Genomic DNA, 144,179 nt, shown 5'->3' with positions numbered 1-144,179 from the left:
CACCGTTGCACAGGTCTCCTGGACACAAATATAAGCGTCATGACCAACCTTCATACACCATTCGTAGTCCATAAAGGGTGTTCCAAGTTGGTAACCGCAAGATCCATTTCCAAAACAACGTTTAACACTAGCCACCAAAGACAAAGGTATGTAAGATATTATACAAATAAGGAATAAAGCCAGTAACACACAAGAGCGAAGCTGTCATCAGTTTTCAATGATGCCGGGCAGACAGATATTCCAGGCATGAATTTCATATCAAAGTTCAAATTCATAGTCCGTGAATGAGTTGCAGGTCAAATAACAATAAAACAAGTATCTCAGTCGCGTTTTGATTACAACGGTTCATAAAGGCACCAGATGCAATGAGCATGGCTACCTTTACGGCCCCTAGCCCCAGGTTAAGCGGTATTAGGTACAGTTCGTAAATGACGAGCGTTACAGACCTAAACCGAACAGATTGTGATTCAAAAGTAAGAGACGATTACGTCTTTCCTGTTAATATGTAAGGATCTCATACTACAGGATGCGCCATCTATGATGTTACACATGACATGCTGGTCTGTATAAAAGCTGTCTACAAGATAGACGGTTATACTCGGAAACCAGTGCCATCTATGTTGTTACGTACAAGGTACGCGATAGATATGTACGTAGGAATACCGCCGTCCATGTGGTTGATCACAACGCAGAACGCCAGAGATTCTGAACGCGCTCTGTCCATACCTGCCAACGAGTGTGTTATACTCATTGTAAAATTTGAGAAACTTAGAATGAAGGCGTTTGATAGAATATCCTTGACAAGCTAGTTTTTGAACTAGCAACTTGTGACGCAGATTAAAGTCATCACAATTAACGCAAGATCTGACAAATGCTACAAGGCGAGATATGTATACGCCATATGCAGGACCCGTTTGGTATATTGCTATCTAAATAAGGATAATTTACAATATCAAAATTGAAATTATCCCTTTTGTCGTAAAGGCGGCGTGAAAGGAGACTTTGCTCGTCTTTGTGCAAATATAAATCCAAATAAGATGTACCATCAGGACTACCTGTTGTCTTCTTTAAATCCAATGAAGGCGGATAGATTTCCTTCACGGCTTCAACAATATGGGGGTTATTTAACGCCAGTAGATCATCAATATACCGCTTGGTAAATGAAAAGGATCGAGCTTTAAATATATTACTTTCAACTAATTTCTGCATATAGTCGTATTCATATGAAAACAGGTATAGGTCTGCCAAAAAGGGCGCACAATTGGTACCCACTGGAATACCTATGCCCTGTTGGTAAATGGTATCTCCGAATTTCACATAGATTTTATTAATGAGAAATTCAAGTAAGTCAATAAATAATGTAACATCCCATGAGTGGTAACCTTTATAAAGAGTAGAACTAAAGAAAGCCTTATTGCTTCTGACGTTAATGTAACGGAGGCCTGTTTTAGTAAATACCGAGACAATTAACGACGATATTCTTTCAATAAGATCTTTGTGAGGAACGGTAGTATAGAGAGTAGAGAAATCCCATGTGGATACGTCTTTGCACGGTATATGCACATAAACATCAAGTTCTTCTGTAAGACGTTTGGAGTTGTTAAGAATCCACATGCAGTTGACACCTGAATTTTTTGTTATGGCACAACAATACTTATTCCAAAATGACTTTACTTCTTGTAACGCTCTCGTAAGTAAGGTTGACAAGAGTTTGGTGGTACAGCTTCTTGAACCTGCAATAAATCGAGCCTTGTATGTGGATTTATGGATTTTAGGAATCCAGTAAAGTTGTGGTATTTCTGTTTGACGGGTAGGTATATTTATGCGCCTTTCTTTAAGAAATGTTTTGTGTTTATTAAATAGTTCCTCCAAAGTACATGTAGTAGCAGAATACGTCGATGTCGTTGTAGACGCACATAGCACTTGAACAAGAATTTTACGATAATAATTCTTGCAAATAAAGATGACATTTTTAGGAGCCTTGTCTGCTACAGTGATGATGACAAATTTACTATGAACGTCAGCGAGTGTTTCTTGCACAGTGGGATCCTTCAGAACCTGTTTAACTTTAGGTAGAGCACCAATATCTAGACGGTGTATAGTTAAACTAACCTTCTTTTTGACAATCTCAAGCCAATCGTTAAGTACCGAAGAATCCACTTTCTCCCGTTTTGACCATTTTTTAACATACTCCTCAAGTGCCGAGATGATATTTTTTTGTTTGATTGAATGTTGACATAACTCTTTTCTCTATACGTAGGACCCATCACAAAGAGATTCCTTAGATCATGATTCTTAATAATATTAAGGTCACCAGTCAGGACATGTTTGCATTTGTCGTAGGTAAAAACTGAGGATTCACAATCACAGTTATAGCCGCCAGAAGTATACGTCGCCAAATCGAACTCCTTGATGGCCTGGGAATAATTGAAAATTTTGGAAGCGATAGGCTTTGTATACTCATAGAATATGCAAGGTGGCTCTTGGATATTAAAATAATTAGGCAGAGCACTACGAACATCAGGTTCTTTAAAGATGCGTGGTAGATTAATTAAATCAAGGCCACTGTCTAAATACTTTATCTTCAGAAATAGTTGATCGTGTTGAGTTTCGATTGTAGTTACAGGGCGATACAATCGAAAACACGATATGTTTTGACACAGACGTACAAGGTGAGGTGGAACATTAAAATTTTGTATGTTATTGTATACGTCTTGAACTACCTGTTTTAGCAAGTTTAGTGGTAGTGTATATAATACTGTGCGTAGAGCATGCATGCTATTGGTGTCATACGACAATCTTACTAAATACCTAACTGTAACGTGTTTGTGAATCATGTTTCGGTTGAACTTCTCCTACCATGACTGCGAGGTCTACGCTTATGGTATTTGAATAAATTTGTTATGATGTAGTCATGTGGTTGGCTAGATGTTACATTGCCGATTCCCATAACGTTATTATTCAAACCATATGGGAAGGCTGAACCAATCTCAAGTCATTCCAATTAACGCAAGACCTGACGAATGCTACAAGGCGAGATATGTATACGCCATATGCAGAACCCTTTGGTATATTGCTATCCAAATAAGGATAATTTACGATATCAAAATTGAAATTATCCGTTAAGTCGTAAAGGCGGCGAGAAAGGAGACCTTGTTCGTCTTTGGCTGTCCTTTCGTCAAAGGCTGTCAATCATTCATTTGGCTTAGACCCCCATTAATTTTCCATAAGCGACAAAGTTAACGTCTAGCGGCTGTAGCTCAGTCCCAAACATTAAATTGTCAATAAGCTTTTGTGCACACCTGGTCCAGCCTGTTAGAAAGAAGCCATAAAATTCTTTGACATAGATTGAAAGTCGAAATCTGGACCTTTTATGCTGGTAGCTGGGACCTCATCGCAACCTCATCGCCACCTGTCTCCTTGTGTCCCCTCGCCCAGAATTTCAAACTTTCATTATTAGAACTCATACTTAACCAATGTTAGACAATTTCCATCATCTTGATACCAAGAATACACCTGTACACCAAAAATGGCAGGCTGGAAGCGAAAAAAAACTTTACGCCTAAAATACACAGAGAAGCGGAAGTGCTAAAAGGGTATTGATTCCTATGACAACAGCCTTTTGTCAAAATCAATAATTCTTGCACCACATAATTCCTAACACCTCTCAACCTTACACACACAGTTAGAGCTTGATACATGCAAAAACTTTTTGAGTGGGAGGAATTTAACTTGGGGTACCCCAATCTTGGAAATGTGTCTGTCCCATCCGATAACTCTCATGAACTCTAGCATGAACTTCAAAAGCTCATGAAAGCATACCTTTCAAAATATCTCAACCAGGTCAAATGTTGTGTAAAGCTGGTATGTTTATCTGAAAGAAAAAACGAAAAAATTACATTATCAAGTGTTTTGCATTTCCCAATAACAAACATCAGGAAATTTTTGATTTTTAAAGAAGATTTTCTTGTTTACAGCAGTGCTAAGAAAAAAAGTCAAAGGTTAAAAGTGTCAAAGTATATATCAAAAGATAGGTAATTTATTTTCATTTGCAAAGATAGGTAATTAAACGATTTTTTTCTTCGCGTACAGAAAAAAAATTAAAATTCATTGCGATGGTTCCTATCAGCTCTTGTCAATTTCCAGCAGGGTGTCGATATCTTGGACAAATTTAAATTTGAATTATTCATTTAATTACGCTTCAAAAATCGTCAAAAAGTACTTAAAGTTGTTTCCAATTGACCTTGGTGATGTCAACACCACCAGATGTCCTGCCTATGATTAACGGGTATAACGATCGATATTGTCAAAATTAGATTTTCATTTTTCTACTTCTGTATCAAACTGTCCTTGTCGAAAAAATTCTCAACATTTTCGTAAAGTAGGCATCAGCATAGCTCATCACCATGGTTATCTACAGGTTTTTGTCATGTCTAATTGGAACTTTTATCTATGGCCATGTCGACCGAAGTGTCTGTCCCACCGTTCACACAATACTCTCACATTACATGCCTCAAGAAAAAAGCCCATAGAATCGGTTTTTAGAACACTTGGATGTTTGTAGCTGCTCTTGAAATCTCCAACTGACTGATTACTTCAATTGTCCATGACTGACTTCAGATATTCCTGTCATGGCTAGTTGACTCCGATAGAACTTTAATACCTCGGATACCGCACGGTGTATCAAACCACCACAACAAAGCAGAATGTGAGAGATCTCGTACAAATACTTGAATGAGTTGAACCCAAAAAACTGTGCTGAATTCCGAAAGAGGTTATCAGTTTTGATGATGTATTACACGGCTTCCGACAACGAATTAACCAATGTTTAATATTATCCGTTTATTGATTTGCCGCTGTCCATTTTGTGAGAAGTTCTTATCCATTATGACGGTGAGTGGTTGTCGCTTACTTCATAGTACACAAGACGCGCTCATTCTTGAAATCACACAATTTAAACAGGAAGGGGAAAATAAGTAAATACGGTGCATGTCAATGAAATCCTCACAAAGAATGGGGCAGATTCTAAGCAACTGTTCGTCTTTAGAAGACAACCAAGCGAGGTTTTACCTGGTGAGGAGCTAACACTATGTTTTATGTGATATTATCTTTTGGACAAATTTTAATCAGAATTCAGCATTGGCCCAGTTCCGTTTTTTCTCCTGCAATGTTTGTAAATTTCTAATGGATGGAATTTTATTGCTTCCCATGTCCTCAGGACACCTCATGTATTTGGTTACTACAGTCCAGCTTCACTGACTCTCGTACAGTGCCACTCTGCTATAAAAACTAAGAAAAGTTAAAATACAAGGACTATTTTTATTATCTTTCAGCAGATCAAATTATCCCATCGCTGGCCTCGCCCTGTTTCTCCTTTATTAATTTTCACCGGTTCTCCACTACCTGGTCGGACGATCTTGTTTGCCCGGTGAACAATGGGTTTTGTGTGAGCGGTGTTAACCTGAACGTTCTAGCTACAATACCGCTCTGCTTTGTGCCAAGACCCGCACCACTGAAGTTTCTCACGGTATCCGATAGTACGTGATATTTTCTGGATTTCCTCCTACATACGGCACGCCCTTTAGTCTTGCCGCCAAATTAAATCTCCATTCATTGCTCCTTCTAAAATCGCTGCTAGTGACGGTGGATAAGGCGGGTATATTTCGATCTTCCATATTCTCTGGATGCGTCCTTCTCATTGACATTGTTGCACGAGTCTCCTAGAAACAAAAACTGCTTGAGAATCAGTTTTCTTCCCAACACTTAGTACCACGCCCCAATGGCGCGTTGACCGTTACAATCACCATTACCTTATATTACAACAACACAAACTTGCAGCAGATGATATAAGCAATCGGCTTTTCCCGCAGTAATCTGCTTCCAAAACAAAAGACCCGAAATCTCCCGTTATTGTCCTGGTGGAGTTTTACTTCACCCATCCTTGCTTGTGGAACTTTTATGAAGCTGAAATGATTAATAATTCGTAAAGTTGGCAACCGATTTTCAACTATTGTTGCCTTTCTTTTCCATTATTGAAACACAAATGATAGTCACAGTGCTATTTCTCTCCGATGTAACTGTAACAGGCACACATAAAATGAATGTAATCCACAACGACACTCGATCTCATCAATAAAATGTTTCTTTTTTTACTCTCATATCCAAAGTGTCTTATAGTGCACTCGGATTTGTTTACGGGTGGTTATATAAACCCGAAGAAAAATGCCTCAAGCGATTCTTAAGTTTTGCTCCCCCTGCCTAGTTTCTGAGTGCTCTTGTGTTCTGGCAAGGTGGCCAGAATTTCGTGTTCTGGCAAGGTGGCCAGAATTTCGTGTCACCTGACAAACTTTCTTTGGCTAAAGTTAGGTCTTAGAGGTTTGTTCAGTTCGACAGAGAAATTGTAACATCTTCGTTATAATCACACATCTTAAAATGGAACAATATACTTGCTGTCACAAAGTACCATTGCATAGAGAGCCTATCCGCTTTCACCCTCGTCTGTTTTTTGGCTGAAGTTAGCTTTTAGAGGTTTGTTCCGTTCGAAAAAGAGTTGTAATAGATCTTCGCTATAATCACACATCTTAAAATGTAAAAATATGTTTGCTGTCAAAAAGTACCATTGCACAGAGAGACTATCCGGTTTCATCGTCGTCTCTTTTTATTTCTATGAGTCTTTATGCACGGATTCCATGATCAACGATTCTTTGAGTATTCACACAAGTTTTGTTGTTCCGAATTCGTGTGTCACATACATGTGTCACGCGGGATTTTGTGTGATCAACAAAAAAAAAGGAACGCCATTTTTAAAAAGATGTGAAAGTTTGTGGATTTGCGTATTGTGCCAGATTCGTTTTTTTCTCGGCGCTGGTAACAGAAGTTTGATACGGTTTTATCGGCCAAGACCTGGGAAAATAACGCTTACCACAAACCGTGTAAACATCTTTGACACTGGAACGTTGCTGAAGCAGATCTGTAGGCCCTGTTCTCAATGGGTAAAACAGCTCAATCGGATTTAAATAACTGGACGTGTTTTACGCTTGACAGATTTTTGGCAGATAGATTTACCATTCTGGCTTTCACAGCGTGTGTTGTCCCAGAAACACCTCAGAAATCTGTTAGTAGCGCAAATAAAACATGAACTACTTACAGGAACTGAGTCCATAATCTCTGCATATATAAGAACAGTGGACTCGACACACGCCAACAAAGCTGAGCGTATGTGGGCAGTTGGTCCCTATCGGTGATGAATATACAACTTTGTACCGGCATACACGTAACGTCATTTGTCACACAAATAACTTCCGACATCCGAGCATCTTATCTTATATCTTCTCAGTTAAAGTATTACGAAGAAAGAAGTATTACACAGAACCTTGTTAGATGTACGTACGGCTGAAGTTCACAATATTTTATTGGTCTTTGAGAATAACGATCTAAGGTGAAGAGGTCCTCCCGTGGTAAGAAACACTCGTGTAAAGTGGGGTATATTTGCCAGCTGTCCACATCGGATTTAGCAGGAGTCCTATTTATTGGAATCGGATACAGTCAGCTTGATAAAGGAATACTCGTCTTTGTTGGCTGCGGAGTTGATGAGAGTTGCTTACTGTATACTGAGATAACACGCTGAGATCACAGGCTGGACATATCGTTCACGCTGGGGTAGATTCACACTGATATATACCAATTTCAACTACATTTCAGACAAGACGGTCCTTAACCATGTCTGTGAGATGAACTGTACGTCTAATACATCACACTTGTCAAACGACTTCACTGCTGAAGATTGCTCTCAAAGGAGGAGGTGACTTCACTGTAAATATGCTAGGTAAATACAGACCGTAGCATGGATGAGGCTTCGAAAACTGTGAATGTCTCTTGACTGTCTGGATACTGAGTCCGCCAAACAGACGCAATCCTCGTACATTTGGGGAGCCGGGTTACCCGTGATGATGTAAAACAAGCTATAATCATTGATCCGAGCAACAGACTACAATTCCCGGAAATCTCCGGCATGACGACATAAGAAGAGCATTCACCTTATCCTTTCTACAGAATCCCAAGAAAGAGTGGTGTCAAATGTCGGAAATGGTGCTAATACCTTGATTGTTATATTTCTTCCACAGTACCAATGGGGACTGGGTGGCTGCTTGGCTGCCATGGTAGAGTAACGTAATGAGTAGCACAATGAGTGTAGCTCATGCTGGCTCCGACCGTAAGTGGGAAAGTCTGTCAGACAACCGTACGGTTGTGGGTTTCCTCAACACTCTGCCCGGATTCCTCCTACTACAATATTGGTCGCCGTCGAATATGTGAAATATTCTTGAGTACGACGTAAAACACCAATCAACAACATACGTATTTAATAGTGATCAATCTGTTTACACCCTTCTAAGTATAGGATGTAACATGGTACCAGCTCATCTGTTTTTACCAGCTGATAGCTCTTTCATGGACTAGAAATTTAGCACCGGCGGGACGTTTGAGAAGATAACTCATGCTTTTGGTTTAGACCAGTGACGTTCAATAAAGTTAAAATCAGTGCATTTTTGTTTTACCTAATTCTGCTTAAGTCATGGTGCTAGAGGACATTTGAACTGCTGCTATGTATACATTTACATAAACAACTAGAATAAAACCCTGAATAAGGTAAATCGGCAAGGGGCCGTATTTCAAATGTGACGTGTGACCATTTGCTAGCTATCACACTGTCATCGCTGCTCTGGTCTTACTCTCTATGCTGTAAGGGGCATACCGTCGAAAGAAATTCAGAATTTTTGATTTGGTCCAGCTAAAAACAAAAATGAGTTGCATTTGACTCCTAACAAAACCGTCTAGGTCTACGTTTTCCGCAAAAATGTCAATTAAGGGAATTGTAAGGAAAAATCCGACGAGATAACATGCGAATGAAGCAGCTCAAGGATTCACACAAAGTTGGCTCGTGGATCTCACATGTAAACAATACATGGAAAGCAAACCAGAGGTCTAGTAAACGAAATACGATCTTCCTATCTACTGATAATGTTTTATAAAGTACTCATAACTGTCAATGGCAGAAATGAAGTTACCAGTTGGCCGCATAATTACAACACAGTGCCGTGTCTGACATTTCAAATTCAGCGAACATCTCCTGTGGTCTGGAAAACAAGGCGAGGCAACTAACTAAAAGAATCAGACTTTTTAAATACAGGGTCATAGTGAGGTGCTGGTCAAAGGGAAACCCCCGGATAAAAATGAACATTCGATCGTTCACTCAGTCAGATACGAGTCAGTAGACATCTGGAGGTCTCAATTTTATGTAAATGACATCTAAAATAACAGCACAATTTTTTGACATCGGCAGTATGTCCCATCAACTTTACAGTGTAAGGACACAGTAGTTATTGCATAAACCTGAACCCTGGTGTTGGACTATCCATCTTCGAGGCCTGGTCACTTTGTATTGTTTTAATATTAAATGTGATGACAATACAGCATTTTTACTAATTCTAGACCAATGTCGCCTAGAACACTGCAATTAGTACAACTTCATTGTGTTTCTCTGATTCTAAATTATCTGTGGTTCTGGTTAGGAGGCGTTAGGGGTGGGGTGGAGGAGTAAATTGCTACTATTTAAGCCATCCAAAGAGCGGCGAGAATGAACGCCTAACTTAGATAAACTGACGAGATGTAGTATTTTGTCTGTTACTTGTGACAATTCCCAGCTTTCAGACTGTCCTCCCTGCTCTGGACTTACTCTCTATGGTGTAGCCTTTCACGCAAATTTTAAAAAGACATGAGATTGATACGTGCTAAATTCACATTTGGCTTGCTTTTCATGCTGGAAATCTATTTTTTTATTTACCAAAGTTTATGATCCAAATAAAATGCTTAAAATTGGTTTTAGACGCCTCTCGCCAATTTCCAAGTGCAGAGTGTCAGTAAATTGGACATTCATCTTTTTAACACGAACAGATTTGCGTTTTTGTCTGTCCGAATGAAACTGCGTTTTTTGGGGGGGTCAAAATTCATCAGATTCTCGTAAAATTGACCTCGGCCCTCGCACATCACCATACATCTCTGCAATTCTCCGTCATGTATAATTATATCGTTTATCAGTGGTCACTCCAGACTTATCGCAAACCGATATTAAATGTCTTTTTTTACACCCGATGGATTTCTGAAAGACAGATTCAGATGTTCTGGAAGGCATTGCCTCAACAGACATTATAGTTATTCAAAACAAGACGGCATGCTGGACAAATGAAGGTGGAGAGAAATTGACTTAACAATTCCAGAAGCCAAGAACCAGATTAAACCCCAATCCAGTTAGAAAGCATGACTACCTGTCAACTATTCAAGTAGTCGAAGACCTAATCTAGCAATTACTTGTGGCCACATTCTCATTGCTCTGGTTTTACTCTCTACGCTGTACGTATTTAATTGTATTCTGTAGACACATAGATTTCCCGACTGAGGACTACCGACTTGTTCGAATGGCGGTGAACTTGTAACATTGGCTATATAAGTATATCACTAAACAGGTGAATGAGACTTAAAAGTTCAACCCAGTCACTTTATATTGATACCGGGCAAGCCATTCTTGTTTCCTTGCCATAACCTTTTAGTGCTGAGCACCAAGCGAAGCTCTGGTATGACCCGACCTGGGTTTGATCCCAGATCTACCAGTTTCGGGGCGGACACTCTAACCATTAGGTCACGGAAGCGATCATCTCTACTTGTTGAATAAAATTTTTGTACACAGATTCAAATAAGCTGAAAAATTGGACCAAACTAGCGTTTTTGACCCAAAACCTGGACTTGTAGGTGGTTGTAAACTAGCGTGACTAGCAGACAAATGCATTTATTTATTCATTTACTTATTTATTTGACCGGTGTTTTACGCTGTACTCAAGAGTATTTCACTTATACGAAAGCGACCAGCACTAATGGAGAGGAAACCCACGGTAATCGGTAGGTTGCCATAGGCAACTAAACCAGGCAATGTTGGAAATGTGTTGTCTTGGATGCTAAATGATGAGTCCCTTAAGACTCTAGAAAAAAAAAACAATAATTCTAAACAAGGACGAAACAGCCATGGGGAGTAGCGTTAGGCTCAACGAAAAATATACTGAACAACTAAATGAAAATACTTCAAAATGAAGGGGTGTTAAAATCTTGCTCAGTGAATCAACGCTTGGAAAAACTTCATCGAAGAATTAACACTGACATAGTAAACCTTCTTTTGGGAAGGAAATCATGAAGAAAAATTTCTCACAAACCTGGATGAAATAGCAGAACAATGCAGGATGTGGGAAACCCCGCAAACAAATATTTGAATTTAGCCTTACGCCCTCAGTGCCTTGATTAATAACAAGAAGTTCATTTGTTGTGGATTTTGAAAAAAAATATTACGAATCACAAGAATTATGTCTTCGGAAGTCGAATTAATCAGTGTTTAATATTGTCTGTTCATTGATTTCCGCTTTTCTTTGTTTATTTGGAACTAAACAGTTCTTACGCTTTATTACGGTGAGTGGCTGTCGGTGACGTCATACTTAACAAGACGTGCTCAGTTTAGAAATAACGCGCTTTAAACAGGGAGGGGAAAGAAGTAGGTGCGATGTTAATAAAATCGTCATGATGACATTTCTTTTTGGAGTCAGTCTGAGGCATATTCTAAGCACGAGAGCAGTTGTTCCTCTTTAGAAGACAATTATGCGAGGTTTTACTGGGTGATGAAGTAACACTCTTCCTTTTTTTTGATCTCATGTTACTTTTTCACAAATGTTAATCAGAATTCAGCCTTTGACGAGTTTCATTTTTTCATTCAATGTTTCTAATTTCTAATGGATTGAATTTTAACCCTTACCATATCTCCAGGTCGCCTCATGCATTGGGCTACTGCAGTCCATCTTAACTGGCTCTCGTACCGTGCCACTCTGTTATCAAACCTAAATTAAGGTAAAATACAAGGGCTATTTTTATTATCTTTCAGCAGAAGCCAAAGTCATCAAATTATCTCACCGCTGGCCTTGACTTGTTTTTCTTTTATTAATTTTCCCCGGATGCCCTCTACCCGATCGAACGGCTTATTGGCTGGGGAACAAGGAGTTCTGGGCGGGCGGTGCTAGTCCCAACGTTCTTGGTACTATTGTGATGCCGGTCACAATTTGTAATCAAATTCAGAGTAGCTGGTGTAACTTCAGCTATGGCACAATTGTATCGCAGAGTCGGTGGTTCCAGGGCTCTGGGTTTACTTGACAAGTGACAGTACATTTTTATACAAAAACACACAGCATAGTAACAAACAAGTTTTAACAAGGTTTACAGACATACAATTCTAACAATAACGTACATGACTGGTCCTGATATGCAGCGTTGCGGTGGATTAAAACAGTAGGTGGTCGGTCACCAAGCCTACAGTTCCACTGCAAGACCAGTGTAAGGCCTGCTAACATTCACAATACAACAGTACAATACCTCTCTGGTTTGTCCCGCAAATCCCGGCAATACTGAAGTTTATCGTGGTGTCCAATGCTACATGTTATTTTCAGGATCTTCCTGTTAGTGGCATGCCCTTTGATCAGGCCTCCAAATTAAATCTCCATTGATTGCTCCTTCAAAATTCGCTTTACCCACGGATAAGGACTGTATATTTTGATATTCCATATTTTTGTGATCCGGCCCTCTCCTTGACTTTGTTGCACAAGGCTCCTGGAAACAAAAGCTGCATCGGTGTCGGTTTCCCTCCCACCATGTGGTTCTACACTCTAACGGCACGTCGGCCGTTACAATAACCATCACCTTTTATTATCACGACACTAGGAGAATTACAGCAGATTATATCACAAATTGACTTTTCCCGCAGTAATCTACTGCCAATACAAATGACCCGAAATCTCGAGATAATGTGATGGTCGGGATTTTGCTCCGTCCTCGCTCTGAAATTTTTATTGGGCTGGAAGGATTTATAATGCGTAAAGTTAGCGACCGATTTTCAACTAATGGTGACTTTATTTTCCGATATTGAAATACAAATAAGGGTCGCCGTGCTATTCCGTTCCGTTGCAACTGTGGCAGACACACACAAAATGAATGTAATATCCACAACAACACACGATCTCAGCAGTAAGATGTTTCTTTTTACTCTCATATCCAAAGTGTCTGTTTATAGGGAACACGGATTGTTTACGGCTGTTCATGTAAGCCGAAACGAAACTGCCTCAAGCGATTCTTTACATTTACTCTCCCTGTCTAGCTGCAGAATTCCTCCTGTGTTCTGGCGTGATGGCCAGAATTCCTCCTGTGTTCTGGCGTGATGGCCAGAATTCCTCCTGTGTTCTGGCGTGATGGCCAGAATTCCGTGTCACATATCAAAGGCGCTTCTTTCTTTGCCTGAGTTAGGTCTTAGAGGTTTGTTCAGTTCGATGAAAAAATTGTAAAAGTTTTTATAATCACACATCTTTTAAATGGAGCAATTTTTTCTTGCCGTCAATATCCTCATACGACTGTATACGGCTTTTATAACAAACGATGATGAATTGGGCCGACACTGGCCTTCCTATGGCAAACGATGGCAAAGCTGACGGGAACAAAATACGCGCTTCCACAATTTTGCCAGTAAAGTTTCGATGCTGGCCCGGCATTCGAAAATCAGAAAACGCACCTCAGTACTTGGTCAAACTCCGCCCAGTACTGGATAATGTTCTGTTTTGTCTATTATGGCCAATCATCGAGCCAATGCTGGCACCTTTTTACCGATCGCAAAGAATTGTGAAAAAATGCACCTATTTCGATTCTTTGCTAGTGGCCCGTTATTGGGCCATTTGGAGGAATTTTTGGAAGTCTGATGTCATAACGATTTGTCGTCTGTATGTTCAACACCACACTGGTGAAGAGGCAAATTTTATATTTAGAGGGTATATGTATTTAATCTGTTAATGTTTTGCTCACTTCTCTTAATTCACTATTCTTACACACACCTTGGTATTGGCTATTTTTAAAGTCAAATCTGCTGTTCCCACACCACCACTAAACAACAACAACATTAGTTTAACTTGAACGATATAATGATTGGGTTATGTGAAGACAAACATAATCGTATCTTTAATTATCACTAAGAATCGCTCTTCCTAGCAAATGCTGAATGAATACTGGGGCGTTAATTTTTAAATCAAATTCCGTTGTTTAAGTTTCTAAAAGATATGTTGGTCATATTAAAATTAGCGTACGACGTTAAACCCCAAGCAATCACTTATTAATATTAGCAGTCCTCACCAAAATTAGCGTTTTAGGAGCCATCCCAAAGAAGAACCTAATTTCGACATCTTCCTCAGACCACTCAAGTGTTGGGAGGAAAATTATGCTTTGGATCAGAAATGACGCAAACAGAAACAGAGCGAGATGCAGGGATGAGATGCAGGAACAGGAATATGCAAATGGACAATTTAACATCGCTGTTTTCATATGTCTGAGTTGGGAATGAGATTTGTTTTGAAATTAACACATGAGTTTTTAGAAGATAAGTTTTGGCGTAATAGTGTTGCTTTGTAATATCTGTCGAATTTGTTGCTTCGCATGTGTTTTCAATATCTTCTCTTGAAAATCCGCTCAACTTCAAGCATTTGTTTATTTGTTTACTTTTAATATCCTTCACGCCATACTCAAGAATCGTAATCGTCAAGAGGCCATACCTTATGATTAGGGCATTTCATGTTGGACTGCATTAAACTCACGATATTATGCATGCAAGTGAAGGCGATGTGAGTATAAACACTGGCGATGTGATGACAAAACTCGCCAAGCCTGAACCGGCCCATTATGGCGAAATGTTGGTGCCCAACCAACAACGTGGAGATTGTCCAATAGTCCCTTTCTAGAAAAGGCCCAGAAAAAGGCTATACGGTGGTCGATTGCTGGCCGATCGAGATGGGCCAGTGTGCAAAACTGTTCTGGCCCAGCCGTGGTTCACCACAATTTGTAGACATGGGGCCGTTACAACGAAAATAACTGGGCAGAATAGGGCCATTCCTGCAATGTTTATCGTCTTTTCTTCTCGGAGCGTTTATACAGGGATTCCGTGAACAACGACTCTTTGAATATTCACATATGATTTATATATATGATACATAGTTTATTGTCATTTCGTCTTTTTTCTTCTTCTAGTAAGTGGGAAAATCTGTCGGCAACCTGCGGATGGTCATGGGTTTCCGCCAGGGACTGCCCGGTTTCCTCTCACTATAATGCTGGCTGCCGTCGTGTAAGTGAAATATTCTTAAGTACGGCGTAAAACAACAATCAAATAAATAAATAAATAAATAAATAAATCTTTTTTTCTAGAAGTCTTTATACACGGATTCCATGAACAAAGGCTGTTTGAATATTCATATACGACATATATATTTTGCGAGATTAATTAAAGTGAGGGGGATCTAGTTTTAAAAGCCAAGCAACAGGTAAGCATTGTTGCAGGAATGTGAAAGTTAGTGAATTTGAGTATTGCCCAAGATTCGGAGTGAGTGAGTGAGTGCTTGGGGTTTAACGTCGTACTCAACAATTTTTCAGTCATATGACGACGAAGGAATCATTAGGGTGCATGTATGTATAATGTGCCTCCTTGTTGCAGGACGGATTTCCACCGCTCTTTTATTTAGTGCTGCTTCACTGAGACGACTTACCGAAGGTAAGTAAGCCGCCCCGCCCGAGCCATTATACTGATACGGGTCAACCAGTCGTTGCACTATCCCCTTCATGCTGAACCCAAGATTCCGTCCTTTTCTGCCATATATCAGGCGTTGCTCACAGAAGTTTCACACGGGTTTATTGGTCAAGACCTGGAACAGTATAGCTTACCACAAACCTTGTAAACTTCTTCGACGTTTGGTGAATCGTGTTTCAAGTGTCTGAAAGTTTTTACGCTTGACAGATTTTTTGACAGATAGATTTACCAGTCTGGCTTTCACAGCGTGTGTTGCCTTAGAAACAACTCACAAAACTGTCAATAATATAATAAAATATGAACTTCTCGGGAAGCTAAGTATATAAGCTCTGAATACACGAGAGGTCTGGACTCGAATGATCTCGACAAAACTGGGCGTAAATGTACTCAGGTTGTCCTTGTGGCTAATGGATATACGACTTCAAATTGAACCGGCACACACGTAGCGACTGGTTTATAACTCATGTTGAGTAGAGGAGTGTTCAGCTTCGCACATCACCACTGATATCTACAATTTTCCGTGTTGTCTAGTTAGAACGTTTTGTCGGCGATTATTTTAACTGAAGTGTCCGCGGCGCGCCATTGACACAACTCTTCTACATTGCAAACACTCCCCAGTCAGACACCAAAGTATCTGTATGCAGGGCACTGGGCTTTGGATACGGCTGCCCTTGGAATTTCCAACTGTTTGATTACTTCCATTGTCCATGCTCCAGTCAACATGTTCCTGGTTTGCCTACTTACCTGTGATAGATTTTTAATATCTTATATAGATCTTAGCTGTTCGATAGTTGCAACTATTATATCTAAAAATAGCTGTAGCTTCTACCTAAGGAATTGACTGTTGCTTATTATGCGATGGCATCTAACTAAAACTCATTACCTGTATGATTTATATGAGTTAGGTCAGCAGGGTGGTAAATGTATTGAGAGTACATTTTTACATCTAATCCCAGTGGTTGAAATTGGCCTTTGACGTCTGATCAATTTTACCTGCGGACTGACTTCATGAAAACAAATCTTCCGGATGTGAACAGGGCCTTTTCCTTCACTAAGTCCAGGGAGAACCAGGTTCATGCATAAACCGGACTTATCCCATGTGTCATCAATGTTGCTCGGATCCTCCAGGAATAAAACTCGCAGTTTACAATTGTATAGACAAGTTGTCAGCTTCTCTCCTCGTCCCTTTTAGTTCCGCAAAGGCTTCATGCACGAATTCCATGTCCTTGTCAACGGGTGTTTAAGTATTCACACAGGCCCTGTTGTTACGAGTAGGTGTATCACCTATCACGCGGGATTTGGCGAGATCAACAATAAAGACTGGAAGCTAGTGATTAATTCACTGGTCTATATGAGTCACGACTTAATAGTGATAAATATCCTGAGGGTGCCTATTTACACCACATAGTAGTTAAAATTGGACGTTTGCTCAGTTGCAGCTGGGAACTGGAAAAAAGAATTTCCAGTTTCCAGAAGGTAAATCCTCCAGACGTGAACAAGATCTTTGCCTTCACTAATATCACAACCAGTTACACAAATCAAGTACACTTAACTTCTCTGCCGTCTTTGTTTTGATCGCTTCGCAGATCATCCTGGAATAAAACTCACACTGTCAAACCCCAGAGTTCTACAGACAGTCTGTCAGCTTTTATCCTCACCTCGACGTGTTCCTCGCGGGCTTTTATGCACAAATTCTATGCCCCTGCCAAGAAGTGTTTTAACTCCAACAACGGTCTTATTCTTCCGAATACGTCTGTCACCTATTACAAGGGATTTGGCGAGATCAATGTACAGCCCACAGGTAGTCATTGTTGGCGGATTTCAAAAGTTAAGGGCGTTACTTATGATGCAAGATTTGGTTAATTTTCCCCCACATACCCGATATTATGACACCAGATCGATGGATGTTATCGGTTGTTATCTAGAAAATATAGTTTTACGGTAGGCTGTGTCAACTTCTTTAACAGTGGAGAATGTAACGGGTCAGATTTAAAATTCGATTAATAGTAATTGACATTGTCTTTACACTTGGTACATTTCTGACAGAAAGATTTATAATGCAATATAACATATATTGATTTACTGGTCTTACGTCGGTTCAGTGATAAGTATGAGGTCGAGGCATCACCACGTAACGGTATACCATTCACAAGCTTTCAACCCACGTGACAAAGATCACGGCAAGTGAATTCACAGATTATGAAATCATTTACATTCAAAAAATTAATCTGTTAATTTTAAGAGTAATGCTAGAATGTGTCCTGTTGTTATAAGACAATATTCTGACATGTTCAACATAATAACCTGTTAGTCTAATAGAATATCTATATTGAATTAATAAAATGTGTGTTATAATAAACAGAACAATCTGCTGCAATAGCAGAACACATTCTAGCATGACTCAGACAGACTTTCTGTTGAGATTAACAGAATAATATTTTGAGCGTACATTTACTTCGTGACGCCTCGAACTCGTTTTGAAATATTTATCACCTACAATACACACTAGCGAAAATGATTAAGAAATGTGATCCTAGCGTGGTGAAACATGAACTAGAAGATGTTCGTAATCAATTATTATTGTAAGAGTCAATAACTTGTTTGTCTTTCAATTTTTGTTTTTGCCTATTCAGTTTTCAACGACAATTTCAAACATCTTAGATGTATGGGAGCTCCGATCACATTCAAAAGTACCACTGTTTTCTGTGGTGGCCGAAATCTACCGTCGGTGAACCGTCCGTCAATGTTTGTTGACCTGTTGCAATGATGGTTAGAAAACAGTATTTGGTAAGCATGTCATGAGGAAAAAACCAGGACATGATCCAAAGTGATCTTTTCGCTCTAATAAACAATAATATGGAATAGTACATATTTCAGGGCCCTATACATATGATTTAAAGGGATACCACTTATTGTAAAAATGTATACTTACCTTGTAGTGAAATAGCGAGGGACGTGACGGACATATCCCTCCAGCTGGAATAGAAACCAACATATATGTACCCTTGGAGCCACGCTTCAGAGCAGAATGTCCTTAACAAGCCCTGTTTCATGAATTTTACTCCAAATGCATCACGCTTGTCATGTGATTGGACAGCTTTTGAAAAATGTAGTTATTTATTTGACTGGACTTTCTCGCTGCATGTACTCAAGAATATTTCACTTATATCACAGCGGCGAGTATTATGATGGGAGGAAACCGGACAGAGACCGGAGGAGATCCAAGACCTTGTGGCAGATCATCCCACATACAAGTGTCACAAGTGTAGGCCAGCACACTGTAAATGTGCTAGGTAAATACAGACCGCTGTACTGGAAAGACTTGCACCAGTGTGTTAAGTTTCATTACTGTTCGGACATTGGACCCGCCAAACAGACGCTCTTACAGAGGGCCCGGCGAGGTGTGGTGATGTACAACGAGCAATAATCGCTGATCCCATCAACAGATCACACGTCCCAGAGCTCTCACGACACGGCACCTTCTTGCATGTTGACATATCCAGGACATTGATCTTTTTTAATTTCCGGTTCTCAACAAGAATAAAATTGGAGAAGTCGGGGTTAGTTTAACATCAGGTATGTATGTCTCGCTTTACCGGCTAAATGGCACATCATAGGTTACCAAATCAACGCTCTGCTTAGAATTCTCTTGACAAACCTTCTTTCCTATTCTGTTCTTTCCTATTGCAAACGTGCAACGTGTGCTAAGCCTTCTAGTGTACACATTACTTACGGAAGAGAAGCGGTGTTTTAAACCTTTGGCTCTCACGTAAAATGTACATTAATGAGGACATTTTAAAATTAAACACAAAACAATTTAAATGTATCACATCACTAAAACACAAAGGAATCGCAAGTTTTTCCATTAATATATCCCTGTGTATCAGGTTTAGATATAGTATTTTTTACTTCTACACTGGTTTGTTTGTCTTCCTTTAACGGGCACAGAGACCGCTGACCCATCACCAGTGTTGTATACGGACCCATGCCAATTCCTGCATCATTTCTTTGCGTGTATTCTTCTCCCTATGTCCATACACGGCCACGTGGTAAATGTCTATAAATGAAAATGGAGCGGAGAAAAGACCAGTGTTAAGAGAAAAGAAAGTAATAAAGTGAAATAAGTGTCAGATGAAAAACACTGAGCAGAAAAATAGTTCATTTTCTCTTGAATTTGTTCAACTTGGTAAAATGCATTTAAAAATTTGAATTCTGCAGGGGCCATTTTTTACTATATTGGGACCAGAGACGTGACATCAGATGTTTGACCCTTTAAACATATAGATTCCATCGTTCAAAATGCACCTGCATACAGATCTGTAAATGTTTCCAGGGTATGGATTTTGAAATGAACAATTTAAAGCAAAACATATATTGATGTGGTCGATTTTCGCATAATTAGATACTCCAAAAACATTTTGTTTTCAAAGTAATCAGTTGGAATAATTCTTTAAAAAATCGAACTATTTTCATAGACAGTGTTAAATGACCGTACATCTTATATTTACTTCATTTTATTGTTTTCTTGGCCTTTAGCCTCTCGATGACAGACGTTTCTCTTCTGGCTGGAGGTGTAGGTAGTCTGCCTGCAATGCCAGCGTTGCGAACTCATAGAACATCTGCACTCAGAACGACTCAAATGTGTTATGCAATGACAGAATTGCATGCAAGCTTGTTTACGTTATGTTGCCATCAACTTGGAAGACTACCTGAAAGTCAACCAAGTGAAGGAGAGAATAATTGAGCCATAACATATGTGGCGGGTTGGTGTATTGCAAGTCTATTAGCGTAATAAGGCTTCCTGTGGCGATAGGAGAGGTAGACGCACAGTCGAATCTTACGTATATAGATTATACTTGTTGATAGCCTGAAATGTAAGAGATTGGCCTCAGTTTAACTTCAGTTAAATATGCTTCATAAAAACTACCGTGGTGTCTAGCGTCAGTTTTTTAAAAAACATTTAGACAGAAAATGTCAAACACTCGCAACGATTTCTCTGGGGACAAAATGATCGTAAATCTTTAATCCGACCAGTAAGTCGCTTGTCCCGGAAGACTACGGAGTCTCGCGAAATCTCACGTGTCTTTTCAGAGTATCTTGTCGTTTACATGATCTTGGTGGTGTTTGTGTTGGCTATTCTGTACTTAATGACTACGAGAAAATCCTTATACTTATATAATCGTCTGTTTTTACACAGACGTATTCAACAGTGCGAATGCCATAATCAATGGCATCCTTTGTATGCAAGAAAAGGAAACAAAAAAAAATTACAAATGAATTTGGAAAACAGACTGTTAAACAGTCAACAAATTCACTAAGACAAGTTGCATGCATTGCTTATAAGATGCGTCAAATACCTTAGACGATCCTGCAAATTGTTTACTTTACTGTTGCAAATTCCATACTGAGCGTCGTGATTTCCTGTCGTAAACCAAGGTGAAGACATTCTGAAGTATGTCAGACTCATTAGAAACCTTCATCGCTGCGGTTTGATCGAATGCAGCCATTTTTCATGGTATAAAATTTCCAGAAAATGTTAAACATTCATTTCTCCTTAACAAATAATGTAGAAAATAACTTCAGTGATTTTTTTCTTCTTCAATTTGCACTTTTAGCGTCTACCTTCATTAACGCCAAGCGTTTGGTGTCACAGTAATATGCTTAATGTATCAAATACATTACATGTTCAAAATGTTAATACTTTATGTCGCAGACCATTTCAATAGTTGGCCGCTGTGACATTTTCTGTAAAGTTTATGAAAAAAGAAACAGCTGTGAATTGCATTTCTAAGTACATGTATGACTACCGTTTTGACGTTCGTAAAAATTCTTCAGCACAGTGTTAAACATCCGTCAGACAGACAAAAATATTTATTTATTTATTTATCTATTTGATTGGTCTTTTACGCCGTGCTCATGAATATTTCACTTATACGAGTACGACGGCAGCCAGGATTATGATGGGAGGAAAGTAGAAAAGCCCGGGACAAACCCAAGTCCATCCGCGGGTTTTTGGCAGATCCTCCCATGTACAGCCGGAGAAGACAGCATGAGCTAGACTAGAGCTTACAGCCACCGCTCCTGGGTCATTGCGCCGTGGTAGCCTGCTAACCGCCTCGGCCACGAAGGCCTCCAACAAACAAAAGCTCTGCCACTTTCTCTTACGTCTTCATCTGCTGCTAATTATTGACCTCGTGAAATCCCGCGTGACACGTGACAGACGTATTTCAGACGGCTCATCCCTTGTGAATAATTAAAGACTCTCGGATAGCGACATAGAATTCGTGCATAAAAAGCCTGTGGGAAAAGAAAGGACGAGGCTAATTCCTGACAGCCTGTCATCATGATGATCAACAGAGGGACTCGGTAGAGTAGTTCAAACTTTTCCTCCGGGGATACATCGAGCCTTTGGTGCCCAGATGACCGCAATGATAAGTAGCGAGCATGAGTTTGTCCCAAGGATGCCTGGCGGCAGTGACGGCGTTTAACCGAGATGAGTAAATTCTGTTTTTCTCGAAATACGACTCAGAAAAGTTTTAAACGGCACAAGTTCACTTAGTTAGTTGGGTTGTCAGCGTAGATGTCTGGGAAGATGAAAAACTGAGGTCAATACAGAGACTGGTTATAGACTGGTTTTTTTGACAGTTTAATTTTGGCAATCTTGGTACACAGCATTATCGGATAAAGCGGTCGGCCAGGTGTCTCTATACTGTGGCTGTGGGGAATCCTCTCACAGTGTTACAGTGAAACAGCATACGGAATATGTCTGTAATCCTGAGAACTTCCTTTACTGTGTAGAAGACCAGAATGTTACCTGCAGTGAAACGGGACCATACAAAATGGGCAAAGCATAGTTAAGTGGAAAGACGACGAAATCTATGTACAAATAAGCTTTTCGTATAATTCTATTTATTTAATTATTTATTTTTTACTCTTCATATATTTACTTGATTGGTTATTAACGCCATAAAGAAGACTGTTTCCCTATCTGATTTGCGGCCGTGTTTGTGGATAGATGACTGTTTGGAGAAAGCCCTCGACCTTTGCCAGGTAAATAACAAACCTTCTGACGGAGCCAGAGACAGCTGGATTCGAACCTGCGTTCAGTATGAAGGGGATGGTGCAACGAATAGTTGACCCGCATCAGTATAATGGCTCGGGTGGGGCGGCATACTTGCCTTCGGTAAGGCGTATTAGTGAAGCAGCACTAGATTTATTTATTTATTTATTTGATTGGTGTTTTACGCCGTACTGAAGAATATTTCACTTATACGACGGCGGTCAGCATTATGGTGGGTGGAAACCGGGCAGAGCCCGGGGCAAACCCACGACCATCCACAGGTTGCTGGCAGACCTTCCCACTTATGGCCGGAGAGGAAGCCAGCATGAGCTGGACTTGAACTCACAGCGACCGCATTGGTGAGAGACTCCTTGGTCATTACGCTGCGCCAGCGCGCTAACCAACTGAGCCACGGAGGCCCCAAGCAGCACTAGATAAAAGAGGGTTGGAAATCCGTCCTGCGACAAGGAGGCACATTACACGCACTCTATGGATTCCGTTGTCGTCATATGACTGAGAAATTGTTAAGTACGACGTTAAACCCAAGACACTCACTCACTCACTCACTCAAACCTCTCCTCTCATTGGTCAGGCCTGAACGACATCGGTGAAAACAATGCTTAACAAGTGACTGAACCAAGCTCTATGTGACATGCAGCTGATTTTATCTGTCTGGAGTGAAACCTGCATGTGCATTGTGTGCGGCTACCAATTTAGAAATTACATGAACAGCATGGATAGAATCTTAACTGAGGTAAATTACATGTGGTCATCTATCACACTGTTGTGGCTGATCTGGTTTTACCCTGCAACTGTAGCCCTGTGTATTTCTGTGTAGCCCAAGCGCTGTGTTTTAGTCTGAATAATGACTCTGTGTTTCCTGCTATGTAGCACTGATTTGCAACATAATGTAACGATGTGTGATATTTCAGAAAGTGTAGCCTGATTGTTATTTATTTCATTAACAGTAAACCTGGCGATCGCCAGGGTAATGTGTAACCATGAAAACAGAATCTCATTTGGCGTTTCGTTCGAACGACGAGTTTGAATTAGGAAAATAAAGATCGTTTAAGCTTGAAACGGTGTTGCGCTTGAGAGACCATATCCCGCTGCTTGATTTCGTCCATTGAAGGCGAGGTATTAACAATCTATCAAAGTCAATTATTCATGACGGGAAGCCTGGAGTCTGACATAGAGAGTGAAGGGTAATGAATCGTATGGAAGAATTTCATTGAAACTGACTACAGCAGTCGTATATGAAGTCAAGTACCCTCTACACAGGTGTTTTGTCCGTCTGGTTTGCAACTGATTGTAATATGGGGTTCCTCTGAAGAGTTGTTTCCATGGCGGCACGGAATACTACGACTGAAGTGGCCATCGATAAAGGTTCTAATTAAACGTGATGGAAACTTGTAGATATCCATCTTGATGGGAGATATCGAGTCCTACTTCACCAGAGACGTTCATCCTGGCTTGCGGATCCACTCACAAAAAAGTATTCTCGTTAAAATATGGATCTATAAGGCTGTCAATCGTCGCCGCGACATCTAGTGGCATAAGGGGTGTGTGAGGTCAAGTGGAGATAACTGTAAATTATTTAATGGTGTGTTTTTGTTCTCCAAGTGTAAATCGATGAATAATTACGTTTCTGGTATTACCAATTTAACGCCACCCTTGCGGAAAATGTTGGAAATTAACAAGAGCGAATATCGACGTCCCGAAATGGATTTTAAACGTTTTTTTTCTTGTGTTCAATCAAATCAATTCCGCGAAGAAATGGTTGTGCAGGATGGAATTTTGACCCAGGTTTTGTCCAGTAAGCGCACAGCCCATATATTATCGACGTTGTCTTTGCTTTGCCGAGATGAGATATAATTTGATGGCAGTAAAAAGTATATTTCTCTTGGAATTTTCGGTTAATATAAATTTTTTCTGCCCATTTGAGGAACCAGGAAGCCCTTGGTGGGATTCTGCCGCAGCGAACATTTTCAGGGTTAGCAACTTTAACACTGTGATGGCAGTTTGCCCTGGGAAACATAGTCTCTGGAATTAAACAAGTTATCCAGTGGCTGGTGAGAATATCACACCACGTGTGAATCCAGATTGGCTAACGCAATGTCACGTGGTCACTGTAGCGAATTCTATAACACTGGCTGTGAACGATAGATACCTTAGCATTTGAGTATATTAGCAAACATTCGTATACTAATCGCCAACCTTAGCGACCGTTACATGTTAATAATCACCGATCCAATTTCAAAACCAACGTTCAATATGAACTACCAAAGAAATAAGAGAGTATATCAAGTAAAAATAAGGACGTAATCTACTGTTTTCAACGATGCCGAAAACACGACAAGGCTGTCTTTGCATGTTACTTTAACCAGTGTTAAAAAAAACTTTACCCTGTTAGTTAATATTGAGTTGTTGTTAATTAGATATATACTTAAGCCCGTTGCGATTTTATTGCAACTGTTTATATATTCATCGTGATAATTGTATTCCCCATGGTAACGCCCAGTGGCAACGACTCCTCTAAAACCGATGGCTGACTTGGACCAGAGTCACGAGATGCACCGTCACTTATTTCATCCACTTATGTCGTAAAACAATCAGTTTGGTTTTAATTTATACGACGGCTGTGAGGTTTATGGAGTAGATATAAGCAGAATACCCTCAGTAAACCGCCACCTCTAGCAAGCACCTTTTTACCCTCTGGAACGAGAGAGAATACATGTTATGAGTAATACAAAAAAAAAACACGGCGGATAGATGTTTTCCATCGTTGCAATACTTGCAGTGTTAGTAGAGCAAGTGAAAAAAAAACCATGTGATGATAATGCCCCTAAAGAAAAACAAAAATACAAAATCCATTAAATCTAAGTTCGTTAAAACTCAAAAGATATCACCAGAAATGTCATATTACACATATATTAGGGTGCTACAAATACCTTTGAAACCTTTCTTAATGCAAGTACTGACTTTTTAAATAATTTGTTACAGGCGGCCAATAATGGTTCCGCAGCTGGGACTCACAAAACTATGCCAAGGTAGTAACGGATGCAGATAGCGAGAGGTGGAATCAAACTGGCAATAATTTGATGGCTGAAGTGTATTTTTGACTTCTCGGCCTTTAACTCGAATAACAAAACTTGATTTCTAGAACTTTCATACCAAAAGTGGGTTATTTAAAAGTTATTCACAACAGGAAATTGATCGAATGTTCGAAATGAGGACGAGTGCACGATTGAAAAAATAAATGACCACAATTTTAAGACACATTATAGAAACATTTCCGCTATATCTTTGCAATCTATTAAAAACATTGACCAATTTCCAAGCTTGTCATTTTGTCTTTCTTCTGAACATCAACTACTTTCCTGTTCGTTTAAAGTTTTACTTTATTTGCAATATTACTTCCATTATATAACACCAATCTCTTTTTTTCAAAAGACCGTTCCAAGTACAGATATATGTACAGAACGCCAAACTCATTAATCACAGTTTTACTTCCACCTGGAAGAGTAGTAGATATTTGAACATACAGGGTTTCCAAAGCACAAATTGAAACAGTACCAAGATAGTAAATCTGTTCGGACCAATTACTGGGCCTGACTCGGTGATTGCATTCGGGATTTCCATTCTCCCAGTGAATTGTTTCTCATCCTTGATGTTTCTCGGGCAGAGAGTATTATATAGATTTTTGTAAAATCAATCTTTTCATCTCAAAGTAAGACACATTTGTTATGAAATTAGTTATGTGATAGCACACAATTGACGATTCACAACGAAGTATTTTCATACAAAATAATCAGCAGGACAATCGAATATTTTTTTTTCTTTGCGTACAACTGAAGAACATCAAAACTAATGTACAGCAGCAATAATTACGTGAGAATTATTTTATCTGCCGTTGGGCTTTGTTCAATCGAATAGAGAAAAATTGCAAATATTTCATTTCTCTTTGCCATCATCCGGATAAAAATAATTGCCATGGCACTGTCGTGATATTAACCCTTCCTGCGTAACTATGGTGGCTTATAGCGTTAGGGCAAGCTTTCCACAGCGATCCACGGGTCAACGAGCTGTGGGACACGGCCTCACGTCGGACATAATTGTTTTCACTTGATGCTATTTGCATACAGAGTAAGCCTAACAAAGCACTTTAATAGTGTAAAGGTTTACACTTCAGTATAACCCGGCAATATAAGCGGCGTCTGTGTGGTGATTACAAGACTCATTTGCATACGGAAGGCAATAAAGAAAGGCTTTTGCGAAGTGAAATACGCAATACAGTTTAATTTAGCACCTGGAAGTCAGGAAAAGCGCCAGAGAACTTGTTGGTGCATTAGCGCGTTTATATGACAAACACGGCCTTACTGTGAAAATCATTTGCACATCTGCTCTTCTCAGCATTTGATTTTTTGGTTTAAACTGAACCTAAATGATAAACAGCCTCATTGTTAGGCTGCACTACAGCATGAGCCTTACAAGGTGTCGAGCAGCATATACTTCGCTGCTTTGATCATGATATATTTTTCACACACTTGCCGATAACATTTTTTCTCTCCTCTCCTTTAACCATGTCCACACTCTTTTGATTTTATAAGGAAATTTTTTCTAAAAATAAAGTATTGTTGTACTTGTAAAATGACCTTAAAATTTAAACATGTGAGGGCAATGTTAATGTGCTTGGAAAAACCGATATGCGAAGCTGCGTGGAACGAAATTCATCTCAATCCTGAAAGATGGACGAGAGTAGTCAAACGACAGCCATTTCATGAATCCAGAAAATACTGCAAAAGTGTCAATGACCTGTGATAACAGGCGCCGGGGTACTAAATATATTGGCCAATGTATTATACAGCCATAACAACGCGTAGGGCCTATTGCGTAGAGTCGGAGTTGACATGAGCGTTAGGTTTCAATATACTAGTGATTTGTTCTTGTAAAATATTAACAGATCGACGAATTGTCGTGCTTTTCATACACAATCCCGGTAAAAATGCGGTGTATTTATTGACAAGGCTAACAGTGGATTATATTCACTGGGATTTGTTGCAAATGTTTAGTTGGTCAAATATTTGCGATGTCTTCCTCTGACTCCTGTCTTTATCTTTATTCGTACTGATAACAGCAACAATGAGCAATCAGACTGTTGTCATTTCTTTTCAAAACCATATACAAACAGGCATTGGGAGACTCGTTTTATTCTGAAACTGAAAGTTATCAGAGTACAAAACATGGTGATGATTGTGTTACATTTTTCAGTAATGTTGTATGTTCATTAAGTGTATGTTGCACTTTTGGCCAGAAAAGAAATACATAAATATACAGCCTATAATTTGCCTCAAAACGCCAATCAATCAAAGGTATCCATCCAGTCGAATGCCTAACCCTATAGTACCAAATTAGTTTAATCTAGAGTGAAAAACATCCTTTGTTTTGAACTTTTTGACTCATATTTAATAAATCTGATTGGGCCTGCGTTACCGAATGGTTAGCGTGCTGCCGCGGAATAAAGACCAGAAATCAGCAAGTTTTCAAGTCCATGCAGTTCACGTTGGCTTAGCATCGCAAAAAGGTATCGGGACTCGTGAGTAACGAGCACGTCATATATGTTTGAATGCAGCTGAAATGCGCCAACACATGTCTGGAAACATCATCTGTATGCAACGAGAGAATGAACTAATCAAAGAATTTCCACAAAATCCATAATTGTAGTCAATAGTGTCTTCTGGAGTTCGCCCTCAATGACGACAAAGTGACATATTAAAATAAAAGTACGTCGAGGCATGTGAAATGTTGAAATATTTGCATCTAGGCGTTGAAATAGACATGGATATTTCAAGTCAACAATAACTAAACAACGTTTCTCCGGCCGTAAGTGGGAAGGTCTACTAGTAACCAACGGATGGTCGTGGGTTTTCCCCTGGCTCTGCCCGGTTTCCTCCCACCATGATGTAGCTGCAGTCGTATAATTGAAATATTCTTGAGTACGGCTTAAACCACCAACCAAATAAATAAGTAAATCTAAACAACGTTCAACATAAACCATTTAAGGACTACAAAAGTACAAAAATTAAGAATTTGCAACGATTTCATGAAAAGAGGGGTATTCAATTCAGGTGACTACCCCTCGCAATCGTTGTGCATATTTCTAGTTAGTAGATGCCATGATGGTATCTATAGCGTTACGGACGCAAACACTTTTTGATATTTGATCCCTGGGCTTTTTGACATACTTGGACACCTATATTCGGAGGGTTGAAATATTTCAATTTTACTGGTAACCATTCCTGCCTTAATAGAGTACACCTGATGTCGGCGATACCGACGTTGAATTTGTGATAGTCATATAAAACGCATTCGTAATACACAAAAGGCTGAGAATAATTCCGTTTTTGCCTTTGCCCAAATTCAAAATTCTGGCATTATATATACTTTATTGTTCTTATAAATTTTCTCATAAAATTTGACACCTCTGAGGGCAGCTGTGGGCGGTGTTAACACTGTGGACCCAAAAATATACGACGGTATGTCTTGTTTTAGGGTATGTTTAAATCAATCTAAAATCAATACTCTTGTGTCCATCCCCCAGTTTCACTTCATTCAACTGCTTAAACACACAAGAAAGGTTGTCTCGTATGACAAGACGTTACATATTAGCCACAGCAGGAACAGATTACCAACGGGCAATTACGCTGGATAAATTCATGTAAAACGAAAGAAACGCTGAAAGCCAAAGATGCGTTTGTCAAATAACGTGCAACGTCCACAATAAAACGCAGGTTTCGAGATACTAGTTTAAAAAAAACGGAGTGACGTCCCTTTGCGATACGGTTCCGCCTGTCTAATCTACCTTTAACCTGGAGTGGTATATACATGCAGAATACAGAGAACCAGTTACACAGGATTAGACTAGTCTCTCATTGTGCCCTCGTGAATGCAATGAAAAATGCATATGGGGTGCCAGCTCTATTTTTAAGGGAAATGAACGCAAATCGCAGAGGTGCAATGTAAAGAAGAAACAATTTGAAAACTGTGAATGTATATATGAAAACATTTATTATCTTAATGCAACGTTCACAGTCTACTCGTTTTCATCGATCCAGAAAACAGATACACTTGAAATCACTCGTACATTTCCAGCCGATATATATCGTATTATACAAATCTGAGCAACTGCCGAATAAGAGGCGTAAAAGACACACTATACAATGGTACAGTACCTAGATGTATCACCTCGCCATTTAGGCTGTGAGATGCACCGATATCACCTCTCACACAGTGAAATCTGTATCTGCCACCAGCCAGCAGACGGTATACACTGTACACTGAATCCGGTGTACATTTTTAAGACGCCACCAGCGGCGTCTTAAACACAAAGAACAGAAACATTCATGGTCAACAATATAATGCAACAACATGTTGTAACAATGAATTATAAACAGACCTGATGAGATACATTTGTACGAACGAACATTCAGACTGAATCGTATAGACAGCAGTTCGTGGTTGGACATTACTGACTTTACTGTGAATATCAACACATTCACAAATGCTGGTTGAGAGTGGTGCTGATGTCGTATTCGATGTCGCATTTCCACATGCCATTGTCACGATTGTGACATCAGTCGTGAGATGGCAATAGTGAACACATTTTTTTAAAAGACGCTATATACGTGGCTACGATGGACGCTGGTTAGGCTATGAAGAGTTGATGGGTTTTTTTTTGTCCAAGTCCCTTGGGGCTAAACTGGAAACATTCGGTTGATGTAAATACGTAGTGTGGGGATAAGCATCAAGTCTGCTCCAGCATAAGATTTAACACGACGCCTGTCATTTACAGAAGCAGACTGAGACTCCGTTAAACAATGCTGCGCACGCAAAATGCTAACGCACACCGACAAGAGATTTGTACAGCTCATAAAAAACAAAACACATTTGTAATGTGTATTGCGTTGTTTTGTATTACAACATAGCGATTAATCATGTACGTAAATTATTAGAAAAGAAAATACAACAAAAGACAGTTTAATTGGAGTTTTCAAAAATATGTCGAATGGTTACCCAAAAGCGATTACGGCGTAGTGCAAAAAAGACTGTTTAACATGAATTCTCGAGACGTTTTAGAAGGGAAACAATTTAAGTTAGCTTACTGGAAAATTGTACTGCCAAATCTCACAGTCATACTTAATGCCAGCATCAAACACACAATCGTGGGCACGCAATGACGAACGGTGTCGGTAACATATTGCACGTTGTCTTTATCACAAGAGCCTGGCAACAAAATTTAGCTGTGTCAATTGCACTTGAGATCATCCAAAGAAAAATGGATATTGACTCTTCCGGGGACCCATGGCACAATATGTAGTAGATAATTTCACTTTTGTCTATCAGAAGCGTTGTTTTCTGGTTAATACACATCTGACATTTTACAAGACATGTGAACATAAATAGTACCTTCATTTCACACAACAAAAACACCCCTGCATACTCAGTTCAGCACAAAAAAAACACACCTTTTTGATATACTGCTTCACCATCAGCAAAACGTGACAAAGGATACCCCAGTGACAGTATGGACATCCTTTACATTCCAACTGACCTCTGTCAATCACATACAGCCGAAGAAAGGTCACATAGGGAATATACGTCCAGAAAAAGGTCACCAACGTCGTATGCCTTACCTAAACTGTGCTGTTATAATCGGCATAGCTCTCGTTATGTAAATTCCTTTGAAATATTCGCCACGGAAAGATGTGCTGTTTGTGCTAGCAGGTGAATTCTGTATCCATAACCAGAAGTTTGTCACCCAAGGCTGTTGATTTAGGCCGTGCCAGCGTAAAGTGCTAATTCTGTTGTGGGTGATGACAATATTTTAAAGCTGATTAATTACTTAAAGCACTGAATAACTTTCACATTTTGCTACCACATTACGAATTTAGCTCTCTGGCGTTTAATGCGGCGTCATTCACACGATAATTAACACATTATGTACACCACGGCAACACAGCCCATCGTTCAAACACATCTATTATCACGTGATCCTTTTTTTAATACATCAATTCTCAAAAACCTCTAACATAACTGAAAGCACATAAATCTGGAAAGAAAACGTATGGTTTCCAAAATATTTCAACATATACCAGTATTCAAACATCTGACCCATACGTTGTCGAGATCACGGTATACGATCAACCAATTCAAAGTAAACTTTTCGCTCTCCCAAAGTATGGCGGATGTGACAATGGATGGCAGTGACATAACGATGAGTTTCTTTGGATGTTAACGTCTTGAGTTATATAAGCAAATATTTATAGAAGTGAAAAGAAAAAAATAGCTATAGGTGTAAAACTAATTTACGCTTAAGCCCTACAAATAATTGGGTTGTCCCCCTTTGGCATTGCAATAAGTAACAGTCATATCTATATCGAACGAAGTATAAAATTAGGATCACTGACAAATATAATCCCATTATTTCGTTTATTTTTTTATGTTTGTCGAAATTGTGGAGAAAACTGGAACTGTATCCTGGCATAATTAAAATGAAAAGTGTATATATCAATGTACATAATATTTACTTATTAATTTTAAAAACAAAAACAAAATAAAATCATGTTTAAGGTAGATAGCTATGCTGCAAAACATTTGCTAATTTGATTAAATACACAAGCAGTTAAAGGGTAGACACCGATGAATCAAAATATAGGTTCTTCCTGGTAACATGCATTCCAAGTCACTGCATGTCAGCTAACAGTCAGTTCCCACTCTGATTAGGTACAGAAAAGAAAGAAAACTTTCTGAAGGCTGAAGTGTAATAAAGTATATCTCACCTCCCGAAAACAACGAAGACCTCCGAAAAATACCGAAGATCTCCGAAAAACATCAACCACTGAAGCAAATGTTTACTTTTGTTTACACAAGCCTACTTACACAGGGACTTCGATTTACACTTTACCCTAATGTTATTATTGTTACTGAAGTGAAGAAATTTTCTTCACCAGACACTCCAGTTAACATGTGAACGCCGGAGTATAAGTCGTCCTGATCTGGGCATAGTATGGCTGAAAATGTAAGAAACATATCTGGTCTTTTACACGTTGGACTAGAGACCACAACGAAGTTCCAAATTATCATGAACACAACAAATGCTTCCAATCTCTTTAAAAAGACACTTCCAGAACATGGTAAATATCAATGACCTTTCTGTATGAAACATTACAGGCTTGGGGAAGTTTTCAAACACGGTGCAGGTGAAAAATTAATTACATGTTATCCTGCTTCCAACGTCGCTCCGCAAAGAATATGAAGAGTAAGACATCCATTCCGAACAACTCACAGGAGCAAAGCACGGGACACAGAGCAGCCAGAAACCGTAAAGTAGAAAACAAATATTTTAAAGCATTTTAGATTGATCTTCCATGCCACAGAAGGATATGTTTCATGATCACTACATAAATAACATTGTCATATTTATACAGGATGTCAGTGATGTTCGTGACATCGTATGTTACACAAGAGAAGTTACTAATGAAAGGTGTTACACTACTATACGGCCGTGGTGGAGTTGTATGCCGGCGGTACACCGTCCCTAAAAGTGGCATGAATTTCATGCGCTTTATGCCTATCACTGTCCTTTTGTACTATCTGTGGAGTGGAGCTGCCGTTTTGGGCTTTAGTCCCGCGTCCGGGCGACTGTCTTTGCATAGAGTTGGACGACGCTGTGTAGGAAAACGCACCCGCTGGGGGTTGCGGAGTTCGTACGGGCACGGCCTGTCGCGGCGCACTCGGCCGATCCTCCATCACTTTGTTCACGGGGGGAGCTTGCGGAGTCGGCGTGGGTAATAAACTTACTGACTCTGGTCCCATATTTTTTGCCACTTCGCGTTCGATTTTCCTCGTGAGACGAATGTCGTCCGGATCTTCGCGTTGCTTGCGGATCTTTTTGATCCTCTCGCGCTGGTAATAGATTCCGGCAAAAATGAGGATGTTGAGGAAGAGCAGCGAGCAGCCGACGGCGATAGTGATACTGAGCGGTACAGAGCTGCTGTTCATTGTTATCCCCGCGGGTGCAGAACTGTTCGAGTGGCCGTGGTTTGAGGAACCTTCCAATGGGTAAGGTGTCAGGTTCTCCGCTTGAATCGTAAACGCGTCGTCCTCTGTCGGCCCTAACCACCCCTGGGATGACATCTCCGCGTAGTCTTTGGTGTGCTCTCCTTTGGAGGGTGGAGTGGGAGGAGCCGTTGGTGGCGGTGGGGGAAACACGTCCTTGAACTTTGTCAGCAGCCTTGTGGGGTCATCAAACGTGGACATATTCTCTGGCTGATCTAGTAGATGATGTTCGGGGTCCTGCCCGTCAGGTTGATGGAGTTTGGGGATAAGATCAAGCCAAAGAGCCAGCTGACGACCCCTGTAATGATGACCCACTTTTGGTCTCTTCCCTGAAATAATACACAAAACACGATGAAATCAGTGAAGACGTAATTAAATATTATTCACGGACCACGTGTTTGAAATTTGAAATGGATATCATGCTTTGAAATATCGACTGTCTTCCCTTCATTGCACCGGATTGAATGTTTCTGCCTCACATTTCATTAGCTTTTTTACTAATAATATATATTTTCTTACGCATTTCTTTGGAGACTGATTGATTAGGTTTTGGGAATATGTCTTCAGATTATCGGCTTGAAACGCCCCATAATATTTTACCAATGTCGCTCTTGACGCTTGCATTTATTACTGACTATTTATTACTGATCTGGGACGTCCTATATGAGTGACGGCTAGTGCACGAAGGTCTGTTTAGGTGCCTAGATTTAGAAATATTCTATGGTTAGATATTTTCTCGCCTTAGTAAGTTCAGAAATTCACAATCTATTTAGTGCATGGCATGCACGCTCACATTTCTCATAGACTATGATAAATCAATAAAATACAGCAACATCATATATCACTGACAGGCTGTACAAGTCCCTCTCATGGGTTAGACATGCCAAACTAGCAGATACATTATTTCACTTGTCAGTCCAAGAAAAAAGCGCCACAACAAATTAGGCAATTATTGACGTATAGATTAAGGACATGGCAGTAATCCGTTTGTTAGACGGCGACCTCCCTACAGCGGGTTAGGGTACTCAACCAACGTCGGTTTGATTAGAATTCGAATTGACATGGGGCGATGCTGCAACTGTTAGAGTCAATTAATCGATTACGGGATTATCTATCAAAACAGATGGAAACATCACTGAACATGATAGTAATTACAGAGGTGATGCTTCGAAATAATTGTCAATAGGGCCCTCCTGGGGGCAAGAGTTTATTAGGTTCGATATATCTAACAAGCTTTTTGACTTTCAACCACATCCTTAAACACGCTGCCACAGGGTGTGTAAAAAAAATCGGGTTTTATTGAGCACCGTAGATTTATTAAAGGCAAAGAGCTCTAAAAATCGAAGTAAGCATCACTTAACAAACCACTTAAAACTATGCGTAAATGTACTTAAACTCGATTCTCAAAAATAAATGAAAGGTGTTCAAACAGTTGGAATTCTAAGGTGGGCTTTATGGACCATACCTTTAGAGGTTGGAACTGTAACGTGGCCGGAAGTTTTACAAACTCTAATCACCCCCATTGAATGTTGGAATAACCCCTTTTACCCATGCGTAAAAGATTACTGAAATAATGTTCTCAAAAAATACTTTCTACTGGTGAACTTCAGGAAAAAAGCTTATGTGATGTCCGAGTTCAGTAGATACTGTAAGTACAACTCGTAAAACCCACAGCAGAATTTAAATATCTGAATGCCTCTTAACTCTTTAAAACAATCTAAAAAAACAAATGAAAGTATTTTTACCCATAGTTTTCAGTTGTCTATCTGATGAACCTAACTTCATATTTTAACTTTCCTTTATTATAATTCCAGACCATCAACGATTTTACGCTTCTGTGTTTAGAAAGTCTAATTAATCCTTCGCATATTGCATATGCCAACTCCTACTTACCGACGGAGAGATACTCCTGTTTGACAGGGTCATATGTTGGCCAGTCAATATCCACAAACCTATTTTTGACTCTTCCGGCATGCTCAGATGTTTGAGCGTTGGGTAAATTCGGATTCCTAAAATAACAAAAAACAGCGTTATTTAAGACATACGTGTATGTTACCGCATGATGACTGGGTTTCTCTGACGTCACTATTAATCAGTATATTTAAAATGATGGGCCGTAAGTGGGAAGGTTTGTCAACAACCTGCGGATGGCCGAGGGTTTTCACCGGGCTCTGCCCGGTTTCCTCCCACCATAATGCTGGTGGCCGTCGTATAGGTGAAATATTCTTGAGTATGGCGTAAAACACCAATCAAATAAATAAATAAATGAAATGATGGGGATGTTCCACTTCGTCTAGTTATTTCTCGAACACACGAATATCTACGAACAAAGAATAACGTTAGGCTATTCACGCATAAAGTGAAGGCAATTTACATCATACGCGTCTGAATCTGGTTAGGGTGTATTTCAAAATTTGTTTTCAAATTCCTCAGTGAGTTTACATACAGTTTGGCTGATTAAATTCCCCAGTATGAACAATTCGGAATAACCTGACGAAGGATTTTATTTGATTGGTCTTTTAACGCCGTACTCAAGAATATTTGACTTATGCGATGGCGGCCGGCATTATGGTGGAAGGAAACCGGGCAGAGTCTGGGGGAAACCCACGACCATCCGCAGGTTACTGTCAAACCTTTCCACATACGCAAGTTCCAAAATGTTTACATAATTAAAGAGTGAGTGCTTGGGGTTTAACCTCGTTCTTAAGGATACTGAATGTTCATAGTCGTGGTCCACAATTATACAGTATCCATTACTTTAATTAATTATTTAGAGGCGTTTGTACATAGTTATCTTAGTTTTTAGTTATCATAGTTCGGTACAGTTACAGACACAGTCCAAACAGTCGATGTATCACGACAACGGGCAGTAAAATGAGACCTATTACTTTTTGTTAATATTAAATATGAAGGAAGATTTGTGAAAAGTATTGAGCGCATTGAGAGTAAATAACGAAATGGTGTTAATATATGCTGTCAGTGTAGCTAAATATCGCCAGTCTTACGAGCATTAGGTAATGTTTTCTGACTGACTGACCGCATCTATAACCCGGCTTGGCTCAAAGCAAATATTTTAGATGTCCATGTAGATGTGTAAATGTTTATTTCGCCCAAATGTCATATACTCGAAAATACATATACATAATAAACGTACGCTTCAATTCAATAAGGCACTGTCTCTTTAACAGGAAGAAAAATAAACTCGCTGGAGATCCACAAGCTAGCCGTTGCCTTGACATTTAACGTGAGTAGGTGCGTGTTAAGTGAACACACAGCTTGCCGAATATGCTGATGTAAATGAGCCCTACTGAGAAGAGCCATCAGTAAATATATGGTATGTTTGAGTTTGTGATTTGCTGAATCGTCAACGCGATGAGTTCCCAGCCAACGAACTCGATATGGGGCCCATGTATATTATTATTATTTGTTGAGTACATGTAAGATTGATTTAATGGGTGTGGGGTCTATGTGTTTTTATTTAAATTTTGTAATATATATGTATTTAATTTCATAAGCTCTGTATTCGTAAGCACGTATAACACGAAAACTAAACAAAAAAACGCAAAGACTACAACAAATGTTCCCGTCTTACCCAGTTTTTGCAAAATTTGTCCAGTATCTCATGATTGCTTCACTGAGCATGCGCTCAGTTTTGGAGTACTCGTTGGGAAATGGCGACACCCCATCGACGAGTGGCGCCCCAAAGACATAAGGCAGTTCGTCACCAAACACCCCTCCGGCCCAGCGAGGATAGAGGGCAGCCTGAGATGAGTATCCAAAGTTATAGAGGTAGGTGTCTGACACTTTGGCGTGGTAATTACCGACTTTCATCATGGGGGCAACGAACTGTCCGTCTCCAAGGAGCTCGAGAATACCGTCTCTTCTCGCGTGATCATCAACATGGCGGTCCCAGTCGGTGTAATGGTGATCGAGAATTTCGTATATTTTTTGCCTGTGGTATCGGAATGTATTATGTACGTATGTCCTCAGAATTTGAGTCTTCCTTTCCTCAGATATACCGTTTTCTATTTCCGATTGTTTCAAGTAGCCATAAGCCTCGTGTTTGGTGCCACCGAACATCAGCTGGGCCGTTTTGAAGATGGACACGGGGTTTTTGTGTAAATCCTCAACAGAGTGTGGAAGCACGCTGCTCTGAGGACTTATGGAAGGCGCGAAGCACGAGTAGTACTTTGGCGCCATTGGAGCAGCGTTGACCAAATCCACGTAGCTCTTGTTCCTGAAACAGCCCAACAAAGCGATGGGATCGTCCACAAACTGAGAGCAGTTGACCTTTGCAGCCAATCGTTGAGTGCACTCTACGGGGTCCATGGCGACGGCCCAGGAGCTGAGAGCCGACCCACTCTGCAGAATGGCTCTCTGGAATAAGGGGCCGTCTGAGAAAAACAACCACAAAGTAACGTTTAAAACGATTGTAAACAAAGTGCTCTGCTTAGAACTGTAGACATGCTTTGAGATGGATTTATATTGAGATGGTTATTTTCCATTTTCGCCAAAACTTTCTTTCAGCATATTTTTGCCAAGATCTCCGAAGAAATCAATAAGTAACGTAAAGCTATCATAAAAATAAAACATCTGAGAAAGAGGTCCCCCACATTTGCATACTGACAGCGGTATGTCTACACATTTTTGGCTGTCCAACACCACTTTTCAACCAGAGGAACGACCCACTGCGTCCATGTTGTTATGGTCCGTGTTATTATGGAAAATACGAGAGCCTAATAACACGAGTATCTGCCCCACACACTTTTATCTTCCACGCGTTGATTGCAGACAGGATTATCCTCCTGTTCTCTTTCGTGTTTTCTGTTTTATAATAAATCGAGTTCTTCATTTAAGAATATCACATTGGGAGGGGGATTGAAGAAAATAGTGTCCACAATGTAGTTTTATCACATACATATAAATTTTGTCTTTTAATTAAAGAATACATAATAGGCAGACAAGATTTTAAATCATGCAGTTTTGGGTAGGGGTTGGTGATGACACGATATTACCCTATAAGAGAATACCCTATAATAAATATGAAATAAAGTAGAGGAGTTTACCAGCATAAAGTCCCATTAACCCGAAGGTAAAAAAAATGTCACCAAGTATTATATCTTAATCTGGGTTAGAAGATTCTCCGCTCACACCTTCTTAAAATTTAGAGTACATGGATCCTGATTTATTTATTTTTGGATCTATTTACTAATTTCACACGACTAAAAATCTAATCTAATGTTAACACAGATTTTCACTTTTACTGGTTTATAGATACAATAAACAGGACGGGGCCCGAAGGAAACCTCCGCCATTCATAGCATATCTCAGAAAATTCCCGACATAAAGACGCAGTGCATCATGCGGGAGCTGGACTGCAAGCAGACAGCCCCATTGGTCAAAGCCCGATTAGATGTGGCGAGAGCGACGCTTTGGATCAATGAGCCAGGGAAAGTCCCACACATAGAGTTTACGTGTACTGGTTAGTACTGATTAGTGTCAATTTGAACAATACAGTCAGACAGCAAGTATTCTTTGGACGTAGCAACGAACAACATGGGTTATTCTAACAGACGACAAAAATGTTAATGGTACGAATAGAGGACGAACACATAGGGGCCGTATAAATTTATCGTCTGAACATACCTTATGTGAACTATTGACAAAATAATGAGACGGAACATTATTCAGTAGAAAGACTATCTGATATAATCTTGAATGATACACACTGCAATAACAATAAATTATAATGGGCGGAGGAAAAGATTGCAACAGATATCCCAGCCGTGATAAACGACAATAATCGTTTATAACATTTTAATATATTTAACTGAGCTATTAACCGCAATTTTTTGTATCAAAAATCAGATGTCTCCCAATGCCTTGTTGAAGTTATCAATTTATGTAGTCTTTGATTTTCAGTATTATTTTTCGAATCTCGGGCACAATTAAGATGGGTGCAATAGAGGGTTTCACAAGGGAAATGGAATCATGTGGGACCCAGGTTTATAGGGGTAAACGCTGGTGCTTCAAGAGATAGAGCAACGATATGGTGAATTCACTCCGAAGCTAACGGTTTAGCAAAATTCATCCAGGCGGAAACGCAAGTGGTTGAGATTTATATGGTTTGACATTTTTTCAGAAAGAGAGCTACTTTCTCTTGTTCATAATAATGATTTTGAATATTTAATTACTTAAGCATGACGTCAGGTAATACTTCGAAACACTTATGACGTCATATTTATCTGTTACTTTTCACACAAGCAAATTTTCCGGCCTCGGACTGGTGATTTTTGCCAAGCTGTTAACTGATCATTGTGCAAAGGATGGTGTGGGGGTGATAAAGGGGTAAAAGCTGAGTTGTGCCGCCAGCTAGGTTTGTGTGTAGGGGGAGGGGATTATCTTTGGATCAGTGTGCATTTGGTGCAGGTTACAGGATCAACCAAGGGGGAGACAATAGTATACCCAGTCCTTACGTTGTTTCCTGTATTCTGTGAAGTTGGAGAAAATAAAACAAAAAAAGAACACATATATTATTTCGCAAGCCTCGATCCTTTGTGGTCAGCGATGTCTTCGTAGCTGGGCGACAAGCTGTACGCTGTCGATTATTCTCCTGTAATTTTCTAATAATCACGTTCAAGACTACAATATCTCTGTTTAAGGATTATTTCGTCTAAAGATTAAACAGAAAAAAATGAATACAACCTAAATACTGACGCTTAAGCGTGCAATAGTTTTGACTTGTTGGCACCAGCAAGATTGTAACTTGACTAAAGTAGATAAGGATTTGCTAGAATAGATGTATGTTATATATACAGGTGATTCTGTCTCTGGTGACAGTGACAGACTGTGCTGATATATATTGGTTGAATATCGGTTTCCTTCGTGCGATTTCTGAGTGTCGTGATTGTAAAAATTGACAGCATTATAGTATATCCAAAGACTTATCAGACTGGAAGGTGTCCACACGTTAAGAGAAACACATCCAGCAGTTTTGGGAAAGTTTACCTTGTTACTTGGTTCCTGGACAGATATAAGCTAAGAAAAGCCATCCGAAAATGTGAGATTTGTACAGTAAACAAAGGTTTATTAGGTCAGTTATGAATTGTGCATGAATTTATGTTTTTTTAATATGTAGTGTTCAAACAGGTCATGAAAACAGACATATAGTTATTTTGAGGTTGCAGTTTTGAGTCGTCCATGTTAAAACACGAATGGTAAAACCTCGGTGACGTCATGGACTGGGGATTAAGTCTAAAGTACATGTTACAAAATAATAAGGAATGTTTGCTATACGATAAGGCTAAGAAAAATGAACTGAAATGGAATCCAACTTTTACTCAAACTTCCCAAAAATGAGCATGACTCTTACCATAGACTGCGTGGACATTACTTTAACTAAACATGAACGATGACAATGTATGGACAAAAACCGAACGTCATGATTATTTTAGTATACTGAGACTTTCTCGGACTTTTGTTTAACGTTACCTTTGGTGACTGGCGATACCAGAAGAATATTCACCAGGGCTGCCCCATACCCGTGCCCGAAGAGAGTAACTCTGTTGGGGTCACCCCCAAAACTCTGTATGTTCTCTCTCAGCCAGTGCATTGCAGCCATCTGATCCAAGATGGCGTAGTTTCCCGACGTGTCTCCCTCGCCAGTGCTCATGAAACCTGTAACCAAGCCCATCAGGTTGACACCTTGATTAATTTCACACATATCAGCGATTTATTTCTGGACGCTGCAAAAGTATTATTAATATTTCGTTATTATTATTTCTGAACAATGTAAAATACTGTTGGGTATTTCGTTTCAGTACGGGGATCCCTCCACGGTACTTTTCTGAAAGCCAAGTAAAACAGCACCCTTATTAACTTTACATATATAAACCCTTTATTTCTAAACGCTTAAAACTTGAAAAAATAAAAATTGAAATTTTTAGGTGCAGGGGCCTCCGTGGCTCAGTTGGTTAGCGCGCTAGCGCAGCGTAATGACCAAGGAGTCTCTCACCAATGCGGTCGCTGTGAGTTCAAGTCCAGCTCATGCTGGCTTCCTCTCCGGCCGTACGCGGGATGGTCTTCCAGCAACCTGCGGATGGTCGTGGGTTTCCCTCAAGCTCTGCCCGGTTTCCTCCCACCATAATGCTGGCCGCCGTCGTATAAGTGAAATATTCTCGAGTACGGCGTAAAACACCAATCAAATAAATAAATAAATTTTAGGTGCATCTCCCTCCCCTTCACTCATGAAACACGTATGACATCCCAGAAATAAAAAGGCATCACAATTATTTATACACAAATAACCACCTTATTTCTGAACAACCAACAGAGTAAACTCCTAAGTTCGCACACACATAAACGCTTTATGTACACTGTGACAAATAACATAACTTCATAATCTGAAAATAATTTCACTCTGTAATATGATGAGAGAAATTAACCGATAGGATTAACCGCAATTATAGAAAATAAAAGCAATATTATTGGTATTAGATAAGTAATATGAAAAAGCGGTAGGTCTTTAGGAATTCTGAAACCATTTACACTCAAACCGTTACAGTATGTGCAGAAGTGTAAATTTGTTTAAGTTTTGGATTTTTATGCCAGTGTAAGGAGTAGATATACAATTTGAAGCATATTGTTGAAGAAATTCATTCCTGTGGATAGTTTAACAACAACAACAAAAAAACAGTTCAAGACGAAAAATATGGATTACTTTCGCCTAGTGGTGACGCGGCATATTTAATAATTATGTAATTGACACAGACTACAAAGGAGCAGCATTAAAGGTGCTGTTTTATTGTAAGTTAGGAATTATTTCCAGTCAATAAATAGGATCTCCGTCGTATAAATTCAGGCCGTCTCGTCTAAGAGGCTTAACGTAGGCAGTTTATACTACATGGTTGTCATGAATTTCTCGTGATGCCTGCCTAGACGTCTACACGAATGATTTCATCATAACTAAAACGCGCCACAGCCTGATTTGACAATTTATTGATATTTATCCTGACACATCGAGTATAAGAAAGAAAACGGCATAGAAAAAGTTGACATTTAACGCTTTCGTTAGAAACTCAGCAATTGTTAAGCCATGCGTTAGTCAATAGTCCAAGATGTAGGTGTGTGTTAGAGCCTATCTCGCTTGCTACAGTACAAAGTAATAAAGGCGATGCCTAACAGCTCTGTCTGGTGAATTATTTGTATAAGAGCAGGAAAGACTTGTCTCTATGCAATCACTACACATAGCACTTGTCTGCTCCGTAATGCAAACTTTTCTACGCAACATGCCAATTATCCAGTTTTAGATCTAAATATGGATCACTGCGCCCAACTGCCGAGACAAATGGCAATGTGTTTGTTCGGGAGCCTGATCAAGGATTATTGTCTCTGTGTATGTGAAGGTTTCCGAATGCGGATCTCAACGAATAATCAGTCTAGATTAGACTCAACTCCATCCGAACAGCACAACTCTGTCATTATCGCCTTCACATCAAACTGTACGGGCTTATCTTTCAAACCGCTCTTCCTTATGAATACAACATTATAGATTTTTCTTTCCAGCAACGGTTAACTCTGTCATTTTTTTAGTCCTTTTTTCCCTGTTACCCATTTTTCCTCGTCTGACAATTGTAACGAATGTTTTCACTGGCATTGTTGCATGCGTCAACTTTTTCTCCTGTTTTCTTGTTCAGCTTCAATTACTCGGGGGACAAACATCACCGGTGGAAAATGGTGCGTCAAACATAGACTTTTTTTGGACACGTCGGAAATTCAAATACAAAATTGTCAATTGCAAAATCTGTAAAGTCTAATCTGCATTGTAAACAAACGGAGAAAGAAAAGTGCGAAGTCAAGGGAAGTAACTCGTGAAGAACAATGCTCGCACAAGTTTAAGGCATAATAAAAAGAAACCAAATTTAGCGCTTTCAATTGTGAATGTTACGAATTTACATCCGGTAAAAACTTGCTCGGTTAACTCTTTTCGTATTTATGGATCATTAGAAAGTCTTTCTACTTTGCGCCTGCGTCCAGAGCTTGTCGAGGCTTGAAAACTTGAGACCCGGAAATTCCGTGACGGATAATATTTACAGAGATCTCTCTAAAAGTGTGCTTGCTGTAAAGCCAACGCACAATCGACTCGGCAATAAACACTCATTTCGCGTGTTTGCCTCGTACCAGGCCGTGGAGTGTTTGAGAAACCGAATGGCAATCTTGTTATCTCCCCTGACTCACGGTGAATAAGTCTGTACTAAAGGAATGTCTGTTTGGTACATAATGTTAAACTGGATAACAGTAAAATATATACCTGGACGCTGCACCCGAAGCTATTATCCTGGAATTATGTAAAGTTTAATTTTGACAACTGTGTTATGTACATGTACTTTAGTTCTTTCAAAAATCAATGAATAGATTTGTATTAAATGCATGAAAAAATACAGCATACACCTCTGTTACACTTCAAAATCGGTTATATCAGACATTACTGGCCATATTGCATTGTGTTAGTATGGTTGTATGTTAAATGTGATGACAACACAGCGTTTTGAATAATTCTGCATCTGTGGTGTCTAATAAATTCCAGTTCATATCGTTGCATATTTTTTAACCTAATTCTGCTTGAGCCATGGTACATTTACATAAACTGTTAGAATAAAACCTTGAGTAAGGTAAATTGACAAAAGGCCATCCTTCACCGGTTACGTATGACCATTTGCCAGCTATCGCACTGTCGTCGCCGTTCGGGTTTTACTCTTTATGCTGTTTGTCTTTAGTTATATTGTATTCCTGTATAAACCATAGCATTCCCGACGCCATGTTCTTTTGAACTGTTTTAATGTGAATGTAAGTTAAATGTGATGATACACCAGCATATTGGGTAATTCTAGACTGGTGACGTCTGACGGTACTCGGGGAAACAATAAAAGTGATATATGCTATTCTCAGGCGCACAGATTTCGTCTGACAATTGGCCCTGTCGTTCATATAGAGTAACTGATTTACTGATGTTAAACGTCATACATAAAAATATTTCGCTGACATGGTCAACCTTATACACAAAACTGACGCAGGAGACACAAGAGACACAGTGTTTCGCCCACACAGCAAGGCCAACGTGAATGCCATATTCATGGAAATGATTGATTCTATGGAACTTTTAGAGATTAGTTATTGTAAAAGATTTACAGCATAGAGAGAAAAACCAAAGCAGTCACAACAGTGTAATAGCTGGCGAAAGGTCACATATATTAGCGGTTAAATGCGCCCTATTAGCAATTTATCTTTTCGAGCCTTCTATTCTAACTGTTCGTACAAATGCATAAATACATGTATTTGTAACTTTTACACCTAGCACAATGGCTTAGGCAAAACAAATGCAATATATTAGACGCCACTGGTCTAGAATAACTGAAAATGCTGGAGATCTTGTCACAGTTGATATCCAAATATTAGGATAATACAAATGGACCTGGTTTCTTGGATGCCTACATGTAGTCTACCAGCAGAATTCCGGTTTACGCAGGAATAAAATATAAAATTCTACAGCATAGACAGTAAAACTGAAACAGTGACGACAACATGTTAGTTGACAAATGATCACAAATGACAAATGAGTTTATTGGTGAAGTACGGCCTCTTGTCAATATGCCTCAGAGTTTTATTCCAACTGTTCTTGTAAGGTCGTAGAAGATGCTCTGAGACCGTTATAAGTCTTGCTTACATTCACCAATGCCACGAAAGCAATCGAGGTAGAAGAATACCCAAGGTAACATGTTCAAGATTGAGACTGTGGTTTAGAAATCATCCGTTTCGGCGTTTGTCTAAATTTGCAATGTAAGGGCTTATAAGATAACTTATAGAGGTGTTCCGAGTTCTGCATGGTTAGGACAGATTGTACGTGGGATAAAAAAAGACGGTGGTAATTTATGCCTGTGCTATATCATTACAGACTTTAAACAATCCCTCAGTTGGTTAGTGCGCTAGCGCAGCGTGATGACCCAAGAGTCTCTCACCAATGCGGTCGCTGTGAGTTCAAGTCCAGCTCATGCTGGCTTCCTCTCCGGCCGTACGTTGGAATATCTGTCAGCAACCTGCCAATGGTCGTGGGTTTCCCCCGGGTTTCCACCCACCATAATGCTGGCCGCCGTCGTATAAGTGAAATATTCTTGAGTACGGCGTAAAACACCAATCAAATAAATCAATTAAACAATCCGGGGATTTAGGTCAGTTCTAGTTTTCGACTTGAAACTTTCTTCATGTCCGTGTTATATTTCAGATGTTGCAATGACTTGAAATAAAATGCATGAAAATCACCAGATTGATTGAGACTGCTGAGGACGCTATGCTTCCAGACAATCACGTGAGCTTGCCTATCCCGCAGCGAAGAAATTCCCGTCACTTCAAAGAAATGTCTGAATATCGGTAGGCCCTAATTCCGCACCCGTCGATGATGTATTTGGAGAAGTCATACTTATACCTCAGTGCCAATAAACACCGTGGATTCAAAACAGGAACGACTGAAAGCATATGCTTCGTTTTCAAATTTACAGAAGCGATCACGCGATTGGACCATCACCGAACGATATGAGAAAAAATGCTTAACCTTATCTGGTTGGCGACAGGTCACTAAAGGGAGATATCAGTAGATTTGGCATTTGAAAGGCTGACATGATGTATTGCTACCACATAGGTAACACTCAAAAGGATATCATATCTTACATGTGGATAAACCGATTAATCAGCTTGTCTCTCGGAAGAAGGAATTGTATACACATGCGTTACATACCAAATCTTTAGAACCTAAGCTGCTTTATATTCTTGTCAGTCGGAAAGTCTAAGGCGATAAAGAGGGAAATCTTTGTCTTTCGCATCGCTGGAGCAAAACTTTTGGTTTAAGAGAGTGAAAATGTCACAAGTCTTGCGAAACAAATAGGTCTACGTGAGGGAAATAAATCCGGGCAATTCGACTCGCCTCTGATGGCTTTTTTGAACCACTCCAATACAGCCTTCTTCAGATTATGTTCCTCGTCCGCTTTGAAGGCTCAAAAGTGGCTGTCAGTGGTAAAGGAGACGTAACATGGCCATACAATATATCGAATATTGTACAGCCGAGCGTCCGCCAATCCCGATAAGATTCCTTCTTTGTGGACGTCGGAAGCCATGGAAGGCACCCGATAGCAAAAATCAAAGAAGCGGCAATTCGAAGTTTTCGATCGATAGGTTGGTTCAGCGAGCACACCCGCCAATAATGAGCTTAATTATAACCGGACTTCAGGACTGAAACAGTTTGTAGTCGAGGGGAAATCTGCCGGTACGAGAGATGCCTGTCATTGGACAATATTCAATGTAGGCGATTGTGTATTGGGTTGCTGGTATATCCACAATCTGCCCTAACCATCGAAACTCACTGGGACTTTATCCATCGATACAGCCTTACAAACAATACCGAGAACAAGTCTATCTAACAAGATGGTCTGGATAAGACTGTAAGACAGAATCATAGAGTCCGTTCTGAATTAGGGGGATGCGTCCGATGGGATGAGGAAGGGGAGTAAATGGAATCCCTTGATGAGCGGAAAGCAATCATGAGCTTAATTTACCAGCTGGAAAAGTAATGAATAGATGTTTATCATGCGTATGCAATGTACCCATCCATCATATCATAGTGTAATGCAGATTAGTTATCTTATGGATATTAAAATTAGCATGCGCTGTGAATACATAAATATGAGTATCTAACAAATACGTTAAAAATAATTTACTTGAAGGTGTAGTAATAGGAATTCTTCAGCAGTGGGGGACTAATAGAATAAAAATGGATTTATATTGGCATCAGTCACCCTCATCACAATTGTGTACAATTGAGTACAGTCTTTGGCATGGCGTTTCAGCATTTTTTAAATATGAACTAAACACAGGGATCAGCGTGTAACAAATGGACGCTTCCTTAAATAATGAGGGTCGGCATTTTACCTAAATCCGTCACAGAGACGTCGATATACAATTATTAACCTTCCTTATCAGCTGGGGAAAATACCATAAGGTTGACTAATTGAGTGAGAGATTGTGTGAAAAAAAATACCAAAACAGTAATGTAACGTACTTCAATCTCTACCCCAAAAAGCACAGATTTCAACCTATGTAAAATCTGCTGTGTAGCTCGGTGTATTGAAAACTTCCCTAGAATCGGACTGAAATTTAGAAATTTTCTTAACAAAACTAGTTTTGAACGTTACAGTAAAACGTGGGTGGTTCTTTGTTGCTCGGCTGAAAATTTATATTACAAAATTTCGATGAAACTAAACCGTATGCCAGCATATATATGTGTGTACACTACCACCGCGATGAGAGTTAAAGCTCTTTGACTTTTTTTTTTGCCAAAGCTGGGTGCTAGGAAAAGGTCATAAGTTGTCAGAGGTAAGGTCAAAGGTCATTAACAGTCTACGACACGACCAAGCGGATGTTGCTAAAAATAAAGCGCAAAATCTTGTTTACCAAAACGAACATGTAGGCCATAATACGTTTTGCATTCTAGAGCGGAGAACCATCGATGTACGAATAATGACGCTGATCACCTCATTACCTCGGTTCCTTCACAAAGAAGCTCGTGTTTCCTCTCCTCTCGGTGTGGCTACTGCTTCATATCTGGATTTTTCTTGTACCTATCGAGCCAATTGTACGACTTCAGCCAATCACATTTCTATTCCATTTAATTTATTTCATTGGTGTTGAAAGAAGTGTTAACGTCTTTTTTTTACCTACATGAATACAATTTCGTTCAGGCTTTTGGGTGTAGGAAATCAGAGCCCCCGGTTAAAACCATCAACCTTTGGCAAGTAAACCTGACAAACCTCTGACTTAGCCTATTACGTTTTAAATATGGTGAGAAACACCAGATCTAAAATATATAAATCAATAAAATATGCACGGCGGAAACTCTTCCGTCAACGGAAATGATGAATTGGCATATTGAATCGTTCATTAGTCCGCCCCTAGCGAACGGATGGTGCATTCTCACTGCCATTACAACCTAGGAATGTCAAAGTCTCCCTCCTATCCCGTCTATATCTTTGATTTGTTTAGATTTTGGTCGAATCGCTGTGCGTTTATACTAAGTTTCTTTCTTTTTTTTTTGGCATTTCCGAGATGTAAATTCAGTCTCAACTGCATGCATACGTTGTTGTGCCAAATAACCGTTAAGGGCATGGAAAAGGCTCCTGTTATTCACCACAGAACCACTGGTATATTTTCCCGCACAAAATCGCCATAAAGCACACTAATATTAGCAATGGATACTGCAGATCACAGATCAAACCACTGGCCTACCAAGAGCAGTGATGCACATGGTGGGAACGATCGCGTGAAATGAAGCGATCAACCATGGAAAAAAAGCATTTGGAGACTATCTGAAAATACGTTGACATATTTCTTGAGAATTTTTTCACCGAAAATATTTGAATTGTAAAATGGACTTCAAGGACCATATTAAAAACACATGCCACCGAGAACGATAAGCTTCTTCTGCATCTTTTTGTTCAGATCTGAATAAAGTCTCATGTACTGTGTTCATGTAAATTGTGTCTTCTTCCGCAAATACCTACTTTAGGGGAAGGGAAACTTGGGTGTGACGTCAGTGACGCTATCCATTATTCATTTTGTCCATAAAACCTAGCTAGCAATAAATCTATGCGTCGAAACATTTTGCTGCATTCAGTTCAGTGCAAAAAAGAATTTTAAACAAATATGTAATGATATTTTCCGATACAGTTTTCCGTGAACTTCCTAGTGACCCTTACTAGAGTTTATCATTTCCTTTGAGGAAGGGATCTTTCCCTGTAAGGAATATTACAGTTGGCTGCCAACTAACTTCTGGCCCCATGTTTACCCAGCCGACTTGGTTCTTAACTTGTGGCAATATTTCTGAATTTGAATTTAACCATAAGCACTAATTTTCAGTTTTGTCATAACGGACAAAGACAACTGCCATTATTGAGGTAAAAATGCGTAAGGTTAGTCACAATTTAAGGGTAGTAAACTAGTTTGAGGTTAAAAGTAAGTTTGACTTAAAGACAGCTTCGTGATTCTGGGCCCAGGACCCGTTTATTCGAATCTGTATGACCTAATATTGGTATTATGTCATACAATATATTTAAACTTTATCCAACCTCAGCAACCAATGCAATTGTCCAAAATCAGATTATAACAGCAGCAGATTTAGTTCATATCTAATATACGGTTGCACAATCATTTTTGGTTAAGTACAAATTGAACACTTGGCTTAACGTTAAATCTTGAACCAGTTTTAACAGCCGGGCCCAGAATACTTGGAGAGTGTCGATTGGTGGTTCAGTGCCGGACGCTTGGCACAAGTGGGATAATGGTGACGTACTGAAAACCAGCTTGGCAAGCTACTGTGCATTCGACCAACTCAGGATGAGGATAAATACATGTATTTATGCTCGATTTGTATGAGTCCTTGATCGATAAGACAGAGGAGAAGGACAACCGCTGATAAATCGTTTAGCCACAGTAAAACTTGTCCACGACAGTGAAGAAAGACAGACGGCAACCTAAATGTTGTTTGTCAGAGGGATGAGGCAATATTTGACATAGATATTAAAGCGAGGGCGAAAGCTTTTACGGCGTGACCACGCCTCAAAACAGGGCGTTAAAACCTTGGTCTACACACTCTAGTAGTGCTTCGACTTTCTGGGAGACTTGTGGGGATAATCCGATCGAGCTAACGGGCGTTCAGCGACAGGCTTATTTCTATGCATATTTCTTCATTTATCCGTGCTTGCAGAGCAGTTTTCCACATATCTCAATAGATGCCCCTCGCAGGCGAGGTGGTTAGCGTTTCAACGCGGCGCAATGATCCAGAAGCCTCTCACCAGTGCGGTCGTTGTGAGTTTGAGTCCAGCTCATGCTGGCCTCCTCTACCGCCGTACATGGAAAGGTCTATCAACAACCTTCGGGTGGTGTTTTTTTTTTTTATTTCGCCAGGGCTCTGCCCTTTTTTCTCCCACTAGAATTCTGGCGGCCGTCATATGAGTGACATATTCTTGAGTACGACGCGAAACACTAATCAAGCAAATAAATAAATTATATTTTATTAGAAGGTGTACGCTGATGCTGTTGTCGACGATGTGAACTGCTAACAGGGTTACCACTTGCTGATGGTGTTTTACTACCACATACCTTCTCTCTCTCCACTATCAGCACTGTCAGCACTATTCCTGAAACTGATCTACATCGTAAACCAAATAAATATATAAATACGTGCCAATTTTTAATTCTTCAATACCAGTGATTTCAGATGAAAGTAATTTTCAAGGACAGCATTGTCCCTTAATTTTGCATCATTATTCCCACATATTTAGTGCTGTCTTAATGAAATGCTGTGTCGAAGCCACCAGATAGGACACACCGCACGGTCGTCGGCCTTTCCCAATGCCATTGTTCAGTGTGTTCAGTGGGATTGCAGAATAGCATTTAAATAATTCTAAACCAGTGGTGTCTAATGAATTGCAATTAACATCATTGCATTTTTGTATCTAATTCTGCTCAAGCCATGTGGTATAGGTGTGTAAGTTTCTACTATTTGAGCATTTACGTGAACAGATAGAATGCAACTCAACCAGAAGTAAATTGACAAAAGTTGTGACCACTTGGTAATTATCACACTGTCGTCGCTGATTTGGTTTAAATCGCTGTGCTGTAAGTCTTTTATTATATTACACAGTGAATTAAATCAAGCGTCATCGTTTTTTCTCAACAGTACGCCCCTGGAAGGCAAAGCCGCCCAATGTGCAGATGTTGATATGTCAGCAAATGTTACAGAACCTGGTGTAATAATAAACCCTTTACGAAATCTGACATTTCTCTTAATTACCCCGAACACTCGCCAGAAGTGGATGACAGCCCGGTCGTGTCAAGTCAACTACCGACAAAATAAGTGCCTCGAGCTTTCTCTAAGCTGATATTTGATTGGTCCACACCCTGAACGCAAGGTGGTGGGCGTTTTATATAACGTGTATAATTTGGCCAAACTTCAGGAATGATTTGCCATCGATTTCGTGCAATCGAAATGAACGCTCTCCGAAAGAAGACGGCGTATTGCTTCTGCCCTGATATTAAAGGATGTTGTTGACGGGTATTAATCGAATGGCTGAGTGTTTGTGGCTTTAAAAAGGTACTTACATTTGAATGACTGATCGGTTGCCTGAGAGATGAATTTAGTGTCCATTTGATTGAGTTCGCTACTGATTCCTTGTTTGATTGAAATATCCCGCTTATCGATTTTCCGCTTATCGAATAGAGTATCCAAATGATCGAGAGGCAAAATGATTGAGTGAACGTATGATTTCAGGTAGAAATTACTGACAGAGTTTTAAAAATATGATTGAATGTTAAAAAAGTGATTCCATTTAAAAAACTTTCAGGAACAGAATTTAATGTATATTTAACTCATTCAAACGTTTGCGTGTGTAACCGATTCGGTATAAATAATTACAAAGTGTGGAATTCATTACGACTCTCAAATTAACGACTTTCCAATCCATTGGAGGTAAAATGTTCGAGTGTTTTATGAACTGGAAGTTAAAATCATTCGATGTTCAATTGATGGGTGTACCCAATTGATTGAGTGAACAATTTACCGGGAGTTCAATTACCAAGTTTTCAAATGACTGATTCTCAAATTATTTCTGTGTGAAACTGACTAATTTTTGGTGAGTAAAAATAAGTGTTTTGGTGTCTAGTCTCTATAATAAGGATTTCATTGAAAGTCAAAATAACTCAGTTTTCCAGTGATTGACTGTGCAATTATTACATAGTATCATTGTCTGTACACAGAACATTCATTTACAATTAACTGCAGATATGGGGAAAATTAGCATTATTGGGACACTTCAGATGATGCATAAAGCATGTTGGAAAGCACTTCGCAAACCCGTTGTCATAGTGACAGTTGTTAAACAGGACATAATACTTCACTGGGTAATGTTATTCGTCAATCATATCGGCAAGTATCTAAACACCATAAGGCCATACCTGGAAACAAATACCCAGTTTAACATTTTACAGGAAAGGTTAATGTCATGCTGTCTTCCAGATTGCAATCAGCTCCGGCAGGTAACTGAGTCTACTTTCTAATGACTGGCTATAAACTGACCTCAAATACCGGCACTCACGCTTAAATGGCATTAAAATTGTGCACTGGGCAGGTGTTCATCCCGAAGATTTCAGAAAATAATGGGTTTTGCACCTAATAGGCAATGTGTTTTTAAAAAAAAGACAGTAACTAAGTTATATATGCTTCTTTCATTCTGTTCCGCAGTCCCGAGACCCTATCTCACCCTATTATCAACGAGTGGTTTAATAATTTATATCATATGCCATAAATTCTGCAGCTTGTGAATGAATTTCTCTCTCTCTTTCTGCATACAATCCACATGTAAATGAGCGGGAACAGCTGTGCGATATTTGGCGAAAGTATCCTCAAAATCCAAGGGCAGAGCATGTATAGCTTCTTGCCGTCATTTTTCATGGTCTTTTTTTCTGTAGTAGATAAAAACGTGTAATGTGGTTGCAGACTTGCGTCCTGTGCAATAATTTAAAACGGTCTAATGCGCGTTCAGACACCATTTGTTACCGATTTCTTTTCTATTTTACTGAAAGTACATTTACATTTTTGGCGCACCCTTTCATCACACTCTTAAATTAGCAGTCTTTACTGGAAACAGTCTCCATGAAAACAGCAACATTTGAAAGAACATTATGGCATTAGACATTAACCACCATTGTGTTTGTAAACTTTTTTCTGTTAGGCTATTTTAAAGAAGCAGCCTTCACGGGTTAGTGCCTTAAGTGTGCTGGTCTCCATTTAAACATATACCATGGGGACTGCCAGTTTTGGGCCATCCCCATGTATAGACATTTTTTATTTGACTGGGGTTTTGTGTCATGATGAAGATTGCTTTCTCCTACACTACTGCGTTTACGTTTACGTCCGTGGATAATGCAGCCTGCTTACGTTAACCACCGTCCTTAACCAGGAACTCTTCCTGATTAAAGACGAAGCTAAGACAGCGAGACTTGGGATCGAGCCAGCCACCTTGTTGGTCAACAGTCGACTGGCGGAGGCGAGATCGAGACTTTTCCTGAATGAACCAGAGGTCAAAATATCATGTGAGAAAATGCGTGGAAATTGCTATACCTGCGCTCCATGCGAATATATTCGCGACAGCAGTTGAGATCAACGTGGTTAACATGGAATTTTTCTATCGATAGATGCGACGTTAGGCTTATATACGTCACCGCCTCGTTAGCGAGGATTACACTCGTGGGAATCTTAGTTTGCGTGGCACGAAGTATCGGTCCCGGGTAGAAAACTGATGAGCATTGTTACATAATTGATGAAGTGCGATGCCTGTAACTACAAACCGACTCATCCCAACGACTCAGCTTTTTAAAAAAGTGGAATCAAAACGACCCTGTCATCGAACTGTGCACAGGACTGTAAACCTAGTGGAACTAGACATGGGTAGATAAATACGTCCAATTTTTACAATTGCCATGCTTTTGTCTTTTCGACATTTAATCGAGTAGCTTAGATGACTCTGTGGAAACTATGTTGTATAATTGATAACAGAAATAATGACTTCCTGAGATGGCAGGGATTTCCACTCACCGAGCACTCCCATGCGGTAGTTCAAGGTCACAACAATCACCTTGCCGAAGCTCGCCAGCACACTTCCGTCGTACGCATTTCCGGTTCCCGTCTCATAAGACTCACCATGGATGAAGACCATCACAGGCATCGCCTCGGATGACGTGTCATTCAGATCTGAGGAAGAGAAAATGAAAAGGGCAATCGTTATAATTACCGACAAAAGGCACATTTTTTTTTATTTTCTGCCTCTTGCCGCACGAGTAACTTTCCCTCCCCCTTTATCATTCGTTGGTGGAACCGTGTCATTATGTAAGCGATCGATAGAATGATCAGTTTCCGCGGGCAGGCGGGGACATGAAGCCCTCTTTCGGAAATCCAATGAAAGCTTATCAGAGGATTTGCGGATCAATGGCATCATAAAAAGAAATGTTGTGGAGTTTTATTACATGGTCTTTTCCCAACGCTGATCCATTTTGCTTTTCCCGCTTGCTGGGTTTACATCCCTTGATTTACAAACTCGCCCAGCAGGTTTGCGTCGTGGAGCGAGACAAAGACCTTATTCCGCGGCGTTTGGGGAGCGTAACGAGGCCGGGCCAGAAGGGGCTTTATGTCATCTTTCAGCAATAAACCTTGAGGCAAATGTCGGGCTGTACCTTAAACTTGGACAGATGTCATTACCCCCAGATCGCCTGCTTCGCTCCGATAACTGAAACGGCGCTTAGTGCGGCATTAGCTCGCATTAATATCGTCTCGCATTAGCGCGAAGCGATTGTCACAGGAGCTATGTGTATCATTGTCTCTCAAAAGCGCCGAACGCGTGCGGGTGGGGGCCTAGTGAAAGAGAGCATTAGGAAGAGCATAAGAAAGACGTCTAGTAAGACTCCAGGTTAACGAGGTGCGGACACTTGCCACACGACATATGGAAACGAATACTTTACGTTCAACGCCATAAAAAAACATGTAAATTACCGGGCCGGTTGAGATATCGATCCGTGAGCGGCAACTCGCGGGACTATGTGCCAAGTTGAAAGCCCAAAATGACAGTAGTACTACACTTACAGCCTCTTTAGCTCCCCCGGAAAAGTTCTCTGCTGTCCTCAGAGTGGGAGGCGAACCTCTTCAAGCAAGAGAGAAACCTTCCACTTGAAGGTCGCCGCTCGGCATATGAGCTAACACAATAAGATGACTGACTTTAGCCTTCAAAAGACTCAGACGAACACCAAAGTAATAGGGTGTTATCGTGTTAGGGTATGTCAAGAGCATCCCCCCCCCCCCCCTCCACCAACACACACAATTTTTATCCCTACTCCTTCTAACCCTCGCCTGACTCTCCCAAATGCACCCGTCGTCACGCGAAAATCTGGTTCATCATTGGAACGTTTTAATGTTAAGGGGATCTTGTCTCAAGCCAGAGATTGTGCAATTGTACAGGCTTTTAATTCTGCATAAATAGCACGCAGCAAGCGCAAACATTTGATTCCGGCGAAGCATATGAATGACTTAGTGTTAGTTACAAGATTTTCATTTAGCAAAACAGAAGCTATGACATTCGATAACGACGATGTAGATGGCTGTGATGCACACCATAATTTCATCTCTTCCAGAAAAGTCCATTTTCTAGCAAGACCTTTCAGCCCCGAATCCAAGCAACTAGGTTCTTTGTTGAAACAATCACACCCACTTCTACCACAATGGAGTCTCAGCGCCCGTAGCCTAAATTGTTCCACACCATCAATAACGTTTAAATCCTATATGGTGTTAGAGTTTATAGCTGAGGTTGTGAGTGTTAACAACTAGGACAATGGGCAACAGTAACTCTTTAATAATAATATTACTACCATCTACATAATAACAACTATTAATTTATGCATTTGGATGGAAATAGCTTTTCATTTGTGCGGCTGCAGTTTGGTCTCTTTATCTATTCATTCAACCAAATGTAAATTTTTGTATGCATGCAACAAAACCTTGGATTAAATAAATAGTTCAAGTCATTCCAAAAGGACAAGTTAGGTAACAGGCAAACTTGAACTTGTTTTATATATCTATTAATGACAAATCTGCTGCAATCGAGCTCGATTTCCTGAACACGAGGCGCAACCGGAAACTCGTTTTTAGCCCTTATCAATCCGATTCAGTGCTTATTTTTTTCCTCGTCAGTACAACGACATTCATTACAATGGCAAGCTCTTATGCGATAGACAATATGGTGGTATGGCTTCGCCTTGAGCGATCTGACTTCACCGGTTGTCTAAAGCAATAAGGCCAATCCGTCAATGATTTCTAGGCAGCACGCGACGTTTATTACGTCCAATGACTGAGTTACTAAGATATCTTGGCCCACAGCGAATTGTAAACAGAGCCCATTTAGGAAAATCGGGCACTTCATATACAACATGCAAGGTGCAATTGTCGGTTATTTCTGACAGCATTATTACAGTAAAACTAGCAATAAGAGGAACAACAGCAGTTAGGTACGGTTGTGTTGCGAGTGAGTGTTTGTCTTTTGGCTATCGGAGAACCTTTCATTTGTGTGAAGATCCATGAAGTGAAAGGCAAAACCTCTGAAGAACAAAAGTCTCCGAACATCCTATACGGATCTAGTTCTGCCCTGTTATTTGTGTGCAGATCTTCGACACCAATGACTTATTTTGTTGTCACATCATGGACAACGGGGACTATTCCGTTGCCAGGTTTGCGTGTCCTGGTGATTACCGGGTCATCTCAACTCCGTGGCTGGGGCATGCCTCTGCTGCAGTTCGAGTTCCGTTCCGTGTGTGACGTCCGCACTGCTCCGCTTTACAAGTCGCCCCTAAGGTATCCGCCCAAGACGTGGAGTTAAAAGTCTGTGCGCGAGTACAGAATAAGCATACATACACCAGATATTGAGCACCTGCTTGGGTCAATTAACAGCAAACTTCCCACATTTCCATCTCAGAGACAAGCGAGTCAATACATGGCCCCAAACACTCTCGTCTCTTGTCACTGAGGTGTTTTCTTTGCCAGTCTTTTGTTTCCTTTGCGCTCCTTCGTTCACTAGAGGCCTGTCAGAGAAACGGCTGGAAATTGCGAATGTGGCGTTTCCCAAGGCGCTGTCAATAACGTTTCAGCCCATGGTACTTTAGAGCAGATGGCAACCGCTGTACAGTTGCTAGATATAAGAGTTTTTTTTATCACACAACATGTAAATTCTTTTCCAAAGATACATTTGTACCTTGGCGTAGATTTCGTACATTTTGCGAACAATTAAAGGGAATTATATATATTGGACAGACGTTTAAAGGCCCCCGCCTCAGATCTCAAAATATTACAGGATAAAAAATGCACTGCTGTTTAGAAAGAAAAAAGAAACATTTTATAGATGTGCCGTGTGAAACATAAACAAAACTTGAAAATGTTTTCGTTAAATAACATTATTTTTCTACCTGTAGTTTCAAGTGTATGTCGTAATATATTTTAGTACATTTGACAAACTCCGGCAAAACTGCACAAGAAATCAATTCCAGACTTTCAAGAGACATAATGGAATCTACGCTTCAAATTTTAAAGCAACCTTTTTAGATTGATCGTGTGGATTTTCTTCACAATGACTGGCGGGGAGACGACAAAGCGTCACCCACACTGGTGATAAAAAGGAAGTCTTTCAATCGCTGACATTTTAATACACGGCGTTGTGCGTGCAGGGATAACATTGGTGTCACTCCGCAAGCACGCTTCTCCATTAGGTTCCAATCTGGTTCATTACAGGAATCAACGTGCTGCGCCCCAGATTCGCTTCTCGGCGAACTGCCGGCATCAGTTTTGACGTAAATGGGCGCGTTGGGACCGCTGTTCAGTTAGTAGCAGCCAGGGAGTGTCTGGTCAGGAGTGATAGCCGCACTGGGCCAGGCTGCCAGAGCGTCCCCACGAAATTATGTCCTCTTCAATCAGACGGTGAACGTCCAGATATGCCAGTGATTTATAATGGGCACAGTTAATCAGGCCTCAGAGTTTATGGAAGGCGACGTCCACGTTCAACGCTTAACAATCGGATGTGGACTAAAACTATAGTCAGTGACGTACACGTACCTCTCTGATCAATCCACGGTGAATTACAGCTTTTCAGCGTCTCTTCAGGGTTGCTTTATAATGTGTAGGATTATAGGGACTACGAACTTTTTGGTGCTGCAAGTTTCCACTCAGGGGAAGGTCTTTCGCAGTGTGTTTCTCCACCTTTCTTACGATCCACAGGAGTTTAACTGGTTATGTAATCAGTTTGTATTTCCAATCATTCTCACTACACTTTGTTTGCTTTTCAGACCAGGTAAATCATTTTCATGTCACGAATGCATATTCGTATCCAGAACACACTTGGGTTGAGTTGTAATGTACCCAGCTAGACCTAAATTATCCCTCGGGCATACTCATAGTACCCCTAATTTCAAGAAACCGCCTTAGCACCACGCCGTTCAGTTTCTCTGCCTGTTCAGCGTGATTTACAACCCGATGTGAGCAACTTTGCGTTGATATATCGACGCTGTGTACTGTCCAGTCGCGGTGCACAAACATGTGTTGTCTTACTGGAGCGTTTGCTTTTCTCTGTAGATATTGCGCGCTTCTCGTCACAGCACTAACGATAGTCAAGGTGTTTTGACACGGGATTGATCTCGAGTATTCCGAATAATAAAAAGAGATTCTAACATCTCATATACTGAAATTTCAAAAGCAAAAACAAAAACTGTTATTTAATATGAACAGAAACCTTTGGTTTACAGACTGCAAGAAACATACGGCGCACTATACGTCAAATGAGGACACCCTATAGCTCTTTTCCTTTCTGTGATTTGCATCGATTAGTTTTATTCCCGCTTTACAACTTTGCACAGATGGCTGCCCATGTTACCTAACACCGACCGACTTCCGGTAGAGCAACGTTCCTCCGCTTGGCCAGTTTTACCGGCGCTGAACACAAACTCGGCCTGTAACAACGCTCACTAATGTTAACCCGACAAGAAAAGCCGAGTAATTTGTCAGGAGTATATAAGACGGCTTGCTCGGCCAACCAGAAGCAGTCGATAATCGCGGACCCCCTTTTTCCCCGCTCCTGGTCGCCCGGATGGATATCACTTGACAGCATCATTTATTTCGCTCGTCTAAACATGTGATTAGATTGTTAGCAAATTCTAGGCTTTAAAGCTTTTCCAATTTTACAAGCGTCGCGGTGTGCGAGTTTACAATCGAGTTCCACTTCGACCTTTTCCCCGCCGCGGGTCATGGACTGTTACCACTGCTTCGGACCTGAAAGGGACCAGTCAGATCGCTGCAGCAATTGTCTTCAGCTCTAAAACTGTGGCGCTTTCATAGATGTTCATCGTTAGTCGACTTGGAGGTTGTGCAATAAGAAACAGGTCGAAGAAGAAGCAAATTTATGGAAGGAAGGGTAGAGGGACTACATTTTTATCATTCTGCGTTGAAAAATTGTACAACTGTTCACAGTTCGACTTCCAGTCTGCTGGCGTGAGTTTCACAAAGAATTCGTAATTCGTACTGGCGCCATTTTGGACAGATCTAAAGGCGTTCCTGCCAAGCGGCTACGTTAATACAGATGTATCACGTGTTACACGAAGTCTAATTAAAGCGACAAGGTCAGGGATGAAAACGCGAGCTGTTATAATCTGAATGCGTTAACATATTATCGTAAGGTGCATCAAGTATTGTTACGCATATCGTTGTGTGATGGCTGGAAAACCGTGGCGAGATGCCGTATTTCAGTGGTTACCTTTGATCATTTGTCAGCTATTACACTGTCGTCACCACTCTGGTTATACTGTCTATGTTGTACGTCTTTAATTATATTACAAGGTGAGATTTCTCCACTAGCCATACAAACATGACATGTCAAACTAAACGTTAAACGAAACTGCCTTGATTGGCATTTCTCCCGTGGTAATGGAACAGGCATTAACTCCGACTGAAAACAGGGCTAAAACGCCAGGTATTTAGTCGGTTTCACAACGTATTTTCATTCCATGAATTAGAGCACTTTTCAACACTTCTCAACAAAATCGGTGAGTTAGCACAATCCATGGAGTGCTATTTACACAAGAAATAGTTCCACGAGCAAAATTCAATTATGAAAGAATGACGCGTTAAAGTCTCCATTTTTCTACCTAATATTTCATTTTCATACGTCCTTTCAAGAAGCCTTGGCCGGCTAGCGGAACATTTAATGCGCCAGTTCAAAAAACGAAATGACTGATATTTCTTGCGCACAGTAGTAATCGACAGTTGGGCAAAATTCCTGTAATTCAATCACGACAAGGTTCAATGAATATTTAGGGGCTTTTTCCCTTTAATTCTTCGAGGCGGTGTAGGGAAAAGTGATTGAAATTGAAATTGGGAAAAACAGTCAATCTGATTTTGCTTGCTGTTTCTGGCTCACATGTGTAAGGATAGCTTTGGGACAAGGTACTTAGTTGTTACAACGTCAAGACGGTTCTCAACTTCTGTTTGACTTACAGTAGTGATTAGTTGAACCATAACTTTCAAAACTACCTGTTAACGAATCTCGGGTTGACTATGTAAATCTTGGTAGGGTAACAGAGACATGTCACATTTGACTCGAGGACTGTGTTAGTTCCACCTTACGGTAAGCGTATTTGCCACATACTACCCAATGGATGAAACACTGCTTACACCGGTTTTTTCCTGGTAAAGCAGGCCTGAATGTTCAACATTAATATGAAATTGCCAAATACTTTAACAAATGCGTGGACACAATGCGTTTTAAGTATTTAAGAACTGAACTCATATTGTGCACATCGACATGATGTCCCACAAGTAATACCATTATGACTCTATTCTTGTATAGCATGATCATTTCAAACAGCAGAAATTGCACTTGAACATTAGACAACCAAATCAGTTAAGAATGGTAACTGCGACAGGGCAGTGAGTTACAGTTGACATTAAACGTAACAGCCTCTCAATCAGAATTTCCGAGAACGACGCTATGCCTTCCAGTACTGATAACCCCATCACGAAACATGCACCTTTGAACTACCACCAAACATAGGCCAGTAATTACCCTACAAATATTGGTACTCACTGAGTCCACAGATCACTTACAAACCACTTCTGTAACAGTCAGAAAATGGTGTTGACACACCATACGTTTCTGGCGTCCGAGTCCATTGTCTACGTCATAAACATTGGTGGGGACAACGGTTTGTAGACAGACGTGGTGTCGTCAGCCAGCTATCTATAGCGCGAGGTTTAGTGTGGTCAGGCAGATTGACGGAGCGGCAGAGGGTAATTTGTCAGAGGTTCGGTCAGTTCCTGGCGGCAAAGCACGTCCTATAATCTTGTCAGCTTTGATGTTTAGCCCACAAGACAGGAACCAAAATTATTGCCATTCGCGGAAGAGATTATTGAACATTGTGTGCAGTAGAAAAGGGTCATTTCATTTTGTTGTTGTCCCCGTCACCCACGGGTAAGACTCTTACCGTGTGGGTGTGGTGAGGCAAGCCAGGGGGGGTCGAAAACCCCATAATGTCGGGTCCAGCGAGGGAGAGGAAAGCAAGATTTAGAACATTTAGAAGACAAATCATTAAGGCAAAGCAAAGTTGGGCACAGATATTGATTTTTTTCAGTGTAAGAGATACGCGAGCGACAAAGCAATCCGATTCCGCATTAAGTCAACACGGATATTGATAAATGACGTTTGACAGGCAAACACATTCACAGAGGCACTGGTGTCAAATACAGATAGTCGAGAGTGCGCATTGCGAACCAAGACTTGAACGTATATAGTGACTTGCCAAGACATGAAATCATGTTCAGAAATGTTAAGTTGTGCTATTCTAATGGTTCTGAAAAATTGACGTCAAACTGTTGTGGCTTGGCTATTGTGTTTCACTGTCACGAAACGAAAAGAGGTATCACGTATTTAGTCAAATGAAAGCCGTTAATCAATTTACCAGACCTCACAGGATTCACAGGTGAAATAGTTCAGAACCTTCAAGACCATCAGTCCATTTAGTCTCTTGCCATACATGTATTTCTGACAAATATATAAAGACTACACCATGAGCATTGGCAACAGTATGATAGTTGGAAAATGGCAACACTTAACAGCTTCATTAAGACGTGTGAGCAAATCGCATAGTAATATTTTCAAAAAGCTGTTTGACAAACATTCCTCACATTCCAAGTTCAGTTGCACTGCTATAGGGTTTTAGTAACAGGTGTATCGATTTTTTTCGGGAAAGTAACACATAATGCCTTTAGGACTATCTATTCTTAATATTCTTTGATGCATGTAGAGTTTTTCTATACAAAAAAGTTATATATTTAGTATGGCCCCAGACGTCTCCGTACGAGGATAAAAATCGACCCTAACAGAGGGCAATACCTAAGGTTAGCTGTCGTTGGCGACTAAGTCTGGAGAATGCATTCTTTCTTAATCTGGAAGCTCTGATCTTTGATAATAACGATCTAATGTGGCATTAACCCAAGTAAACTTCACCAGAAGAACTAGTTACGTTGTGCAGCCCGAAGAGAGCTGGGTATAAACTTTGGTTACCAACTGTATGGAACGTTATAGTCACTGTCCCGGGAAACCAATCGGCTCTGGGCGACTCGACTCTGTGAAATGCTGGAGAATAAGGAAAGTCCCTCGGCGCTTTAAGTAAACTCTTTAATTGAAATTGGACGTTTTGCATGGCGTGCTGGGAGTTTGCTCTCCTGGCGGTAAATCACGGAGTCATCCCGGTCTCAATGTAGGCTTGATTACACTGGCAAGCCAAGAGATGCAAACATCAGTAATTCTAGAGCCCTGGCAAGGCCACCCAGTAATGATGGGGTGAGTCTGGAGGATTAGTACGAACTCTACCGCTTTGCCTGGATCCACTGCCAGATTCAATACTTCTACACACAAGGGAGGTGAGGGATGGCGCTCTGTCGGACGACCAAGATAGTGGTTTTCACTGTATCAAAATTTCGTTTACCAACGGAGATGAAGAATCTGCTCCATTCACGATACACACATGTCATGGTTACAGAATCAATGTTGTTTAAGTAAATCACGAAACGGATGAAGAACAACACACGCCCGGTCGGTTTCGATGTTATTGTTAATTTTACGTCCTACAAAAAATATGGAAAATCACAATACATTCTAAACTTGTTTTAATTTCAGCACCGACGACCTAACCTGAGACTCTCCATGATTTACCTCCCTTGAGCTAACGGCTAACCTACAGTCGAAGATCCGCGAGCATTCGCCCATTTGCACTGTTTTCATGGAAGTGTTTATTAAATCTGATAAGATCATAATATTTTTAGTAATTCTGGATCAGTAACGTTTAATAAATCTGATTCACGTAGCAATATTGGCTTTCACAGTCATAGCATTGCTCTGTAACTGGGTGGCTAGCTATATCTGATATCTTCACAATTGCAATTTAGGTATGTGAGCACTAAAATATATGCTGACAACAATACAAGAACACAACAAGCGTTTTGAAATCTTAAGATGCACCCATCATATTTTTGTGTTAATGATCGAGAAAAACAAAACCGTCGCATTTCAAAATCTTAATTAAAGCAGTTTTTCAACAGTGTTGGCATAAAAAACAAGTGTACCAAGAAATGAACATTTTAAAGCCATGTGATGCGATTTTTGAATAGATTCATGGTCTTTGAGGAGAACGGAAACAAATTGCATAACTCTTAAGTAAAGCGTTTCTGCAGACGCCAAAAAGTTGACGGACGGACGCTAAGTTACATGGACAGATGGTCATCGCCATGCGGGCTTACAAAACTGATGTCGTATGATCCTAAAACTGTCAAAAGCGATGTCAAAAGCCCTCGGCAAAGAAAGCACTAGGCGATCGCTGTTGATAATGCGTGCCATAAGGCGACGTCCTATAAGGTCATAGCTCCTCTCGCATGGTGGATTAGTGTTGTGGGGCTCTTATCTCGCTCGACTTTCAACTCTTTAATCAGGCCCCTAAGCTGGTGAAGAGATTACTCTGACACTAAAGGAAGGGACGAAGACTACAGGAAATTAACCTGTTGTCGCACAGGGGGTGGGGATCATCGATGGTGAGCCCTATCATCGACCATCGTTGTGTTCTAGATTAAATCTGAACACGGACCCCTTTGAAGTGAGCACGGCGACAAAATGCCAACATTTAATTTCCAGTGTTTTCCAGCGATATAACCGGAAACGCGGAAAGCATCAGTCGCAAAGATTAGTAAAAGCTGTCGACGGCTAAAAGGGTTGTCAAAGCACTGAGTGAAGCACTGTGCTTTCGAAAATTTTAAAAATTCTGCCTATTATAACATGTATATGTTTACGTTTGGAACCCTCGCGTGCTCATCCGGGTGAGGCGCTGTTCTCATAGAGTCCCATTGACCGGCGACCATCGAGGTTCCAGGTTCAAATCCACCTCACGCTGATTGATCAGGTACAAGGCGAATGGCTGTGGCTTCCAATCCGTACATTGCCCTTGACACCCCTCCACCAATATAAGAACGTTTTTAAACCAAAGATTCCGGCATGCGTTTGTTAAATAGTGAAGCCAAAGGACAACAGAACGTTACCTCTTCAAAGGAAGAGGGACTGATCGAAGAAACAACGGTTTAAAACTTTCTTCCTGTCACATGGGTTAATCAGTGTTGTTCAGCTCGTGTAATAATGTGTACAGGTTAAGTACGGTTTGCTAAAGACTTCAAGTTTCTGGCGTTTCGTTTGGATTCCGCCCAATTTTCGCGGCAAAAGGAGTTAAAAAAGTGCACTTTCAATCTGTTTGAGGTGTGAGGCGTATCTTCAAGTGCGCTCATTGCCCCAATCTGCTGATCTCATTTGTTAGCTTTTTCCAGGCAAGAGTCAATAGCCTCGTGCTCCCATGCCTTATCAACAACTGGGAAAGAAATCATCTCCGTGTGCTATCTTTTTGGTATAGAACGGCCCAAACATCTCCTCCCTCTTCGGAAAGATGAGTCAAAATGTGCAGAAAAAAAAACCGCCTCAGCTCGATCTGGAAAGCAAACCTCAGTGTCGCCTTTTTGTGCTAGTGGTATCGTTTGTCCATTTGCAGCCCCGATTCCCGCAACGCTGTATTTCTTCCCTAAAGGTCGATCGAAGTAATTAAATGCACTTTCGTACCAAAAAACCATTCTGGAAATTGAATCTTTCTCTAGTTAATGCAGCTATTGGCAGCAACGTCCACGTATGGTGGATTTTGTGAGCTATAAAACTGAGATTCTAGAAGGCATTTCTTAGGCAGAGAAATGTAAAAGAGCAGATTGGAATCTGCATAAATTGACAGCAACTGTGAAAAAGCAAATGCTAACTACACCATTTCTAAGCAGCATTAGTTCTTTACATCAACAACTGAAAGCAGAAGACATAACATGTAAATAAATCGCGATTAAAACTCCTCTACAGCAAGACTATAACAAATTATAATAGCTATCTACGAATTCAGGGGAAATATTTAAGAGTGTTCCAAATGGTGCAATCTCTAGAAGCCGCTTCTGTTAAACTCAGCTCTGTCTGACAATCTGATGGATATAAATATGATCACATGATGGATAAGAATATTTCGTTCTCGTGTATAATAAATGGGACGAGGCATGTACGAAAAAGTAACTAAAGAAACTTATGGCAGTATCACGCAGTATATATCATATCTTAACCCAGCGGTTCAGCATATTAGGCGGGATTCTTTGCACGCAGATTGGTTGTTCGCTCTGTGTTATTTTTTTCGAGATTTATGGGTTAAAAGTAGATTCTAGTATAACTTTGCGTCCTTCATTCTATGTTCAACTGACCACCAATATATGGGTTCGTAACGTTAGAAACATAAATTGGATTTGAACCATCGATACTCAGTTGGGTCCTGTCTTGACAAGTAGATATCGCGATCGTGGATTATGCGAAAACATTGCCCCATACGCAGATCGTGCAGGCAGTTATTGGCTTGGTTCTGGGTGCGATCCACCTGGCCTTTTTGGAGATAGGGTTTTGCCCAGCCAACCTTACGTGTGTAACGACTATATGCTAGACCTGGTGGTGCGGGTACACACTGATATCTCGCCATTCGATGGCAGCTGGTCATCAAAACGCCTGATGATATATTATTTCATCAGGCAGCTGGTGCAAACTGCTGCTGAGCGTAAAACACAGCGAGATTAAAACAACACTGTCGAGTTTATACTGAGGGATGATGTTCCAGTTATCAAGGAAAATGCCACATTCCGATCTCAGCAACTCCAGGGCGATCTGGGAGATTCTCTACCAAGCCAGCCCGTGGCTTGGGAGATGATTTCACTATACAACACAAGTGCTATGTTTACTTGTTGCCGCTGACAAAGAAAACACACCGCCACATGTCGAGGGCAGTTTTGGAGATACGGCAGAGACATCGGCTCGACGGGGCTGCATGTGTTGATAATAATACTCGACGAACGCGTGGAAATTTTGTCCAAGTTGTGGCTCTCTGTGTCAGCCGCCCAACAACTCCCCGCACTTGAGAACACTCAAACCGCTCAACATCATTAAGGAAGGGGTCTAGCATTGCTGTCCCCCCTACAGCGCCCCACCGGGACCTCCCCTAGCGGTAATGGCAGACATCACATCGTTTTTGCTAGGCATTACAATAAACAGGCCCCCATAACGGCCATCTGCTGCTGTGGAATACAGCAGCATAAACTTTTGCAATCTTTCCAAGTATTTCCTACATGAATATAAGCATACATATTAGATCTTACAAGTATTCTGTAATTATCAAGACATTACGACTCGGTAGGAGATCTTTTTCGCTTATAAAACAATAGTTCATACTATGTCGTTCATTGTTCACTGTTGGTATGGTCTTTACACAAATTTAACAAACGTAAAAACTCGTTGTAAAATGTCTCCTCAAGACGCACAGCTTAAATTCCCCCCAACCTTCTCTCAAAAGTTCGCCTCGAAGTAACACGTCTTTCAGCAGAACGAACGATACATTTGCTTTCTTGTGAAACACTGAATTCGGGCAATATCTCAAATGTCTTGAAACCATGAAAAATGGTTGAAGGAGAAATACCTACCCAGAACATGTACTGAAAGCCATTTAAACTATGGAGTAACGTGTCAAAGCTTTCTCAAGCGTTCATCCATCTCAAGTTCCTAAAACCCTTCTAAAAATTTGATCTCGAAACAGGAAGTTTTTGCGTCATTTTACGAGTATGGTGACATCTTCCAGTAACACTCCAGCTGTTTTTAGTTTTGGACTGGTATATTCATCTCTGTAAAGAACAAGACTATATACATATATTATATATATAAAACTACGGTATGCTATTTGGAAATTTATCGTATACATGTCACAATACATTTGTCTTCGCTGTTTTCCATTTGTACAAACTGAGCGGTGGCTTTTTAAGTTATCATAGTTTTGAAAAGTTTCGGGACGAGGCAAATGCCTGGAAATGTGCAGCGATAGATCACACGCACTTTTCTCCCGCTCGACAGCCGGGCTAATGGGCTGTCAGAGAACAAGTGACATGCCGCGATTTTCCAATACCAGCCCGCAGTTTGAACGAGGCGCTTTACAGTCGCTCCTCGATGGAAACGTAACGGCTGATACGTTTGGGCACCTCTAAAATATCCCGCCAGTTGGAAATAAGAACTTGACACTAACAGATTTTCTTGACATTCGCAGTTATTATTTCAAGACTATGTAATAAATCGTCGCGGTTTGGTGCCGTGCTTAAGTTTTTGACATCAAACGAAAATGACAAACCCCCCTCAACACAAAGCGAAATGACTCAATGATATTGCCAGAGGTGCACAGAACTAAAGCTACCAGAGCGCATGCTCAATGTCGCACTGAAAAGCCCAACAAAACGCTGAAATATCTCAAAATAAATTTTAAAGAAAAAACTCTACCAAAACAACAACAATCATTTATTCGCATTACTCCATATCAAAATGTAAGTAAAAGGATTGCAGACGTATTGTCTGATAGTTCAGTCTCTGATGTCTACAGCCATTGTATAAGGAGTCACAATGTCCAAAAACTAGGATTAAGTTTCTTTACAAAAAAAACCCCCCAAAACAACGGAACAAAAGATTATTGTCTGTGAAAAGCGAGAAAGCTATCACAGCTAGCGTTAGAGAAAACATTTATTTGTGTCATACAGCAGATAGGCGATTGACGATGACGAGGGAATGGGCCGATGTGTGTATGTGAGGGGTGGGGTGTGGATGAGGAGGGGAGGGGTTGAGACTCCGCTGGTACATTGCAAACATTTAGTGACATTACCATGGGTGTATGTTACATCCAGGTAGTGGACCTGGGTGGAACAACTACACGAGGAAGACCCGACCCTGGTTAATGTATGTTGGGCTCATCTAAAGCTTAATTTAACTAAAAATGATAGTGTTGTCATATTGATGTATCCACAACTAGTAACGGAATGCCTGGTTCTGTGTTATAACTTTTATCTAAACCAATCATGGCGGACAAAAGCAATAATAACATACTTTGTATCAATTTCCCTAACATTTCACTTGATGGGATTTTCTTGTCGGGATATACAGAATGACGACATAGATGTGAAGTGGCCAGTGTCCAAGTATCGCTGTATCGAGGGTACATGTGATCATATATCATTGATCAACAGTTACTCTCCAAATTCCGGCTGGTGTCAGATTTCGATTTTAAACGAAACCACTTTGTGTAGAGAATTGATATTTAGAAATCAGTTCGGGGCAACTTTTTGCGTCCATCCAATACGCATGTCATCCACGAAGTCCGATAGCAGGTTTACTTAGGGCGATTATCGAAGTGGCTCCCAGGCAAAAAGAACAATTCTAAAGAAAAATCGGCAAGATTTCGAAGAAACGTAGAGGTTTAGCGTAGATCAATACAAATTGCCCTTCCATAAAACGTTTATCAAATGAAATTGTTGTCCTTGCCGGATGCCAGAGGATGAAGTATAAGTTTTAAATGACAGTTAAATTCGATAGAGTTCGTCTAACAGCTACAAACACGCCTTTCTAAAAGGATCGATTCGCTAAAAGAAAGGTGTTTTTTTTTCTCAGCCGAGTCTAATTTGTATTCCATTGTAGTTTATGGTGGCGATGCCTTCCTTCACACTCCGACGAGCATTAAAGATTACCTTGTTCGAACGAATGTTAATTTGGACAGAATCCTTGGCGCCGAAGCTCCAACGATCTGCTCAAAATGCAAAACTCGTCGATGTTCCAAGAATCTGAAGTTGGAACAGATCCCGGGTGAGCAGAGCCGTAATGGCTAGAAGAAATTTAAACAGATTAAAATACAGCCTGGCTGCCAACTGTGACGTTTTCCAATCCTAAGCAATCAATCCTGGGCAATGAGAGCGATTGACAGTAAAAAGTCTTAAACAGAAACGCTCTTTGGGGAGTGTTCGGCGGCCAGAAGCAATTTGGGTAAAATGATAATGGGAATCGCTGTCAACTGTCACAACACAAGACTATTAAAACACAGCACAACTTTGGCTGTCAAAAGTTGCGCTAAATCGAATTACCTTGCTGAATACAAATTTACTCAGCCTGCTCTGGAGTTTTGTTTTTTCTCTATTACCACCTGTACAGTGAACACCTTGGTGGCATCATATTTTTTCTACATTACCGCCTTTTTAAACGTCGGTTTAATAATTTAGTAATAAATTATGCATGACAAAACGAGCAATATTATGTCTATATTAGACCCCCATAAGAGATAAAATGAACAGTTGTGAAATATTGATGCCTTATAAAACATATCTCCCAGAAATCATGCTGTTATAATTAGTTTAAGGCGGCGTTGTTTTTTTTTTTACGGAGTGCTAACGGTTGAAAAAGTTCGCCAACTTCTGAAAGTTTCAGGTTTTATAAATCTACAACGATAAATTCCCATGCACCATTTTGTTCGTGAAAAATTGTCAGGGAGAAACAATTCATAGTTGATGTTATAGATGAATAAAATTTGAATACACATATTTGTTAAGAGCATCACTAAAAAACCTACTAAGCAAATAAGCACTTACAGATAAAATATAATAAAACGCGATAGCGAAAATGTCATTAGGCTACAGAGACGTTTTAACAAAGAGCAGAAAAAGTTAAATAAAAAATAAAGTGGAACCGGTTTTGAAAACAATTAGCACCAGTGTAATTATACTATCACCCAGGAATTAGATGGAGAGTAACAAATCTTGTCAGGAAAGTCTGTGTACATATTTCCAGGGCGTCAATATTCATAAATATAGTGCACTGTAGCTATTGGTTATTTAGTTATTTATTTATTTATTTTATTGGTGTTTGACGCCGTTCTCAAGAATATTTCACTTATACGACGGCGGCCAGCATTATGGTGGGTGAAAATCGGGCAGAGCTCGGGGGAACCCCTCGACCATCCGCAGGTAGCTGGCAGACCTTCCCACGTACGGCCAGAGAGGAAGCCAGCAAGAGCTGGGCTTGAACTCACAGCGACCGCATTGGTGAGAGACTCCTGGGTCATTACGCTGCGCTAGCGCGCTAACCAACTGAGCCACGGAGGCCCCAGTAGCTATTGGTAACTGTATGTGGGACCGCCGTCAACAATGGGCACGTGATTAACTTATCAGAATGTTCAAAAATAAATCCCAAAAGGTGACCAATGTTTAAAAACTCAGGGGGTAAATATTTTTGTTAGCTGGAGATATGTGTACACCATTGGTCTGTAAACCAGGAGGTCTGTTTTAAAACTAAGCATAAACTGACAAGAGAGAACCGCATTGGATTACAGAGACGTTCACGTGTACGATTTGTCACCGCTGCAGATGTTTATGCCAGTAGAACTGGCAAAATCATCTGGAAACATAAAAAAACAACAACAACAATAGCACCATATGATACCAGTTGTTTAAGCAAAGTAGAAGCCCGAGCAAGCTTCCGGGATTTTAGTGGCTCACTTAATGGCCCGAAACAACTGCGTCAAGTCGGATCACTTGTAAGTTCAGCTAGCACCTAAATAAGTGCTGACAGCTCGTTACTGTGTCTGTTTGGTTTACGTCAAAGCCTACGATAAAATCACGGAAACAAAATACTTCCTGATGTCAGGCGAATAGTAAGGCATCTGCCAGCACATGCCATCGGAAACTTAAAATTACCAGCCTGCGTTGCACGGCAGCCATTACGGCTTCCGCTCAGTCCCAAATCGGTAACCTGCTAACGAAACGGAACAAGAATGGAGAGCAGCTAATCTAAAAATCGTAACCGAAGCCATGGAACGAAACAGGATTACAGAGGATAATATTGGAGTTGTGTTGTTCGGTGTTCAATCGGCTTTTCAAGTCACGTCGTGATGTAATCCGATGATCGATTGAGCCCCGTAGTTGGTAAAGTAAGGATGATAATGGCGGTAAATACCGCACGGGAAGACAACTGGTCAGGCACTAATACAATCAGCGTCGCGTTATTTGCCGATCATCAAACATTCATAGAAAGATACCGTCAAATAGAGATTGTATTGGTCCCAAATTGATTGACGTCACAGCCACAATTAAATAGAATAACGAAACGAATATCACGAGGAAAAATATAAGGCAAGTCATGCTGTGCAAAATATAATTTGATGCACTGGGGATGATTATTTCGCGATTGGATATGGGAGAAAAGTGTGGTATCGATGTACTACAACGGTGATAGTATAGTTACTGTTTCGGGTTGAACATGGCCGTGGTAGATTGTGGAACAACAGCAACAGCCGGGACAGTGGGGGAAGTTAACAAAAGCCTTTTCTTCGCCTGCAGCAATAATGGTTAGCAGACTGATGGCTTTACACGTAACTCATCCATTAGCACAAAATATTAACTGTATTATCCCTTCCCGGCTTGAATTCCTCCTGAAGACGCCGTTGGCATCCAAGCTCTGGTTACAGTTCACCAATGACGGTATAAGCACGACACAAGCCTAACGAACGGGGGCACTAGCGACACCAGCGAGGAATTCTGGCTATAATCTTAGCTTCCCTTCGCCAAGAACATAGCCACCAATGAGAAGTCTTCTCACTATAAAAACATCACATCTGAATCAACTAACAGGAGACCGCTTCGCTGGCCTAAATCTTAGGGCGTCCACCTCGAAGTCATACGGAAGGCTTTAAAGTAGTAATTGTTGTTGACTCTCTTAGCACTCAGCACTAACGTGGATTAGATAATCTAGTCATATTTCCGCGTATTAAGGGGTCTATTTATTTCGACACAGTTTAGCGCATACAGCAGTTTGGAATTATTAAACAGGTGACCATTCGTTTTCTCTTTCAAGAAGAGTCGAAAAAGACTAGTAAAGTCACAGTAGAAAAATATAGTACTACATATATACCTATATTATTTATCCCAGAAATCTTAATTTTTTCAAATTACCAAGTAATGTAATTTAGTAACTAATATTAAACTTGATCAATCCTTAGACCCCATATTTTATGGGGACAAAACGTACATTGTTATTTTTTCAAGAGAGATACACCAAACAAGTTTCCGGTGGGCAAAAAAAAAATGAAAAAAAGAAACATCCTGCATTTAGTGTGATAGGTCTAATTCGTCTCATTTAAAATTTCGGTCATACTACTTTCGCCTTCTACAAACAATTCGAGTTCCATTAGGAATATTACCCTATAATTTGGCTGGGGTTCTTCGCTGGGATTCTTCGGTGTTGCCCAGGCTCCAGTCGGGAAAATGTACCTTTGCCTATAATTGGGTAACTTACACCGGTACTAATGTCATGTCCGTTTAGAGCACGTAAATTAGCCGTGCAGTATCAAATTTTAGGTCAAACAAAGAATCGAGTAAAATTTCCAGAGGACAGAAATTACTGTAATAAGGATTGCAGTCAAAATCCGGGAATGGCATTTCTGTTTAAAACCAGCACCGAAATGTCGGTATCTCTGACAAAATCATTCTAGTTACAACTCATGTTTCTCTCATAAGTGCCATGTTTTGAATTTGTTATAAGCCTACGCAAGGCAGCGTGCGCCTGCAAAACACTTTACGGGCTTCCGGGCCAGGGCTTATTTTTTTGCTCGATAGAGACGTATTCAACGTGAAAATGGCGAGAGAGAGAAGGACGGGTACAAGGTTCGGAGTACCAGTGGCTTAGCTAGCGTCTGAAAAATTTCTGGCTTCCCAATAATTTAGCCAGCTATCATAGGCAAATCCGAAGATATATTCTTCCAGGCCATCGTAGTTATGCATTTGTGAAATCTCACTAATGATCATCTGGACTTAAATAAATTGATCGATTACATTTCAAGAAGGTTAGCCTAATAAAATACTGGAGCAAAAATGATTGTCCGAATAAATGAATTTTTACATGTTTATGGCCTTGCTTCACCTCGCCCTCATTGCAGCCATCTCACAACGAGGAATTGTTTACTGCAACAGCTATTACAATGAACATCCAAAATCAAACAAATACCTAAGATAACACAAACATCGCTTTCGCTTATTTATCAGGAATCATTAGAGAAAACGTGATCGATATATTACACTGTAACAAATTTCACTGTAATTTTACAGTGAAAAGTACTGACAATTTTGTGACCAGTTCTTTTCACTTTTTACAGCAAAGTGCACTGTAAACGGTCAAACCGCTACAGTTTTACAGGTAATGCTGTAAATACATATCGACTAGGTTAAATTACATCACATAGGTGCAGAATTGCGCTGGAAAACGGTGTAAAATATTTACAACATGATTTACTGTAACAATATACAGTGCTTCAGGCTGTAAATTTGCATTCAATTCGTACAGTCCATATGATTTTCAGATGCAAAGCATAAATAAAAAGGCTGACACATTTATACAAAACAAATTACAGAATTACCGGTGGAGGTTTTTGTTTTGAAATCTTCAGAATGAGGGTCACAAGATTGATAAAAAAAAATACTACCTGTGTTTGTCCACGGTTCCTTGTCAGGAAATCCACGAAATGAATTACCCAGTCATACAACGCCGGTAAACAAGTAGACATGCAATCAGAAGAAATTCAGCTCTCTTTGGGAACAGATTCAAATCAACTGGGTTTACAGTCACACACAGGAAGTGTAAAAATCGAGCGCGAATCAAAGAAAGACAATTGACCATTAAATAAATATTTGAAGAAGTGCGTAAGGGATTACTGAGACATGTGGATAAATATCATTGCTCTGTGCGGATCAATGCAAAATCCTGGCAATCTGCAGGCGAAATAAGCTTTTGAACAACACGCTGCGATGGGAGATGTCTTTTGGACAGAAGGCGGAACAACGGATCGTCATATAGCCTGCTTTCACTACAGGCGGCACTCGACCGCAGACTTTGTTTAACAGAGTAGAAAAAAAAAACAGCACTCGGAATGACCATGGTTTAACCCAACGTCATCACGATCTGCATGTTTGTTTAATCTGAATATAATAAACAGCTAATGTAGATGACCTTTTTGTCGATGCAGAGTCATGGGGAAGACGGTCTTCTTGTAAAGAAATCTGTATGGATGTGGAATGACGTCATAAGTTAAATGGTGGGCAGCTGGCTTTCTTGGGCCAAATAAAACTACCTCCAAATGTTGCCAGTATCAGTCACACTGTCCTAACCATAGACAGGCTGGCTATGAAGCCAAGTTCGGCAAAATGATCGACCAGAGACGGCAATTATGCCGGTTAATTCAAGTTATAAGAGCTTCTGGCCACAGTACAATGCCGCCAATTATCGACGCTGACAAGGAGTTGAGCAAAAGCCACTGATATTACCCGAAATTATCAGCAAAACCCCTCTACTTTATGTTTCACGTCGGTAATTTAAGTTGCCTTTCTCTCGATGTTAATTGTTCTAGAATGCAATCAGTTCTGGACCGGCGACATGAGGCTTTCAAGGGGAATCGTTGTACAAGGATTCAAGGCTTGCCCGTCTTCCCAGACATCACCTGATGAGCCTTTAGTCAGGCAATATTAGCAACCTAACCAGGGGATACAGTTACTGTATTTTACACTCTAAAAAAATCCAAAAAAAAAAACCCAACAAGAATAATACTTCTATTATTTCAGTCACTGATTTCATTTGTTTTCATTTGTACACAAAACCCCCTTATGTACAGGAACGAGGATATCTTTTTCTTCGGTGGGCAATCAGTCCCGAGTTTAACGGGTAGCAGGTGGGCCCTCTACAATTGTTACAGTAATTACCCTGAGCTATGGACAATCAAATAGAGTTACTGTATCAACAGTTTGTCTATCACGGAGCTACTTTTAGAGAGGGATTGCAGGTTATTCCCACTAAAGACTTCGCCGGTATATATCATCGTAAACGATGGCATGTGGCACTGGCTCACTTAAACCTCAATTCCACGGATAGTTTCTTCGTTAACTGGTGAGCGTACAAGCAAACATTGCGGGTGGGGGGAACTTCTTTGTAGACTGTGTGTCTTTCTTGCTAATAACGCAAAGGCTCAACGGCTAGCCAGTTTAATAGGGGCAGGAAACTTCGTACATACTTCGAAGGTCTTAGCAGTAATCAGTACTAATTTGCTACAAGAGCGAAACCTGACACACAATTACACAGTATAAGAAGGTATGCTCGGAATATGTTTCGTAGCGACTCCAGTGATGTCTTTGATGGTTGGGCTAAACCCACTGACATCTGAAGTTCAATGTTGTCGTATTTCCCAGAAATACGCTTACAGATATTGTACGTCTGCATGCTACATATTTCATGTCAAATTCAAAAATAATATTTCTTGTACATATATAAGTAGAATCTCCCGGTTGCTAAATTATATCAAGATTAGAATTCTAAGAGAGCAAACTGCTGGTAGCCGATTTGATGCCGCTGGCACCTAGCCAGAATATTCTGCCATAAAATGTAGCGCTTTTGCTAAATTCGGTCGACTCCGCGGATATCCCATTGAAAAAGGCTTCAAGTGATACACGGCGAATAAAAAAAATCACCCGTGTAGGTAGAGAGTGAAATTTGATTGCCCCTGTGACGATTTACTGCTCAAATCTCGCGAGAAGCGGAGGCGGTGACATGCCTTACATCAGGATCCGCGTGTAAAAAATTCCAGCAGATAATATTTGCGTCTCCCGCCACGCTAGATATATCACATGCGCTCCTGACAGTAATGTATTTGCTGAAAAAATAACTTCTCCACCTCGAAAGGAAGAGATAAACATATCATTGATCCTTCAAAGAAATTTTCAAACAGACGGCACGCTGTTTGAGAAAAGTACAAGATTCTTTTTCCTATGCTGGGCTATTTATTTCATGCCGTGTCCAATGGTCGAATTTCACATCCGCGAAGTGCACAGTTTGCGGCCGACGCATTTCAAGATACGACGTTCTGCGTGCCTAGTTACCGACTTACGCATACAATTAACTAAATGGTCATTGTTTAAGAAAGTATGAGGCCATGGGGTCAGACTTGGTATTTCTGGGCGCATGAGTCAACCAAGTTTACTTGACCTGCATGTAAACATGCATATCTATATTCTGAACAGAAATGGCTTCGACATGACCAGACACCGCGCTGCAACCCCTACCCACTAGACTGCTAACGGTGTTCTAACCATTTGTCCAGAGCAGTGTTACATGTAACCTATATTACACTTCATTTCACACAAAGCAAGTAACGATCATGGTCGACAAACTTTTTACCACTATATTTCAAAGTTACTTCACATATAGTAAATCTATGCGTAGAAACGAAAATTTCCTAACCAATAAGGTCGTTCCAGATCAATAGCTGCATGGCCAATTCCCAAAAACGACGTTTATCACAAACCAGCAAAGAACTAAGAAAGTATGTAAAGTACGAAAATAGGACGGAATCATGCAAAGAGAAGCAGTCAACAGTCATCAATGATGTTGAAATACGCAAGGTATGTTCTAGGCGACTGAGTAAGTAACACCTTCGCAGCGCGGGATTTGCAAGATTAACTTGTTGAATCAATTCATAAAAGAACAAGCTCTATGCAAGGGGATTTGGAGTATTCCTCCAAGATCTGGTAACACGTTTACCTCAGTGTGACTACTGGGATATATATCCTTGCATAATGGTATTATGTAAACATCTAACAAACACTCCAAATTTGGTTAAAACATATTTCGTACGTTTGGTGAATTCTTTGCAATCAGATCTTTAAAGTATATTTCACATCGTTTTTTGAACCCTACATCCTCACAACACACAAGACCTTGCAAGGTATGGGTGAGAACATTGTCATACAGATCGAAAAATGGATCTTTGCATTTGTTTTCGTAAATATTGCATCAGTAGTGCCCCATTGACTAAAGACACTTTTGTAAGAGTGTTGTTCTTCCTTTCCATCTCATTTTCAAAATCCGTCTTTGAAGTACGTGGATATAAGAGATATGGCATAAATATCATATTAACCGAAAGTTTATAGGCCTAATTGGCGTGTTCGCTACGCAAACTTGGAATGGTTGTAATTGTCATCGCCATCCTAACATAAGCCGTATCGACTCAACTGGGCATTCAAATGTCAGTCATTTGTGCCAGAAGTGAGCCACGACACGGACTACACGAGTGTTATTCAATGATCAGAGGCGCGCCGATACTGTTGTGGCGCGTTCGTCATGGCAACAACCAATGGCGCCTTTAACTAATGCGGCCACTGTGTGTATGTATCATTGAGGGAGTCATATTCTTTACAAAGTACTAAACATAACACTTAGGCGTCTTTGCTTTTTTCCCCTTCTGACGGGGCTATGTTTATCAAAACGGTTCAATAATTGTGAAAAATACTGCAAGCAACAAAGCTTGTCAGTGACGGATACCTCTTTTAGCGCCCAAACACAATGTTTGCGCGAGTAAATGAATATCACGTGAGTACCCGCGCGCCGGCATTGTCCAAGCCGTTGATAAGCAAGAGTGCATTGTAGGTAGGATTTAAGAGCAATGTTAACGGGCCGGTGGGATATCCGGAAAAGAAACATATTACGATGTGTCGAATCTACAAACAACGCCTTTGTGAGAATCCTTCATGCAAAAATTTCAAATCATGGTTTTTAACTAGAACAAGAGCCAAAAGTTTTGTGTACATTAGTTGCTGTACTACTAAAATTCATGCCGTTTTTCAATGGATTTTTGTCATCATGCTCATGGAAAACAGCGTTCTTTAACAACCTCAGATTGTCTGCTGTACGACTAAAAGCTACATGGTCTCTATAAAATGTTGAAATTCACTTTCAGAATTTACAAAATGAAATACGTTTTCATTTTAACTCAGTGTACTTATATTATGTCATGGATGTTGTGTAGAGAACATCAAAAATTTTGCCTGACCTTTGCTTTCAAAAAATGCCCTGTATCCGATATTAGTATACAGGAATACAAGAGATACACTGTACAGGGGAAAACTAACCGTGCCCAAGTGTACACACCACTTGTGTAAGATACAGCAACGTGAAATGCAGACCGATCACCTAACACCTGTCCACTTTTCACCAAAAAAACCAACATCCAGAATCCATTATTCTAATTTTTTTGCTTAAAACACATGATTCTGTGAAAAATCCTCAATGCTCACCGAGGGAAAACATGCATTTTTTTCGCCAAGTAAAATGACGAGGGAACGATTATAGGGGACGATTTTAGATGGTGTAAATCATTAATAGCAACATGCCAAGGACAATTCCGGTATATTTCGGAGCGCAATCAATTTTAAATAACTATAAACGATACTGTATGTTTTATAAAGTCTTCACGCCGTTGAAAAATTAAAGCAGGCACCACCTGTTCAAAACTATGTTCTTTTTGACGTTTTTATTTCTTGGAATTGGCGTTCCCTATATTGCTATTGAAGGCAGTGTGATTTATGAGAAGAGTTACGAAAAATCCATTTGCTATGGTTATTTCATCGTTTTAATCTCTTTTTCAGCGAAAATAAGAGAGTGCATAACATAATGAAGGGGTAGAATGTATAAGCTACTGAGTAGTGACATTTAATGTATAACGTAGATATTCCGTAGTTTTAATTAAGCCGATCGTCGTAAAGATTGATGTGATATAAAATACATTTGGAAAATTTTATTCACTGATGATTTAAAATTATGGTAGGACCTTGCAAATTTTCTCAAGATGCAATTCTCCGAGCTATAGTGCATTAGCTTAATTGGCAAGTTCACGAATAAACTTTTCACATAAAAAAACTGTATAAGATCATTCTTTATCACGTTGTATAGATCTTGAACGTGATTAGTTTAGTTTTTTGAATTTATTGGAGTTTTTACACCGTATTTATACGACAGCTACCAGCATTATGGTGGGAAGAAACCCACGACCATTCGCCGGCTGCTGGAAGATCTTCCCACGCACACTCGGAGAGGAAGCCATCATGAACTGGACAACGACTCAGAGCCACCGAACGCGTCTAAGGTAGTGAGCTGCATTAAGATGTGCATGGTTCTAAAGTCAGTGATCAGGTATACCTGATGTGTAAGATGGTGCTTACTGGTATCACGGCGTATATATGCTACAGACAAAGTAAGTGACCAGAGAATTATGCTTTACTGAGATATAAACTTGGAACAGTAAATGTAGGAGTATCTCATTACCTGAGTACTAAAAGAAACATCTTCCGCTCCATAACTATAAAAAGTAAAGAACATACTAATAATTCGTATAAATAATGTTAACCTCGACGGCAAGCTTGACAAGTGACTATGTAGCCCACTTGATGGTTGATACCAGACCTACCATGAATAACAGAATCAGGCAAAAACCGTTACATCTGACATCATTTAATTATGTAGACCACACGCCATGATGTATATGCCTTACCAAGATATGGAAGGAAAACATTCTACATACACGTACATATCAAGATAAGACTTGGAGTATGGGTATTTCAAGCATCACGCAAGACCAGCCATGCGCGCTGTCGCCGTCAGTGAATCATGCCAGAAAGCAGCACCTAGCTCAGTGGGTAAAGCACTTGAATTCCAATTCCAGCATTGAACAGTGAATGTGGAGTTTCCCCCCGCTCTTACTGTTCCAAGGGGTTTGGTGGCAAAAAGCGGTTGGCGACGCTTGTGTGGCTGTTTGCGTAGTATAAAGTGGAACACTTGCCTATCACCAATATAGTGTGAACAATAAGCCTACAGCATATAACTTGTCAAAGGTCAGTGAGCTGATGGCCATCACAAAAAGCGCAAAGTACTAAGTATGGTGTTAACAACGGTTCACCCATTCAAAATCAATCATTCAAATACAGAAAATCATTCGTGATTATCGGGAAATAAGTAAACGCTCATCATCAACGCTAGGCAACTTATCCTTGGTTTTCTGTATTACTCATGTGTCTTCTCTCCACTAAGCATAACTCTTGACTTCTCAGGGTAACGCCACACAAACTCTCGTAGTCCAAATGCTGCTGGGATATTTGCAATATGACCTTATAGGTTCATCCCTGATGTAAACCACAAAAGGGCTGATCTGACAAAGAAAGGGAGCTCAAATTATACCTGCTACCTTCGTCTTTTGTAGGGTTTGTTTTAACGAAACTGCAAAATTTAACATCTTTTTTTTTTTGGAAATATACTATACGGTACACCTTCGCAAAAAAGCGCAAGAGAAGAATGACATGTATATTCCATAATCCTCTGTTTTCAAAATGGAAATATATGCCGTATAATAATATCTCAGTTATATATATTGATTGTAAAGGGAAATATGGTATACCACCCTTTCCCCTAACCGCTCTGCTTAAAATGCGCATACCGCTCCCCCCTAAACAGTCGTGGAAACAAAGAGCTGACCGCGTCGTCAACTTCGGATTTATCAGATTCCATTACCACAAGTGTTCGAGACTCCGGTCGTTCGTAACATCTCCTTCATTGCATCATTATTATATCTCATCCAGGTTGGGAGAGGTGGCTATGGAAGCCCGGAATGATCAATAACTCACCGGCTTTTATTAGAGCAGCAAGGGATATGTGTCCGGTCGTTCGGATTGGGTCGTCCATAACATCTCCTTCATCGCATCCTTACTATATCTCACCCAGGTTGGGAGAGGTGGCTATGGAAGCCCGGAATGATCAATAAGTCACCGGCTTTTATTAGAGCAGCAAGGGATATGTGTCAGCCCTCCATATCTGATCCGGCCATATTGCCAAATCGGTCGACTGTCAACAGAGGTTTTCATTCCGCGGGCCTTATTAGATTTTTGAGGCAGAGTTTACAGCTCTTAAGTGATTAGAGGATAGAGGTGTGAGGTTAGGCATGCGGATGCCGCGGTCAGGATCCTGGTTATATAGTGTCTCCAGAATCATCCCTTGGTACGTGTCGAAATTGCGAAAAAGTATGCAAGCCGCCCAACGACTCCACTCCCCCCCTCCTCCCCACCCTTCAACAATGACAGACCGGCTCAACGGCAACGATCGTCTAAACGACTGCAGAATTAACTGAATAAAAGAAGCAGTTAATCATTAGTGTCATGGAAAAGCGGAATGCTGTCCAACAGTTGCGGCTGTTATATCGTTAAAAAGGAAATAATGAATAAAAGATATTAAGAGTAACACACTTGCCGATAATGATTGTCCGGGTGGGGGGATTAAATATTCCAAAATCCAGAAATCAATAATATTAAAGCCCCTGACGGGCAGCTTCCGGGTACTAGGAGGTGAGGCCCGGGACTGGAACCGGGAACTTTAGCATAACAGTAGGGGGAGCGTAGGGAAGACTACATAAACACTGTATTAATCGGAATGTAATCAGCTGTTTTGGCAGAGCGTTGCGCTCAGTTCGGACCGATTTGCCAGTGAAAGGAGCTTCGACTCGGAGTCTGACGAGACCCAATCAATCAAACGGCCCTTCTGCTCGACGAGAAAGGAAAGTTTAAACAAGTGACTACGCATAATACGTTTCAAGAGAGCCACTTTTTTTCTCGTTGCCCGACATGGAATTTTACTCGGGGAAATTTTAAGCGAAAATATTTGAAGTTTACAACAGAATAGAAGATAAATATCCGAACCGGCGACGTCCTTGTATAACGTGGGTGTATTTTAACCTCGACACGGTCACCTCCTCCACGACTAATATCAATTTGGCTGAAAAGTCGTTAATTTACATATTTTCCCCATTTCGAAGTCTCCCTCATTTGATGTTTACGCCCCATAAACACTCCGTCCCGCTAAGGCTGAACGACTAAAAGGAATCCCAATTCGTCGAAAACAACACAAAGTAGGATGAAAGCCACGTGTCGTAGATGGCGCTCCTGGTTTAACAGCGCCGCCTATCTCCACAGCGTGCGATGGCGCAACGGACATGGCCGTTATCTAGTTTTCACCAGGTCGTCTCTGAGACTGCTCGGGTACCCATGCATGAGAACTGAAGGCTGGCAAGTGTGTCCAATAATGCTAGCAAGTCTCTCAAGGTGACAAGGATACTTTGGTCAGCATGAAGATGAGACGGATGGTCTGTTAATACGCTGGTACGGGTGATAGAGAGATGCGTCAATAAGACAGATGCATATTGATTGAAACTCTCGTTATTGCTGCTCGACGACTCTTCGGGGAAAATAAAGAGGAAATTATTTCGTCCTGCGACACATAAGAACCGTGGCAGGTACTTTAATAACGTCGTTAGCTTCGTGCATGTAAGCAGACAAAGATATTCCCGCTTGGGTTCAAACCGATTTGAGCAAAAGTAGGCGCATACACTATAAAATTGTGATGACTGGAGGAACTTTTCTATTCCACTGATTCCACTGTTCATGGATTTTCATTATCTGGAAGTAGATGTTTGTGAGTGGAAAAGTCCTCTGCGTTTTAGCCCCAGAGAACGAAAATGTAGGATATTAAAGAATACAAACATCTCAAGACAGCGGATCTTTCAAATTTTACAACAGTATTATCTACCCTAATCAGGAGAACACAGAAATATACTTATAGCAAAAAAAACAAGGTTTTATATGCTTAAAAGAACTGAAAAAATCCCAGGCGATGTATCACAGAAAGCTGTTGAAAACTAGCTTTGATGTTAATGAAATTTTTTATAATGTAGAACGCAGTGAATATCTCTGCCATACCAAGAGGATATTGTTTTCGTGAAAAAAGGCCTAGAAATAATATTAAAACCAAAAAGGAAACTACTGGGTTAGGAGGTAAAAACTAATATCTTTACACAAACCAATAAGTCATTTTATAGCCTGGGATGTTATGTGTTTTTATATGATGTATCTCAAATATAACATTTGTGTTTAATGGACAAAAGTGCAAGAGGACAATTGTGGTTCATAAAGCAATAATGGAATCAAAACGTCTCCTAACGTTGTGTGGGTGACTGGTTTATATAGGCGTGTATCTCAAATGTATATATAGAGAATTTGGCGGATGGCATCTTGTGTGAGCGTTGTGGGAATCTTTGGTGACTTGCCAAGTAAGAGAGAAAGACAGCTTACACAAACTGAATTGATGAGGCTATATAGGAGATCGGTTTTACGAAAAGACGTAAGATCGGATAGAGATAATTCTGCCAAGAAATAGGGTTAAGCCTGAGAGTGCCCGGCATTGAGCGGACCGCACGCCGGTAGTTATATTAAAAGATACAGTTGGATAACAGTTCTAGATAGCAGAGTCCGTCTCGCATTAAACGCCAATAAGAGCTTCTTAGGCGGCAAATCCAACAGAAATTAATCGTCTACAGATTCTCGATCAATGCCCAGTTTGCTGGGGAGAACCCAAGAATAACGACATAGCGAAAGACTCAGTGAAATTGCCTTGTTTTCCTAATGATATTAGTATATGATTCAGACTGGAACCTTCTGCATAACTAATGAATTAGTGGACGTCGTCTCTAGGGTTAGATACATTGCTTCTACGACCCCTTTGGTTATTTCGAACTCACGAGGGCGATTAGCTGGGAAAATAAGATTGATATTTTTCTTGTTTATGAGACTCTGAACACTGAGAAAGAAGGAAAAAAAAAGGACGACTTTTCTTTACGAGAAAAGCGGCCAGTTGCAAGCAAAGCACGATCTGGCAGCTTGGTTTCAAATAGGCTTTAATTTACAAATCAGACGGTGGGCGATTTTTTTTTTCGGCGCGACGTCACTGAAGCATTTGGAGGTGATGCTTGGAAAGCAATATTCAGTTCCTCCTAAGCTAAGCTGCTTTCTCCATTAGAATCCAGTACGCTCTTATGGCAAACCATTACCCGGACATGCTGTGGTGCGTATTTCATCATTTAAAACTGCGTAAGTGGGAAGGTCTGCCAGCAGCCTGTGAATGGTCTTGGGTTTTCCCCGGGCTGCCTGGTTTCTTTCCACCATACCACCATAATGCTGGGCGCCGTCGTATAAGTGAAATATTCTTGAGTACGGCATAAAACACCAATCATTTATAACTGTACTGAAACCCACGCTGGTGAAGCACCGTTTACACCTTAAGAGTTGTATAACGTGACACGGCTTATTCAGTAAAGGCAGTTAAAGTGGATTTACAAAATTCAAAGCAGTAGAGGTGGTCGGCCTTTAGGAGGTTTCTTGCATACACACGAATGTCTGTATCGACGCATTGATTCTTGCACCTATAAATAAACCTGACCGTTGCCATTTTTTCACCACGATGTTTTGGTGCAAGATCTGAGACAAGAATCATATTAATAAGTAAATAATTATTTGGTTGATTTATATGTGTGAAAAACGATATCCTGTTAAGCATTTATAGCCTGACGCTAGTAGCGGTGGTGAAACAAAAACACTAAGACATTTTGGGTAGTGCTGCTACAATGTATATGCTAATACAGGCTTGTCCGATTATCAGAATAAATGTCCTTGCTTGGATCATTCCTCAAAACTGCCACGTAGCAGTGAACTATTTAGCGAAAACTTTACAACACGTACAATTGCTCTGAGAACGCTTTTTCTCTCGCCCATCTCTTGACAAACTCCTCCCCAAGCAATTTGGGGAAAGTCTAAAAACAAGGATCGAGGAAAGGTTCGGATGTCGGGACAAATGGCTTCATTAGTAGGGAGGGTTCTTTACGGGTCCCTCTGAGCGATCAAACTTTGGAGAGTAATTAGCGACGGGCATCGTTAGAAAACGTCCAACGTTTGTGCTGAGCTGCTCGACTGTTTGACAAACTGTCGTTCCATCCACTCAATCTTCTCTGCGCGGCCTCGATTTGGGAGTCGGTGCCGTTTGGCAATCAGCCAATCAACTTTCCCCAGCCTCGTCCTGGCCTATACACGTGTCCTAAGTGGAACAGAACTGTGTATACCAGCCTGTCGAAATGGCTCTTTTCCCGTGATTTGTTTGTTTACCAAAAACTGTTTTCATAACGTCACAGAGACTAATGGATCAGAAAAAAGTTCACTTGCCGTGTATTCAAACAAACAAAAAAAACCCATGTATGATTATCATTATCCAAATTCTTGCTAACTATTTAAAGTATGAAATCTTGCTTTTCTTTTTATACATATCCCTTTCTTTGTTTAATAAATAGATAGCATCTTATAGACCTTATACATCCTATCTCAAAAAGTGTTAGCCCTTACTTTACAAAAGCAAAAAATGGTTTTTGTTGGACAGAAATTCTGATCTAAAAACAGTACTTTGAGTGGATGTATGGTCAAATCAAACCATCTGATGCAAAAATACATACATACATACATACATGTATAAATTAGTTTACAAGGCGACCCCATTCCCTGAAATGATTTGCGTCACGGAAATAAGATGTGTTTCAGGGATTTAGGCTGCCCTAGTCGACTACGGTCAACCCGTATAGAACTGCTTTAAAAACGAAATTTTTTTCGGTGGACAAAGCACGGTCCTCAGAGTTGGGTTAGCAATTCCAACGTGTACAAGAGCATTCTAGGCATATTGTTTTTGTACGTAAGCAAGATAACTGCATATGTTGTTTGCCAACATGTTGTTCGTCGTATCATACAGCAGAAGGGTAGAGATGAATCTATAAAGATATCGAAACCTTAAACACATGGCTCAGGTTTATTTTTACATCATAGAAAAAACCTGTATAGATGTCAAAAGAGTATTCTCATATTATCTAAAAATCAACAATATCGATTTAATGGCCTCATTGTCAAAGTTCACCAACTTGTTTCTGTTTTGTCAGATCGATGCTCCATTTTCAATCACAAGATTATTCAGACTAACTTAAAACAGGCGGTTTTGACATTAAACTGGAATTTTAATTCAACCATTCCATTTAAAAGATTAAATGGAGACGAAATAAACTGCTGGCTGGGCAGCTTTAATAACCCATTATTGTCGCACTAAACATGTGCTACGGTCGATTTGAACTCAAAAGTTAGAAATAAAAATACCGAAAGAAACCCGTTTTAAACACTTTAAGTTCCGTTACTGTTGCTTGACAGTTAAATCACACTTTCCCTTGGAGTCATTAGTTAAGTTTTCGCGGCTTTTCGTGACATTCTCAATAGACCTACGCGGGGCGAATCACCGAGCGTCTGGATTTAGTAGGAATTAAAGGCCCTCCGCAAATAAAAAAAAGTACACAGTTGACTTCCGTTCTAACTGAAACCCGTTGGAAGGAAAGTAGCTAGAGTTGCAGATAAATTACTGGTTATCCTATTAAAGGGTGAAAAAGGCAAACGGCTGGCCAATTGAGCCTATTATAAAATCAATGTGTTTCTATTAAGGCGAGGATATCAGAGTCCGACAAGCGCTCAGTCCTAATATATACGCTTAAACAGTTACACTCGCGTTTTGTGAAGATCACGCAATACCGAGGGGCTTATTCTTATGTAAGACGCACTTAACGAAAAGAAAAAAAAAGTGCTTTACTCAGTTATAACTGCGTTGTAATACAATGTAATTATTTGTTGTTGTTGTTTTTTGTCGGGGTTGTATCGTGTTTATTAAGCGCAGATGAACAGCAAATAATATCACTTAACATTAACGTTTTTTGTTCTTTTAATTCTTTCGCCTTTCGCATCAACCTGTGCAATGTAATTAGTGCACACCCCACGAGTTTTATTAAGTCTAGGGTCAAAAATACCACCTTAAAAGGTCATGCATTTGCGGTGTTTGGTGCTAAAACTATTTTGAGAAAAACAAACCAAACAAGCACGCTTGCAGTTTTTGATCATGTTTTACATTTTTCTCATAAAGTAAGATTGAAGGAGTTGGTGTGTATAAAAAAAGCTGTCTTATTGATGATTTGTCGCATTCCCAACGTTGACGTCTCCGTTCATTTGTAATTGATACGTGAATGTATCGAAACAGAAAAAGGACGTATTACAGACAACTTTCATCGGCAACATTACTGAGCGAGAGTTATTGGTGTAAACACTTAAGATTCCGCCACTCGTCATGATCTTCGTGTGAATGTTGCAGGGAGATAAACAGGGGTAAACTAGATCACAACGCTTAACACTAAAAGCTTTCATTTTATTGTTTGGGGAAAACGAGGGTGCGCAGAAAGCGTTTCACAACCAATTGATTGATGACGGTGTTTTGGGGAATGAGTGCCTTAAAAGCGGTATTTCTTTCAATCGCATGCTGTCTGAAAGTATTAAGGATTTTGGATCTAGGAATGCTCTCTCCTGTCGATCGGCTGAAAAAACTTCTTAAGCTATGTATTTGGTTTCATTGGTAGTAAATGCTGTAACATAAATTCGGTTAAAAAGGTTGTGGTAAAGGCTTCCTGGAAAACCATCCAATTTCAGAAGAAGGGATATAGCGGGTTGTTGGTTTAACAGTTGTATTGGATTTATTTATTTATTTTTATATTTGTTTATTTATTTAATTGTCCTCTAACGTAAACTCAAGAATTTTCCATGTATAGGATGACGGTAAGTTTTATAAGTGGAGGTTAACAGATACCCGGTGTAATCAACCGACATCTGGTAAATTTTTATATGGTTTACCCCCATGTGACGTCCAGATACGCACAGCATATTTTGGTCAAAGATGCGTGATCTTCATCGAACATCAGTCTGCGCTAACGATCAAATACCCGTCGTCGACAATTTGTTGTCAACGAGACCACATGAACAGCGAGAGCGAGAGAATCTACAAATCTCCTGTCCAAGGCCGGATTTGAAATTAGACCACGAAGTGTTTTTTAGACAGGGTTGGTGGAACAATTCCTAGGAGATTCATGCACACTGGTCTTGACTTGGAGTGGAGTAACATACTCAGAAACGTTGAAATATACGGAAACTATTCAAAATTCAGATCTGTATGAAATGCTAATTCTACTATAGAAAATATTCTGCTGAGAGATGGATACAGACACTGACCTGGGTGGAAGGAATTGAAGTGCTGTGCGTAACTATGTCTGACATCAATGCGCCAGGTTAGAGTTTTTTGCTCGCTGTTTTTTCCACAAACACTACTTAAGGCGTCTTGTTTAAAGTTACATTTGTCCACCGAGGATATGAATAGCTATACATCCAAACCGCTTTAAGCGAGGAAGATTTTGAAGTAGATGTTAATTGAGATATCAAACGAATTCCAGTTCGGTTGTCACAGACAACACGGCGATCAAGAGGTAGACATGTGTTAATACCAGTATATTAGTGAAGAACAGGGATTCCAGCGACTGTATAAAAAGGATAAACCGATTATTATCTTAACGTTATTTGTATGTTCAGGTGCTGGTTGGGCCTATCAAAATAATCCCACCACATTTGGAATTTGAAAAATCTCAGCTGTGAAGATGATAGCGTGGAAGAACTATTTTTTTTCGTTACTTTTTTTCGCAACGCAGAAATTTTTACGCTGTCTTGACGCATAAATGCCAAAACTTGATCCTTGTTCTCAAACGCGATGCTCTCCCACCTAGTAACGAGCTGTGCAGACACCATTTGACAGCCTGCAGACAGCTTTCCCCACAACATAACGGCATTTAATTAAAACCAGGCTCTCGTATCACGTCAAACTCATAACTACTCTCATCTTAGGTGCTTTCATGTTTTTGCAATCAGAAATATTATTAAGGTGCGGTGGCTTTTTTCTTCTCCGTTTCCTCTGCCGATCAACTCGAGACCTCAGGGAAAGATAAAGTGGTGCATCGCGGTAAGAGTCTCCGAGCATTTGTTTACGAATTAAGCGATGACCTTTTTTTACATTTCCCTTGTCACAACATTAGGTATTATTACACCGCGTCTGGCAGACGACACGGACGGGAATTAAAGGACAATATGCCCTAGAGGACGCCTATATTAATATTCCTGTGCCGGCTTGTCTTAGCTCGTTACGATTCCAGAAGACGCCATTGAAACCGTATGTCAACAGATCTGTTTGGAATACTTCAATGGCTGTATCGCAGTACAATATGTTTATGTGCTTAGCTATCTTAATACATTTCAGGAGGAGCAATGCTGTTTTTATATTCTTGTTATTTTGTAGTTCTTATAAAGTGAATGGAGGCGTAGTCATTTGTAGTTCTGATCCACAGTACTTGTTGTCAATACAAGCTTTTCATAAACAAGATCTACATAGCTTAAACGTTAGTTTGGAAAGACATCTTCGGTTGATTTAAGAATTCTGCTTAAAACGTGTTTCTCCTGCGTTTTGATATTCCGAACGTATTGTATTTATATAAATTGCAAATGTGGCAAAGTCCTATGGTCAGATCTGTTTTAAGGTGTTCTAATTTGCAACATAGAGACATTTGTCACTGAATGCATGTAAGAGTTTAGAATCAGAAATGCGTCTTCACTAAAGGGTGTTATTTTAGTGGATTGAATACTCGCATCAACTGAATGAAGCTGCTATGTGATGATAAAAAACCTTACACTTTTTCTGTAGGACATATGGACGATATGGTAATCAAGGTTACGTCTCTTATTCATAACATAGCAGATGCAACTTTTATCTCATCCTTGCTCCCCTTTTGTTCGACGACAAGACCCTACTGATCAGTGCAGATTTTGGGCTTCCCGTTCTGTACCCCGATGCGATATTTTAGGCCTCTCAAAAACAATAGGCAGATAAGCTGTATCTTCACAGCGAGAAGCCAAACAAATGATTGAGATAGCACTAGGTGCGACTTTGTAAACATTCACTTGTGAGTTTTCGTTATCAGCCACCAAACTGCAAAATAAAAACAACGCTCAATGCCGCCAAGGCTCGAAGGGCAGACCCTTGAATCTTTGTGTTTAGAAGTCACTCATACTGGCAAGAACGAGAAAAGTCTTCAGGTTCGTTGCTAAGAAACAAATATGATCCAAACTTCTTCAAGCATCTAAAGATTAATGTGGATGAACTGTTACTCTTATGAAAATATTCTTGTGTGTTTTTAGTAAATTTACAATAAAAAAGAAATTCAAAAATCACGTTGTACATTTTGTTGTACTATGTTTTTCCTATAATATCCGTGTGCACTTGCTTGCAGCTTCCGTGTGTGACAGTCTCACCATTGCAACTGTACATGTTCCCATTTTATCATAACAATTTTCACAAACTGGTCACGTTTTCCCTTTTCTCTGTCTTAACACTCTGTATTAATAAACCATGGTTTATTTATTTATTTAATTATTGATTCATTTGATTGGTCTTTTACGTCGTACTTAGTATTTAATTATACGAAGGTAGCTAGCATTATGGTGGGAGGAGATCGGGCAGAGCCGAGGGGAAACCCACGACCATCCGCAGGTTGCTGTCAAACCACTGTACCATGACCTCTTGTACATAATTGCTCTGTCCAACTATAATATGTGATGTATGAAGAAGGCATGTAAATATAAAAAAAATGCGCAATGAAATTCAAGTTGTCTTGCTTACCGGACAGACTGTTTTAGGCACAGATTAGGTACGTTTTTAAGCCATCACAGCGGAATAATAAATAGAATATTACTGGAATGTTTCTTCGAAAAGATACTTTGTTACCCAATCCATCAGTTTTTGAACATAATTATGAGACAGGAAGATATGATATAGTGTTTTTACATACCAGTCAAGGCCTACATAACAAAGAATCTTAGTAGCATAACCGAAGCCGGGTGAATCAATTAGTTTCTCCCCGAAATCGTTTATAGATAGCCTCACAAAGCATTAAATGTTTCTACTTTACGGTTGTCCCTTTTAACTCATAATGTAGGCCTATGTTAGACGTGTGACTCATCTGGGTAGCTTGTAAAATAGAGTATAACCCCATCTTGAATAAGGGCAATTAACACTGACCAAGCCGCTAGCTGTTGAGCTAAGAGTTCATCAACCGACTCGAGTTTCCGACAGTAGAGCTATATTTGCCCTCCTCTGTAACGTATCAGGCTGATTTCACAGATGCCCTCAAGCAGGATTCTTTAATCTATAGAAAACTTCACTGTGAAAAAAAGTGCGCATTGCTGTTGTAATTGGCTTCATATGGGGCTGAACGCACCTGCCGTGTTCCTGCGCTTCCAATGTATACACGCCAGGTGTGACGGGAGAGAAAAAAATAGTCCGCTGTTGACGGATACAAAAGGCGGCCCCTCGTACGTTCCGTTATAGCAGACAGCTAAACAAAACAGTCGGCTGGAAGCTAAATTTAAATACCAGTCCCAAACAAAAGAGGCTATTTTTTTTAGCTCAGACCATTCTACACATGAACTCCGCTCCCTAGAAAAGTCTGCTGTTTAATTGACGCCACGTTACCACAAACCTGCTATCGCTGTCACAAATAAAACAAAGCGTAAGGAGAAAACTGCAGTTGGTGAGCGCAAAAAGAGGTACACTTAACGTTGTCGAGCAAAAGGCATTCCACTGAACCGAATACTCCTTGATGAGGCTATATCACAGTTACAGACCGAAAGACCGAAAACACTAGACTTACTCTGGATGTTCGACACACAAAATCGCCGTAAAGTACACAGTCAAAAAAAAATAGATATAACTCATGCTCTAAATACCAACCCGTCGATTCACATGTACTTAGGTATCTCCAAGAACTTGCACACCCTTTCATGGCTTAATATCCAATAGAAGATACAGGACTCTAATATAACCTGCAAAACTGTTGTCCATGAAAAGCGACTGTTTATTTTGTGCACACATCTAAACGAGTTTAGACTTATTCCGGAATTGTCATTCGAGAACTCAGTTTAACTCGTCTGACGGAGTTTGATCCAATGGTTGACCCCGGACTGAGCTGACTCAAAACGTTTGAGTCTCGCCGTAATTCGGCATATACAGGGGCGATTAAGACACGACACATCGGTTAAGATGATGTTGATTCGGATCTCAAGTTCCCGGCATGAAGAGCTTTAGTATCATCTAGTACTAAATCGTCGTCATATGACTAAAAAGTTGTTAAGTACGACGTTAAACCCCAAGCACAGTCACTCTAGTACTAAAAAAACACTTGTGACAGGTGAAGGGATCAAAATGTAACATTTACATTGACCTGGATTTCTTGAGTCAGAGACGAGGTAGTGCTTTCAAAATGCCAATAGCTGAGATTGAACTCAAGCCTGTACTCGGCCACAGACTGAATACAAGTAACCATATAACGTAGATTAAACTCAGCGCAGCGACGACTATGAGATAGCTGGCAAATGGTTAACCTTATACATTCGGCCCGGCCTTCTGTCAGTTTGTCTAAGTTACAGTTTTATTCTAACTATATTAATGTACAGTCACTTACCGCAAGCTCCGCCTGAAAACACAACGTCAAAGGTGTTCGAATTACATTGTGACATCAAAGGTCAGTATAGGTCAGCTATATTTGCTGGTGAATTTGAAAAGTTATTCAGGCAATTCTGGGAGAGCTGGAATCAAATTTCCGGTCGTTTTACCTGCACGATGGGCGGCTTTTAGCTTGGGACAGGTCTGCCTGGCGGGTAAGATGGGCAAAATAATGAACTGTGGACTGCAGCCGATATTCTCCAACACCGGAAGGCAGCGGTCCGGTCGTGGAATGAGATGCCCAGTCAGTGACATGCTCGGGAAACTATAAAGTAACAGATTACTTCGTGTAGACGAGCATTCGAAACTCTGGGGAATTCGGAACTCTCAGTGTTCTTGTTTGAAAGGAACATGCGGCGTTAAAACGAACAACCCCACAACATCCAGCTAAGTACACATCAGTACTTTAAGTCTTCATATCCCGAGAGCTTGTATTTACAGTTTATATGAAGAAAATCGATAATATTTTATTACGTTTCCGGAGAGGCAATTTCTACGACTTCCTTACCTGCTTAATAGAAAGAAACATCATTATGAAGGTGAGGTTAGCTCAAAGATGTAGCTTATTTCTGGAATTAAGATTAATAATTTCTTGATAACAACAGTTCGACAAACCTTAATATTACCGGTATGCTTTCTTGAGACATTGCGTTCTATCCCTCGGTGCCAATTAAATCGATCACTTATTTCAAAGACTGGTTCAGTGGCCAATAAATATTTCACCTAAAGATTCCTAACGAGACATTCATCTCTCGCAAACGCCAATTAGAAACAAACACAAAAACTGACAGATATTTCTGGGTGTAATTATGGGTACTTGAAAATCGCTATTTGTTTGATTGATCGTTTTCTGGCGGTTTAATGTCATTATTACCTTACACTGTTACGTCCTGATCATGATGGCACCTTTATGATAGGCGCCTATCCCAGTATAGGAAGAGATTCACTGAAGCTCCCCTGAACAAAAACATGCTTATGTCATCAAGTGTGATACACAACCCAGTCACAGCATACTGACGCCAAATAAGTACTTGGTGTACCAAAGTACAAAGAATGTACTGATTGATCTACTCAAGCAGCCTGAGATAACAGTCGAAGAATACTCCAGTTACCCACAACAAGCAAAAAGAGTGAAACTCAAAATTGATGAAGTCATGTAAGCAAAATAAGCTAGCTTTTTCTTAAAACTGTAACTTTAGTGTTTTATGACAGTTGTAAATATATGATCTGAGAAGAAAGAATCATAACAAATTGGGGGCATGGTTTTGTAGGTTTAAGAAGAGCAGGTTAAGAGAACACCGGCGTCCACAATATTAAACGTTTATTTGTTATTTTATATCGTAATAATTGAAGACCTGTTGACGTAAATTACGTCGGTCAAGTTTACTCTTTTGTAATGCCATAATTTGTTGCGTGTACATGTGATGATGTTATCTTTTTAGCACTTTGTTTGGTTTTGGTAACCAGTCACTGATGCGTATACAAAAGAGTTGGTCATATGGCACCACCATCGGATTGGTGAAAGCTGCCGTATTCAACTTCGGTAAGGTATTGCAAGTTGAATTCCGCTTGAGTCTCGCGACACCTTCTTGTGTCATCATTTAAACGATCCATTATGTTACCACAAACAGAAAGTCAATGATCTACATACATAGACAAATTGGTAATGGCTTCTCTTCAGCTCAGTTCCTGTCGGTTTGCGAAAGCAGAACTGTTCAACGTTGCTAATGTATCTCAAGTTAAATCACGTATCAGTCTTGTGACGTCAGGAAATATCACATCCGCCGGTCATTTGCCCGCTCAAGGCGAGCATGTCTGGGTGGCTGACTCTGACCCGACAGACCGTTTTTAAAAGAAGATCTTCGGCTACCCATGAATTGCTAATCAGTCGTTGTGCTTTGATGTCAAGAGATCCAAGAAGGTCCTAGGCCAGGCCATTAATTAAACAGACAGCGTCTGAACAATCGGTCAGACTTTTCTCTTCATTCCCACCTCACGGCAGGAGTTAAGACGACTATATACAGAATGTCGCTGACATGCACCCTAGGCAAGCTGTCAGGCTACTTCCGTCGGTTAGTTACACGCAAAACTATAAAAAAAATCATAGGGTTTGTGAAAAAATAAGTAGACGTTGTAATCTTTATCTCTTTTGTGCATCACGCAAATGCTTTTTGTTCATAATTTCTTAAATATTCTATTTCTGTTGAGGCCTTGTTGAGATGTCCTTTCTACCGTGAAAACATCACTTCGTAATTCACATATTGCAGAAACCCATATTAGAAAAATATCGGTTACATCAGATGTGTACAGGAACTGTATTAGAGGCCAATCGGATCTTTAAAACAATAACGCATTATACATAGCATTGAAGTATACAAAAAACAGTTGTGTACGAGTGACAAACGCAGTGGTTGACAAAAACTCTCATACTATCATGTTAATCAATGTAATAAACAACTGCACATTACGCCACAGCCGTTACTTTTCCCTGAAAGTCACACGTTTGCCTGACTGTCGTCTGAAACTAATAGATATCGTGCAAACTCACAGAAATCCGGAATGTGTATCTATCACTTCAGACAAATGTCCATTGAGACAGATTGGTCGTGTTCGTCAAACACACGCAAAGCCGTTTAATAATGAACATTGCGCTGGCCGTTTAATAATAGACATTGTTAGTTCTCTGCCTATGGTGTTTGCTAAACCAAGTGTAGACAATAGATAGCCTGAAGACTGCACAGACATTCTACAGAGACCAGAACACGATTGTTCTATAGACACTTATTTGCCGGAAACACAAGCATGTAAATCTTATAAGGCTGTGGCGTGGATGAGCTTTAACATTAATGCTATATATCCAGTATGTTAAAGCGGAGGACTTTGTTTCAAATGCCTTTGAATCCATGCCTCGTCTTATAATATTGACACACATAAAGCTATTTTGTTTTATTATTGTTTTAATTTATTAACATTCTGTTCAATACTTTTTGGTGTTATTTTGTGTGAAATGTGATGACAACATTGCCTTTTGGGTAATACTAGACCGACGACGTCTAATGAATTGCAATTAACATGTGTTCTACCTTATTCCGTTACGCCATGGTGTCGTGGGACATGTAATTTGCAATAATTTAACACTGACATAAATAGTTAAAATAAAAATCTGGGGTAAATTGACAAAAGGCAAATAGGAACGAAGTAGCTTGCTTACCATTTACTCTGTTATGCCATAAACAATATCTACATATATAATAGGATAACAGGATGTCATATAAACATGAGCAATGGTGCTCATCACGCACTTTTATAAATCGCTCCGCCAGACAATATTATACAGAACAATATTACATTATACCATACCATATTCGGAATGAATCAGAAAAACAAAATTCCTACAAATCACATTGTATTTTCGTATCACAGGCTATTTGAAGTAGTAATCTGAAGTCAAAGGTAGTTTGTTATAACTCTGGTGTCATCAGGCCACTAGAACTAAGTTTAAACATCGGCCAAAATGGTGGAAAGACACAACTCAGATCCGTGCGAACTAGTGGTTGGTGTAAGAAGTGATAGGTTCATCAGGACGCTCTTAAGTCCAGGTATAGCGCTGGAGACACAGACCGCAATTCGTTTAGTGCTGGCGAACATTGTCTTCGATGCAGAGAATTAAATCCTCCCAAATGGCAGGGGTTCTCTTAATTTGAAATGGAGCTGTGGCGGAGCGCGGGACCGCTTGGCCATCCCCTACTTTATCATGGCTGAGTACAATCAACCCGGCCATTCAAGGTTTCCATCTGTCTGCTGAACTGGACTATTAATTGTGTTCCGTGTTTGTCTTATTCGCACGATTTTTCGTGCTCTTTACTGACTTTGCGGAAAATCCACAATGCGTAGTAATCAAGTTTATTCACTGTATTGTTCTCTGGGGACGAATAACTCTTAGCCACCAAGTAGTTCCCCCTACCCATTTAGCCCTTGGCCAATCAGAGCCCAGCCGACAGGGCTGCGGAATAATTTATGAGTGGCATTGGTTACTGTGGAAGGTTCACCACCTTCGGTCCAACTCACCGAATGATTTCATCTAATCTAAAAACTGTGGGTAAAAGGCTGGAATTTGATTCCTACCTCTGCATCAATCACTCTCTGAAAGGAAGCACTTTCATTTCGCAGTAGGCTAGTGAAAATCGAATAGATCATTGTTTTCTTGGCAATAAGATAAGTATTTTTTTACATTATGTTCGCGCCTGTGAGCATGACGCTATGTGTTCAGGAGGGAAAAAAATATTTGTTTCATTTTGTTATCCACTAAGTAGCGATGAAAAAATCTCGATCATTGGTAAAATCAGGAAAAAAGCCACGTACCACGTAATATGTTTTTAGAAATAAGTAAAAAGACGTCCACCTTTTCTTCCGACAGGAATCATTCATTGTCTTAATTTCTGCTTTTGCCAAAATCAATTTTGTCTAAATCTTAAATAATTCAGCGCTCTGGGAGACTTTTGACACATTTTTCTTCAAGTATCTAAAAAGTTTAAAAGAATAGGTTTGTATAAGCCCAGCTTTACGTTTTCATATGCTCAGTCTTTTGTTCATATATTGATCGATTTAATCATAGAAGATTCACCAATATTAGTTTTAAATGGCCGAGTACAATCAACCCTGGTTCCACCGTCCACTTTAACGCTTTGTTTATTTACTTGATGGGAGTCTTACGTCATACTGGGGATTATTTCAAATAGACGACGGTGTCAGTTTTATTGCTGATTAGTGTTAATGACATATTCAATATGTTATCACTTACATTATGGCTGTGTAGTTTATGGGTTAATGGAATAAACCTCCTGACGATGGACTTCAGTCGAACGAGAATGAGGTGGATTCGATGAATGAGGTGGATTCGATGAATGAGGTGGATACGAACACTTGTCTCATTGTCCAAGGGCCAACCAATCGCACGTTTACGTTACGGGATGAAGAGAATGAGAAAATCCTACTAAGAGCACGTGTGATCTACATTAGTGCACTAACATATCACAACTGTGACGAAATGTCACATCACAACGTCTCTACCCCACTCATCCAGTCGCTTTGTTGAACAAAACGAGAACTCATTCATAGGGGGAGCCAATTTGGGCAACCGTTCTCCGTAATAAACACGCGGATAGAGACCTACGCTCAATCAATGGTTGTCTTTTCTTCTAATCGATAAGCGTGGCCGGAAAACTTTGAATTAAGCCCTACCTTGACCTGTTTCGCAGGGGACTATGTTTCGCTAACGACGCGAGCGTGAGCGCCTTAAAGGACCGTGTGTCAAAGGGATACCACACGGAGACAGGAAAACGTGACGGTGGATAATCCCGGGCCGTGTCAAGCGGGTCAGACGGCTTCTGCTGGGGATTAGGGCCCTGGGAGGGTGCTTTGGTTAAACCTACGTCTCTTGTTCTCTTTATTCAATAGGATGGGTCATAAATCGACGGCTTTCTGTCGCTCAACCGAATAATGTAAAACAAAATGAGCGCGGTGCAGACATCGCCGCGTGACTCGATGCAAAGACAGAACGCAGACATTAGTGTGGGTTAGTCCATGCTAAACAAGAACCATACGGAGTTGATCTAAGCGTCAAAGTAGACATCCGTATACCAGCAGTCAACCAACATAGGCGTTCCTGGTCAATAATGTCAATAGACCAAAGGATGTTCTGGTTTTATTCTCCGTGTTATACTTCGTTCCTGTATAAACCAAGATTCTGATGGCGGGCTAAAGGTTCAAGTGGCCTCCTATTGCATTGTTTTTTATGCCGATTTTTAATAAATATGATAAAAACACAGCATATTGTGTTGAGAAACATTAAATGAATTACAATTAAACAATCTGGCGTTGTTTTCTTTATCTAATTTTGCCCAAAGCAAAAGGCTTTAGAATAAAACCCTAACCGAGGAAAAATGACAGGAAGAGACTGGATTTCACCGCTCACGAGTGACTATTTTCCAACAATGGCACTTTTGTTACCTCTCTGGTTGTGCACTGCATGCTGTAGTGTTTTATTTTGTACGATCTTCCTCAAGGGCATACAATTGACCTTGCTAAAAAGCAAGATAGGGCACTAATAAATATCCAGATCATCCATATACATGATCTTGAGGGGTTTTTTTTGCGGTTGTCGACAATGACCGTTGGGTTCATACACTAGCATTAGAACGTAGTCACTGTAGTTTCTCGTCGCCACATGCTCTGTGGAATATCTGTCCCACGGGTCGTAATTCTGAGTATATTGACCATGTCCATTAGTTGAGGTGTACTTACCCATAGGCTTGTTCATCGGTTTAATCCACAGGGGGCAATGGGGACAGAAGACTATTGATATCAGGATAACCAGTTGAACACATAGGAACCCGTAAACTACACGTTTATACAGGCATACATGTAGACAAAGCATACTACCAAGCTACGCTAAAATCACCAGAAATATTGTACTTTTACAGACATATCTATATGTGGTATGGTTGTACTGGTTAAACCGCGTTCACTCTAGTTTAAACGCATCAAATATTAATCGATTTTAATCCAAAAGTGCAAATCTCATCAGTTTATCACATTCCTTTATCAAGGAATTAAAACAACACAGAAGACCCGAAGCAATACTCAGAAATCAGGACCAGATAAAAAAAAAACGATTTAACTGGTCATCGAGCGGAATTAGCTGTATAAAACGTAAGTTTTTAACTTGAAACACCGTTTAAATATTTGATCAACCAAACTACTCCACAAAACAAGGATCTGAACTTTAGTTTTGTCCATGCTGTGCGAAGTTGGACTGAAGTGAACAGTGATTGTTAGCAGTATATATCAAATGAAAATGTTGTGTCCAAAGATATATTCATTTTGTTTCTTACAGTTGTCATATATTTAAGCAATGATAATATATATGGCCATTCTTAACATTCTTCACTTAAAATTAAACATATAATTTAACAAGAATGTAACGGTAATTTTACTGATGAAACTGGATTTATTTATTCTATGTATTTATTTGATTGGTGTTTTACGCCAAACCCAAGAATATTTCACATATACGACGGCTGCTAGTATTATGATGTGAGAAAACCAGGCAGAGACCGAAGAAAACTCACGACCATCCGCAGATTGCTGACAGACATTCCCACGTTTGGCACGAGAGGAAGCAAGCATAAACTGGGCTTGAACTCACAGCGACCGCATTGGTAAGAGCCCCCTGGGTCGTTGCGCCGAGCAACACCCCGGAAACGGAGGCCCTCTGGTTCATTTAAGTTCTTGAGTCATGAATGACTGACTTATATCATGAGAATGGTGTATTTCCTTAGATTTCCTGACATTATCCAACCCTAAGACGTATTTAAGACTCCAAATGGAGCGTCTTATTTTGTTAAATTGAAATCAGTACATTTCTGTTAGCTAATCGTGGTACATGCCACTCCATTATTGAAAGATGAGTTGTTTGAAGATTTGTCGCTTGGATGATTGGACTCTTTGTTCACAGTCAACCATCCAATGAGAAATTATTCCAAGCAAATTATTGATCGCATAATAATCTGTCGGATAGGGAACAACACAACTGGAGTCACTGCAGGAATCCAGAACGATGGCGTATTTAATGACATGATTTGACCTTATGTTAGGACAACAAGCTTTCAGCTGATGGTTCTAGACAAAGAATCAGTTAACCTGACAATCGCAGCATCCCAAAGACTCACTCTGTTGTCTGACACTTAATGTATTTTGCTGCTCCCAGAATGTGGAGTGAGAAACAATACCAGAGTTTCCCATGAATATCGCTGCGAGCGCATGCTGAATGCTTCACTAATGTATTGTTTGGTTTTGTTGGGTCGCGTGAGAACGTTTTGTTACTAGGTTTGAAATGATTAAGTCCGCTCGGAGATAAAATCATAGCGACCTATAATTCATTATGTCCACAGTTGGTGGTTCTTTTCTGTCTGTAGTTAACGCTCAGATGCTGGCTGACACACTGCTCATAATTCCACAAATGGAATTCTTCAAATATAACCGGGGCGTTGCTTAAGCAAACATCGTCTCTGGAACTGGTTTGAACTTATTGTTCGGATATTTTCGGTGACCAACTCCCAGACCGGGTTAAACGGCACGAGTAGCTTGAGCTGTCAGCGCATAAGAATATCTCCTATTATGAACTTCTGTCTGGGTACATGTAATCTATGGGATACAGAATACTCGTTTTGTGGGAGGACCAACAGCTCCCGAAAACGTGTTTGAATGCGGATAAAAGTTGGTATTAAATACAACAAAAGCCTGACATCTGACAACAGCCCACTGATGAAATCTGGGTCAAAAGTTAAATTTAGACAATTAAAAGCTCCTTAACGGATTTCGTTGTTTACACTTATAGATAAGATTACATACGAATAAAACCGCATGGAATAGAACGTTTTATAAACGAGGCGTTTGCTTCCACAAAGAAAAAAACATGAAATACGGTATTAGTATGTTTGGAGGATATCGCCAACATAGTGCGAATACCCGCTATATCATCCGGAGTGAATATAAAACCGCTGAGCCACAAGCTGTAGTCGGTCTTCATATATTTATTCAAGAAAACAATAATTACGACGTTTATAATTAACCGCGCGATAAACTATGCATTTTGCATTATTCACATCACAAACTTTCTCAGGGTTTTATGAATTCAGTTTTGTATCTGCATGGGCGTAGAAATGTAGACATTCGTATACCATGCAGTCGCCAACGACAATACACGTTCCAGGTCAATAATCCCAAGATCAATTTACAAAATCACGTTCAGCTTCAACCACCAATGAACAAAGAGGAATGCCAAGTAAGACACTAGATCGGATTCATGCTAAGAAAAATGCAGTCCACAGGTTTTAATAATGAGCGAAAGACGCGTGGGATGCTCTGCAAGAAAGAATGAAATGGGTATTCAAATGCGAAAGTGTAACGTGTAAGTTCACAATTTGTCAAAGTTCAATGTATAATAGTGAATATGCAACGTCAAATGTTATATAAAATACGTACAATAATACTTACGTATATGAAAGCTAAGTTGAATAATGTTTAGCCTTTTTGTTATTTATTTATTTGATTGGTGTTTTACGCCATACTTTAGAAAATTTTCCTTATATGACGGCGTCCAGCATTATGGAGGAGTGAAACTCACGACCATCCACAGATTGCTGCAAGACATTCCCACGTACTGCTGAAGAAGAAGCAAGCAAGGGCTGAACTTGAACTCACAGTGATCGCATTGGTGAGAGGCTTCTTGGTCATTTCGCTGCGCTATCGCGCTATCCAACTGAGCCACAGAGGCCCCGGTTTATTTTATAGAAAAATATCAAGATTCTTTATGGTCAAATGATGCGCTAGTCATCTGAAATATAATTGGCTTCTAAATTATAACGGATATATCGCCATGTCTTATCGATTATTCTTTTATTTATTTGATTGATGTTTTGCGCCGTACTCAAAAATATTTCTTATGGTTTAAATGCTAAAAAGGCGTCTTACTCTTACGTCAGACGTTAATGTGATTGTATGTTAAATGTGATGACAACACAGCATTTTGCGTGTTTCTAGACCAGTGACGTGTAATAAAGTGCAGCTAACATCAAAGCATATATTTTTTAGCTAGTTCTGATTAAGCCATGGTGACAGGTGGCGTGTAAATTACTACTGTTTATGAACTTACACGAACAATTAAAATAAAACCCTGACTAAGGTAAACTGCCAACGGGCCGTATTTCACAGGTTTCGCGTGACCATTTGCCAGCTATCACACAGTCGTCACTGCTCTGGTTTTACTTTTTGCTCTGTGCGTCTTTAATTATATATGACTTAACTATTACTACTGAACTTACATCTAAAATTTAAAGCAAATGTTCAGTTTTCTCATGAACGCCTAAGACAACCCTACCCAATAAAATAAAAATTGCTAAAGTAAGCCACAGTTTTAGCGCATTAAACGGTTTTGAAGATAATATAAAATCTGACGTTAGTCTAATACAGCTTTGTGATCCTAGACCCCAAAGACATACACCATAATACGCCAAGTGCTGAACCAAAGGAAACGCAAATGGATTTGGGGGGATTTAAGAGACGCATGCTTTACATCTTCTGGAAATTGTTGCACGGGATTGATACGATGCATTCATTCATATTGATCGGTCGTAATGTCATAGTTTAATCTTTTGTTAACTGAAACAACACCGACATGTCGTTAAATCACTCACAGTCATTTACTTATTGCTTCTGCTTTAGCGATATCTGGTACGAAACAGACAATTTTTTCGAACATGAATGGAGCATCCCTTAAAAATATCAGTTCGCAATGCATCATATGTGAAATATGATGTCAGAAGTGGTTCGTAGAGAATACACAGCCTGGCCTATAATGTTGCTCAGAGAACATATATAATTCCACATACAAGTTTACGTAAGTCTATAGGTTTGACCTTATCCTTATACCGACTAGAGCAAAGAATCTTGTGACATGAGTGTCAGGCATTTGATACCATGACCTCGTCATTCGCGCTGAAGTTGTCAAGGATTTAGTTGCCACAAACATTGCATAATTAATACATGCCGCCACTAGCTGGGCTTTTAGCCTCTCGTTTGGTGGACACGTGTTGTATTTACATAGTCTGCGAGACATGGAATAACACTTAAGCCTTCCCGAGTTGGTCGTATGTCACACTTAGACGCTTGCGCCCTTATAGGTCGAGGTATTCCTAACTGGAGGGTTAAATCTCCATGCACGACAGAAAAGAAAGATGAGCCTATACACTGTAGTAATGGCTGCGTGGTTAGGTTCTATATTCAGCTGCGACTAGACAATAACTCGAACGATGACGGCACAAACTAAAGGATCCGCCAGAAGACATGTTCACAGGCGAGCTTATTATCTGATCCATGGAGTGAGTGGGCGGGGCGTACCATTATAGTTATACTATTTTTCCTGTGTTCATCTCTACCAGCTTATGCAACATCAACACGGGCTATAAAGCTAATTTTATAGTTCGCCTGGATCTGCATAAAATCGTGGAAACAAAAGCAAACCTAATGCAAGCTCTAACTTATCCAATACAGAAAAATCCAAAGGAGTGCAGGAAGGCACTTATTTGCTATTTTAGAAACTGTTTTATGATCTCTTAAGTATCCATGTATTCGATTTCTTATTTATTTATTTGACTGGAGTTTTACGGCATACTCACGAATATTTCACCTGTACGAGGGCGGTCAGCACTATGGTGGGGGGAATATAGGCAGGACCGGGAGGAATCCCAAGGCCATCCACAGGTAGCTGACAGACCTTTCCACGTACAGCCACGAGATTTCCCCAACTCTGCCCGGTTTTTCACCACCATCATGCTTACCACAATCATATAAGTGAAATATCCTTTAGTTCCGCGTAAAACACCAATCAAATAAATACTAAAACACATACGGCCAGGGAGAGAGGGCTAGCTTTAAAATTGTTTTCAAAAACAAACATCACTTAGCTGGGCAAAAGCAGGCTAAGGAGACTCATTGGGTATGTTTTGTTTATAACTGTATGACAACATTTCGTATCCATTTAACAAAGAATATTTTAGAAGGCGAATGACATACACAAATGGAATCTTCGATTTAGCTCAGGTGTTGCCTTTCATAAAAGATTAATAGATTGGACATTTGAAACGGCCATGCAAATGGCACCGAGAAACGTAAGTACATTCGTCGCTTCCTAATAAAGTATGGAAATACCTCTTACTGGCATGTGTGACCGGCGAGAAGTTGCGGTCGACGATGAACGCACCAGATTCTGCTGAATATAGAGATGAGGTTTGACCTCTGATGAGAGCAGAATAAAATGATGAAGTTTTGAGTAGAAAATAGTTTCATTCTTCACAATAGCACGACATGTGTTTTTACTAGCATGAAAGTTATAATTTGTGCACCTGAAGAATTTTGAATATCACCTTCACCTGTTTTTGACTGTGATATATATCACGTTGATCGATTGGCCGTGGCATGAGTATAGCTGTCAAGTCCTAATGTGTTATAGACTGTGATCTTCAACATTGTGATTGATCGATTGTAGCAATGATGGCCGTTGTAGTCTGATACGAGTGAGTCGTAGAGAAAAGTCGGTAGCGAGAAAGAGAACGAGAGAAGGAGACAGCGATGTGTCATCCTAAGATGAAAGGCAAGGAATATATATTTTATCCACGATGTGCCGTTTCCCCGCCTCTAATAAGTGTGCAGACCACTGATAAAAATACATTATCAGCGATGACCATCGACAATCGCGTAGATTTATCGCTTTCCGTCGTTTTGCGGCAGGGCAGAAGTCTTAGAAAAGTTGTCTGTGTCAGACAACAACATTGCGAGAACATTGCCTCAAGACAACGGCGGGAAGTTCTATCATTTGGGGGTGACAAGCGTGAAATGAAAATCACGGGGTCCGAAACTTGGAAACAGTTAATGGCCCTGCTGGTCAGGCTAGCGTACGTATATAACCCGTCCAGCCCGTTATTGATAGGCTTTATGCCTAATGGACTATACAGCAATATAGCGAAATGGATATCACAGAGTTTAGATCGATCTATGGGCTAAATACAGAGTTTGTCAGAAACTGGAAAAAAAAAACAGAAGAGCACATGGGTGATCGAATGATTGAAAAAGAATCTAGCACGGGCATTTTTGCAGTATCAGCATTATCCCGATATCATCAGCAATGATTTGATACTTGGTTTTCGATTGGTGTTAAAAGAGGCTATATCGGATATTTGCCCCCCCCCCCCCCCCCCCCCAACGTACACTCTAATCACACCAAAGTTTTTGTATTTATGAAGCATACACTGTACCTCAAAATTATTGCATTTCCGTAAAGGTAAGAATCTTACCTATACTCTTTACAGTGATAAAGGGATTCTAAAGTTATAATGCTTTGTAAATTTTAGGAACTTTATTACCGATTTTGGACGGTAACACGTGCACAGACGAGGAAAATATTCTCAGAAATATAATTATTTGGGCTATTTCCCGATAATAGTAAAAATTGGACTGAATTTGCTCTGATCATTTTTTGTCGGACACCTCCGGCGGGTGGAGGAAGTTTTTCGAAATCCAGAGCTGGATTTGAGCCTGCTACCTGACTGGTCAATCAGCGCAATATCGGCTGGGAAGAGACAATAATGCAAGATGAATAGCCCTCACATTCGCATTGAATGGCGTTTTTCCAGTGTAACCAACCGTCATGTGTAGAGCTCATACAAGCTCGCTGTAGCGTATGTAATATATGCATCACCTTAATGGGATGAAATGAGTCAGGAGAGAGAGCATTGTGGGCTCAAGCGAGATCCTTTGTGGTTGTTTTCGCCAGTTTTCCATCTATTTGTCCCTCTTGCTACACGCCTTCACAATGTAGCAATACTAAATAGTTTTATACAGAGATTGTGTACTCTTAAGGACAAATCTCATTGTAAACGTCTTCAATGGTTAGTTGATTGCGTTGCCATGGTGATGCAATGTGAAAATATGGATGAGTGGCGAGTGATAAAGAATATAGGCTGTCGGCTTAAGACATTCGCAACGTCGCAAAATCCACAAATTGCGCCGGTACAAAGCTAGTTCAAAGGATCCTTTACCCGTGGGCTTATTAGCCCGGGAAAATGGATGTGCCCTGATGCAGGAGGAATTCTATATTTTTCCTATTTTGTAAGGATGGATGGTGGGCAATTTTCATTAATAATGCTTGCGTTGCAAGACAGTCAGTCAGGATGTGTGTGGGAATGACGGTGGGGGGGGGGGGGGGGGCATTGAAAGACGATGGGGATGTGGACACTAGCAGTAGCAGCCGGGTGATTCCACTGTAGGGTACGGGACTAAATGTCAACCGGCCCGAAGCTGTTGTGGGTCAGCCCAGACACTATACCGTTAGCCACCACAACGGGATTTTGTTGAGGCGAGCGATCAATACTAACATATAGGCCTGTGGACTCGGCCGAGAGCTAAGACACAGGCCTCACCACAGGCTCACATATATTGATACACCAGCTAGTCAAAAATGTCTGCATGGAACGAGACCGGAGTGTAAACGATGGAGACATTTGCCCGCTGGTGCGGTCAACGAGACAGTGTTGTAAGCGATATAGGCAAGAATGGTTCTAAACTGATGTATTCCATTCGGACGACTATGGCACCAACATGAGGAAAGTGATGCGGACATTTCCCAGCTGGTTCTTTTGGGAGATATTCAATACAGTGTGTGCGCTGACAACCGACGCACTCTGGACATGGAGATCCAATATCGTGAAGACTATAACGCCCTTAGCAATTACAAAGTCCTTTTCAACCCACTCATTCCACCCTCTGAGGCATAGAAACACCATTTCGCGTCCACGAACGATTCCATCACCGTTTGAAAAATTGGGAAAGAAAGGCAATAGCATTTTAGGTGTATAACCCAGATTCAGCAGGGAATCGTCATAAGACGTTTCACCAAAAACTTATGTTAAAGAGGACTTTGCAGACAGGATTGAAAAGTGTCACGGTCGTAAGCACCTGCAATTCCTATATACCAGCGGCATAGCGGAAAGTAGAATGAATAAATGAATGATTATGGCTTAACGCCACATCGGCAATATTTCAGCCATATCGTGGCGAAAACAAGGTGAAAAAGCGAGACGGTTAAGGTTTTCGATATGACAATATGAACATCAAAAGCAAAACAAAAAGAACACACATGTTTAAAATCGTATAAAAGAAAAATAAGAGTTAAAACTCAAAAACCAGGATTATAGTACATGTATAAATCTATATGTATATAACTGTCTATCTATGGGTATTTATGACAATTAAAATTTATATTTTATGATACAGGCCAATGGCCTTCAAATAATTTATGACAACATCACCAGCGGGAAAGTAGAAGTTCGTTATTATTCAGAGCAATTCTTCTAACAGGACTAAGTTTATTTTACTTTGTTACGAAAAGCTGATTAAATAGTCATAAATGGCATAACTGTTTCAACACATTTTAAGCCTGTTTGAACCCTGTAATGAATCAGTCTCTGTTTAAAAAATGACATCACCGATAATGGGGAAAAAAATTAATCTTACGTGGTATTTATATAAACAAATTTCAGCGGTGGGTGTTTTATTTTTGGTTGTGTTGTCGCCTTTAATATATTTTGTGGGTTCAGTTAAAAAGACTTTGCGGTAATACAGGGCTTGGGCTGGATTAGTCCGACCTGTAATACGTTCCGTTTATTCCTCATACCTAGGAAATAGAATCACATTTAACGGAATACTGTAAAGGTGGAAAGTCGCTAATACGTTATATTACAACGACAACATGGAACCCACTTCCGGTGGTATTAGATGGCTAGCTTTTTCAGACAGGAAAACTTCACAGAAGGCGTGCGTTATCAATATCATGATTGGTTTGGACGAAAGGTCACATACGCATTTAGCATATCATGCGAAAACAAGCACAAGATTAGCCTGGCGATTAGATAATCAGGTTACTGACGTGGTAGCTGAAGAACAGAAGGGCTGGATGAGGCTTAAATGTACAGTATTTCTTTGACATCGTTAAACACCGTTCACAGTAAACAACATGTCCTAACATACTATTTGTAGCAACTGACCCTCTTTTTAGGACGACCGGCCCGGATAGCACAGTTGGTAGAGCGTCCACTTCGAGATAGATCCAGGATCAATCCTTGGTCGAGTCATACCTAAGACTTTAAAAAGAGGGGAGTTGTAACTTCCTCGATTGGAGTTAAGCATGGAGGGCATAGAGCAACGACTGGTTGACCCGTATCAGTAAAATGGCTCGGGCGGGGCTTACTTGCCTTCGGTAAGTCGTCTCAGTGAAGCAGCACTAGATAAAAGAGCGGTGGAAAACCGTCCTGCGACAAGGATACACCATAAAGATTCCTTCATCGTCATTTGACTGAAAAATTGTTGAGTAGGACGTTAAACCCCAAGCACTCACTCACTCACTCTTTTTAGAACAGCTCAATGTCATATTTATTCAACGTATATACCACACATGAGGAAATATGGATAGACTGCCAATTAAAACTCACATTGTTTTTTAATATTTGTTTTTTGCAAATACTTGTAGTGTTAGCCCGCAAACATTTTATGATACTGATGCTTGCAGATTAGACATGAAAATTGAAACTAAAAAATATTACATACGCCTAGACGAAATAGATTACAGCCCTCCAGTGCTGTCGTTGCCACGGTACTTACGCGTATGAAGGGCTAACAGTATTTTACATGTAATTGATTCGTCTGTGGGATTATTAAAATCCCAGTTTGAGTGAGTGCTTAGGGTTTAACGTCGTACTTAACAATTTTTCAGTCATATAACAACGAAGGAGTCTTTAGAGTGTATGTAATGTGCCTCCTTGTTGCAGGGCGGATGTGCACTGCTCTTTTATCTTCCCAGTTTGAAGTGCACTGCATATCAAATGACAAAATCAATATCAAAGTCGTACTTTGCAGATTTTTTTAATATTTAGAAACGTTACTTGCATCGTGGTATGATGGATCTAGTATACCATGCGTTCGTCAAAACACATCAACGATATGTAGAATGAGGGGAAAGTCCTTGTCATTGAATATACCAAGACAGCAGGCATATAGGACCTGCATGTATGAAGCCCGTGTCTAAACCTGTAGTGTGTCGGAAGCACATGTTAGTACCTGCATTAATGGGTCCACAGACCATTAAATACCCAGACTGGTTTTTTTGTTTTGTTTTGTTTTTTTTATCGGAGGTTCTTTTAGCCCAAGGTTAAACGATAAACCTGTTATTTTAATTAAGAGTCGAATATAATCTCGCACTAGGAACGAGTTGCATGCAGGACTGGGATATAGTTTGATTCTGATCATTGGATATAGGCATGTACGCGGCTACTACAAAACTTTCCCTGATCCTGATATAATATGTGTGATAGCCTTGTTCTTGTGGGTTGGAAACAGGGTTGTTGAGATATAAATTCTATTGATATGTCCGCCGTCACCTTGCTCGGCTGACACATCTTTGATGGTATACGAAGGTGGGATTGCCGGCAGATAACGGCACAGCCGTTGCCAATGGCTCGCCCGGTAACCTCGTAAAGCCATAGAATCTCCCTTAACCAGCTGCTAGCACGCTCCTGAGTGTGCTATATCTGATTAGCCCGACAAGGAATGCGACTTAACAGCATGCGTTAGTGAAAGGATTTGCCGAGTTATATTTTTAGTTACACGTTTCCCATCTTGCAGCTGTTTCGAAGATGTCCGCGATCTCAACGATATGACAGGTGAGCGTAGTGCTAACTCCCATCGCTTGACTATAGGCTATATTCTCGAATACTGTGCGAGACATGCAAATGTAGTCAAAATATATTTCTCCTGGCTACCTCATGCACGCATGGAATCCACGACAATTTAAATTCATGCACCACCTCGCATGGCCCTGTTCTCGAAGTCAAAGGCATGTCAAGAAAATAAAGTATAAAAGACTACGACATGGACGGTCAAACCAGAGCAGATAGGACAGCGTGATAGTTTGGTAAATGGTTCCAAAAACCCGATGAAGTCCGTCCCCATGCTAGAGTCCTGATTCAAGAAAAAGAACGTATGCGATAAGTATGCGATAAGTTCTATCGCACATGGAAAATATTATCAGTAAAGCAAACGAAGAATAAGCCCAGATAGTATAAGTAATAGTCCCTGTTTCACACAGAACTGTTTTAGCCTGTAAACAAGTTTTTGTTCCTTCTTGTCCTTGGTCGACTTGAGATGAAGTGGATGCATTTAGTGCAGGACAGAAGAATTTCTTTTATCCTTATAACCAAAGACTACAGTTTAAGTTTTCTACTACAAAGCTTAAGTATTTCTATGAATGTGCTCGTGCAACTATAACGAGGTTGTTTCTTCGCATTGATACTTGAGGGTAGGTGGGAAACCGAATTTTTGATTTACTGACCAGTACATTGATCAAAGGGTGTATCCGTTAGCTGATTGCAGGAGAGCTTAACATATTTGAGCGACTGACTGCCCTTGCTCGTCTTTAGGGGTTCCACTTTCGCCCTGGGCAGTGTACAAGACACCGTAACATGTTTATCTATTACGATGTTCGTATCTATCGACGCGATGATTTTATAAGATTGCTAGACAACAAAGGATTCACCGACGCCAACTCTGACCAGATAAGTGGATTCTGAGTGGGATGATATACAGGGATATTTTCTTTATAAGATTGAAGCATTAACAAGTCATGCCCACAGTCGGGTTCTTTACAACGACTGATCAGCGTCTCGTCAGGACAGGCTTGAAAACAACCCGCACCTAGTGTCGCCTCGTTCGGTCGTCTACAGAAAGAGAGCATTCGATCTTTCCAGCTCACATAACCTTTCGCAGTCGCACTCCACACATATCCTCATCAATGTCTTGTCTCAACATTCATGATCAATTCAATTCAGTGGTCAACCGATTAAATGGTTAGCCGTAAACAACAGTAGCTTTAAGTGAGAAATTAGAGTTTGGGACAGAGAGTAACATGGAAAGGAAGGCCGAGGAGACAGATGAAAATTTGGGGATCGTCTGATGAGACCGATGAAAATGAGAGAATTGCCTAATGACTAATGGTAAGAGGGTGTCTGACGACAAAGGAAAAGAACAGGACGTGCAATACATATAGACAGAAGGGGTGATTAACTGGTGAACTGGTGACAAAATTAGGGGGTTGGCTGAATTGGGACAATCGTCCAATGACGCAGAGGTAGGTGACATAGTTGTCTGATGACAGATGTCGTCTGATTTATCCTCAGATGATAATAGAAGAATAGTTTGATACGACAGAATTGTCTGAAGAGACAGAGTGCAATGGTAAGATTGTTTGAAGAAAAAGAAGGTAATGGTAGGACTACCTGAAGAAAGAGGATGATGGTAGTATCGTCTCGTGAGGCAGAGGAAAATAATAAGATCGTTTAATGGGACAAAGAAATGGTAGGATTATCCAATGAGACATAAAAAATGGTATAGAAGTAAAGGAGAAGATTTGTGTGAGATCACAGGTACATGTGGACTGATATATAACTTTCGACTTGTCTGATAACCACAAAGGAAGATTACAGGATCGTATTATGAGAAAAGAAAATTGTAGCTTCGTCTGATCAATGTGAAGGTCCGCGTGACAACATCTGCGTAAAGGAAATGACAGGGTTGACCGGTAAGACAGAAATAAATGGTAGCAAAATGATAGTCTGATGAATGTGAGGATCGTCTGATGAATGCGAGGATCGTCTGATGAATGCGAGGATCGTCTGATGAATGTGAGGATCGTCTGATTAATGAGAGAGTATGTGTGGTAACACAGAGGGAGATGACAGGGAGATCTGATGGGACTCTGGCAATGATGAGAAAATCACCCGAGGACACATGGGGTGGGATCGTCCGAAGACAAATGTATCAGTGTGTATTAATATGTTGATTAGGCAACAAGTCAAAAGTTGTTGATGACGCGTTCTTTAGAAGCAGAATTGTGTCAAAAATCGGATGCTCACAAAGAGTCATTGTTGTTTCATGTTTCATGAAACAACAAGAAGCAAAAATAGAGTTAAAAGTGATTGCAAGCAACACCTGCAGAGAGCGTAAACGTACTTGGTAGAAATGAAAATAAATCCTGTTTAGCACTTGGCTTCTCTGAAAAAAATAAAATTCAAATCTCATTTCTTAAGACAAACTTTAATGAATACTCCCTCTATGAATATTCATGAGTTGTTTCTGTCTGTACGTGTGGCCTACACAGGCAGCAGCCGTCCTTCGGTAGAGTCCGAAACATGCCGACAAATACCGGCCAGGCTTCACTTCGATATATGTCGTCGCATTTACATAATTCACGAACGTGTCGGTGCCGACCAGCGGTGGATAATAGGAGATTGATCAGTTGGAATCGGAAAGTTTCGTATACTCAAGGGTTATCAAGGTTCATTGAGAGGCTTGTGTCTGGGATTTGCTTCCCCGCCTGCACAGTCTCCCGCTGTCTAATTTTATCAAGTTTGACAGTTGTGCTACCATCGAAGTTCCCAAGCCTTCGCCTTCTCCATCGTCCCCTTGGTTGGAAGGCGCTGGGTCTGGTTAGTAGTAAAAGCGTCGCACTTCAAATCGACGATCTCCACCCGAGCCGTAATAAAATATTCAATGACAAACGACACGAAACACAGGTATAAAAGTCCTCTCCCTTGGGTCGACCTTGTCTCAATTCTCTAATGGCGTTCGGGCACCGTGGCTGAATCTTTGATTATTGCGAGTTGTTCATCTGTCCGTCACCCGACACACCGGAGATTGACATGAAAAGAGGCCTCTCGAAGATGTAGCCGAGACTTGGACGTGTCTGTGGTAATCCACGGTTATTACAAGCTCATTAGTGATCGCTGCTCTCCGGGCGTAGCGGTCGAGCTTTCCGGTCAATAGGGGAGGCAAACAGCGGCGGCTAGCCTTCGGTCCAAGTCACCTGGCCACTGAGCCCATCACGTGGCATATCGATCCGGAGCTCCGTAAAATTCGAATCGGTATTGTCGAACATCTCCCATTTCATCCGCGTCGTGCAAAGTGCATGGATAGGAACAATGGAATGCTGAGAAGTGTCATCATGAACTCCTTGCATTTTTGTTACGTTAGTGTTGAATAAATATTGCCGCCGCACAAAAAGGTTAGAAATTCAAGACATTTAACGTGTACTAAATTATTATTGACATTGATGTTGTGCTTTATCTATGGTGCCAGAGGTACAAGCTCAGCTGGAATTAATCCCAGGTTGTGGTAAACCGGCAAGAGGCTGGATTTCGTCGGTAAAGTCCTACCATTTTAACAACTATCACATTGTCGTCACTGCTGTTTTTTGCTTCCCATACTGTCTTCGTTTATAATATATGTGACTGGAAGACTACCAAGGTTTGAAGTATACATTAACATGTGTAACATATAAAAGAGAAAATCATCCCAAGCTGCTTATGGATTATACAGGGTTTACACGACATACAACACGGGGTCAGAAAATATTCAGAATAAGCAGTGGCTAACCACTTTGTCCTTAGAGAGAGGCAAACTCACATTTCCTAGATTGAGTTAGCTGGTTTCGGTAATCATGTAAAAGCACCAATTCTCCTTTGGAGATTTACTAAGTCTAAAGCCGGCACGAATTAATATTACGGCCCCGTAGAAGTTTTGTATCCCTGGCCTCCCGCCAGCAACATGCCATTCATTAATAAAAGGGGCACCCTTTCTCAGTGAACGTTTTACACTAAAGGGTTGAAATCCCCAAAGCGGATTTTTCAGTCTCTTCAACTAAGATGAATACAAGCCCATTTTGGTGGACAAGAGTACAAAACTGATAGTGTCAGTGCAAAACAACCTACAATCGGTAAACCCTCGAGATTCATTAAGCCGATTAGAAGCATTTGCCAAATTGAATAATTGTGGCTGTTTGGATTTTCCACTAGGCACTGGCTGCCGAGTAGTCCTTACCGTTGATCGACGAGCTGGTATGTCAACAAGATTCGGAAAACTAAATATTTCCCCAGTGCAGACACGGTCATTAACTGGAAAACAGACTTCTATCAGTCTAGCCATAGGCATCATGGATTAGACTGTAGTGTGTTATCGTTGCTTTATACACTCAATCCTTTTCGTCACTCATTACAGACACAATGGCATCAAACTACCTGAATACGCTTATTTGGCGCCGGTGAGCTTTGTATTTTTTTTCATGCGCCAGGCAGTAAATTATGTGATAAAGTACAAACTATTTATATATGGTGGATTAGTATGCTGGACAAATGTTATACATGACTTCTTTCCTGTGGGGACTCACTTATATAAGGAAGGTAAAAACAGACCTAATGTATGTACCGAGATGGGCAACTGATCGTATAAACGTCTGAACACTCACTGGCAAATTTTGCACCGCATGCGCCAGACGGTTATGCTGACAAAGAGAAGAAGTTGGTCAAGGTACGGATTCTGAAGAGTGATGGGAAAAGGAAGGAAACTGGACACATGTATTTAATGACTGGTCAAGATTCTGGAACAATTTCCCCCCAAATCGCCACGTATACACCTTGCAAAAGAAAAGTTACCTAAGCGCATTAAACTATATGACCGGATCAGATTATACATACACGCTTGTCAATAAAGTCGAAATGAGATTTTTTTTCTTTCAAGTTACGAGGAGACGTGACTGAGACAAGGACATGGTAACGTTTCTTCACACATATTTCTTTCCTGGGCTTTTAGCTTTGGGCCAGTGTATACATATAGTACTTTTGTTTACATCATCGGTTCAGCAAACACGACACAAACAGATTATTAATTTGTTTGAATGTTTCTAATCTATTTAAGACAAATGTAAAGATTAACGAGGAATCACACCAATTATTTTCATTTATTTATTTATTTATCTGATTGATGATTTACACCGTACTCAAGAAAATTTCACTTACACGACGGCGGCCAGCATTATGCTGGGAGAACACAGAGCAGAGCTTGGGGGAACCAATGAACATCCACAGGTTGATGGCAGACCTTCCCACGCAATCATTTTTACGGAGATAGCATAAGTTGCTGGACAAGAGTCTTAACTATATAAACAGCCAAGCTCACAAAGCGCATGACCAGAGGACTGGTGCTCAGTTGACGGCCTAGTCATGCGCTGACAAGCAGTTCTTTAAAAATAAGAAGAAATAATATTCTTAATATCGCGTTGACTTAAGTAGTTAAAATAAGCTTGAGATATTATCGTCTAACACATCACCTGGAAGGAGCACCAGATTGGAGGTTTATTTTTGTTTCAGTTTTCATATACTTCCAGACCAGCATTCGCAATAACCAGAGATTGGTAACTGTCGCCAGTCTAGACGAGAAGAAGATAGAAACTTCCGGTATAAACTTATCACGGCTTTGTCTAATCCGTCACGCCGTATTTACCAGCCGGTTCCCACACGACTTGATCAGATCGGGCACGATAGGCAGATTGTAGCCGCTGGGAAGGAGGTTTGCTTCCATCAGTCACGATTTTTGGGCACAGAAAGAGCCATCAGACTGCCTCAACCACGACAGGGCGTACTATTATAGGAAGCGGCAAGATCCAAATTTACGCGAAATGGGTGTAAAGGCATAGTGAATTGGACTTACTTAGCGAAGAAGGTGTGATAATTCGTATCAGGTTTCAAATAAGCGGTGGTGTAGGGTCACTCTATAGTCTTACTATGTACCTATGAGCAGTTTGCATTAACTTTCCATGCGAATTGTTACATAACGGTATGCAATTCACACGATTTAATAGAATTGTACAGATCCATGAAGTGACTTGTATCATCATGTCACTTTTACGGCTCAGTGGAACCGAGTAAAGTAAGTCAAAAAAAAAAAAAAAAAAGAAAAAAACAGAGTGCTTTACGGCGGTTGAGTAAACCCAAAAGGCTACTACACACATGAACGGTGAAGTGATATTTTAAACCCAGTCGAGTTTATTTTGATGGCTCCATCACAAAATCGTGAACTGTAGGGCACACTTCTTCGAGCAGGAGCTTGGACATACTTAGTAAGTCAGAAATAATAATCATTTTCGTACACAAAGATCAGCGGTTCAATTTCGCACATAGAGGGACGCATCCACAAGCCATTTCAAGTCGGCATGATACCAGCTATCCGCCATGGCCACCCGTTGATAATTGTAGGATTTGAAGAGTGTAGACAGACTTTTGTGTTTGCTTTGAAGACGGTGTCTTACCTTTTAGATAAACAGATCGCAAGCAGACCTATGTTTTACTGGTTTGTTTTTAGCACCCTTAGGCAGGCTCTTTTTGCTGTGCAAACATTGCAATAATATAGCTCCAAGTCCCTAGCGAGTCCTCCAAGGACGAAGCAATTTTTATTGATTTCTTCCGATCACTCTGTGCACTCCCAGCCATATACACGTTTTTTTCTTGCTATTCGTTTCTAATTAGTTTACAAGGCAAGGCGATGTAAACAAAACTTTAAAAAGCGAACGTCTCACTCTTTCAATGGTATATTTGAAATCCCGGAACAAAAATTGTCACGTTGAATCATCACGTGGACTTGATAAACGTTTAAAGGTAGTGAGAGAGTCCAAGAGCTTTTTCTCAAACGGGTCGTAACGTCCCACCGGCCTAATCACCATGACGTGTATACAAGACTTTGGTACTTGCGACCTGCTTAAAGTTACGACCGCTTTGAGAAATAACCCCACAGGAATCAGTGTTATAGCAGTGTAATCTGTGCTCTTCTCTAAGTTACATAATTTCGACTACAGACTCGAAAATAAATACTGGTGTGGTGCAATACAACACTTTAGTCAATTCTTCCGTTTAAGCGGGATTCCGCTTGTAGCCGCCCCAAAGCAAGAGCGCAAATTTACAGTTTGTGGGAATCAAAGACACCAGATAACAGGGTTTGCTTCCGTCCACGTGAGTGGAATCTATGAGGAGTAAATCAGAGGATCAATTTGGGTTAAAGAAGCCCCAGAATTACGGGTCATTTAGAAGTAATTTGTGGTCTTTATCAGCCCGTTAGATCCTCGCTTACATGACAAGTCATGGGCGCCTAATAGGCTCGATCCCCCTGGTAAAGTTGACATGCTCGTTTGACGGCCATGCCCCTAACGAGCCTAAGTCTTCGCACAAAATAGCCCGAGCGAAATATTCAGATTTTTGTAATGCGGTTATTGGCTTTCCGACAAACACCTTTTGATTTCTTGCCTGATGCAATGCCCTCGTTACCGCTTTGACTTCTTTTTCTGCTGTACAGAATGGTGCTGATGGTATATGTATTAGAGGCCATTGTTTACCACGCTGAGGTAACTGTTATAGGTAGTTGGGATAAGCGCGCTGCTGAAGATGGCTTACTATCCGGATGTGATCACATACCATAATCAACGCAAATCGAATGTGTGCGGGGAAAGACGGGCATTCACACCCCGGAGACCTAGTGGAATTAGGGAGAATTAGTATTTTTCCCTTGTCAAATTGGTAGCCGAATGGGCTGTAATGTCTATCCTGGCCTCTGAGTAAGGGAATTTGAACCCCCTTGTATTAGCTTAAGTTGTGTTGTGTGACATGTGTACAGAGCCGCTACTAACTGTATCAAGGTTGGCCAAATCGAAGACAGTCCACGCAATGCGATTTGGTCTGAACAGCCACCGTTACCACATCGAAATGTATTTCAAGCTGTGAGGGTCCTAGACCGCGACAGGGAATTACGGGCACAAGGACTACGTTCCACTAATCGCGCTCTGTCAAAGATCGATAGGAAGAGGGTTGGAGTTTAGCCTTCTCTGACGTCTGAGGGAAGCGGGAGAAAGGGGAGGGGTGACTTGATTATTTTAGAAGTCGACATGGTCAACCAAATGTCAGGCGTTCGACGAGCGCTCTTAGGAAACTTAAATCAAAGAGCGAATGCGAAAAAAGGGGAGACGATTCGATCTTAAAGTGGAGTCGAAACAAGCACAATCTAGCAAATTAGGTCTTCATCGATTTGAAAAGTCACTTCAAACTTGAGCTCAATCATGGGAGTTTGCAACCAGGCCTGAATGAAAACTGGATCTTCGGACGAGACAGCAAAGCTTTCCATCATAATTTGAGCCTCCCAAATATCATCTCACAAATTGGGAGAGGGGCTGTGTAAAGGTTAGTAGCCTTAGGACGAAGCGACTGAGGACGACTTAATGGTGAAGAACGGATACCTGGAGACTCTGGCGGAATGACATTCCTTTCAGGTCTATACATGCAGCCGGTCTGTTCCAGTCTGATGCTTGATGTGTCAACAAAGGTCTAAGCTTTTAGGTGTCTTGTTATATAGACCATCACAGTATCTTAGAAGGCCAGACCCATCTTTTGAAACTTTGTCTCAATGTTTACGCATACACACTTTTGGTCAGATTGTATACTGGTATATTCCATTCGCTTAGATGTTAGGAAAGAGAAGTTGTTGTTTAGGCCATGTAGGAAATCTAAATGGCACTGAATTATTTCAGAATAAAAGTCTTAAGTCCTCAAAAAGAATAGCTAAACTAAAATGAAATACACCCTGAACTCTAGACAAATATACTTAAAGGGGAAGAAAACTTTAAAAAGTGATGTTACAGGTTCAAAAGAGCACATTCTTCTTTTATCTGGTGGCGCCTTCTGCATAATTTTGCGATTTTTCCTCGCCATACACGTAAAGCCTGAAAACGGCTGGCATAAATTGCTGAGTCCATCGCGTCCTCCATCTTTAACATCCTGTAATTCATGCTGGGGGTGTGTTGTCTCTCAGCCAATGAGAGTCGTTAAAACTGCTGGCTTGTTCGTGTAAACTCGGAACATACGTCCAACATTCCGGTTTCCCGATCGTCAAGCGGAAAACGAACTGTACTGTTCGCTACCTTCTGGGAAGAAGACTTCTGCCGGAAATGTACGAACTGCACTTCGGCGGTTTCCGACGGCAATTCTCCTCCTAACACAGAAGACTTCAGGACTTGTTCTTAGGCAAAATGGAGTCGCCCACAGCGGATTTTGGCGCTGACTTTATTTATAATTTATCAACTTGAGGTACATATTAGAAATTTTTTTATGCATGCACCTGCGAGGAAATGCATACTCTTTTTAATGGTATTTGATTGATATTTAAATTTTCTTCTCCTTTACGACCATGATGCTACAAAACTCTGCAAATTCAAAATTCAGTATTCATAGTTATTGAAACTCATCATGCTCCCTGCGGAACGTCGTTCATATCTTCGTACTTGCTCCTCTGATCATTTAGGTCAATAGAACTATCCGTTCTAAAAGCTCTTACGTGATCTTACTAAAATCAATTGTTATCTTTGTATTATGCTTTACATTGATTTTTTTCCAAACAACATTTCTACTGCATATACGCTCGACGACTTTAGGACACAGTTCTTCTCTATCGATCAACAAGTGTAATTTCTGGAGGTTTTAAATCAGTGCCGAATGGCCAGAAGCGCCACCGTGGAGGGCCGTAAAACCGTTCACTTGTAACCGTAATGAACTGGTGTGTCGAAACGAGTCGTACCCGAGGACCAGAAATGGCCCCGCCAGTGTCAGGAACCTCGCTGTTAATTCTAATGAAATGTCACAAATCAAAGTCCTTCCATGTCGCAGACCTGATATCACGTTGAGCAAAGTTACAAGCTAGAATTGCTGATTTTGAGACTATTTAATAAAACAAATGCCCTTGGTCTGCTTAAAATGACTGATTACTCAATGGCGTCACAGTCAGACCTGTCAAAGGCTACAGCCTCTCATTTACCAAAGGCTGGGTAAACCTGTGTACAGTAGCCTGTGTGATGAAGAGAATGGCCAGTTCAGACTTTATTTCCTCTTTGTGTCTCATAAGCTTCTGAGTTGGGGAACGGATTCGATAATTCTGGCGCGGTACAATTAGTAAGAGGTCAGAAGGGTCCGATCGCCGTGGTGTCGTACGCAGACGTGCTGCGCGAGAGATGGATGGGTCACTTGCTACTCTGCTTTGTGACGATCGAAAGGCCTCCTTTCTCGCAGCCATAGCTGGGAAACAGCTCATTTACAGCTTCCTCTGACCATAAAGCGGACTTGTTCCGTTTAGATTCGACTAGAAAGAATTTATTCCGCTCTCGGATTCCCTGCCAGCATTTCCTGCCATAGAGCCCTGATACTTGGCTTTAGACTCATGAATAGCTGAAGAAATTGAAACGTCCCCAGAGACGACTGTAATCTTCCATGAAGGGGGCAAAGGCCCGCTGTACACCCTTTATGCACAAGCCACTGGATCGGCTTTCTGCTCTAATGCAAATTTCTGTCATTACGTGTGTGCCTTAGAGCCGTCCAACAGCCTCCTACAAACAGTTTCCGTTGATCATTTGAATTATATCAACTGGTCCCTGTAGAGAGACGGACTTAATCTGTTACCGTCGCTGTACCTTGTGCACGACAGACGGGGAAATCCACCGTTGTCTGTAGCCTGTGTCCCGAATAGTTAGGCTAAGAACAAATCTTGCCCTAGGTCATATTATTGGAAAACATCTCACGTGGGAAAATATGGCAAGGGTTTGAGGCAGTTTGGTCAAAGGGTCAGGCACAGTTAACGTCAAAATGCTACAGGAATACTATAAGTCCTAGACACTGAAGCGTGTCTTAGTCAACAATAGCCGATATCTTCGTCTGTGTTTGTATGGACCTCTAGTGGACCTCGTTTGTTTAGCTATCGCAAGTCCGTGGCTGCTATTCTTACCGCAGAGAACGCGACCAAGTGCATACGTCAACAATGATAGGAATACTGTTCGCTTCAGTTCAAATGAAACACAACACGGAAGGTTCCTGCTCCAAGATTCTACCGTAACAGAATCTGACACAGGATCCCATGGAAACAGGCGCGCAAGCAGACATTAGCGTTGCATTCTCCGATCACAGAGGTAGTGTTATTACTATGTATCCGTCAGCTGTCAAGACACGAATTGTACGGCATGGAACGCCCAGAATAGAAAGGCAGGGTCGGGTATTTTTGATCAAGGGTAAAACGGGAGCACCAAACATTTTCTAAACAACGCGTGAGAGATCCAAACCTAGCTCACTTTAATTCATGTAGATACCTCCCACTTTGGTACAACGCCAGAATACTCCGTCTGTTTCCTCCAAAAGAAAAAAAAAACAAAAAAAAAAACATTCTGTTCTTCTGTCTGCACATGGTATTAAGCCAATACTTCCTTGCTGCCTGAAAAAACCCCTGTCTTTTTGTTCAACTTACATGTGATATATGAGATTTAGGGTGTAAAATACACGATTAGAATCCGTGGCACGCTCACGTCAGATTTTTTCTTTGCTTTGAAAGGTAAACATGGTGTTTTTCTTTTGTTTTTGGAATGACTAGGAAAACAGTATCACCATTCGACCTAAATACACAACCAAGAAAGAAACTCCAAAACATTCTCCTGATATGAAATATTTCTCTCCGGAACTTGGTGCTACAAAAATGTTATTTCCAGCCCCTTAGGTCTGCTTTTTTCGGTATCATGTGCTTGATGTCCAACCCCACAATCATTTACCAAACTTCAACCATAAATGACGTTCCAGGTCAATGATAGCAAGATCAGCTTCCATAAACAACGAAACGTAAAAAAAAGTAAAACAAGTAAGGCGAGATAATGTAAAAGATAATGATCTCCACGTGTCAAACCAAGCAAGATAAACGAAAAAAAGGGTATCTCATTGTTACACGGGTTTCAAGGCCGTCAACCCGATGATGCTTTCAACAGTCAACAGGCGCAAGGTAAGTCATGATCTTCAAAGGTTATAGAATCAGGGTGAATCTGTCTGCATCATTTTGAAATCGAACGTGTAGATATAATCTGATCTTGGATCCAAGCCAGGTGGCAGATGGTCACATCGCAGTCGAGGTACGTTATGGTGTGTATGGTATATGCAATACTGCCCACCCCCACCCCCGCCACGCCCACCCCCACCCATCAAACCATTTCATATGTTATATTAGTGGAAATTTTGCCGAAGTCTGCTCTCTGCTAAGACGTTAATAAAAGTACGAGTTAAGCAAAGGTCAGAATGCCAGAATTGTATTACGGTTAGATTGTAAAAGCCTATTCAGCTTGTGTCCTATACCACCAGTCTAATGAAGAACCGGTAAAGGTAATGACCAGAGCAAGCAGTTTCGAATTGTGTGACTGCTCCCGAGCTGACCAGTGCCCGACACGTCTGCCCCTGAGATAGTCAGCTTGTCAGGTGTGGATCAGCGGTCATCGTCCATCCTTTAGCAAAGCTCCTTTATCACATCTGGCTTTGCGTCCAATCCTGATCTGGTCAAGGCCAAGCCTGACCTTAAACACAATTATACATTCCAATGTTACCGACTCGGCTCTTGATTGTGTTATGTGTAAAGTGACTGGAATGTCCGACGTAAACAACCAGGCAAGCTGAATATGCAAGTGTTTCGTTGTGTTAAGGAATGAGAGGCAAACGGAAGAGTTCTGATGACAAATTATCCCTCTGCGTGGATTCTGAGCTTTCCTTGGCATCTAGCCCATTCTCATCTGGCCGTAAGATTCCTCTCGAAGCGTGCCGGATACAAAGCTGGATGCCTCATCCCCCTCCCTGCACTAGACCCACTTCTTTCAACCTATCTCTATCCACCCAGACACACTCTCCCCAGCCCATTCCCTCCACTTCACCACCCCTCCTCAGTAAAACTCGCCTCATCAGGGTCACCGCCCTCACCTCATGTCCTGCCAAAATTCATCGCTAAAGCACCGGTGATATTTTAAGCCTGGATGCGTCCATTTGGCCAGCGCCATCGCGATTTTCCACGTCACTTCTAAATGATTTTCCATGGATCTTTTCAACAAAGGGTTGAATAACATCAGTGTGTGGCGTAAGCAGATTTTCTCCCGAAGCACTCCGCCGGCGGACCACTGATTGGATATACAGCCAACAACTTAACCAGCCACGAAGAAAACCGCCGACTGATGTGATGTTCACTCGATGGAGTTATTTCCTTCGGAGTTTTTTTCCAGCTTCACAGCATCGCCGGCGGTATTGTATATTAAGCGTGTAATAGCAAACCTACCCTCGTAAGCCATAATTAACATCTTTAGCAAACCTTGATGGCTAAGGAAAGCTAAGAAACTTTCGACAGCTAGACGAAAGAAAAGAAGTGGCTGCTAATGTCCCTTGGGGGAGGGAAGACTTTAGTCTGTCTCTGTCGGCCAAAGTTCCGCTCTAAGCGATCTACATTTTTTTTCTTTTCCTAACTAGTGTTTAAATGTCTCTGAACCCCCACGCCAGCTGTAATCCGATGTAGCCTGCACAAACCAAAAAGCCAAACAAACCAGTAGTGTCCTCCTATAACACTCACACTTCAGTCATGTTAATGTCATAGTTACAATACAACTGCAGACTCTCGAAAAATCAAGTTACAACATTAGGAAAACTTTGGAAATTACCAAGTTAAGAAAGCTAAAGGCTGATCAGTATTACACGATGGAACAGCACACAACCAATACGAGTTAAAAACATGTAAGAGGGTGGTTGCAAGTTGACAATAAACAGCACATTGTCATTTTGAAGAAAATTATGTATAAAGATTATGAGCAAAAGACTCCTGAAATTCTAAGTTCCTTACAAGACGTCGGTTAATTCGCTGTATTCCATTTAAGGCTAAAATGTTTGCACACATTTGAAATCCACAACAAACTCTGAAGTAAGGATGAACTTTATCTCTAAACTGTGTTAAAACTACCCATAGAAACAGATTTCTACCTCAGGAAACCTACCCGACGAACAGTGACCAGGGTCAACCTACAGCCACAATGGCTCTGATCTGTTCGAGAAACCGCCAATTGGCATCGGAATTTCTTTGCTGGTTGATGAGTTTTTAACTGGTACGTCTAGCCCAAGCATCTAGTCCCATTCGCCTTGTTTGTCTGGACGAAGAAATCTTACAAATGACAACTGCTGACTGAACCCCAGCTCTCGGTATCGACAAAGACATCAGGGCTCTGATGGACTGCTTGGAAATCAGCGAGCCAGTTACCAGAAAAAAAGACAACTTACACTGAGCCTCTTTCAGGGGGAATTAAGAAAGCCTGAGAGAGCAATAATGCCGTTTTATTGCGACAAAGACTGAGCAGGAGCGATTTGGGGCCTAAGAGAAAACGTGGCCCCCAAGAACATGTGTGTTTGTGTGTGTAGACGACTGTTTACTTATATAAGATAATCTATTTTTGAGAGGTGGCATACGATTAGCTGGCGCCATATTGTTCTTGAATGAGAATGATAAGCCACACAAACCAGGGTTTTACACTATCAGATCCTGATTATTATCAGCAGAAATGAAGGACAGATCTTCCCAAATGCACCACCATATTTATGTCAATGCAAAGACCGGTATTTCAGTTCGTTAAACCGTACAGTTCTGTTCTGTGATGCCAAACATTTTAATGAATAGGCTGTTTTATTTCATTTAGAAATTTTGAAAAATTCATTTATAAACCCAAAACCACCACGGTGATATCTGGTTGGTACGCGTAACGCCATTTTCCTTGTGTTTATCCTGGCTGTCAGTTATCACCGTTAACATAACAGTTTCGTTCTGACGATCTTAATGCAGTTTGGTTCTGACGCCCTTAATGCTGTGCGCACCATTATAATAAAACCTAATTCTTGCTGACAAGGGTTAATACGAGAGAAATCTCTCTCGGTGAGAAGCTTGGATATTCATTTTCACATGTGTGAAGGCGCATTTGCATTTGCGTAGGGATTTAAGGCCGCATAAATAGGCTTGTTTTTCACGCTTCTTCCAAGTGACGGCAAGGTTTTTTTTTTTTTGAAGGCCATTTCCATGTCATGGCTCATAACGTTGGTACCAGGCCTGCTGCCAATGTCGTGTTTAAACTATCCTGATCTTTGACACCTTGGGTTGTCAGGGGATTCAGCAAGGCGCTGGGACCTGGACCCCGGCATCCTCGTCCATGCTGAAGGCCCCAGAGAGTGATAATGTGGGATATGTGTTAAAAGGTGCTGGACACGGAAAAGTAAAAGAGGATTTTAACAAACCAGCCTAATCATCAACAGTACAAATGCCGTAACTGACCAGAAATTTCACCTCAAGTAGTACCTTTTTAATAATAATAAATGTCCTCAGTCATTTCTGACGGTGCTTAAACTTGCCTTTGACCACCAGGATATTATCCTACCATTAAAACAAACTTTAGAAACGCATTTTTAGGTTCCTGGAAGCTATCAAAATCAAGAAAAGTGAATTTGTCATAGACGAATTTTTAGGTCATTTACTAATGTAAACCAACGTATATTTTGTAAGGAAGGTCCAAAGTTCGTTCGATTGCTTCGCTGGAGTTCTTTTACATATGCTGACCTACTTTATGCAATAAGACTCGCTGCAGTATATAGCATTATGTCGAGTAGCTGAGTACATCGGTGCTTTCACGGGTTTATCTTGTACACAAGTTCTTTACACCAGTCGACATATTTTATGCGAAAGTATTTGCTATAGTATATAACATTATCACGAATGGCTAAAGTTCCATCGTTTCCTGAGCTGTTCTTTAGAGTTCTCTTAAATATAATGACGTAGTTCTCAAATGCTGCTTGTTTTGGTATAAGGCATTATGCCGAATATCTCAAGATCCGTCGCCTAATGGCTTTGCCTTTTAGGGCTTCCTTTACGCAAAATGGCTTTGTTCCATACTACTACATCATATAGATTCTGATAGGCGCGTGTGAGAAATAGATATGTCTAGGTTATGCCTAGCCTAAGCTGAATGTCAGAAATGGCAGATTTATTGCAGGTTGACAAAGGCTGTGGGATTTTATCCTAGAAACCCTTTCTCCACTGTCAACCTAGCAGCGTTGAATCTGTATCCCTTTAAAGTGTTCTTATATACGTACTGACCTACTTTACTCACAGCAATAATACACATTACAGTGCTGTAGGACAAGTGCCAGGTTTCACAAATATTATTCGTGCCTTACTATTTTCATCGCAGATATTTAGTGGGCGATCAAGATATCGTAAGACAAACTGACTCCGGTTGGAAAAAACACGAGCAGCATCGGGATGTTATACACGAGCAGCGTCGGGATGCCATACACGAACAGTATGGGTATGCCATACACGAGCAGCATTGGGTTGGCATACATGAGCAGTATCGGGTTGGCATACAGGAGCAACACCGGGGTGCCATACATGAGCTGCATCGGGTTGGCATACACGAGGCAGTATCGGGTTGGTATACACGAGCAGCACCGGGGTGCCATACACGAGCAGCATCGGGTTGGCATACACGAATAGTATCGGGTTGCCATACACGAGCAGTAACGGGATGCCATACACGAGCAGCGTCGGGATGCCATACTCGAGCAGTATCGGGATGCCATACACGAGCAGCATCGGGATGTCATACACGAGCAGCACCAGGGTGACATACATGAACAGATGCTGTTCTACACATTTCATTTTTGGTGAGACGTATACACTGTATACTGTTGTTACTAGATACGCTTTGTCGACCTGATTTATTGGGTCAGATGTTTGATTACGGCTGTCATTACAGACGTCGTCCACTTGATGGGACTAAACGGACTACGCTCTGTGGAAAACAGCTGAGAACCTAGGCATACCCGTCCACTGAACCATTCTGCTCTCCGCTTCTCGTACCTCGGAAAAATGATCACCAGAATCACAGTAGTTAAAAGTGCTTTTAGGTGCTGCGATATTATAAATGAACACTGGTGATAACATCCAGGATGGTCTTTTAATTAAAATGAGATTATTATTTGCATGTAGCAAACCAGAGAAGCAAGTATATGTATGTCACCACATTTTTGTGAGTATTGCCTTGAAATGTTGGATTACAATGAAAAATGGGCATATATGCAATCTTTTCATATAAACTCGCTTCATATTGTGGGCGTTGCATTTTTATCATTCAAATATATGACCGGTGCAACAGTCTACGGGGATCAAATATGGATGTATGTATGCATGCTTGGGGTTATATGTCATACTTAGCAATTTTTTAGTTAAATGGCTATGTCATCCTGGGATCAAATATGCAATAACATACCAGGATATGTTACGCCATGTTGTTACCTGACAAAAAGATAATATGGTTCCTCAATCAACAAAGACATGTCATTCATATACCGTAATAAAAACAACACAAACAGTTCCCGGTATATTCTCACAAGAATATTATCGGTTTGTTTCTTCCAATTTTTCAAAACAGAATATGCTGTCATGGAATTGATAAAATCCCATTTTCCAATCTGTTAATTTATGCCAAAATACTGACGCCAAGGGATATATTCTTGTAATATTATTAAGAAATAATCCCCATTTCTTTCACGTCTGTATAGGTTACAACGTACATTTCGCGCTACCCCAGAAATCCACAGGAAGCTATAAACAAGGTCTGTGCATATATGCGATGCAGCTGTGCGTACAGACGAAGTGTAAGGCATTATCAGAGGCTTTCTTAACCAGACACCCGTCAAATACGAATATTTCATCACAACTGCCGTCCTGTGTGTCTGTAGCATATATACGTTCACAATATCCACATCGAACATTTAACCACGCTAAAGCCCAGCCTGTCATAAAGCCGTCAACCTGAGCCAAAATTCGTTCTTTCTCGAGGCGGATGAAATCATTAAACCTCTTTAACTGCGCTCGAGATGATGGACTGTGTGTACAGCTAACACAGTACCAACGTCTGCAACTATCCCAGGCGAGCTTTTCTGCTAGCCTTTTGATGTCGTTAGCACTGCTAAGTTTAAACAGAAACCCTAATGTAAACCCAACAGGGTATCTATTGCAAATCTCTGATGTAATATGTATGTATGAGAACTACTTAATGGCGCGCAAGCACGCATACTGCTGTACGCTGCGCACGAATGCCTCTAACCGAGAGTAAACGGTTATTGATATTAAAACATACACGATATAATAACATGGGGCAGTTTGTCTCTGTCCTGCAGCACGCGGGACAAATGATTTACAGCGACACATGAGATTCCTGTAAAAAAAAAATTCACAGCAAAGATCTGAAGTCTGTCTTTAAGCCTCCCATTTATTTGTTAGTCTTCAATGCTACACTCAGAAATATTCCACATATATGAAACCGTTGTGGTTTACCGGTGAATAGTCGCCTGACGTTAAATCCACCTAGAAGCCCGTAGACTTGTAAGCTAGTAACCTCACTTTCAGTTTAGGACCGCTTTAACCTAATCCAGATCAGTTTCAAATCGTCAGTTAATGACGTCACTTTCATTTTCTCAACTGTTTAACCTAAAACTACACCACCCACCGCTGGACAGAATGGGTCCAAACAGATTTCGAGGTATAATCAGAGATAATTTCATCAGTGCTAATCATGCGCTACTAATCGCAACCCAACAACACAACCCAACAACACTGACGCAGTCGAAACGTGATGAGCCTCCGACGTAAAAATGATACCCACCGTGGCCTTAGGAAATATTTACGTATACTTTCTGTTTTTTGGATCCCTCAGCCTCGATCTGGCCATTCACATGGTGGCAGCGTGATGGGGAAACGTCGTGACTACAGAGCTGGGCGATTTTAAGAAGTCGTATCAATCTGTAGGTAAATAAAATCATTTTTGGGTAGTCTAAGGAGATTTATGGAAGTAAATATTTCCTGAAGGCAAGGCATTTTTATGGCGCAACTGATGATTTTTCGACATCGGTCAGTTTGCGTTGTAGTTGCTGGCTTACGATTAGTAGCTCATGGATTGGACAAATGCTTTCATCTGTCATTTAAGAACCAGTGGATACCCGATCGAGGTATAATAACGCCATCATGATATTATACCTCGAAATCTGTCTGGACCAACCTGCCGGATACCCTCGTATATGTGAAACACTCTTGGGTGTGGCGTAAAACACTAATCCAATACCTAAATGTACCACTTCAACCACAACACTGACAGCTAAGAAGAATGGTGACGACTTAAAGCTAAGTCACAAAATGCTACAACAAATACATGAATCCAGATACATAATTTTGGGAGCTGTTTTTATTTTCTGATTACATATCTGTGCTGGACGGAAAGGGAAAGGGAGAGGTTTGGACGAAGTAAGTTGTCTTCAAATTCAAGTCACAAGTCTCAGTCGATACGTTTTTAGTTTTTAATTGTTATATAAATGACATTGGGTATAGTTGGACATTTCTCAACGCCAGTGTTTAGCATATGCTTTTCAGTGAGGTATGGAGACACATCATTCGAGGGTTAACGCTTAACGACAGTTTGTTGGCAACAGATCCAACAAAAAGCGATATTTTCCACGGAAGACAAATGTCCTCCTTCCCACTTTTTGAAAAGAAAACTTGCAGCAAGGAACAGTCTCCCTGACGACGCAACATATCATATGAACTGGAATTATTTATAAATTTTCAAATCTCAGTTTTTCTCAAATCTTTTTCACACTTTTTGACTAAGACGGAAATTGTCAATTCACGGAGAACTATATTCTTTGTTCTTGAAGGAACTGCCAATGTTAGGTCTGTTGATAACCTTTAAGCATAGTCAATTATCCTCGCGCAATAGAACAGCAAAAAAACCGACGTTTAGTATTTCCAGATGTATGTGTAAATCATCATCTAAAAAAGAAACCGCATGATTTTTTTAGCACATGATAAACTTTTTGATACATGTTTGTTGTAATAAAGGATGTCGACGGAAAACTGGGGCTGACAGATAACAGTGCTAAAGTGGCTATGTTATAGCGCAACCAAAATAGCTCGGTCGGATGAGCTCCACGATTTAGTGCATAAAAGTGTAAAACGAAGCACATAAATTTTTTTACGACAGGCGACGAACATGTCGTTAACTGGGACAGTCTGTACGTGGTGCAGAATTTGGACGACTCTGATGCCGGAACGATAATACTCGTATGGGATGCGGGAGTACGCACCATAATAACTCTTCCCTAAAGCCTCGATGGAATGGGTGCTCACCTGAGACGAAGGAGTTTTTATGGACATCTAAGACTGGCTGTGACAAAATTGGGAGAGGCGTTTATCTGTTGGAAAAGAGCGTCTTGCCTAATAATTCGATAGTTACAAGTTGTTAGGAGTAGCGCGTTTTCTCTCGTTTTATTGGGGACAACCCTGAATGGGTTTGATGGGCTTGTCCGTTGTTATTCGTCTTGTAGCCTAGGCTTGACGTTCGTAGCTTCTTGCAACGCTTACACTCATTTGTCATCGCGAGAGGTTGGCAGAGCCAGGGGAGGTTAGCCATTAATGCTTCTGTGTTGAAAACTGACATTGGCTTGCCCCATAAGTACTAAGGGTGGGCAGGTCGGGTCAGAGCAGATAAGCAATCATGAAAAAAAAAGAATAGTGTGCGAATGCCTTCAGTGCATTTGTGGCATTCTTATAATGAACGCAGAACTACTTGTCAGTGGCATTTACAGTTGAGTTTAGGGTAGTCTCCGAAGCAGAGTTAGTGTAGGCCAACGGACACATTAATTTGTCTGCTTCCTTCTCTTCTGTGAACGGGAATATCGCAACTGCAATAAACTATATAGGGGATTTAGCACTGATGATGAAGCATATGTTTATATCTCAGAACCAAGCGGAAGCTTTCATCATAAATCCACTTAATACAAACGACGTAAGATAGCATCTTCTAATCCAGAAACTCTATCTTCCTGCCAAGTAAGTTAGATAGAAAAACCTAACCGACAAGGCTACAAGCTAGGACGAAACAACTCATTTAAAACATGGAATAGGATTTCGGGGTGGTTTTCGTGCTGAGCAGGAAACTAGGTACGAAAACGGACATGAAGCAATTTCAGACGGACGTAGATCGTGATGAGACGGCGCGGCTTAACGAGGCGAATCCTCGCAAGTAGCGGTCACCTACCCCTATCATGTTACTTACAGCGGGTGCGTCGTTTGTTGGGGGAGGTGGAGTGGGGGTAGTCTGAGAGGTAGTGACTGTGGAGGTCCATCACTACATCTGCGATGTATTATGGACATGTATTACCATCGTCGATTCCGCTAGGCATACCAGCAGTAAACCGTTTAAATCGGCCATTAAGCTACAGGAACAGATAATTACATATATCTAGATACACGGTTCATAATTAAGGCCGTATGGCCATGCAATCCACATCTGCATACAACATTATGAAGTGAAAGCGAACATGACTTCGAACAAATTAAAAAACGAAAACCCATGGTAAAATTTTCACGACAAAACTCTGACCAAATTAAAATTGTTGGTCTCATCTCACAATGAATATAAAAGGTGAGATCGATAGAGATGCTCCGAGTTGGACTAATCCCATTGAAAGCTAGTTAATTCGATATTGGACAACTTGAAGATTGCTTCCAAAAAGAAGCCGGCTTCGGTTTTGTCAATAAAGTGTTTAACCATATTTTGGCAAATCGATTAATCTGTCTATGTAAGCCAGTCAGAGGGTAGTTTCCTGTCAAACATTTTGACAGCGTAGATTATTTAAGAACAAATCCAAGTGGCTTGGCTTGAAGTAGTTACATTTAGTGTCTCCATTATCTTTTATGCTTTTTTTTTTTGCCCTTATACAAACTTCACAGGATAACAAATTCATCGCATAGAAAATCTTACGGATGTTAGTCATAATTTCCCTTAAACACAAGTTCCTTTTAAGAAAGAAAACAAATTCGATGGATTTGTTTCAGGCTGTCGTGGTTATTAAATGTGTAAACGCTGACATCAAAGCGTGCATTTTGCGTGAAATACAAAAAAAAAGAAGCATGCAGCCCACCCACAGATAACTCGTTCCGCTATTAACACGTTCGCCAAAAACACCACATTTCATTTCCACGATGCATAAGTATAATTTAGAAAGGGCAGTTTGTGTTGTACATACTAATGATGTCCCCCACAGCGCCTCGATCTCTCGCAGCCGTCTAAGTACACACTTAACAAGGCGGATTAAGGTCACTTCAGGACACTGTCCCTCGGACCAGATGCCAACTCCGGCTAACGAGATCAGCAGTAAACCAGGTTACAGAGGGGGGCAAACTTACCTGGGATAGGAACATACAAATTCAGGTTAAGACAGTCTTCAGTCTGCTCCCGGGTAAAAGGGGCTATGTTTTTCAGGCGATTGACGATTGCCATGGGCATGGTTTTCTCCAGCTGCCGTTCGTCTAAGCGTTTCTGTGGGCACACCTTTTTGAAGTTAATGGCCGGTCTAATTCCATTCCACTTGTGTATAGGACTTGTAGGAGGCATGAAGCGCAAAGTGCCCCGAGTAAAGAAGCGTAGTTTATCCCTAGGTAAGCCTCCACGGGTTTCAGGGATCGCTCATCAAACTGCACAAGTATTCCTCGAAATTGGCCGTAACGCGTGTAGATGATGCGTTTGGCCATTTCCTGCATGTAAACTTTGGCGGCAACTTGAGGGCCCATTACGGCCAGCATCACGGCAAATCCAAGCATCAAAGGCACGCAGAGGCCATCGCGGAAGGATGGGGTGCTTTTTCCGTTATACATCATCACCGAAAAATCATCACAATTCCCTTAAGCCTTTAAATTATTTAACCGCAGTGTAGAACGGTGGTGGACTGGCTGAGCTATCAATCTTATGCGGAGCAGGTTTTACGTGGTCTTGTTTTCACAACACCTTTAGCCAACTCCCAGCACGTGTTCGCGGGGCCTGTATAATGCAGAGCTCTATCAACAGCACAGACCTATTTTCTCGTGTAACTCACCTCGCAGCGGAACACATAATTCCCGGCCGTCTCTGGCCCGTGTATTCCCACTGACTGACTGGTACAGTTGGCAAAATACACCCTAACCAAGTCTAGCAGGATTCGGCGTTCGCCGATCCAATTACAGGCTTTCTTTTAGCGGCGCGTGCCAGAGCCAGCCGAAATGATCTTTCGCAGCTGGTTTCGCGAGTCCCTCTCGTCCCAGGAGCTCTTTAGGGTCAATCGACGTCACAGGGCAAATAATTGGCTGTTCTTTCTGATTATATTACCCAATTCGAGAATAATAATCTGCGAAAAGACGAGGCGAGGAGTTGGTTACGGAACCAGCTCGGAACAGAGTCGTAATGAAGGCCGGGAAAGCCGGAAGACACCGTAACAAATCGTGCTTGGGCTCGCCAATTGGACGAACTGGGTCTTAGGTGACTTGTGTTATTCATTAAGCGCTGGGCTTTTCTCCAGATGGAATCACTTGATGTCCGCGATATGATAAAAAGCCTTCGCCAGCCGGGCACATGGTAACAAAACGTAATGCAATGCAAACACAAGTTCACAGGGAAGAGATCATTGCATGGATGCCAGATAAAAGGAGGGAATACCCCCCAATATATATAAAGGCGGAGAGGAATTCCCTAACGCTGTTCTGGACTATGTCTATTCGCAGAATCGCCCCCCCTATGGTAAACAGCGGACAAACTGTTTTACAGTCAAATCGATGTCCGGTTGGAAGGTTAGAACATGAAATGAGAGCGGCCTCCAAGTCGACACGGGATGGCTGTTAGCTCGGTCCATTCTAGAGATGCTTATCGGACTGCTCTATCTTTGTTATCCAGCCTAGCACAATACAGCTGTCATCTATTCCTTCGAGACGCAGTCGTTTGAATAAATCTCCCTCCAGCCTCACGAAATCTATTGGATTAAGTTCCGATAGTCTGAGAGGACTGGTTCTTGGCGTGTCTAAATGACAAAATTATTTTCTCCATTTAATAGCATCATGATTATTGATTCTCTGAATTCCATTTTCGAGATTTTGGATAATAGTTCGCATTACTATTGTATGTTCAGTCGCTGCCGACCCTTGTCGTTGTCCGGTCTACTCAGCCGAATTCGTTCTGCGATATCCCGGTATTTCATTCTGATCTTAGAGAGAACCAATCAACGCTCTTGTTTCACAGCTAAAAGGGTGTCCAGGGAAAACGTGTTCTCTCGAGAGTGAGAAGATGCAATTTGTTACAGTTCTCATTTCAGACTGCGCTAAAAATGCGTCAGAATTAACCAGCACAGCGCCCTGTCTAATCTCTCACCGGACGATACAGCCCTTGTTAATTAAATCTCGGCAAACGATCTAAAGAAAATCAAATACATAGGCAACCGATGTTGCCATCTTTATTTTCAGTGCAGCATATTGGGTTAAGAATTCAAAAGCTATTAAGGTTTGAATGTGTTAACTAGTAAGTCCCGTGACCGCTACACTAAAACGTCGAAAGGTAACCACCTAACCTTGTAACGAAAAAGAAATCTGGGGAATATGGGGTCGAACTAAGACCGTATGTCACGTGTCCAAAGCAGCCAATGGCATGGCGTGCAAGCGACGTTTACAAAAACTATTGACCAACGCACACACTAAAGCAATTGACTGCTCACACGGAGGTGCCAAAGTGAGGAGGTGTTCTGTGGGCAGAGTGTGAGAAAACCTTGTTGTTTGATGTAAAATGACAGTAACAATGATAGGTGCAACACACAGACTCACCTTTACTCGGGACGTAAATATTAAGGGAAAGACAGTCCTCCGTTTGATCCTTTACAAAAACAGCCAGGCGTTTAAGCCTTTCCACATACTCCTTAGCTATGGATTTGTCCAAGAGTTCCGGTCGAATCAGTCTTTGGGGACAGGCTTTTTTGAACTTGGTGATCACCCTGGATCCCACCCATTTCTGTCTGATCGGACTCCCCGGCGGTAGGAATCGCAAGCTACCACCTAGGAGGGAGGCGTATTCAAGGCCTAGGTAAACATGAACGGGTAGAAGAGAGCTGTTAACAGGAAACTCTCTTAGGATGCCCCGGAATTCTCCAAATGGGGTGGACACTACCCGAGGGCTCATCTTTTTGAAGTAGATACCCGTTCCTACGTACGGTGTCACTACAGCCACGGCTAAAGCGGTAAGGAACGTAATAAGTCCTATCACGGAACCCGAGGTATATCCCGCCATCTTACCTCCTCAATCCAACACCGGGGGGTTCGTTTTAAGCCAGCAGTCACAGGTTAGGGTACTGCTAATCGATCAAGCCTTTGGGCAAACCCTCCGTTTCTTTCCAATCTGTTCTCTGAACTGTGTGCCCGTTAAGGCCGATCGAGGCCTTGATTTCTCTAACTATCGAAGAACTAGTACAGACTACGGGTACCTTTCCAAAAGGCTCTATGGTCCTGACATAGTTCTCGGGGTCCTGTATACAGTCAGTTACGTTTTGGAGCCGTGCAGTGTATAACTCAGTGCATCTTCCACGGCAGGCAGGGCAAAGAAGACTTGGCAAAGTAAATTTACGCTCCAGAACTCGACCGGATCCAATTTCGAAGTTGCCACCCTCGCTAGAGCGTGCGTGCAGGCCAGTTTTAACATCCTTGAGTTGTTCCCTGCGAGAGCAGATAGCAGTCGACAGCAATATGTTACTTAAAACATGGGAGTTCGGTGCAGACAAGGCGCTTCTGGTCGATCCCAACCCATGGCATAGACCTGGATCGGGTTTGGAGATGTTTAACGAGAATTTCAAAGGCGGGGATAGAGAACATAACGTTAAATCAATAGGACCACGAAGTAGAAGTCAAACATGCGCTTCCGGGGATGTGTCGCTGATAGATATCAACCGTACCTATACACAGTCGCTGTCATCGTGTACAGTCCGGTGAACTCTAATCAAGATTAATTCCACTTTGATGGCTCCGAAAATATGGGGTTTAACTCAACGGACATCCTGGGGGTCAAGAAACCCTCAGACATGTCTTCTGGGAGCTTCACAGGTTGAATGTCTGAGGCACATCCTCTTATGTCTCAACCGTGGTGGGCATTGTTTTTTTTTAATGTGTAATAGATATCGAGACGGAGACAAGGACCGGGCCAGGTCGATGCCACGTGGGGTTATATACGGCCTCTATCGGCAAGAGATCCGAGCCAAATACCCCAGCGGTTCGGCAGTCCTTTTATGTATACATTCAGTCTATTCCTGGGACGTCAGCAATATATAATTAACGCTGGATTTCCCTGCCCGATGCACAAGATAAGATCAATGACATTTAAAGGCACTTAGTGGTCGCGTTCATAAAATTCACTTAGAGGAGAGTCAAAGTCGGTTGGTTGCGCTCTCTTAATTATAACACTGATCTGAGTTGAGAGTTCAATCCCAGTTGACATGAATATGTCACCTTTTACTCGGGCGCGCTCATTTATAATTTATCAGTATGAAGCTTGTACTGACGGAGGGTATGTCTCCATTGGTAGCAGAAGTCTCTAACTGGCAATACTTCCACCATTGATCCAGATCAAGTCCACCTATCCCCAGTCTTTACCGCATTCTTTCCTTTATTAAATATAGTACATGTCCTACACACTCTTTTTTTCTAAACATCGACGCGTTAACCTGGGGTAGAAAGGACATATATGCGTTAACAGTGCCTATATATAGCAATAAACATAAAATATTCGCCGTTTGTCAAAACTGACAAACAAAATGTGCCAATGATTTCGTGACACTTTCATGTAAGTGAAAAATATACAGTTTTTTAACAATCGGCCTTTCCTGGTTTTCAGCTTCGGTCCACGATTCGGTCAGGTTTCGCGAATCTTATTTGCATCATATTTCACAACTACGAATGTGTTACATGAAAGAAATGTAAATGCCGATGTTAAAAACACAGCTACTACAAATTGTATGTTGTATGATAGTATTCTTTACAGAACATTATAACTTCCAACACTTTATTTGGGGCATGCCACTGGCATATCCCTATAACACACCGATCTCGATCATTTGCTCCAGGGGGGGGGGGGGGGGGGGGGGGCTCAGTTGGTTAGCGCGCTAGCGCAGCGTAATGACCAAGGAGTCTCTCACCAAAGCGGTCGCTGTGAGTTCAAGTCCAGCTCATGCTGGCTTCCTCTCCGGCCGTAAGTGGTAAGGTCTTCCAGCATCCTGCGGATGGTCGTGGGTTTCCCCCGGGCTCTGCCCGGTTTCCACTTACCATAATGCTGGCGGCCGTCGTATAAGTGAAATATTCTTGAGTACGGCGTAAAACACCAATAAAATAAATAAATAAATGCTGCAGACATGCATTTATCAGCTCACATGTTCGATTGATGCTTTATGTCAGAGTTTAGTATCTAATTAGCGAAAGGAGTTCGGTGTACGCTAATAACTAAGAAATCACTGCACATTCCCACCTCTCTCTTTCTCTCTCTCTCTGTCCATAAGTCAAACATCCACCATGGTCTCAATAGCAATGCTTCAACCATCTCAAATTCCATAACTCAATCACTCTTCACCCTTTCTCTATATATGCACCACTAAATCTTACACTGTACCTACCACCAAATGTAACCCCATGCAGACCGTGTGATTTTTACCTTACGGCGTTTTAATAGCTTGGCTTTGTGGCGCAACGTCGTCTCTATATAGGGCGCGGTGGGGCAAATCAGTGCATATTAACATCGGCGGATGTCTATACAATAATCATTTTTATTATCTGAAATATTTATTTTTAAGTATTTGCAAGGTAAATCAGGACACCGAAGTCATATATATATATATAATATATATATATATATATATATATATATATATATATATATATATATATATATATATATATATATATATTATTTTATTATTTTTTTTTTTTTGGTAATTTTTCACTGGTAGAGAAATGCAGTGGTGTACCCAACCGGACAAAGGAACTTCGTGCAAGCAATTGCAATGAAAGGACTTCGTGCACGACGTAGTAACGACATCACGTAACAAAACAACCTCATCACTGGAAACCCCCACGTTATGGTCTTATACACGTGAGCCATCTTATAAACAAGCATATCTAATCGCCAGTGAGTCGAGAAGCTGATAGGAGCCTAGTTCCTATCAACTATTCCACACAATCCCCCATACCTGTATACTTGGCAGTGGACATGGTGTGTGTTTGTGTCGGGGGGGGGGGGGGGGGCTTTTAAATTCCATTTGACGAGTGCATTCACAAACCTATATGTACATGTATACTGAATGATGAAATCCTGCATACTGAATGATGAAAGCAATTTAAGAGGCATAAACCTGATGTTGCTGGTCGTAACATTACAAGAACAGCCCATCGTACAATCCAAAGTTTCAACTGCGTTTTAGTACTCTAAAAAGTAAACCGTTAACTTAAAGAAAAAGTCTCTTGTATGAGTGATGCTAAACTATATAGTACTATTGCATCAGATTATTCTGTTAAGTATAACATACACATTCTATTACATGAAGGTTCTACTAGACTAAAATGATATTATGTTCAATATGACGCAATGTTGTGTTAAAATAACGGAAGACATTCTCGCATCACTAAGGCTATCGGATTTCTGATAAATTTAACAAGTTTATTTTCTGAGTGTATAAATTCTAGCATCACTTATATTCTGTTATTATGCTGAAAAAAAAAATCTGAAAAAAAAATACATTAAGATATATGCATTGGCAGCGTTTAATGATATTTCGACTGGGATATCCTTCACAATAGTTTTTTCTTTGGCTTTCATGGAGATGAACTGAGAGGCACTAACAGCAGTCAAAACCTGACAAACCTGCTTCGGGCAGCAGCTGAAAGAAGAGTCGTACACGATTGGGAGACAGCGGACGTGTACATTTCGGTTGTACATGCTATGAGTGCACGTAAGAATACACCTTCCAAAATATACCTAATATTTTAGCTAAGCCGATCTGTTCCACCGACTGATAAACCATCCAATTATCAGCGATTCAGACTGCATCTAAGAACATTTGCCAACTTAACTCTTGCGATGGTATTTTCTTCAGAAGAATCATACCATGCTGATTAACGCCGAGACAAACTTCATAGCTGTATGCCTCATTTGGAATTATTGTTATTCGATTGGGTATAGACAGAACAATCAAAGAGGCTACATATATTTCCATGTTTGATTAGCTACAGGGAAATCGACTAAGCACGTGAAAAATAGCGTCAATCAGTACTTTCAGTTTCGATTGGACTCTCGCCAGCAGTGACTTTCGGGATATTACTTCATACGGCCTAGAGTTCGATTCTAGCTCTGGCACCGCTCCGGCTTTTGGTCAACAAGTATGTCTGAAACCTCATGACGAATGTCGCTGATTTACTCCGTCGTCATGCATATAACTAGATAACTCATGCATAAGACCTAGATTTTTATGGACACAAAAACCAATAAAATCAAAGAGATCATACACGAGGTGACTGCGTTTCGCTTCATCGATTCATCTGTCTGGAAGACGATACAAAAAGTAACGATCTTGTACTTAACAAGGAGTTTCGAGTTCAGACTTTTTTTCGCTAAGGGTAAAAATATCTTACTGTATCATGTGACCTGTCAAATAGAGTGAACTAATTTTCATCACATGAAAATCGGGTACAGCCAGCCTGCGAAAACCATCGTCTTTACTTGGCTCATGACTAAAAATTGCAGCCGAACTAGCGAAGTTGGATTTGAACCAGCGACCTCTCTGACCAAGGGTCTGGTCTGTGTACATATTAAACAATGCTTTTACTATCAAGCCATTGGGAGCCGGCATCGTACAGAAAATATGTGCACGGCACCAGTGCAAGAGAAATGCTGTGTCACGCCTAATACACTGCAGGGCTGTCATCTGATGTGGAGATGTGTGTATGAAACACTTGATGTCGCCATACACTAAATATATACCATATTACTATAGTAATTTTCAGTATAAAAGTATGATAAATAATTCTCTCAGTATAGGTATATGTGACATAAGCCATATATGGATAGTATAGTACATGACTGGACATTTCTCCTTACGAAAGTAAAAATCGTCACTGGTTTAACTGCATATGGTCAGAAAAATGACATGACAGTCCAGAGATCAAGGACGGATGTAATCAATTGCCGCCTGTGTTTTCTCAGTTTCAATATAAAGGGGCAAAAGATAGTATAAACTGTTCCATGTGACTGCTACAGTATCGATACCCCATTCACTAATTAGGTCGTAGGCTCAAACCCAGAACTTGCAGGTTCCGCAGGGTTGTCAACTCAGTAACTTTGTCCGACACATGACGGAGGGTTCTTCCAAAAGTCTTAGCTCCATTAGACTTTTTTCGCACATTGCCTGCTTACGAACCCATTTTTCCTTGGAAATGACAGCAACAATTTCTTATACTTAATTCTCAATTACAACATTATTATATAACAGCTATGCACTTGAAGGCCTTTTATCTTGGAATTAACATTATTATTAACATTATTAAAATTCTTCTATGATTATGAACAATTTTCGAATACCATATTAAGCCTAAATCAAGCGTAGCTAATATTTTTCAAAAAATGAATAAATAAACCTTTAAAATCATGATGTGGTTTAATAATAGAAACTTTTTTTTTCTTTTCTGTGATTTATTTTAAAAACAGCTTTTAAATAGTTCTAATTTAAATTCACATTTGAAAAAAAAATACGAGGGTTGGATTTGAACCTCTAATATCTGTCAGAAACATCAATAGTATGCGCCTTTATATACTTACAAACAAAGCCAGGTTACTCAATACTTCTGTGGGCACATCGCTGTGACAAAAGGGGAAGTCTTCAGCTCGAGTGTCCTTGCATTGATGTCTTTTATCACTCCTTCGCCATGCAACGAACGCATACGTAACAGCCAGAAAGCACAATAAATATAGATAGGCCAGCCCACCCATAACCTCGTTGCTTTTAGTGTGCAAAACACGAACTGGTTCTCCAGTTTGCACTATATAATAGCAATAGACGTGCTCTTCAGTATTACCTGAGTGCCAGACGTGTGTAAATATTTATATAGCTTCAGAAGAGTCTGTTTATCGTCTATGTCCATACAGGCCAGATTTATAAGTAAAGGAGCAGGCCCTTGGTGAATCAATCGCTGTTCTCGCCACTGTCGCTGAGACCTTGACAAATATATGTCGTGGGTTCGAAACAAACTCTTGCCGTTCCGGTTTAGGCTTTAAATTGGAAAGTTTGCCATGTATCTAACGAAACGCGGTAGTTTACTGCAGTTTCCACCGCTCACAAACGAGCACGATTAATATGTGAAAAATCCTCGCATAACGATGTTAAATGCTACAGGTATGTAAAGATCAGTACTGGAGAACAACAGTAAGAGACCGGACGCTGAAAAATGCAATTGGCCCTTGCATTATTGAGTTATTTTCTTGGTTATGTAACAGGATTTGCAATTCAGAGTCTTACTGCAAAATAAAAAAAACACACACACACACACAAACAAATCCATTTCTAAATTGCCTGGAACAGCTTTATCACACGATAAACCGTAAACCGTAACGGCATGTGGAGCGGGAAGAGTTACAGACGAAAGACAAACTATATGTAGTATAGTCTGATGGCGTTTTATCTTGTTCATCCTGTTAAATTTCATTTTCCGCTAAAGTTTTATTTTGATAGCATATGCATTAATGCCGGGTTTTTACGACCAGAAATCAAATTCCCTGAAATTTGACAACTTAGCGTTGATTGCTTGGAGAGCGTGACTTCCAGACGGTTTAATCCCTACAGGACAACTTATATTGTGTTTATATCAACCATATATCTATAAAATACTAAATAATAAACGTAAAAATAATGCAGTTGCTATTGATTCATGTAGTAATAATGCTAATAATAACGCTAAAAATAAAAGTAATGCCATTTCCAATTTAACATCGTAAACTGCGGATAACATTGCTGCATTTTTTACGTAATTCCGCTTAGGCCCTGGTGCTGTGGAAAGGTGTTGTGTGTGTGTGTGGGGGGGGGGGGGGGGTACGTTGCTACTTTTGAACCATATGTACATAAACAACATTTGGACCTAAACTGACCTGCAAGAGGTCGGATTTACCGGAGACCGGTGTAATACGTGTGACCATATGTCAATTATCACACAGTCGTCACTGATCTCGTTTTACTCTTTATTCTGTAGTGTTTTATACACTTGTGTAATAGTATTATTTATTGATCTGATTGGTGCTTTAAGAATATTTCGCTTATAGGACGGCGACCATCGTTATGGTGGAAGGAAACCGGGCAGAGCCCGAGACAAACCAACGACCATCTGCAGGTTGCCGGGAGACTTTCCCACGCGCGGCCGGGTCCGGGAAGAAGTTGGACTTGAACTCACAGCGACCGCTTTGGTAAAGGGCTAACCACTCAGGCCCCCATGTAATATTATCAATTTCGCTCTAAATGTAAGAAATTGATTCTCGATGTCGCTTACCAGGGGGATATGGCTTGGTAACTAGATGTTTTGCGAAATCCATCAGAGGCAGCTAAAAAGCTTGAAAAAGCTCACGAAGAAAATATATAAACACGTATACCTATAAGTTGTTTTTTCATGGCATTTAGTTGAGCACTTTATATGTGGTGGCTTAAGCCCTTGGGTTCTTTGAGTGACAAGGTTACCTCTGTAAAGTACACTGTAGAAAGAACATTCATTTTTTTAAGTTACATCGATAAAACAAACGAAAAAGGAAAATCATTACTGAGCCCCAAGGCGCCTTCCATTGATACTTTTTTGGGAAACATTTTCTATGGCTCCGGAGAAAATGTTCTAAATATAGGCAGTTAAACATGATAGACAAAAATATAGGCAAAGACTTTTCATCTATATGCAAGAATATTTTTTTCAGTAAATACGGCTTTTATAAGGCTGTATACTAACAAGACAGCAACTAAAAAGTAATATATTTATTCAATTAGATTGTTATTCGGTTGGTGTTGAAACAAATTTGACATGCACATGTATTTTACCACTGCTTGTTGGATAGGGTTTTGTGCCCAAGTTTCTTAATTTTTTAAAACGCTCTAAAAACTACAGCCCCGCCAATGTCCGTTCTATTGAATTAGAATAGTAATAAAAAATCATAATACGAGATGCTTTTGGAATTCCTAATTAGACAGGGAAGCTGAATGAACCCTCTCGTATATGGGCGTGAATTCAAAAAAATGGGCTTTGCACACATAATGAAATCACATAACCTTGTCGGTGCCTTTGACTTTTGTATTTTCACACTGAATTTTTACATTCACACATCTGGGATAAATTCAGCGTACATATGTTCAGTTTGTGCTCTATCGAAAAACAGGCCACAAAATAGACTTTTTGAATGAACCGAAGTCGAAAGCAATATGACTTGAATATCTGAGGTACGTGGGAAGGTCTGGCAACAACCTACGGATGATCGTGGGTATTCCCCGGGCTCTGCCCGGTTTCCACCCACCATAATGCTGGCCGCCGTCGTATAAGTGAAATATTCTTGAGTACGGCGTAAAACAGCAATCAAATAAATAAATAAATAAATAAATAAATAAATAAGTATCAGTGTGAGGGCATTTCACGGAAACATATCCAGTATCACATGTTTAGCGTGTATGATACACTCTAATACCCCAGACAACAA

General features: G+C 40.6%; 1 protein-coding gene across 1 annotated transcript; it reads right to left on the bottom strand.

The window, feature by feature from the left end:
* Window positions 1-29,902: 29,902 nt before the first annotated feature.
* LOC135479086 (neuroligin-4, X-linked-like) lies at window positions 29,903-135,777 on the bottom strand. The gene is made up of 7 exons (XM_064758807.1): window positions 135,260-135,777; window positions 54,568-54,723; window positions 41,367-41,552; window positions 40,352-40,366; window positions 37,468-38,269; window positions 35,769-35,884; window positions 29,903-34,204 (listed from the first exon to the last, which is right to left on the bottom strand). Exons 1-7 carry the CDS (start codon window positions 135,717-135,719, stop codon window positions 33,312-33,314), a joined length of 2,628 nt encoding a protein of 875 aa, XP_064614877.1. The 5' UTR covers window positions 135,720-135,777; the 3' UTR covers window positions 29,903-33,311.
* Between the last annotated feature and the right edge of the window lie 8,402 nt (window positions 135,778-144,179).

This window comes from Liolophura sinensis, chromosome 12 (genome assembly GCF_032854445.1).
Source record: "Liolophura sinensis isolate JHLJ2023 chromosome 12, CUHK_Ljap_v2, whole genome shotgun sequence".
Lineage (NCBI taxonomy): Eukaryota > Metazoa > Mollusca > Polyplacophora > Chitonida > Chitonidae > Liolophura > Liolophura sinensis.
Note: the sequence above shows the minus strand (reverse complement) of the source record. Positions and strands in the feature narration are given on the sequence as shown.

What these genes read in the sequence shown, in the direction of transcription:
- LOC135479086 (XM_064758807.1), bottom strand. Translation starts at nt 135,719, where the DNA reads ATGGCGGGATATACCTCGGGTTCCGTGATAGGACTTATTACGTTCCTT. An exon ending in ACAAATTTTGCAAAAACTGG is followed by an intron (nt 35,885 to 37,467) that starts GTAAGACGGGAA and finishes TTGTTATTTTAG; the next exon opens with GAATCCGAATTTACCCAACG. An exon ending in ACAGGAGTATCTCTCCGTCG is followed by an intron (nt 34,205 to 35,768) that starts GTAAGTAGGAGT and finishes GTATTATTTCAG; the next exon opens with GGAAGAGACCAAAAGTGGGT.